The 120,011-nt window shown below is 35.6% G+C and overlaps 6 protein-coding genes across 6 annotated transcripts; 2 read left to right on the forward strand and 4 right to left on the reverse strand.

Moving 5' to 3' along the window:
* Window positions 1-15,098: 15,098 nt before the first annotated feature.
* OR4K14 (olfactory receptor family 4 subfamily K member 14) lies at window positions 15,099-16,037 on the forward strand (the record flags this gene model as incomplete). Its single annotated transcript, XM_084240506.1, has 1 exon — window positions 15,099-16,037. The coding sequence occupies exon 1, from the start codon at window positions 15,108-15,110 to the stop codon at window positions 16,035-16,037; it is 930 nt and encodes a 309-aa protein (XP_084096632.1). The 5' UTR covers window positions 15,099-15,107.
* Window positions 16,038-24,825: 8,788 nt separating this feature from the next.
* Window positions 24,826-88,914, reverse strand: LOC311175303 (uncharacterized protein; the record flags this gene model as incomplete). The annotated part of the gene is made up of 3 exons (XM_084240200.1): window positions 24,826-25,782; window positions 80,002-80,957; window positions 88,722-88,914. 3 exons carry the CDS (start codon window positions 88,912-88,914, stop codon window positions 24,826-24,828), a joined length of 2,106 nt encoding a protein of 701 aa, XP_084096326.1.
* LOC311175533 (olfactory receptor 4K15-like) lies at window positions 49,441-50,415 on the forward strand (the record flags this gene model as incomplete). The annotated part of the gene is made up of 1 exon (XM_084240462.1): window positions 49,441-50,415. One exon carries the CDS (start codon window positions 49,441-49,443, stop codon window positions 50,413-50,415), a length of 975 nt encoding a protein of 324 aa, XP_084096588.1.
* LOC311175571 (olfactory receptor 4K15) lies at window positions 60,979-61,968 on the reverse strand (the record flags this gene model as incomplete). The annotated part of the gene is made up of 1 exon (XM_084240498.1): window positions 60,979-61,968. The coding sequence occupies exon 1, from the start codon at window positions 61,951-61,953 to the stop codon at window positions 60,979-60,981; it is 975 nt and encodes a 324-aa protein (XP_084096624.1). The 5' UTR covers window positions 61,954-61,968.
* Window positions 72,472-73,407, reverse strand: LOC311175559 (olfactory receptor 4K1; the record flags this gene model as incomplete). The annotated part of the gene is made up of 1 exon (XM_084240488.1): window positions 72,472-73,407. The coding sequence occupies one exon, from the start codon at window positions 73,405-73,407 to the stop codon at window positions 72,472-72,474; it is 936 nt and encodes a 311-aa protein (XP_084096614.1).
* Window positions 88,915-108,319: 19,405 nt separating the features above from the next.
* Window positions 108,320-109,255, reverse strand: LOC311175304 (olfactory receptor 4K1-like; the record flags this gene model as incomplete). Its single annotated transcript, XM_084240201.1, has 1 exon — window positions 108,320-109,255. The coding sequence occupies one exon, from the start codon at window positions 109,253-109,255 to the stop codon at window positions 108,320-108,322; it is 936 nt and encodes a 311-aa protein (XP_084096327.1).
* Between the last annotated feature and the right edge of the window lie 10,756 nt (window positions 109,256-120,011).

A 120,011-nucleotide genomic window follows, 5' to 3' on the forward strand; every position in this document is an offset into this window, starting at 1 on the left:
AGGAGACTGAGGAAGGAAGGAAGCAGAATGGAGAGCCAGGAGACCTGGAGAAGGAACATGGAACCGAGAGACACGTGAGGAAACTGTGCTTGCCCTTTGATTGTGGACTGCTTGACACAGATGTGGGTTAGACTCATGGGGAGGCGACAATGGCAGTTTTGTCTTGATTTTGATTTTGCTGTTTTCCTCCCAGACTTGTCTGTTTGTTTCTGATCCTTTTCTGTGGGTCCCCACTGGAAGATGCTTTAGACTGGTGGCAGGCTTTGGGGCCTTGCTCTGGGCCAATCCTGCTTGGGTGGACTTTTACCCATGAAGGTATGGGTAACTTTGGGTGCTTGATTTAGAAACTATGTTCTTTGCCTTTCTTGTATTGTTTCCTAATTGAATTAAAGTTCCTTTTCATTAAAGTCTCATATGTTTTGTGTTGATGGCAGAACCTATTTAGAGCAGGCAGGGTTCTGGGGTGCCCCTCTCCCTGCCCTGTAACAATATCAGCTCTGTTCACAATTGCCAAGTCATGGCACCAACCCAAGTACCCATTGAAAAACTAATGGATAAAGAAATTGTGGAATACATGCTCAATGTAATAATATGCAACTATTAAAAAGATGAAATAGTGCCTTTTGGGACAAAATGGATACATTTTGAGATGATTGTGCTAAGTAAATAAGTCACAAAGTGAAAGATATCTGATGATTTCACTTTTTGTGGAATATATATAACCAAAAAAAAAAAAAAAAACATGCTGGCAAAGCACAGCAAAGACAGTTCTTAGACTTTCTGAAAATTATACTGGTTACCAGAGGGAACAGGGGAGAAGTAAAGGAATAAGGAGAAGGGAGGATATAAGACTTCACTCTGGGAGGTTTGGTAGAGATGGATGAAATGTGCAAATATGAAAGAGTAAAGATATCACTCCAAAATAATTGAGACATGTAAATGACAGATAAATTAATAAAGATAAACCACAAAAATAACCCACTCTTCAGTTGTGTTATTCTGGACTTTGAGTTCTAATTATTACTATATTAATAAAAATTAAAGCAGGTCAAATATTACCACTCCTCTACTCAGAACTCACTAATTGCTCCCCAGTTTTCACAGAAGAGAAAGCAATGTGATGATAGTTTCTCATAAGTCTCTGTGTGACATGTGCACCCCCCACAATTGCTTATCTGTCCCCATCTCCAATTACTTTCCATCTTACTCCTCTTTAGCTGCAGGAAGTATTTGAGCTTATCAGGCAGCATCCACCTAAGCACGCTTGTAATGACTGTTCTCTCTCTATTTCACTTTCTCCAGATATACACATGGCCGATCCCATCTCTTCTTTCAAGTCTTTGATCAAAAGTCACCTCAGAGAGGCCTAAGCTTAAAATCCTACTTAAAATGCAGCCCCATCTCAGGCATTCCCAACATGCTGCTGATTTTTTTTTTCCTTAACACTTATTATAAATTACTCATTTGTTTGTCTTTATGTGTCTGTGTGTTTTCCAATCGATCTCATTCACCAATGCATCCTATGAATGTATACTATATATAATTTGGTGTTCTCTTGTGTGCATAACAAAACACCATGAGTCCTTACTTATATATTGAAATGTTTGGTGGAAATATTTTTCATGTCTTTTGTCTACTATCTCAAAATGTACTTTAATTGATTTTAACAACTGTAGAAAAATTAAATTGTTTATAATTCTTGTATATTAATCCCTAACTATACATTTGACATTTTAAATGAAGATCTATCAAAAGTTAGAGATGTATTGTAACTACTGTTAGGAAGGCAGCATTCTGCAGTTTAAGCATACAGATTCTTCAGTCCAAATGCCTGCATTAGAACTTCAGTTCTACTTCTAATATATTGTGTGCCTAGTGCTTTAAGCTTCAGTTTTCCCATTTGTAAATTAGAAATTATTGTGTTTCTCCTGTTAGACTTCTGTGAAGATTAATTGAAAGGATCAACTTAACATAGCGCTGGCTGATAGAAACACCCAATATATAGCAGCTATTATTTAAATGTGCACTGCTATTTTTTTTATGAGATTTTTCACTCAACACTTTATTTTTTTTTATTTTTTTTAATAAATTTTATTGTTATATTCCCCATACAATTGCAGCCCCCCATTCTGACCCCAATCCCTCCCCTCCCGCCCCCGCCCCCCTAAAAGTGTCTCTGGTTCATAGCTTTTTGTTGATTTTGATTTTCACTTTCTTATAGTTATTCATTTTCCTGGTCCCTTATTTAAGTTTTCTAGATTCCTGCTATGAGTGAGACCATCCGGTATTTTTCTTTTTCTTTTTGGCTTATTTCGCTGAGCATGATCCCTTCCAGCGCCATCCATGTTGCAGCAAATTGCATGTGTTTATCTTTTTTGAATCCTGAGTAATATTCCATGGTATATATGTACCACATCTTCTTGATCCAGTCATCTATTTTTGGGCATTTGGGTTGTTTCCAAAGCTTAGCTATTGTAAAGAGTGCTGCTATAAACATAGGGGTGCAGGTGTTCTTTGGAATTGATGTTTCTGTGTCCTTTGGGTAAATACCTAGGAGTGGAATTGCTGGATCATATGGAAGCTCTATGTTTAGTAGGTCCAGAAATCTCCACACAGCTTTCCACAGTGGTTGGACCAGTTTGCACTCCCACCAACAGTGCAGAAGAGTTCCTTTTTCTCCACACCCTCGCCAACATTTGTTGTTGCTAGTTTTTTTAATATGTGCCATTCTCACTGGTGTAAGATGGTATCTCATGGTAGTTTTGATTTGCATTTCCCTGATGACAAGTGATGTTGAACATTTATTCATATGCCTGTTGGCCATTTGCATTTCCTCTTCAGAGAAGTTTCTTTTAAGCTCTTCTGCCCATTTTTTGACTGGATTATTTTCTTTGTTGTTGTTGAGTCTCATCAGCTCTTTGCAGATTTTTGTGATCAGTCCTTTATCATTAGTGTTGGGTGCAAAAATGTTCTCCCAGTTGGTGGGGTTTCTCTTTGTTTTTGTTATTGTCTCTTTTGCTGTGCAAAAGCTCTTTAATTTGATGTAGTCCCAGCTGTTTATCTTTGCCTTCACTATCACTGCTTTGGGTGATGTGTCTGTAAAGATGTCTTTGATGTGCAAATCACGTAGTGTTTCGCCTATATTTCCTTCTATATATTTTATGGTTTCAGGTCTTATGTCTAGTTCTTTAATCCATTTTGAGTTGATTTTTGTGTATGGTGTGAGGTGGTGGTCAAGCTTCATTCTTTTGCATGTAGCGACCCAGTTTTCCCAGCACCATTTATTGAACAAACTTTCTTTGCTCCAATGCATATTCTTTGCTCCTTTGTCAAAGATTAGTTGACCATAAATCTGTGGGTTTATTTCTGGATTTTCTATTTGATTCCATTGGTCTGTATGTCTGTTCTTGTTCCAATACCATGCAGTTTTGATGATTATGGCTTTGTAGTATAGTTTGAAGTCTGGGAGTCTGATGCCTCCATTCCCTTCTTTTTTTTTCAGGAGAGCTTTGGCTATTCGGGGTTTTTTGTGATTCCATATGAATTTCATCAATAATTGTTCTATTTCTTTGAAGAATGACATTGAAATTTTGATTGGAATAGCATTGAATCTGTATATTGCTTTTGGAAGGATGGCCATTTTAATAATGTTTATTCTTCCAATCCATGAGCAGGGGATGTCTCTCCATTTCTTTGTGTCTTCTTCTATTTCTTTTAACAGTGTTTTATAGTTTTCTTTGTATAGGTCCTTTACCTCTTTTGTTAGATTTATTCCCAAATATTTGATTTTTTTTGTTTCAATAACAAAAGGGATGGTCTTTTTGATTTCTTCTTCTTCAGATTTATTGTTTGTGTATAGGAAGGCTACTGACTTTTGCGTGTTGATTTTGTATCCTGCCACTTTACTGAACTGATTGATGAGTTGAATTAGCTTTTCTGTGGAGTTTTTGGGGTTCTCTATGTATAATATCATATCGTCTGCAAATAGTGATAGTTTGACTTCTTCTTTTCTTATTTGGATTCCTTGGATGTCTTTCTCTTGTCTTATTGCCCTGGCTAAGACTTCCAGTATTATATTGAAAAGCAATGGTGAGAGTGGACATCCTTGTCTTGTTCCAGATCTTAATGGAATTGCTTTCAGCTTTTCACCATTGAGAATGATACTGGCTGTTGGCTTGTCATAGATGGCCTTTATGATGTTGAGGTATGTTCCTTGTATCCCAAGAATTTCAAGGGCTTTTATCATGAATGGGTGTTGCACTTTGTCGAAAGCTTTCTCAGCATCTATTGATATTATCATATGGTTTTTAAATTTCTTTTTGTTGATGTGTTGGATAACGTTGATTGATTTTCGGATGTTAAACCATCCTTGTGCCCCTGGAATGAATCCTACTTGGTCGTGGTGAATTATCTTATGGATACATTGTTGGATTCTGATAGCTAAAATTTTATTGAGGATTTTTGCATCAGTGTTCATTAGGGAGATTGGCCTGTAGTTTTCCTTTTTTGTGTTGTCCTTGTTCGGTTTTGGTATTAGTGTAATGTTGGCTTCATAAAACGTGTTTGGTATTGTCCCTTCCTTCTCAATTTTTTGGAAGAGTTTGTGCAGGATAGGCACTAATTCGTCTCTGAATGTTTGGTAGAATTCATTTGTAAATCCATCAGGTCCTGGGCTTTTGTTTTTGGGGAGGTTTTTGATTACCATTTCAATTTCGCTAATTGTAATTGGTCTGTTTAGGTGTTCTATTTCTTCTTTATCTAGCTTTGGGTGATTGTAGAGTTGTAGGAATTTGTCCATCTCCTCTAGATTGTTAAACTTGTTTCCATATAACTGTTCATAGTAGTTACTGATTATTCTTTTGATTTCTGCTGTGTCCGTTGTGATTTCTCCTCTTTCATTGATGATCCTGTTTATTTGTGCTTTCTCCCTTTTTTCCTTTGTGAGCCTGGCTAGGGGTTTGTCTATTTTATTGATTTTTTCAAAGAACCAGCTCTTGGTTTCATTGATCTTTTGGATTGTTTTTTTAGTTTCAATTTCATTTATTTCTGCTTTGGTTTTTATTATTTCTTTTCTTCTACTGGTTTTGGGGTTTTTTTGTTGTTCTTTTTCTAGATCTTTGAGCTTCGAGATTAGGTTGTTTCTTTGCGTTCTTTCTTATTTCTTGATGTGAGCTTCTATTGCTATATATTTTCCTCTTATTACTGCTTTTGCTGCATCCCATACATTTAGGATATTGGTGTCCTCCTTGTCGTTCAATTCAAAAAATTTTTTAATTTCTTCTTTGATCTCCTCATTAGTCCAATGGTCTTCCAGTAGTGTGGTTTTTAATCTCCATGAGGTAGGAAAGTTCCTTGCCTTCTTTTTATGGTTTATTTCTAGTTTGATGCCTTCATGGTCAGAAAAGATGGTTGATATGATTTCAATCTTGGTGTATCTGTTGATGTTTGTCTTGTGCCCCAGTATGTGATCGATCCTGGAGAATGATCCGTGTGCGCTTGAGAAAAATGTGTACTCCGTTTTTTTGGGGTTTAGTGTTCTATAGATGTCTGTTAAGCCCAATTGCTCTAGGTCTTTATTTAGAGCTTTGGTTTCTTTACTTATTTTTTGTCTTGTTGATCTATCCATTGTTGATAGTGGTGTGTTGAAGTCTCCCACTACGTATGTGTTTTCTCTGATGTCTGTTTTCAGAGAGGACAACAGTTGTCTGATATATTTTGGTGCTCCTTCGTTTGGTGAGTATGTTAATGAGTGTTATTTCTTCTTGAAGTATTGTCCCCTTGATCATAATGTAGTGACCATTGGGGTCTCTTTTTATCTTTTTGAGTTTGAAATCTGTTTTATCTGATATAAGTATAGCTGTTCCTGCTTTCTTTTTTGGTCCATTTGCTTGTAGGATTGTTTTCCATCCTTTAACTTTGAGCCTATTTTTATCTTTTGTAGCTAAATGTGTTTCCTGGAGACAGCAAAAGGTTGGGTTTTGTTTCTTAATCCAGGCTGCAACTCTGTGTCTTTTTATTGAAGAGTTTAGTCCATTTACATTTAGAGTTAACATTGATATGTTAACATCTGTATTTGCCATTGTGTTTGTCTTTCCTTTGATTTTATTTATTTATTCTTTTAATAACTTTTTTTTTTTTTGGCCTTCTTTCATTGTTATTCGTCCCTCTGAGGTTCTGGCTTTAGGACTCCTTGTAGTATTTTTTGGAGTGGGGGTTTAGTTGCAATGAAATTCCGGAGTTTCTGTTTGTCTGGGAAGGTCCATATTCTTTCTTCAAAGAGGAAGGAGAGCTTTGCGGGATAGAGTATTCTTGGTTGGCATCGGTTTTCTTGGAGTCTGTTGACTATGTCCCTCCACTCTCTCCTTGCCCGTAGTGTTTCTTCGGAGAAGTCTGATGTCAGCCTGATTGGTTTTCCTTTGAATGTTATCTGTTTCTTCCCTCTTACCAGCTTCATTATTTTTTCCTTGTCCTGGATTCTTGGGAGCTTTACTATTATGTGTCTTGCTGTATTTTTTCTTTCGTCGTGGAAGTTTGGTGTTCTTCTTGCTTCTTGTATATCAATTTTCAGCTCCTTCTTCACATTTGGGAAGTTCTCTTCAATTATCTCTTTGAATATTTTCTCTGTTCCTACATCTCTCTCCTCTCCTTCTGGAATTCCTATAACTCTTATATTTCCTTTCCTCATGGAGTCAGATACTTCCCGAAGTCTTTCTTCGTCTTTTTCCTTCGTACTTCTCTTTCCTTTTCTGTTTTGGTTCTTTTTATTTCTGTGTCTTCAAGATTACTTATTCGTTCTTCCATTTCATCTATTCTGCTTTCATTGCTTTTCCCAGAATTCTTTAGTTCTTCCATTAATTCTTTGATCTCCTGCATTTCTTTTACTTCCCTCTTTAGGGACTCAATTTCTTTCTTCTGACCATTGTTTTCCCTCTCTAGGGACTCAATTGCATTCTTCTGATCGTTGATTATTTTTCCCTTATCATTGTTTTCCTTTATGACTTCTGTCAGTTTTTTAATCACGGCAATTTTAAATTCTCTTTCTGGAAGGCTCAGAAATTCTTCCAAGTTATTGTCGTTGCAATCTGGGGGCTGGCTTTCTTTTTGTGGTGTGCTTTTTCTCTGGAGAGTTGCTAGGTTGCGTGTGGTTCTTCTCCTCCCTACTGTCTGTTTTCTAATTTGCCGTATGCGTTGGGACACTGTGTTGTTGGGACTGGCCGGCATCTTGGGTGGGCTTCTCTGTTCCCCTCTGGTTCTTCCAGGAGTCATCTGTCAGTTTCAAGCAGCCTTTACTGGAGAAAGGTCCCTGTTCTAAAATGCCGATGTGGGGACACACTCCCCTGTGCGCCTGGTCTGCCCCGGCGGTGGGTTCCTGCTCCCCTCTGGGCTTGGACTGCAGGCCAGAGGGGGTCTGGCGTGGGCGAACTTCCCCCGCTCACCTCTGGCTCCTGAGGAAGCCTTCTGCAGGTAGTCTTTACTGAAGAAATGTCCCTGTTCTAAAATGGTGATGTGGGACACACTCCCTGCACTTCTGGTCTCAGGCACACTCTTCTGCGCGCCTGGTCTGCCCCGGCTGTGGGTGCTCGCTCTCCCTGTGGGCTCAGACTACTTGTTCGGAAGGGGCCCGGTGTGGGCTAACTCCCCAGCTGGCCACTAGCTCCTTCGGTAGCCTGTGCTGGGGTCAAGTCGCTAGGTGGCGCCAGAGATCTCTCCTAGAGCCCTTGGGGAGCTGATTTTCCACCCCGTGGGACAGGGAGCAGAGCGGGGATGGTAGGGTACACCTCAACGGCTTTGGGGTGCTGTGTCTGCCTTGTGCCCCACCGTCGTGGGGAACCCACGCCCCTAATTTCGTGCCCCGGGTCTCAGTTCCAAAGCCCTCAGTTCCAGGATGCGGGCTGTAGCCCAGATCAGTGGCGCGGAAATGGCGCCTTTTGAATCCCGCTCCCCTGCCTGGGCGCCTTGTTCCTGCTCACTCAGGGAGGGCCTCCGCCCGGGTCTCAGTTCCAAAGCCCTCAGTTCCAGGACACGGGCTGTAGCCCAGATCAGTGGCGCGGGAATGGCGCCTTTTGAATCCCGCTCCCCTGCCTGGGCGCCTTGTTCCTGCTCACTCAGGGAGGGCCTCCGCCGTCTCCCCGCAAGCCTAGGTCGCAGGCGTGGGGACCTGGGCAGCTGCAATGGGAGCGCAGCTTTCGCGCAAGCTTACCGGGCGGCCGGGGCTGTGTGCTGGTGCTGGTCTCCTCCTGGGGGGCGGGGCTCTCTTTAATGGTGCCTGGAGCTCACCTCCGCGGCGGATCCTGCAGGGTTCGCCTCAGCTCCCGTTCACGGGGTGTGGTGGCTGAAATAGTTCCTTTCCACTCACAGTCCCACTTGCTGCGTCCGTTTTTCTTGTTGGGCGTTTTGGTTTGTTGTTTTCCTCCTCTCTGCCGGTCGGAGAGTGCCGCCTCTGTGGGCGGGGGAGGGGAGCAGGGTTCTGCGCTTCCCTCCCTTCTCGTCCTCTTTTATGGCAACTTTCTTCTTTGGGCAGTTTGCTGGAGTCGTCCGTTTATCTTCCGTGTCCCAGTTCTCACTGGGACCTGCCGCTTTTCCTCCCTATTAACTTTTTTTAATGGGAGATCTTACTCGCAGCGTCTCCTCGCCGCCATGTTGCTCCGCCCCCCCTGCACTGCTATTTTTAATCATTGAATTGTCTATCATACCTGACCAAGAACTTGATATGTTTTTCTGATTAAAAGCATTTCTTGTTAGCTTTTTAATACACACACACATTTATGAGGATAAACTTTTTTTTTAAGATTTTTTTTAAAGATTTATTTATTTATTTATTTATTTATTTATACAAGCACTGAGTACAGTCAGAAGCGTGGGAGGGTGAGCGAATTCACCAGAGCCAGAGGGGAGAGCAGAGCAGGCAGACTGATGAAGTACACTGCTGAGGGGAGCAGAGGGTGCCAGGAGAGGTCTGCGCCACATGTGGGGCCCTTGCCTGCGACTGTGGATGGAACCAGCGCTGCAGAGGCTGCGGGCAGCTTCACAGCCCAGTGCTCAACCGCTGCGCCACCAGGGGAGGCCCCATGAGGATAAACTTTTAAATGTTTATTGGACTATTATTTCTTTTACTTAAAAAAATAGGTATATTCTTTGCTCATTTTCTTCGTGAAGTTTTTTTTTTTTTCAGTTACTTATTTGCAAATACTTTTTTTTTTTTTTTTTTTGGCATTAAGGATATAAGGTCCTACAGTAGCCACACTGGAACTGTGTATAGATTAGGAAAAAAGAGCTTCCATTTCGGCAGACTCAGGCCTGGCCAGGATGTATGGTCTGTTGCAGGATGTCCCCCACTCGCACCCCAGACCCTTTGGCCTGGAGCAGTTAAAGCCTATACAACACTGTGTAGTGATTTTGGATATCACAAGACTAGAAATATAGCCAACTAATTGGTAGTTGAATTTTGATTTTATTGTGATGCTTTCTCAAATACAAACTTTATTTTTAACTTTAAATGATTTAAAATATTTTCTCCTTATTTTCTGAATTCTTTCATTGCAGGCTTTATATTTAGTGTATTAGTCATGGAGGGATGGAAAGAGGGAGCAAAGGAGAGCGAGAGAGTGCTTGGAGGTTGATTATAAGGAATGGCTCATGTGATTATGGTGGGTGGCAAGTCCAAAATCTGCAGTGTAGTGTGGCAGACTGGAGTCAGTTGTAGGTGAGCTGATAGTTTTTTAATAATTTATGATTTATATATATTTTATATCGTTGTTCTTTTTTTTTTTTTACAATGTTTGCTTTCTTTTATCAGGTGTAGTCCCCATAGAATTTCCATCACCAGTTCACCCGTGCACCATCACCATAGTCCCTTGTGCTTTTCCCGCCCTCATTTTGATCCCCCTCCCTCCCCTGCAGATGTCTCTGATTTATAATTGTCTGTTTATTTTTGTTTTGTTATGTTTTTTATTGTTTTTTTTTCTTGATCCCTTGTTTAGTTCCCCTATTCCTCCTATAAGTGAAACCATCTGACATTTTTCTTTTTCCTTCTGACTTATTTCACTGAGCATAATCCCTTCCAGCTCCATCGATGTTGCTGTGAATGGCATTAGTTTATCTTTTTTGATTGCTGAATAGTATTCCAATGTGTTAATATTTCAAATAAAGTCTGAAGTCAGTCTACTGGAGAATTGCTTCTTGCTTGGGAAGGCTGGAATTTTCATTCTATTCAGGTCTTCATCTGAGGCCCAATCACAATATGGAAAGAAATCTGCTTGACTTACAAGGCTCACCAATTTAAATATTGCTCTTATCTGATAACCTTTCCACATTATCAAATCAACCATCTACTTAGTAAATATCTCCCTTCCTCCAAATCAAGAATTTGCTTCTGAGAGTTGCCACAGCTGCTCTGCAATTCTTGGCTTTAAGTGATTTATTTGTACCTACATAATGGCTACGTTTCAGAAACACATAATGCTCATGCTTGCAGCCCACTCTTTGTTCTTTATCAATTGCTATCTGTGTCTTTTAAATACAGAAACAGAAACTTAGAAATGTTTTGTGATTCCTTTTATGTGAAACACAATTATCTAATGTCAGGGCAGAATTTGACACATTTTACTGCACTGGGATGTTGTCTTGGCAATAAAATTCTTATAATTTTGGTTATGTTTATACATCTTATATGGAATTAAATGTCAGTGTTTATGAATAGTTATAATGTAAAATCACTCATCAGCACATTCTAGGATATTTATCATTGGTGTCCAAGCAAGGCATTAACTTTAAATATTTGGGGAAGAAAGTGGGATAATAATTATAAATGATTTGCAAAGTAACCCAGATTCCTACAGATTTCATTGTACATGACAGGATGAATCTGGAGAAAGCAAATATTTTGACACCTATCAACTTGTGCTCCTGGTAGAAATAGATCTTCTCTAAAGTGTTATAAGTAATTAATATCAGATAAAATAATGTGTAGGCTTGGCAGATTCTCAATATATTTTTTAGAATACAGCTTGTTAGTATGGTTCTTTAAAGGAAATGTACATTTTACACGCCATTAATTTGATAATAATACATATTACCCTCCTTGAATTAAAATGTAGTTCTGCTTATAATGTGATAGATCTTTAAAGTTTTTCATCCTTTGTCACTTGGGGAAATGAATATGACTCATTAACACAAACTTCCAATCTAAGATGTTTTATTCCCTAGCCTCCATGGTACTTGGACATAAATGCCCATCTTTAAGGGATTTTTAATTTGATGAAAGAGAAGATATCGTATTTATATATGAACTCCAAGAAAAATTCAAATGTGGTTTCCCAGTGTCTCACAGTGATTATTTTTCTGTATCATTTTTAGGAAACAGGAGAAAAAGATGACCAGATCATCTTTGGAATAAAAATATCTTTTCAAAAGTTGCATCCAAATATAGTAGATTGGAATGCTGAGGAATCTGCAGAGTAAGCAGTGAGCATCTTAATTCCAGGTTAGTAAAGAGCCTTTGATGTATATTTTTAGTGACTTTGTGCCTGAAGATACAATCCAATTAAAGACTATTTTATTATTTTGTATATAAGTCATTGAATTAAATCAATGACTTGTCAGTTAAAATTAACTGACAGTATAGAAACTTGTCAGTTAAAGTTAAATTTTCATTACACTTATTAAAGAGCATTTATAGGATAAAAATCGACCTCATTTTTTCTGATTACAAATTTAATTTGTTAATCTTTAAAAAGTATTTGCAAATCATAAAAAGTTCTCAAAATTTGAACTCTGAATCTATTTTATTCCATTTCTTTGAACATCCATTTTAAAAAGAAATTTATTGTAATATAATTTATATGCCATAAAGTTCACTCATTTTTAAGTGCACAATTCAGTGGCTTTTAGCATATTCACAAGTTGGGCATCCATCACCAACATCTACTTTTATAGCATCTTTGATTCAATAACAAATTAAAAGGTTTTTATTTTACCCAAGATTTCCATTTGATAATTTTAGGTTTAATTCCCCTAATCTTCACAAAACACTAAAACACAACTGTTTTAGGTTTATGTGTGAAATTTTTCATGCCCATAAAGAGAGGAACATGCCAATAAAATTTCAACTCTTACAATCTGTAATATGTGCACAAGGATGGTTGTCAGGATAATCTAACTAAACTTGTGAAGTTCCTGAGCTGTGATTAAATGCATTGTGTCCACAAAGCCATTTAGCATCTGATTTATTATTCTGATCTAAAGAAAGTTGGCATGTATGACCAAAAAAGCATTACAATAAAATCTTTTCAATACAATTCATTTATAAAAATTCAGGAGGAACAAATGGAGTTTTGAGTCCTTATTATCCTGACAAAACCTGGTTGAGGTAGGTGCTATTTGAATGCCTTACTACAGATTTAATTAATTCCTATAGATGTTTAAGTTCTCTCACTCTATGATGGTCACAGCATTAGAGTATTTCAGATCAAGAATATGTTACTGTAGTGCCCTGTAAAAACCTTGCAAAACTATCATTTTAAGTTACATTCTTCAATTTCGAAAAGGGTCAACATAATAAAAGCTCATGTGAAGAACAGTTCTATATCTTTTGTGAAATATTTCATGAAGAATTTTTTTCAATGCCTTTATAGGGGTTTGTACAATATTTCCCTTACTGAGGTAGTTGATACTCATAACAAAGTAATGGGACTTCTATCTTCCACCCTGCTTCTGGAAGCTTAGAACTACATTTTAATCAAATGCTGAATTTGTTAGTCACTCATGTATGATTGTGGAATCAGCGCCGCTCAGAGTTTACTGAATAGGTTTTATGGTCTGGTTTTTGTTGAAATGCCTTAAAGAATATCTCTTTCATCTAAAGCCAACCTAAGTTCCTTTCAAAAATAGTTATTTTTATTATAAACAATAAATATGATCGTTGACTTTTTATCTCAAACACAATTGACTAAAAAGGACAAGAACTGTAATAAAAAAATTGTGAGATTGGGGGAATTGTATAAACTATAGTTAATCTGTCTATTTCCTTTTATATTGATGGGTTTCTATATTGATTTAGAGGTGAGGAACTGTGTTGGTGTTATATATGGTCTGAATGAGTAAAGTGTGTGTGTGAGTGAGCAAATGAGTAAACAGGGAGAATGTTGCATGTCTCTTACCAGGAGGCATCCTGAAAGGAACTGAGATTGTCAAGATCCAAGCAAACATTATGAAGACAGTAGCACCACTCAGTAAATTCACTAAAATAGGTGGATTTTATGGTAGGTAGATTTCATCTTAATATAGTGTGTTTACTTTATTTATTAAATAATTTTATAAAGGTAACATTGGTTTAACATACTGCATGATTCAAAAACATAGGCTCCCTCATAGCAGAAATTTAGAAAACCTAAATAAGGGACCAGGAAAAAGACTAATTAATATAAAGTAAAAATCAAAATCAACAAGCTACTATAAACCAGAGATACACTACGGGTGGGGGGAGGGAAAGGAAGGGGAGAGGAAGGACTAGGGTCAAAATAAGGGGGAGGTGCAATTGTATGGGGAATATAACCAAAATGAAAATGCATACATTGTGCAAAGATGAAAAATTATGTAATAATTATATAAAATCAAATATAAAAAAATAGGCTCCCACCTCTTCTTGTGTGTTAAAAAATATCACACCCACCACCAAAGCATCCATTGTCCTCCACCAATCTATAGTGCCCTGCACCCCTTTCCTAAAGTGGGTTTGAAAAACAAAGAAATCCCAAGCAGTCTTAAGGTGGAAGAAATCCCAACTCTGTTGCTCCTTAGGAAACAATATCTTGAACTGAATATTAATTGAGAATAAGATATGATTATTCTGAACAAGATCTTCTCTATGATTCATTTAATTATAAGCATTATAACAATTATAACATGATTTTTTGAGAATTTTTTTCCTTCTTTTCAGTTATGAAAGTAGATATATATTCTCATAATTATAACACATAAGAAGCACAGCCATTATAAAGTAATATGTTAATACTATGCCAATCTATATTCCTGATCTACATTCTTTTCTCTCTCTTCTACATATATGTAATTTGCTTAATTGGACCTATCTCCAGATTTTTGAAATATTTATGTGAATTCTGTAAGATTTGTGTTAGCTGTAAATTTGCTAATAATGTTTTATCTACGTTGTTTATGAGGAGCAAGGCTGAGAGAGAATCCTTTAGCCTGCAGTTAAAGGCTGTGCTTCCAGGTGGCACAGATAACATTTTAAAGTGAGACTTTAAGTAACTGTGCTGTTATTTAGATCACATTTTCCTCAAAGGCATGATCTGAGACTGTAAAAGATGCTATTCTATGACTTGCATATACCACTGTGATGTCACTTCTCCCAAATTACTGTATTTATATGTTTTTATACATCATCCCAAACATGTTTACACCCAGAACATGCTTTGTTTTAGCTTAAAGAAATCTTACTCCATTTAACTTTGCCATCAAGAAGTGAAATTTACTTCTCCTGTCTTCAAGACAGAGAAATGTTTGATTTAGATACATAGGTGTCCCCAAAATGTCTCTGCTAGAGTTTGTCTTGTGTTTCTCTGAATAAATGGAGAGAGAAGAGGAATAGAGGCTTGATAGCATCTGTACAAGTGTCTTCGTTTTACATGATGATAGTTTATTAAATTCAGCCTTAATTTTAATTCTTAGTTCTGATTCTGAAAAACAATTAACCAAGAGCAACAACACTGACACAGATGGAGAGAAAATAATACCACCCAGAAAATCTTGTATGTTCTTAGTCCTCATAAGGACTTTTGTTTCATAATTTTTATATGATTGATTTCACATTTGCCTATGAACAAAGCTAGAGAAAGAGACTGGGGTTGTTCCTATAACTTTCACACATGCTGGAGTCTCAGAGTGTCCAACTGCCCTTAAGGAAATAGTGACATTTGAAAAGGGTAAGTACACTTGTTGGTATGAACATTTTAGATTATCTTCTACAAATGAAAAATTATGTTCAGATAACACTAGTTGATCACATTCTTCACCTGGTACTTTACAGGCACTTTCACTTACATCTCTTTTCTCAATATAGATTCAGAATAAATCTGAAACCTGAGGTAATGGACCTGCAAAATTATTCCTTGGTGTCAGAATTTGTGTTGCGAGGACTCTGCACTTCACGTCATCTCCAAAATGTTCTCTTTATGTTCTTCTCTGTGATCTATGTGGCCATTGTGCTGGGCAACCTCACCATTGTGGTCACTGTCATTTTTAACTCCTCTTTGAACTCCTCCCCTATGTACTTCCTGCTGGGGAATCTGTCTTTCCTGGACATATGGCTGGCCTCATTTGCCACCCCCAAGATGATCAGGGATTTTCTTAGTGACCGAAAGCTCATCTCATTTGGAGGGTGTATGGCTCAGATTTTTTTCTTGCACTTTGTTGGTGGGGCAGAGATGGTACTTCTGGTTTCCATGGCCTATGACAGATATGTGGCCATATGCAAACCCTTGCATTACATGTCCATGATGAACCGGCAGACTTGCATCATGCTGGTGCTGGTATCATGGACCACTGGATTTGTGCACTCCATCAGTCAGGTAGCCTTTACTGTGAATTTACCTTACTGTGGTCCCAATGAGGTAGACAGCTTCTTCTGTGACCTTCCTCTGGTGATCAAGCTTGCCTGCATGGACACCTATGTCTTGGGTATACTTATGATCTCAGACAGTGGGTTGCTCTCCATGAGCTGTTTTCTGCTTCTCCTGACCTCCTACACTACCATCCTCATCACTGTCCGTCAGCGTGCCTCTGGTGCGGTGTCCAAAGCACTCTCTACTTGCTCTGCACACATCATGGTGGTCACTCTGTTCTTTGGGCCTTGCATTTTCATTTATGTGTGGCCTTTTAATCGGTTCTCTGTGGACAAGCTCCTCTCTGTGTTTTACACCATTTTCACTCCACTCTTGAATCCCCTTATTTACACATTGAGAAATAAGGAGATGAAAACAGCTATGAAGAAACTGTGGAGCCGTCATAAAACTTTTTAATGAAGTCCATGAAGCTCCATGTTCCTACTTCTCTGGAGCTATATTTTATATGTGCTCAAAGATTTCATTCTGTCATTAATTGAAGCAATTTGTATTGTGTGGCCTTTTAATCGGTTCTCTGTGGACAAGCTCCTCTCTGTGTTTTACACCATTTTCACTCCACTCTTGAATCCCCTTATTTACACATTGAGAAATAAGGAGATGAAAACAGCTATGAAGAAACTGTGGAGCCGTCATAAAACTTTTTAATGAAGTCCATGAAGCTCCATGTTCCTACTTCTCTGGAGCTATATTTTATATGTGCTCAAAGATTTCATTCTGTCATTAATTGAAGCAATTTGTATTGTGTTATACTGTATCAGGGAAGTAGATGTTGATTTCAACAAATTATTTTTAAGGCAATACATATACACTCAAACCTACACGTACACTTTGGAATGAACTCTGCAATTTTTCAAACCTCATTTCTCTAACTAGTCTATTTTGTCTAAAAAAAAAATTAATCGAACTTTGGGTTTTCATTTCCTAATCATAGTTCAGCACAGCAGGGACTGTCAATTAATAGGCATTCAAGACATACAACATTTGTCATTCAAGGAAACTAAGCTGAGAGTATAGACTGACTTGTGAATCTTTGTCCTGGTTTTGAGAGTCTGAGAGAAGGAAAATAACACTATTTCAAGGTCCTATTGATTTTAAAAGTGTACTTTTTCTTGTGAATGTGTATTATATTTAACCTTTTATATTTACAAAATGAAGGCATAACAATGATATTCAATTGAAACAGTTAATTTTAACATGAGGAAATAAGAATTTTATGGCTAAGTATTTCATGGTATAGGCATAAGCTATAGTATTACCATTTACTATGTAGTGGATTATTAAATAAATTAAATTTCACCCACAATAGATTTTAAATAAACATTCTATCCTACTGAGTTGATTCTATCCCCTGGGGAGTCTTTTGTCAGAAAGTGTGTGAGTCCTCTATCAGAAACTTGAATATCAAGTTTCAGATCTTTTGCTGAGGTTTTCAATGTCTTTGGATCCTAAAAAAATTGTACAAAAGTTAAACTTCATATTAACTAAGTTAATGTTAAGAGAATTCAACTAATTTTCTCATAATGAACTTAAAAAAAGTAAACAAAACAGAGGCGGCAGGGGGCAGGGGATGTTGGTAGTAATTGCATTAATTGAGTAAATGGATAAAACTTCCAATAATTTTGGATGCTGTGTTCAATCAGGGGAAGCAAGTGCGTGCATACTCTAACTTCCTTGTGAATGAAATCACACATATATGCATGAACACCAAGAACACAGAGAGAAACCAACTTCTGCCTTAATTTAAATTTCCCTATAAGTACTCTTGTTTGTTGTCATGATAACAGTGTGTTCTGATTTTATAGACTTTAAACATAATCAAATTTTATGATCAATTACACCCATACATATGAACATTAGAAGAGCTTAAAAGGAAATGAATATCTACCTTAAGATTAATTTTCTTAGTTTTTATGATATTACATTGATTATTGACTTGTAGACTTTGGACATAGGCACTTTCGTCACCAAAATATAACTATTGCAACCTATATACTTATTAATTCAATTAATAAATGTCAATCTCCTGCTATATTTCCGATTCTATGCACTAGGTTAGGTGTGGAGATAAAGTATTTAGGAACACCCATACTTTTATTCCATAAGTGGAATAAAAGCAGATATACAGACAACCACAACATATACTGTGAAATGAGAGCTACAATAAGAATATAGATGGTATAATCTGAGAGCCCACGCGGGAGAGGCCTAGTGTAGTTCTGATGTTTAAGAAACACTTTCTTCAACCTTTCTCTCATTTCCTAGGATTCTGGACTCTGTCCTATTCTTTTATTACACACATACGTGCACGCGCACACACACACAGAGTGTGTGTGTCTGTGTGTATGTGTTAAACATGTAACCAATCACATAGTAAATCCACAAATATATGCTAGATCCCACAAAATACTCCTGACTTTTTTTTTTGTTTATCTTGTTCTTTTTTAATAAATTTATTTTTATATTCCCCATACAGTTGCAACCCCCTTATTTTGACCCCAATCCTTCCCTTCCCCATCCCCCACCAATTGTCCGTTGTCCCTTCTTGTTCTACTTAACTCTCCTTCTTACTTTGACTGGATTCATGAACATGTGTGTGGACCATTGCACCTTCACCTAGGGCTAGAAAGCCCTGAGGTTTCATTCTCTGGGCTGAATGAGCATGCCTGTTCTTGCCTGATGTGTTAATGCAATCTGAGTGAGAAGAATTACCAGTCTGTTCCACAAACAGGGCTTTTGCAGGAAACTTGCCAATGACAGTTCATAGGAAGCCGCAGATTCCAAAGAAAAGAACTTTCTTGATGTTGGAGGGAGTGTTCGCAGAACTCATTTTCCTATTTCAAAGTAAAACAACTTAAATACATTACAGTGTTTCTCAAAGTATATGATTTCAAGATTGCTTATATTAAAATTCCCTGAGATATCTTTTAAAATGCTAATAATGTGTTTCCATCATTGATCTGCCAAATTTTAATTTTAGGAATGAATCTCAGAAATGTGCTTTTTTACTATAATGTGCCTCAGTTTATTCTAATTCACAACCACAATTGAGAACCACTGGTAATTGTTGACATTATCCACAGTAGATACTATAAGAAATGGTTGGAAAGATCTGCTTGTGAAAAAAATCTCTATTAGTGGATCAGAATGTGTTCTCAGGAATATATCACCAGGATATATTAATTTAAAATTCTGGCTGAAAAAATATGTTGTTTGTGATAAGGATACCAGATCACTGAGAAGTTTCTGTGAAATTGAAGTCATTTTAAGTAATTCCTTTTTGTCTGAACTACAAGCATTAATAGATAAGCTACTTTTCCCTTCTAGCTCTCTGTGGCACAGTATTGTTTATTTTTATGTTTATTGAATATTAAAATAAGCTTTCAATTATTTTGTCTAAAGACTCATTATTTTGAAATGTTCAACTCTCAAAGGAGAAGCCTATATCTAAAGATTTTCTTTGAAATAAAATCCCATTTCTATACATGGGGGAACTATCTTTTTATTTTTACTTCCTCATTTATTCCTTGATTTTAGATGCAGTTTGAAAATTAAAAGGTTAGGAAGATTTTTTTTTTAAAGATTTATTTATTTATGCATACAAGAACGGGGGTACAGGCCTCCCTGGTGGCACCAGGAGTTAAGCACCGCACTATGAAGCAATCCACAGCCTCGGCAGCACGAGTTCAATCCCTGGCCAGCCAGGGAGAAACCCACATGGTGCAGCAGACCTCTCCTGTCTTGCCCGCTACTCCCCTCAGCAGTGTATTTCAGTCAATCTGCCTGTTCTGTTCCCGACTGTCTCTGGTGAATCCTCTCACCCCCCCGCACCTCTGGCCTGTACTCCTGTTCTTTTTTTTTTTTTTTAATATTATTTACGCATACAAGAGCTGGGGTACAGTCCAGAGATGCAGGGTGTGAGAGGATTCACCAGAGACGGGGGGGGGGGGGGAAGAACAGGCAGACTGACTGAAATACACTGCTGAGGGGAGCAGTGGGCAAGACAGGAGAGGTCTGCTGCACCATGTGGGTTGTTCCCTGGCTGGGGATCGAATTCATGCTGCAGAGGCACGGTCAGCTTCATAGGTTGCTTCTTAATCCCTTGCGCCACCAAGAAGGCCCCAGGTTCGGAACATTTTAATAGAAAAAATATATATCTAATCATTGGGTTTCCCTCCAACAGAGGAACCTGAGGTTCTTGCCCAAGGAAGTAACTCATTTCTGCAGCTCTAAGAGTCTATTTAAGAAATACTTACTTCCCAGTTTCCAATATCAAGAATCTGTCTTTCTCTTTAGAAATGCAATGTTTGTATTATATAATTTTAATATTATATCTGCTTTCAATATACCATTATATCTGAAGAATTTTCACTTTTGTATTAAATCCAGTCCTTTTAGTGAAATAACATGTAGACTATTCAGATGAAGATATTTCAAAAACTAAATTTAGGAGCCTTAACACACTTCTCTCTACATGCATATCTTTCTCCGTTGGTATTCTGTCTTGTGAAGACTGGCTTCTTGGTTTTACTAGAGCCTCATTTGCATCTCCTCAACTAAGGGGATTCAGGGAAATTTGTTTAGGTTTCTCTTCTTTGTGCAAAAAGGTGGGCAATTTTAGGAATCACTTCATTTGTTTTTTTGTCTTCGGGGTCATTGTTTTCCTTCATTGCCTGATGTACATGGTTTGGAGAACTGTTGTCTCATGAATTTTATGTTTTTGAGTCATTTCCGATGGGAGAGTAAGTCCAGTCTCCATCTTAGACAGAAACAGAAGGGAGAGTCTAATGATTGATATATTTCTCTTCCTGAAAATAAGCCTTGTAATGAGATAAAGTGAGTGGACAAAATATTTAAGTTCATTCTCTTAAATCAGGAACAAGACAAATGTACCTATTTTCACCACTCCAATTAAACAAAGTCCTACACAGCAATCAGATAATAAAAAGAAATCAGAGGCCTCTAAATTAGAAAGGGTGAGGTAAAATTACCTTTGTTTGCAGAGGATATGCTCTTATATACAGAGTATCCTAAGTGCCCCACCAAAACCTGTTAGAACTAATCAAGAGATTCAGAAGAACTTCAGAATACAAAATCACAGAAAAATCAGCTGCATTTCTATACACTGACAATTGAAACATTTGTAAAAGAAATAGAACAATCTTATTCACAGTAGCTTTTAATAGAAAAGTGACCCTTTGCTACATACTCTCCAAGACCACCAGTGGAAGGGATATTATTACCACTGGGAGGTTGAAAATCTAGGCCCTTTGCTCAGTCCTTGCCAGCGGGGATAAAGTTAGGCTGCATTGGTGGTGTTAGGTTGATATAGGAATTTGTTGTCTTAAAGTTTTCCATCTTGCTGGACTGTATCATTACTTGAATTCTGACTAGCAAGAATTGACTTTTCTTGAGATAGTTTAACCTGGTGGCATTGATTGATTTCTATCTGCTCTAATATCCAGTCAGACTTACAGGAGGAAAAAAAAGAAAAAGTCAAATAAGGGTAATCACCATTATGTCATTCCTGTGTCTTGAAGTCTCAGTAATCTGTCTTCTCTCTACCTTTCAGATTTTTCCTAATTTTGTTTTGTATATAATGTCTAGAGTTTTCACTGTTCTCATTGAAGGAATGTAGAGAAGAGTATTTACTCCGTATTATCTCAGATCTAGAAGTCTTCAGCTGATTTTAAAGTACTGACTTTGGTGGAATATTATATGTGATTTGGTAGTGGGTGTATGTGGTGACATAACTAAAGAGGTGTGAATTTATTTTGTTAAATGTTATACAATGGAAATCAGTGCAACCTCAATAAAAAAATTAATAACAAAATACTGACTTTACATTCAGTAATTATGCTAAGCTCACTTACTAATTTGACTTATTTGTGGATTCCTTTGAATTTTCCATACACATACAGCATCATCTATGAATAATGAATGTTTTATTCTTTCATTCAAATTATTATGCCATTTTATTTATTTTTCTTTCCTCATTGCACTGTCTCAATCTCCAGAATAATGTTGAATTAAAGTAGGCATGATATTCTTATTTCTGTCCCATTTTCAAGGTGAATGTGTTTAATCGTCAACAGTGAGCATGATATTTATTTTAAGTATTTTTGTAGATATTGCTTATCAGGTTAAATATGTCTTAGTATAAGACTCTCTGGTGTTGGTAGTTTACAATCTTTTAAATGAATTTCTGTTGAATTTTATCCAATGCTTTACCACATGTATCAATGTGTAAACATGATCCATTACATACCTAGATTTTTTAATGTTAAACAAGCTTTACATACCTGGAATAACACAAGTTGTATTATCTTTTTTAATACTAACAATAGATTCAATTTGCTAGTATTTTATTAAAGATTGTTACATTCATGTCTATAGATGAAATTAACTTTCTTTTGTCATAACATCATTGTCTTTGGATTTTGGAATTAAAGATATAGTGACATTGTACCAAAAGGAAGAACAATGAAAAAAAAATATATATATATGTATATATATATGCCTCCGGTGGCACAAGAGGTTGAGTACAGTGCTGTGAAGCTGTCCGCAGCCTCTGCAGCATGGGTTCAATTCCCAGCCAGCCAGGGAGATACCCACATGGCGTTGCAGACCTCTCCTGTCCCGCCCGCTGCTCCTCTCAGCAGTGTTTTCGGTCTGTCTACCTGTTCTGCTCCCCACTCTGTCTCTGGTGAATCTCTTGTTAATAATTTTTGAGTATTAGTTTATATACACAGAAGCAATCTTTTTTTGTTTTGCAATTGTGATTTCTTTATTGAGATATAAAAATGTGTATGAGTCAGAGATAAAGGCAATCTTTTGTTTTAACATGTCAGTTTTCCTAAGAATTTCTGAAGAGCTTTATTTATATTTATATTTAGTTATGTATTCTTATTTATCTTATAAAATTTAGTCATATTTATTTCTTATATTAAACATATCCTAATACTGATTTTATCTTATATACATTTTATCTTTCCCTCCTACTCCAAAATGTTGAATAGCATTTTTTATTCCTAAGTACCACTTTTTCCATATGTCACTGATTAGTGGGAAAATGTCTAGTAGTAATATAGTCTATACATATTAATCTCTAGTAAATAACCCACTGAAATTTTTCTTTATCATTAATTGCCATAATTCTGATAAATCTGGACCCTTAATTACTTCCTATGTTAGTAATGCCATTTTTAAAGTACTGACTGGCAATTCAAACACTGGCCTATGATTACATAGACACTCTCTATAGATGAAGTCACATAACTTACGGTTGTTTGCATTGTGAGTTGGATTACTTCATTAACTACTCAATATTGAAATATGTGTCTAAATCCTGTGACAACAATTGTGGTATAACCATAACTGTTTCAATATCTGTTATAAGAGTTATGGGGAAAAGTTTGATTATTATTTCTCTAACATTTCTAAAAGTGCTTCCCATATCTCAATGAAAAATTTAAAATTTATCTTTCCAAATATGGGATAAAAAATCTGAAAAATATTTTTCTTTTTTTTTAAGATTTATTTATTTATTTATGCAAGCACTGGGTACAGTCAGAAGTGTGGGAGGGTGAGAGAATTCACCAGAGCCAGAGCGGGGAGCAGAGCAGGCAGAAGGACCGAAGTACACTGCTGAGGGGAGCAGCGGGCGGCAGGAGAGGTCTGCGCGCCATGTGGGACCCTCCTCCGGTGGCCGGGGAGCAGTCAGGGATCAAACACTCAACCGCTGCGCCACCGGGGAGGCCCTGAAAAATATTTTTCTTAACGCTTCTCATAATGATAAAGAAGATATAAATATCTCCTTCATTTATTCTACATGTTTTTCCATATTTTATTTTGACCATTAAAATTGTTGACTATAAAAATAATAGTCAAAATCTCAGTATTCAATGAATTTACCTAACATTCTTAGCTTCTGTCTCTGTCATACAAATTATTGCTGAAATTGCTTCTATAATCTAAAAGCTCTAAAAATGAAAATCTTCATAATTCATTTTTATTTTAGAATTTATACTTTATTTATATATAGTTTGTTCAAAAGTTAAATCTCAATTTAATTTTCTTATCTTTGATTACAAAATCTTGGTAAGCTGTCACTAAGTGTTTGAATTAGTCTTAATGTTATCCTCAGTTTTTGAGGATAACAAAAGTCAGTAAGGCATTTTCTAGTGATAATGTGACAGAAATACTAACTATGCCCAAAAACTGATAAAGGGGTCATGAACTCATTTATGAACATTTTGTAGCATCCTCCACAAACTAGTCACAGTTGATCATACTGTTGTTCCATTATGGCAATCAACCAATTTAGAATTTCACCATCTGTATCCTTCTGTCACTGAAAAAAAAAATAACTGTAACAATAATAATTGTGAGCTAGACACCAAACTTGATACATTCTCATCTATTGTCAATTTTAACCCCCTCCCCCTCCAAGAACACTGAGAAGTAGACATCATTCTCTATATGCTGATTAAGGAAATTGGGGCTCCAAAAATTTCAGTTTTTTTGTCTAGATTCACTTAGCTTGTAATTCAAAGATGGCTATTTGAATCCAGGTTATTTATTCTCTCAATTACACTACTAGATAGTAGTTTATAATAGGGTGGGAAAGTGATGAAACTGATATATCCCATTAGTTTTATGTATATAAAGCATATATATGTGTGTGTATGTGTTTGTGTGTGTCTATACCAATAGTCATATAAATCTGATCCAATATAAATAATTTAATTGCTATCCCTTTAAATGTTCTTGAGAGTAAATAACATATAAATTCCTTTTCAATTTATTGCAGACAATTTATTGCACATCTGTTGCAAGGTACATATGAAAGTGGTGAGAGTTTAGAAAGGATAGTTTGACCAGTATATACAGTAGCAATATGCATAGAAAGAATGGATGAAATAAAATTTGATCAAATGAGTATATAGGATGGAAGAGCACAAACTGATAGAAAAGTAGAAATCATATTTCCTTCAGGAAAGAAAGGAAGCAGAAATAGAATCATTCATTATGAAAGGAGTTTTTCTGAGTTTAGTTTAATGATAAAGCCATAATTAGGAATATTATAATTCAGTGGAAGAAAACTAGTCTATATCTTTTAACTCATTAGTGAAAAGTAATTTGTTTAAGCTCAGATTTTCTAATCTCAAAAACTCACATCAGCTTCTCACATATCCTGCTTTTTCCAAGCAAGTCCACTCCTATCCCACAGCTTCCTCATGGCTGACTTGACTTCTTTGTTCCGAAGAGTGTAGATGAGGGGATTCAGCATGGGGGTGATAACATTGTAGAGTACAGATACCATCTTGTCCACAGAAAAAGAGGAGAAGGGACGAGCATAGATGAAAATACAGGGTCCAAAAAAAAGTGTTACCACCATGAGGTGGGAGCCACAGGTGGAGAGTGCCTTACGCCTTCCCTCTTTGGAGCGAATTCTGACCAGGATAGTAGTGTAGGAAGAAACTAGCACCACAAAGGAACTGGTAGAGATCAACCCACTGTTAGAGACCATTAGCAATTCAATGACAAATGTGTCTGTACAGGCCAGTTTGATGACGGGGGGCACATCACAAAAGAAGTTGTCCACCTGGTTTGGCCCACAAAAGGGCAGGCGGATGGTAAGGATCGTCTGGACAGTAGAGTGGACAAAACCTCCCGTCCAGCAGGCAGCTACCAACACACAGCATAGTCCTCGACTCATGATAGTAGTATAGTGCAGGGGGCGGCAAATGGCAACGTAACGATCATAAGCCATGACCGTGAGCAGGAACATCTCAGCTGCCCCTACAAAATGCAGGAAGAAGAGTTGCACAATGCATTGGTCATAAGGAATGAGCTTTGTATTATGAAGAAAGTCAGCCAAGAGCTTAGGGGTAGTTACTGTTGAATAACATAGGTCAAGGAAAGAGAGGTTGCCGAGAAGGAAATACATAGGTGATGAATTCAGATGGCTATCAGAGGCCACTGTGAGCATGATAAGGACATTGCCTACCCAAGTGCACACATAGAAGAAAAGGAATAATCCAAATAGCCCTGCCTCAGTAGATGGGGACTGTGAGAAGCCAGCCAGCACAAATTCTCTTACTGCTTCTGTTTGATTTTTATCCATTTGACCTGCCTCCACCTAGATCAAAGAAATTAAACAAAGGGCATTAAATGGATGCAATATTTCACACAAAATGTCAACTTCTTCTCATTTCAAAACACGGTTTTCATCAGGGTGTATCCTGATTGATTCTCCAACAAGCTCCAACCTTGAAACAATGATAAAATAGTCAAGATTTTTTTGAAGCACAAAGTAATCTTGTCCCTTTAACTTCAATTAAATGCATTTCTCTCTCATCAATCAGTATTTTCCTTTGCTCTCCTTTTTTACATTCAGTCCCAAGACATATGTTACATTTTCCTGAGATATTAATTTAAAAAATATTTAGGAAAAAAGTAGAACTTGAAGGTAAGATTTAAGATTTCTGTGAACAGACATTTGGGGTTTTATTTTGAATAGTAAATCACACTGTGTAGATGGCTTGGCTGCTATAATAATTCTGTGCCCTTTTTCATCAAGATAACTGTGGGCAGTCTGCCCACTGCTGATGACCAGAGGGACCATCATATTTCACTTCGGCCTTCCTGCTAGTTCATTGGCCTAAACCTGTGTTTCTTGAGCAATGGGTCAGTTTATGATTTGTCTATAAGGCATTTCTCATCCTAAATCGTACCTGTGCACATTTGGACAGAGATGCCGCTTTTAATGATTTTTATAGAATCATAAAGTGGTTGCTCTTGTACTGAGGTGGTTTCTCTCTTTCCATCCAATCAAATTTGATGAAAAGAGACTATTTCTTTGAGATTGGAAAAAAAAAAAAGATGAGCAATTCAGGTATCCTGTGTGTTGGTGGATTTTAGCCAAGAATGTGAGGAAGGGCTGGAATGTCAGCTATGCATCTGTATGAAATGAAATGACTAATAGTCTATTGAAGCTGTGGAGATTCATGAGGTCTGCTATTGACAGTTTCAATTCCACCACACACAATATTTTCAAGAATTAAGACATAATAATTTAAAGCTTAGATATTGTAGAATTTTCTTTCTTAAAGATTATACCTCCACTAAATCTATGAACTGACTCTTCATGTAGGCAATTCAACAAGAATAAATTTTTTAATAAAATTAATTTTAAACTAAAGTTTAGCTAAGGCAATAAATGTAGCTATTTCTTAATTAAAGTTAGTATATAAATATTGTATTTATGAGGTTTTCTAGCAATCCAATATATATCAAGAAAAATATGAAGAAAACCCCCAAAATTCAGATATTTTTAAAGTAATATTTGCAAAATGATTTATTAACCTGAGGAAGTGGTTATATATAAGGAAAAAAGAGACCAAAAAAATTTGAAATATGACCAAATCTAAATACATAGATAAATTAAACCGTAAGCAACGAGACTAAAGGAAAAAGCAGAGAAATATTTATTAATGTTGACTGACAATTGGGTCTTTTTAATTTTTGAAAGTTTCTCATTTTCTACAATGAGCTCAATTATTTTTATAGCAAATATGTAAACTTTCTTTGATTTTATATGGTTATGCATATCCATAAGTCTCATGACTTGCTACTTAATTTTTATATGAAAAAATTGAATAATTGGGATTTGTTCATTTTTTGCAACTGAGCTACAAATTTACAGTTACCAAATGTCAGGTAAAAATTTCCCTTAATTGTAATCCATGTAATTAGTTTTGAATGTAGTAGTTGTTGTCTAGGTATAATATCAAACAATCTAAGATTTATTAAAAGCAAATTTTAATAATGGTTTTGTTATGCAAGAAATACTTCACTATTTAATTTTCCATGTTTTAAATTTTTTATTACAAAAATGATTATTGCCTAGATCTGAAAACATGAAGAAAATAATCATCATCTAATGCTAAGGGGAAAACAAAAGATACTTTAGCTAGCCATATAGTCCTAAAACCTTTTCTGAATGCATCATTTGATTTTATAATTGATATTAAACTTGCAATATTATGTACTACTGAAAAATACACAATTACCATTAAATACTGGCTCTGCAAATGGGTAAAGATGACTGGAACATGAAGTAAGGTATTCACTGCAATAGACTTTAAGTCAAACAATACAAACCTTCTGTTTGTAGAGGCTAGATTCGTAGGTCCTGCTGTCACAGATGACTGGAATACTAACTATAAAACCACTCAAGATACTACAGCTCAAGAAAATAAATAAAATAGATGGAATCCCCTGGTTACACTGGCCATCATTAGGAAATTTTGATGTTTAGGGATTTGGGGATTCAGGTACTCACAATCAAATCACATGGGGAATCATTAAAAAAAAAAATAATCACAACCTTTCACCAGAAATGGAACACAGATGTGTGTGTGTGTTGGAGTGATCATGGGATGTGACAGTAAAAGAAAAAAATGATAGTTACATTAATGTCTCCTGGTTTTATTGAGTGGTAAGTTCCCTGACCCACAGGACAGAGATTGATGGGACAGATGGAAAGTGAACATTTAGGAAAGTATGGAGAGGGGATCCTTGCCAAAGCCCATGCCCCTTAGCTTTTGCTGTTTTTCTCCACATGAAGTGCTTTCACTAGTGATCATTTTTTACTTTAGATTTTATATATTTTATATTACCAAGTTACAGAAAACTATAAAGTACAAATAAAAATCTCCCCTTTCTTCCATTGACAAAACCATGCCAGTGTGGGGAAGGGGAGGTGTAGGTGGGAAGAAAGAGAAGAAAGTAGAACGGAGGGAAAGTGATGGGGAAAGAGGAGAGAAGGCAAAGATTCATGGATATATACTTTTATGTACTGTATGCAGCTCTCATTCTTTTGTGACCGATTCATAATATTTTAAAAACATGGATATGTTATAATAAAATTATTGATGGGAATGTAGAGCATCTATTATTTTATCAATACTCAAATAATAATGCAATAAACAAGTTTGGATTTTGAATTTCAAATTATATTTATAATTCCTTACACATTTATTGAATATTTATAAGAGACATAGATGGAAAATGAAATTTATAAGACAAATGTTAACAATATTTTTCCTCCTGAAAATGCTGCTCTAATTTACACTCCATGAGTAAAATATATAGTGATATTTTTACACTGTAACACTGGATAGTACCAAGCTTTATTTGATTTCTTTTTGAAAACATTCCATCATTTATTAGTTACATTTCCCTATTAAAATAGTTACAAATTTAGTATAAGCAACATGGAATTTTGCATAAAATGACAACATACCTTAATGTAAATATTTTGCATCTCATTGTATTTTACAAATTTAGGTTTAAGTCATGTGTATATTAAATCATTGTAGAGATGATTTGTACAATTCCACTTATTTTTAATGTGACAGAGAAAATAGACAAGAATAGAAAACCTCCATTTTTCTAAATGAAGCAACAAAGCATAAGACCAGTTTTCACTATCAGAATTCAATGTGGATCTCTGAATTCTAGGTGCTTTTTTCTGTTTTCAGGTTATTCACCAGCTAATAATTAAAAAGTTATTCCCACAAAGTACTTTATTGCTACTGGAAACAGTCCACTTAATCCATGTTCCATTTATCCTTTTTGAGCCTATGCCATGACTTGTAAGGAGAGTTGGTCTTTTTTTTTTTTTTTGTATTATTTGCTTTTTTTTTTTTTTTAAAACATTTATTTATTTATTTATTTATACAAGCACTGGGTACAGTCAGAAGCGCAGGACGGTGAGAGAATTCACCAGAGCCAGAGCGGGGAGCAGAGCAGGCAGAAGGACCGAAGTACACTGCTGAGGGGAGCAGCGGGCGGCAAGAGAGGTCCGCGCGCCATGTGGGACCCTCCTCTGGTGGCCGGGGAGCAGCCAGGGATCGAACCCATGCTGCAGAGGCTGCGGGCAGCTTCGCAACCCAGCGCTCAACCACTGCGCCACCAGGGAGGCCCTGTATTATTTGCTTTTGAGATAACATTGGTTTACAATACTGTGTATGATTGAGAAGTACAGGTTCACACCTCTTCAGATGTATATTACCACATCACACCTACCTCCAAAGCACCCATATATTGGACCACCTCCATCCTTTGCTCCCCGCTTTGCCCTACTCCCTTTAGTAGTTGCAATTCTAAAATCAGATTTCTAAGATTTCTTTTGGTTTTGTTTGTCTGGACCCTTGATTTCTTTCTTTATATTCCCCTTACAAATGAAATAATCTAGTAAAATAATCTAGTATCTTCTCTCTTATTTGCTAAGCATAACCACCTCTAATTCCATTCTTCCATTCATGTTTGCACAAATGGCAGCTCATTTTTTTTATCACTGAGTAGTATTACATTGTGTATATATACCATGTCTTCTTAATCCATTCATCTGTTATTTGGCACATAAATTGTCTCCATAACTTGGATATTGTAGATAGAACTGCAATGAACATAGGAGTGCATGTATCCCGTAGATTTAGCATTTTGCTTTTTTTTTTTTTTGTAAATAAGATTGGAAGTGTTGTATCATTTGGTAGATATATTTTTAACATATTGAGAAATTTCCATACTACTATGGAAATGCTATCCACAGGGGCTGGACTACTCTACATTCCCATAAACAGTGTACAAGTGTTCCCTTTTCTCTACATCCTCTCCAACACTTGTTGTTTCTGGTCCTTTTGATGAGTCTTCACACAACTGTGAGGTTGTATCTCACTGTAGTTTTGATTAGCATTTCGCTGATGGCTAGTGATAGTGAGCAGTTTCTCATGTGCCTACTGACCATCTGATGTCCCTGTTAGAGAAGTATCTATTTAGCCCTTCTGCCTATTTTTTTGAAAGATTTATCCATTTATTTATACAAGCACTGGGTACAGTCAAAAGCATGGGAGGGTGAGAGAATTCACCAGAGCCAGAGGAGAGAGCAGAGCAGGCAGACTGATGAAGTACACTGCTGAGGGGAGGAGCGGGCACAGCAGGAGGGGTCTGCGCGCCATGTGGGACCCTCGCCCGGTGGCCGGGGATTGAACCAGCGCTGCAGAGGCTGTGGGCAGCTTCACAACCCAGCACTCAACCGCTGCGCCACCGGGGAGGCCTCTTCTGCCTATTTTTTGATTGGATATTTGTTTCCTTTATTTTTTTGAGTTACATGAGATCTTTGCATATTGGTTCCTTGTCAGATGTGTAAACATTTTACCCACTTGGTAAAGTGTTGATTCATCTTAATGATAATTTCTTTCACTGCGCAGATGCTTTTTAGTTTTATGTAGTCTCATGTGTTTACTTTTGCTTTTGTTTCCCTTGCTGATGGAGTCAGGTCCCCAAAGATATCCATGAATAATGGAGTGTTTTGGTATCCCTGAAGCACTGTATTTTGACTGTGTTTTCTTCTATGTATCATTTCATGTGTAACATCCAACTCTAATTCATTTTGAGTCAATTCTTTTGCATGATGTGAAGTAGTGATTTAGTTTCATTGCTTTGCATATTGTTATCCAGTTTCCCCACCACCATTTGTTGCAGGGACTTTCCTTATTCTATGGTATAATATTAACTCCTTTGTCATAGAGTAATGAGCCGTATAAATGTGATTTATTTTTGGCTCTCAATTTTATTCCATTGATTTGTGTGTCTGTTTTTATTCTGATACCATACTGTTTTGATTACTATAACTTGTTAATATACAGCTTGAAATCTAGACGTGTGACTAAATCTGATATAAGACAAGGGTGTCCACTGTCAACACTGCTATTCAACATAGTACTGCAAATTCAAGCTAGAGGAATTAGAGAAGAGAAGCTGTAAAAGGAATCCAAATTGGAAAAGAAGAAGTAAAGTTATCATCATTTGCAAATGACATAATAATGTATGTAAAGATTCTTTAGGATTCCATGGAAAAAAGTAAATGAAACAATTATTCAGTTTAGCAGAGTGGCGGAGTGTAAAATCAACACATATAAATCAGTTGCTTTCCTATGTGCAAACAATGAGATAGAAGAGGAAGAAATTAAGAAGGTGCTCACATTTATAGTTACACCAAAAAAATTGCACCTAGTAGTAAATTTAACAAAGGAGGTAAAAGGTCAATAAAAAGAAAACTGTTGGAAGGAATAGGAGGAGACACAAAGAAATGGAAAAAATAGTCTCTGCTCAGGGAGGGATTGGAAAAATCAACATTGTCAAAATGGCCATCCTACTCAAGGCAATATACAAATTCAACAATCCCAATAAAAATATCAGTGGCATTTTTTCAAAGAACTGGAACAAACACAACTGAAACTCATATGGAAACAGTCTGGTACTGCCAATGAATAGAATTGAGAGTCCAGAAATACACCCACACTTATATGAACGGTTAATCAATGACAAAATAGCCAAGAGCATACACTGAAACAAGGATACTCTCATCAATAAATGTTGGGAAAATTGGACAGCTGCATGCAAAAAAATGGAACTACACCACTAATCTCAAACCATACAACAAAATCAATTCAAAATGGATAAAATATTTGGATATAAAACCTGAAACATAAAATACATAGAAGAAAATATTTTACAGCATGAGATTTAGTGATGCCTTTAGGGATTCATCCCAAACAGCAAAAAAAAAAAAAAAAAAAAAAAAAAAGAGAGAGAGATTGAGAGAGAGAGAGAGAGAGAAAGGAAACACACAACTGGAACTACATCAAACTAAAACAGCTTCCTCACAGTGAAAGAAGCCATAACTAAAATCAAAGGACAGTCAGTCTACTGAATGGAAGGAAAATATGTGCAAGGCATCCATCTGAAAAAAAGCGACTGATAACAGAGAACTCATAATACTAAATAATAAAAAACCTCAAAAAATAGGCAGAAGAATAGACATTTCTCCAAAGAAGACAGACAGACTACAAATAGGCACATGAAAAAATGTTCACCCTCATTCGTTATTAGAGAAATACAAATGAAGACCACAAGAAGATACCATCTCATACCTGTGAGAATGGCTCATATGAAAAAAACTAGAAATAACAAGCGCTGGTGAGGATGTGGAGAAAAGGAAACCCTCCTAACACTGGTAGTGGGAATGCAAACTGGTCCAGCCACTATGGAAAGCATTAGGGAGGTGTCTCAAAAAAATAAAAATGGATCTGCCACTCAACCCAGTAATTACATTCCTAAGCATCTACCCAAATTTCAAAAACACTATTGCAAGATCAAAGGTGCATGCCCATGTGTACTGCAGCACTCTGTAGCTAAATTGTGGAAAGAACCTAGGTGCCCCAAAACATATGAGTGGATCAAGAAGATGTAGTATATATACAAAATGGAAAATTACTCATCAAACAAAAAAGATAAACTCATGCCATTTGTGGCAATGTGAACGGAGTTGTAAGGGATAATCTTGAGATAAGTCAGAAGAAGAAAGGCAAATACTTGATGGTATCATTAACATGTGGAATATAGAGTAACCAGATTAAGAGTAAAATAAAGACAAGCTAAAAACTAACCCTTGATAGCTGACTACAGAACTGAAGCACCAAGGGGAAAGGGGTGTTTAAGAATAAAGAGGAAAGGAAGCACAGTAGACTATGTTGGTGGTCTGTAAGAGTATTTGGTGGTGGGCGTATTACTGTGGTAATACCATATGATGGGGGTATCCAACCATTACAGCAACTAATTTTTAAAAATATAGAAGTGTGATACCTTTGTTCTTTTTTCGGTTAGGATTGCTTTGGCTGTTTGGGATCTTTTCTGGTTCCATGTAAAGTTCAATAAGGTTTTGCTCTATTTCTTTGAAGAATTCTATTGAAATTTTGATTGGAATTTCATTGACTAAGTATATTGCATTGTGTAAGATGGCCATATTAATAATATTAATTCTTCCAATCCATGAATGGGGAATATCTTTCCATTTCTTTGTGGCATGTTTTTATTTAACAGTGTCTTATAGTTTTCATTGTATAGATATTTTGACTCCTTTGTTAAATACATTCTTAGGTCTTTAATTCCTTTTGATGTAATTGTGAATGTCTTCAAGTGATTCTAGGGAGTAATTGTGTGAATAACTTCTAGGGAGGGATTGTTTTCTTGATTTCCTCCTCTTCTAGTTCATTGTTTCCATATAGGAACACAACTGATTTTTGTGTTTTGATTTCATAGCCTGCCACTCCACAGCAGTGATATATTGTTTCTAATAGTGTTTTAATGGAGTCTTTAGAGTTGTCTATGTGTATTATCATGTCCTGGCAAATAGTGATTGTTTCACTTCTTTTCCAGTTTGGATTACTTTTATATATTGCACTTGCCCAATTGCTTAGCTAGAATGTCCAAAATTAAGTTGAATAGTAGTGGTGAAAGTGGCCCTCTTGATCTTCTACCTCATCTCTCTAGGAAAAACTGAATGAAATTTCAAATGGTATATTGCCTACACCCTGTTATTTTCTGTTGTAATTAGCAACTAGAAGACAAGGAAATTTACTTGTACTTTGATTGCAAAATTTAAGTAACAGTTTTTGTGAGCATAAACGACATTGAAATATCTTTAAATATGATTCATATTTGCCATAAGAACTTATTAAGGTATTGCATATCAACTGAAATCTTAATAGATAATAAGATCTCATAGATTAGAAATTGATATATAGGGCAATGTTGCATTGGATCAAGGAAAATACTATAAGAGTGCTTGGTTCTTTATATTTCTTGGTAAAAGATGGCAGATTTTCAGTTACCCTTTTCCATTGTATTTTTACAGAAGAGTATGTTCTAAAAGAAAATCTAATAAACGTCCATTTTTATAATGGCTAATAATATATTTTAAAATGGATATAAGACTAATTCCCATAACCTAACACAATGAAACTAAAATAAATTATTTGCATACATTATTTAAACAATTGGATATTGTCCTCAAGTCAATTTGACATATTTCTCTCAAAATAGAGCAAATAATATGAAACAGAATTTTCTTTAATATCTTTGTATAGCACAATAGTTGCCACATGGTTCTGTTATTCACTCCTTACCCATTCACTGATCGAGCCAAAATTGTTTCTTGTTGTACACACCAGTTCAATGTCCATACTAACTTTGATTATAAACCTTGTTATGACAGGAAAGTTTTCACTTTTATTTATTATATCCAGATATCGCAAAGACCCAAAGTCATTGGTTATAGTTTTTTTGCTATTTATAAACACTCAGAATGATACAACACAAAGAAAGGCATCTCTATTAATGAGTAATATTTTGTAAGACAATTTCTAATGAAAATCTGTTGCATATGAGTAGATTAAAAATGTGTGCTGTGTATACACATTGGACTACAACTCATCTATAAAAAAAAAAGATAAACTCGTAGCATTTGCAAAAATATAGATGGAATTGGAGGGAATTATGCTCAGCAAAATAAGACAGAAAGACAGGGACATATACCCATAGTGTCACTTATGGGTACTATGGTGAAGGACTACAGGTCTCCTGGTAGTGAGTATAGATTGGTAACAACACTTATATACCTCAACTCATATAGTTTTGTAAACCAGTGATACCTAAATAAATAAATATTCCAATGTAAATAACTGCTCTAGGTTTGTGAATAAAGTCATCCTTTTAGGTTTTTCATACCTGAGAGATTCAAATCCTCCACTTTCCAGTGTATCTATTAAGAGAATGAAGCACCTTTTTCTATTAATTAATATGACAAAATACATACTGTTTTTACACCTGATATAATGTTGCCTACATCTTAAAGGATGAATTCTTACATGATCATATTCTATTATTTGGAAATATTCCACTCTATAATATGGATTAATATTATATTTAGAATCTTTGTATCTGTGATTATCATACCTAAGTACTCAACAATTTGAGGATCATTACATTATGCACATTTTTATTCATAAAATGTTAATTTAGAATATTGAACCATTAAAATGCATTATCAAAGTGGTTAAATATATGGGAAACTTTCTTAGATATATTTCCTATGTTAAATAATTTTACTCAGAGCTAGAGAATGCCTCTCTCAGTTGTGTTGAGCTTAGGGTGAGGCAAACAAATTGGAATTAAGATAACTAGTCAAAATTATAAAAAAGAACATTTAATGCAGTTAAATGCATTGTTTTTAATCTCTGTGTTAATCATGTTAACTTGTATCCATAAACTTTCCCCTAAGTTTAGAAATAATTTCATGATAGACACAGCTTTGCTTTTATCATAAGAGAGATTACTTTTAGATGAAGAGCACACTTATACCTGCTCAAAGCACTGAATTTGTTTCTATTTCCCTCTTTATTCCAAAGGAAAACTCTGAATTAGAATCTGAAATAAATTCTAACATGCTAAGTAAAGAACAGCTACGACATCAGATTAAACCACGTTCTAAATTCCTTCTCTAGAAAGTCACTCCCCAAAGATGGCTGTCATGAAAGTAATAGCGCTCCTATTTTAATCGTTCATTTGCTTCTCTCTAGATCATGAGATTATGAATCTCCTTCTACTTGTTAAGTTATGTGTTGCTTTTTCCTTTTATATAAACAAGAGAACTGCAGAGGCCAAATCCAAGAATATCCATGACTGATTTCATGATCCTATAATGTTCTTGCTCCTAAAATTCATGTTAGCAGTTCATGAATTTCCAAAATACTGCATGGAACTCAATTATATTTGTTTGGTTTTTTTTGAGATCCAAGACTAGAATTTCATTTTTTGTGGAAAACGGCATCCAACCACATAAAATTTTCTGATACCCATCTTATGCCTTCAGGTAAGGTGAACTCACATGACCCCGAGCCCCCTATTTCCTTCTTCCACCTTTTTGTAATTTCATATCTTATCACTTTGTAAATTATGAAAACATTGTTTCTCCAGAGTCAATGCCAAGGTTTTATGTGAGAATTTATTTAAAAAATGTTACTTTGGAAATTTGCTAGAACTCTTAAAGAAGTTTGTCAGGTCCTTCTTTGTATTCCTACACTATTCATATATAAAGGGAGTTCAGAACTTAAGTCAGGGAAGGTATGTATTTATTCAATAAAACTTCAGCTGGTATATTGCCTATTCTTTCTGTTACTTTTATGGCTTAGAAGACAAATTTAATTCTTTTCATACTTAGATTGCAAAATTTGAGAATAGCCTTTGTGAGCATAAGCAATTTTGACATATCTTTATAAATGATATTTATTTGATGAAAGTATCTATTAAGGAATTTTATATCAACTATAATCTTAATGAAGAATAGCATCACATAGATTAAGAAATGAGTGTGTTATGAAGGGCAATATTAGGTTGATGTAAAGACAATATAGAGCTTAACTTTCTTATAAAACATGGCAGATTGTCAGTTACTCTTTTTGTATTGGAAACGGTGATTGACGTTAATCTATTTTCCTGATATGTTATTTGTCTCATTTATTTGAAGCACTTTGAATAATCTGAATGCTATTCTTTCATTTGGAGTTATTTTAACATTTCCCCTATTGTTTATAGCATCATTCGTTTTTTAGAAGTTTTTAAAAATTATATTAAAATTATAGTTAAAAATATGTCAGTTCCTTAACAATTTGATTTTTCTATCACTAGTTTAAAGTTTTCCAATTGGAAATACCAATGGTTTCCTTTATACATTTCAATATATTTTTCTGTTTATTCTGTATTTAAATTTTGCTATTCAGATCATATTCTAATATTTAATTCAATATGGAATTTTTGTGTATATTACATAGGTAGCTTTTAAACATTAGAAAAAGTTAATAGACACATATCACACATTGATATTTTAGATAGAAAATATTTATAAAAATCCATTCCATCTCTATATAGTGAAATATAGATTTCACTTTCTTACGTAATCAGTTATAGTGAACAGAAAAAGAAATGAGAAGGTACACAGAAAACTGGGAGGAAGGAAGAGAAAGAATTTGATGGTATTAAAGGAAACTAAACCAGTCAGATCTATATATACTCTGGAGATGATATAATCGCAGTTGAATAAATTGTAGACATAGAATTACAAAAGTGTTTAGGCATACACACACACACACACACACAAACTTATAGAAAGAAACAAAATGAGCAAAGGGAAATATGTAGAAGCTAAGATATTTGGAGGCATAACTGGAAGCACAGAGAAATGATTAGAATGATCACAGGAACATATAAAGAGAGAAAACCCAAAGTCAATCAAAGTCAATGAAAAAAACAACAGAGAATTGTTGAGGACATAGATGGCTGTAATTATATAATGCTCTGCCATTACCTCAATGCAGGGCATCAGTTTGGATTATTTTCTGTAATTACTTTGGGATTTGGATGAAATGACTGGTTTAGAAAAATTCTTCCAAAGTATGAATCCCTTGCTTTTCAAATTTCAAACCTTATTTTTTAAGGTAAGATTTTTCTTAGTTTTAACATCTCAAAGAGTTTTATGATTTACTATTGATTTATAATAAAATAACATGTTTTTTTAAAGGCATGTATTTTACTAAATTTAAAGTAGTGAAAATGTATTATTAATACTCGATAATTTCCTTTCAATTTTTTCTTGCTTGCTTTTTTTTAAAAGATTTATTTATTTCTATACAAGAACCAGGGTACAGGCCAGATGTGTGGGAGAGTGAGAGGATTCACCAGAGACAGAGTGGGGAACAGAACAGGCAGACTGAAGAAATACACTGCTGAAGGGAGCAGCAGGCAAGACAGGAGAGGTCTGCTTCACCATGTGGGAATCTCCCTGGCTGGCTGGAATCAAACCTTAGCTGCAGAGGCTGTGTACATCTTCACAGTGTGGTGCTCAACCGCCTGCGCCACCAGGGAGGCCCTCTTGCTTGCATTTTTTAACTTAAAAATAATTTATTTTTAAATGGTGCTGGAAAAACTGGGTCACTACATGCAAAAGAATGAAGCTTGACCACTACCTCACACCATGCACAAAAACCAACTCAAAATGGATTAAAGAACTAGACATAAGACCTGAAACCATAAAATACATAGAAGCAAATACAGGCGAAACACTACATGATATGCACCTTAAAGACATCTTTACAGACACATCACCCAAAGCACTGATAGTGAAGGCAAAGATCAACAGCTGGGACTACATCAAATTAAAGAGCTTCTGCACAGCAAAAGAGACAATAACCAAAACAAAGAGAAACCCCACCGACTGGGAGAACATTTTTGCACACAATACTAATGATAAAGGACTGATCACAAAAATCTACAAAGAGCTGATGAGACTCAACAAAAACAAAGAAAATAATCCAGTCAAAAAATGGGCAGAAGAGCTAAAAAGAAACTTCTCTGAAGAGGAAATGCAAATGGCCAACAGGCATATGAAAAAATGTTCAACATCACTTGTAATCAGGGAAATGCAAATCAAAACTACCATGAGATACCATCTTACACCAATAAGAATGGCACTTATTAGAAAAACTAGCAACAACAAATGTTGGGAAGGTTGTGGAGAAAAAGGAACTCTCCTGCACTGTTGGTGGGAGTGAAAACTGGTCCAACCACTATGGAGAGCTGTGTGGAGATTTCTTGACCTACTAGATATAGAGCTTCCATATGATCCAGCAATTCCACTCCAAGGTATTTACCCAAAGGACGCAGAAACATCAATTCCAAAGAGCACCTGCACTCCTATGTTCAAAGTAGCACTGTTTACAATAGCTAAGCTTTGGAAACAACCCAAATGCCCACAAATAGATGACTGGATCAAGATGTGGTACATATACACCATGAAATATTACTCAGCATTCAAAAAAGATAAACACATGCAATTTGCAGCAACATGGATGGCGCTGGAAGGGATCATGCTCAGCGAAATAAGCCAGAAAGAAAAAGAAAAATACCGGATGGTCTTACTCATAGCAGGAATCTAGAAAACTTAAATAAGGGACCAGGAAAAAGAATAACTATAAGAAAGTAAAAATCAAAATCAACAAACAACTATGAACCAAAGACACTCTATGGGTGGTGGAGGGTGGGGAGGGGAGGAATTGGGGTCAAAATAAGGGGGTTGCAATTGTATGGGGAATATAAAAATAAAATTTATAATTAAAAAAAGATTATAATATCATAAAAAAAAGAATTTTCTTAGAGAGAGCTGTAATTAGGATAAAGCATGTGCTCTCAGTCAACATTTTGTGCCTTCTTCTGGTTAGAAGACAGGACCAGTGACTCCAGGGACTGTTCAAATTACAAAATTGTTAGATTTGTCTCTGCAACTTCTTGAAGAACATTAATATCTCATTATCTTCACTGAAATCTCTCTCATTCTACAAACAGACTCTGGAAGAGTAATAGTCCTCTCTCCCCAGAACTTGGAAACCACAAATCTACAACTTCTTTCCTGGTTTATGGATTCTGAATATTTCATATAAATTAAATCATATAAGGCTCTTTAACACAGCATTGTATTTACAAGATTAATTTATTTTATAGCATTTATAAGTATGTCATTCCTCTTTATTATTGAACAACATCCTATTGTATGGATATACTACTTTTTGTTTATCCATTCTACAATTGAGAGACATTTGACTTCTGTCCATTATTGGGCTATTATATGCTAAACAAGTTTTTGTTTGAACATATGTTTTCACTTCACTAGGGTTTGACCCTTGGAATAGAATATAACAGGCTGAATAATGTTACCACAATATACCTACTTCCTAACCCCTGAATCTATAACTGTATTACCCTATATAACAAAAGAATTTGCAGTTGTTATCTAGGATGTGGAACTTGAGATGGGAAAATTTTCCTGGTAAGCCCCATCAAATCATGTATGTCCTTATGGACAACCTTTGCCAGCTGCAGTAGAATGGAGAGAAATAACACAAATGCAGCATTGCTTTCTTTGAAGACAGAGGAAGTAGTTCATTAGCCCAACATTTCTGATGGCTTCTAGAACCTAGAAAATGCAAGCTAATAGATTTTCCCCTGGAGTTTTAAGAATAGTACACAACCATGCAGACACTTTAACTTTCACCAGATAAATCCCATTTGCACTTCATACAAGCAGGCTTTAAAGACATTCAGTTGTTAAAGCCTCTGTGCTCATGGTAATTTATTGTGGCAGCAAGGTAAAACTAATAAACAATAGAATTCCACTCAACAATAAAAAAAAACCTATTGTTAAGTGCCCCAACATATAATGATTGCAAAAACTTACATAGAATACAAGGACAGACAAAAATGAGTAATTACATTTTTTAAAATTAACTTTTTAAAAAACATCATTATTCATTTTTTGTACAGTAAAGGTTTCTCCTCTCAGGAGTAATCCTCATGGTTCTCCTATTTTTTCCTTTTTTTAAAAGGTTTATTTTTATTTACTTATGCAGACATGTACTGGGGTGTAGACCAGAGGTGTGGGGAATGAGAGGATTAACCAGAGACAGAGTGGGGAGCAGAAGAGGCGGATATAGAGAAATACACTGCTGAGCACAGCAGTGAGTAGGGCAGGAGAGGTCTGCTGCACCATGTGGGTCAACTCCCTGGCAGGGGATCGAACTCATGATGTAGTGTTTAGTGATAGCTTGATAGTGCTGACTTTATCCTTTGCACCACCAGGGCAGGCTCCACTTCTCTTTTTTTTTTTTTTTTAATTTATTTATTTTCTTACACTGCTGTTTATTTTGTGTGGTTTGTATGTAATGGTTTCTAGTTCTTGTTGTTTTCCCACCGTCATGTCACCTATGATTCATCACCATACTCCCTGTGCTTTTCCTGCCCCTGTCTTGCCCCCTCTCTCTCCTCCTCCCCTGCTATATGCCTCAGATATATGGTCAGTTTGCAAGTTTTGTCTTTTTCTTAATCTTTTGTTCAGTTCTCTATATTCCACATAGAAATGAAACCATATCCAGCATTTATCATTTTCCTCCTGAGTTATTTTGCTTAGCATAATCCCTTCCAGCTACATCTTTGTAGCCACAAATGGCATGAGTTTATCTTTTTTGATTGCTGAGTAGTATTCCAATGTGTGTATATGCCACAGTATCCTGACCCATTCATCTTTTTAAGGCATTTAGGTTGTTTCCATATCTTGGCCATTTAAAAAGAGTGCTGCAATAGACATAGGAGTGCAAGTTTCCTTTCAAAATAATGTTTTTGTGTCTGTTAGGTAGATTTCTAGGAGTGGAATTGCTGGGTCATATGGTAGATCCATTTTTAGTAGTTTGAGGAACCTCTACACAGCTTTCCATAGTGGATGGACCAATTTGCCTTCCCACCAGCAATATGAGAGTTCCTTTTGTACCACATCCTCACTGGCACTTGCTGTTTCTTTTTTTTAATATGGACCATTCTCACTGATGTGAGGTGGTATCTCATTGTGGTTTTGATATGCATTTACCTGATAATTAGTGAAGTTGAACATTTTTCATATGCCTTACTTTTTATGAGTGTAGAACCTTCTTACACATAAAATTCATAACTTCAAAAATCCACTGGAGAAATACATAAGAAATTGGAAAGGGGATTCAAACATAACACAAAAGAAAGCTATCAATGCATGAGAGAAGAGAATATGAGAAAAACAAAAGAACAAATTACAAAACACCCCAAAACAGTGAAAAGGAACAAATGCTTTTCTTCTCAATAATTATTCCAAATGTTAATGAAGTGAATTCACCAATTATATGTATGGAATTCCCAAATGATTCAGAAAACGAAATCCAACATTTTATTGCTTACAGGAAACTCATCAGCCTCTACCAATTGTGACAACATGGCTAGAACTGGTAGGCATTATGCAAAGTGAAATAAAGTAGAAGAAGAAAAACAAAAACTAGATGGTTTCTCTCATATGTGGAACATAGAGGAACAAAACAAAGGGCCACACAAAACCAAATGAAAAACAAACCCTGGAAATAATGACAGTAGAAATGAGGTTACTAGAGAGAGAAGGGAAAGATAAAGAACAACGGGGGTTGGGGCCCCATAAGCAATGAATTTTTTGGTGATACGGTGTGGTAACATACATCTGAAGAGGTGAGAACCTATATACCCCTAGATCATATGGAGTGTTGTAAATGAAGTTACCATAAAAAAAAAATCAACAAAAGACACAAACATTCAAATTCAAACTAAAGTGACAGAAAATAAATCAGTGATTGCCAAGGATGGGAATGGAGGGACACCATAGCATTATGATAAATCTTTAGAAGATGATTTATGTCTTGTTTGTGATGTTTTCTTGTTAGTTTAACATTGTTTGCTGATATACTTGTTTTCTATGTCATCCATTAAAATTTTTGGTCTGTGACAGAGATTCACAAATTCTGGCTGATAATCTGAAATTTACAATTCACAGCTAAGAACAAATTTTCCCACTTTTTTTAGGGATGTTAAAAAAATCAAAACAGAAATAATATGTACCAGAGACCATATATGCCTTATAAAGTCTAAATAATTATTATCTGACATGAAAAAAAAAATTTGCCAGTTCTTGTTCTGTGTATCAGGGATCTATTCTGCTTCACATATTTCTTGGTAGACTCAAAAATAGTGCTTGACATACAATGGATGCTTGATGAAATTTTAATGTATCTGTGTATGTATGTATATATGAATTAACACATAATGATTGAAAGTGAGACAAGAGAAACCTTATTTCAAAACTGTATTGTTTAAAATATAAAAGGCAAAATACTTAGAACAAAATATTTAGAAATTAACTAAGGGAATAAAGGATATGTACACTGAAACTATAAAGCACTGATAATAGAAATTAAAGTAGTACAAATAAATGGAAAGATATCTCATGTAAATGAATTGGTACAATTAATATTATAAAAATTTTATACTACACAAAGCAATCTATAGATTCAATGCAATCCCTTTCAAAATCCAAATCACATTTTATATAAATAGAAAATTATCCTAAAATTTATATGCAACTAAAAAATATTCCAATATCCCAAACAATTTTCAACAAGAATAATTAAGCTGGGCCACCACCCTTCCTGATTTCAAAATACAGTGCAAACCTGCAGTTACCAAAACAGTATGAACTTTCTATCATAACAGACATATGGATCAATAATGGAATAGAGAACCTAGAAATAAACTCATGCATACATTGAACTAATCTTCGACAAGTGTACTAAGAATACACAATGGGAAAATGTAATTACTCCCAATGCAGGGTGACTTAACAGATCTTTAAAGAGTGATTGTTCACTTTTCCAAAGAGATCTGTTCCCCAACATCAGGGTATAAGTCTTTATTTGTCTTGTCTTAGAATACTGCAGTTGTATGTTTAATGGAGAGAGTAGCAGAGCTCTCATTTCATTAGGATAGAAACTAAGGGGCTAAGCACCTTTTAGTGCAGAAACTACATTAAAATGCACCATGTAAAGAGTATATTAAAAATGCATTGACTATGAAAGGTGAGTGAAAGTTTAGAAGATTTAAAGAATAAAAGACGGAAATCATTACTAGAATGTAAGTATTTTAAATATATTTTGAACATTTGCTTAGAATAGAGAAGTTATGAGTAAGCTGTTTCCTAGATGCAAACTTGACAGCTAGAATTCAGCAAAAGGGTCATTATTGTCTCAGTCAAATTGAAAACACCATATGAAGAAAATTCCTATTCTTCTCCTCTCTGTCTGTATGACATGACTTCCCACTGCATTGCTTATTAGGAATAGGATCTGATAGGAATAGAATAAGAACCTGATGAACAGAAGGAAGTATGTTTCAACTATTACCTGTCCCTTCTCTGCCCTTACATGCTTTCTATTTATAGGATATTTAGATACTTAATAAATCCATAGTTATCGACTATCAAAATTTGGCTAGAATAAAGAAAGGAATTTACTGTGCAATGCAGAGTAATGATGAATTAGGTGTCCTTTATTGCTTTATGCATATGTTCTTAGGGGAAAGCAAATTTTACAAGATAAATTATGGACAAGAATGATTATACATATTTACATTTCCAGAGTTTAATTGTTACATTTTAGAGATAGATATTAATATAAGATGTGTTTTCTAAGTATCAAACTTCATCTTAACTCAGGAGGTAAAGAAATCACTGATATATTTTGTGATCTGAAAGATGCTACGTCTGAAGTATAGTGGCAATGAGAAAGTGGCATATAATTCATTAGTGAAGAAGCTGCTTGACATTCTAAGAATAGCCCAAGAAATTCTACTGACTTTTCCAAGCTCTACATATTCCATTATATAACTACCTCTGCATTTCAAAATTTAGAAGTGAAAATAGTACTGGAGATTACCTAGTCCTATTTTGTAAGCTAATTAGCGAAAGGCAAATATTCAACTTGACTAACAAAAGTAGAAGACCACTATTCTACTTTACTACTGTTCAAATTCACAATTTTATTTCTAATTATGAAGAAGAAATGAAATTTTAGGGGGGAGAGGGAGGGGCAGGAAAAGAAAGGACTAGAGTCAAAATAAGGGGGGGTGCAATTGTATGGGGAATATAACCAAAATGAAAATGCGTACATTGTGTAAAGATGAAAAAAGATGTAAGAATTATATAAAATAAAATATTTAAATTAAAAAATTAAATTAAAAAAAAGAAATGGAATTTTATATTGGCCTAGCCTGTAACATTTGTGTTACTAGTTAGTGGGGAAGCTAGTGTAGAGAAGTTATTCTAAAGATGAGATAGTCTGTTTTTTTAATTTTTAGTTCATTTGGAGGTGGGGGAAACCTGCATAATAGAATAATGAATGATAACTCCACTTTATCTACTTGAAATTAAACATCAGACTTTCTCTCTCACTCTCACTGTCCCTCCATATCAGTCCCTATTCAGACCTGTGCACAAGTATATCATCACTTACATTCATCACTACAATCTACTGATGGCAAATCCCCAATTAGTTTCCAATTACTGGCAAAGATTTCCTTTTATCTGTATACTGAGACCAATGATGCTTCAGAGAGTGTAAAGGGTTAGACTGAAGCCTGGGAAAACTTGGGTTCTCATCCTTTGCCCTTTAGCCAGTGGTTCCTGCAAAATTTTGCTCCACTTGGCAAGTGTAGATATTCCAAGGCATGGGAGAAGGAGCCAGCTGTGCTTTCCTAGGCTCTTGATTCAGTTAGCAGAGAGAGCAAACAAGCAACATCCTTTACTTTCTTTAATCATTGCAGGTTCTGTACCTATTATGTCCATTAACAATTAGAAAATAACTGCAGAAGTGATTGATCCCTGATTTCCTTTGACAAAACTGGGGTGATTGTATATACTATTTACATCAGTGTAACCTGTTGCTTTATTTTTTATGTGCAGATTATTTGTTCTTATGGAATCATTTTAAAAGTCAGGTAACCATAGGATTTTATAGTTTAGGAAGAATTTTAACTTCTTTCTCATTTTAAAAAAGAATTGAGTACCTGAGAGAGTATGCAGTTTGCCTAAAATTTGGTAAGATATTTAATAGAAGTAGAAAAAAAGGTTTTCTATATCACAATATTCTGGCTATAGTATATGTATGTGTGGACTTCAGTCCTTGATTTATACTTCAAGATATTTTAAACCTTTTAATTTAGAATGATCTGTTTATTCAAGACAGGTGATATTAATTATATATGAAATAGAAATAATGATAACTAGTGTATGTGGTTATTGGATATAAAATAACTAATGAAAGAAAGAACTTGCTGCTGTGCACCTAGTTAAAGAAAAAGCAAAATGCAATGTGATGCCTGTCTTTGAGAATTTTATCACTAACATGGTAAAATCCATTATATTATTACAGGATAAAGTACCTCACTCAATTATATGATTATTATGGGTAACACTCCCTTGAGAAGAAGAGAGTTAATCTACCTGTTAAAATTAAAGGAAAGTACTTTAAGAAAAGGGAATAGTGCAAATTTTTCTATATGTTATTTTGAGAAAATGACTAAATTTCCTAACATTTCAGGAACTGTACAGAAACTAAATTATATGGCAATGACTGCAATTGGTTTTTGGTTTCAAAAAATATTTTGGAGTGCTTTTGATTGATATTATTGACTAAAAATTTCTCTTATTAGACAAAGAAGGTGTCTATGAAGAAGTAACAGCTAACAGTTCTGAATTCCCCCTTAAAATAAGTATTGTAACTGTTTGATAGATTTCATTCATTTTTCTGGAGATTAAGTTTGGAGGTACACTTTTCTAGGACATTTGACTGAAACATAGATCAAGAATCAATTCTCTTTACCTTTAGTAAAGTATTAATGATTTTAATTTAGAGGTCTCAGCAAGTTATTATGATTGCTTACATATTTCTTCCTTTATTGCTAACATATGCAGAAACAATATTGCAAAAATAAGGCTACACTATACCATTTACAAATTTATTTCCAGCAGTTCTTTGCCTCTTTGGTTTTATCAACTTCTTTCCCTCTTTCAGATTCCTCAAGTGCTCCCCCACTAGCAAGAGCTTCCATTAGGACACTGCAGCCAGCGCTGTCCATTTCCTTGAAGTCCAACCCCAGGTACAGACATCCTCTGCTTATTTCTTTCTTTAAGGTAAATCTGGCTTATGACTCATCTCCTCAGGGCCAGATCAGTGTTTTTCATGGCAGCTTGTATCTGAAAATCAAGCCATGTCTGGTTGTGGATGCCTGTAGACTAAAGGTTATATCCAAACTCTTCATTTTTATCTCAGTTCAGTGGCTCTTTCTAAGGCTCATGCACCAGTCCATGGCAACTGTGAGGGACAGGGAGAAGTTGGTGGAAGGAGCAGCCAGTGAAAGAGAATTTCTGCAGGTTTTAACTGAACTGTTAAAGTATGGTGGCATCTGCAAATTATTCTCATACCTACCTTATTTTACCAACCAGACATAGTTTTCAGAGATAAAAATATTGGGAAAAGACATTTTAAAAACAATACATAGGAATAAAAGAGACCTGTAAGTTACTTAGCAAAATTTTCTATGATTGCATGAATTCACACTAAAATATTACACACACACACACAAAAATGAAGTATTTCATAACCTATATAAAAAACACTTTTGCTGTCTCTTTAAGGGTAATATAATCCTCATCATTTTATATATGAGAACAAGGAACCTTGAAGAGCTAAATGGTTTGCTCAGTGCCATATAGTTGCTTAATAACATAGCTGTGGTTTTAATCTAAAATATTTTCCAATAGATTTGCTTCTATTGTATGATTTTATTGGGTATAAAAATATTTTTATGAAGTAGTAAAACTAGTTTTGTTTCATCTAGAATGTACTGGAGAGTGAAGGGAAAAAAGAGCCCGTCATCTTCTCTAAAAGAAAAAGACATAATGATAGTAAAATATTTAGTGGGGAAAGGTATAAACCTAACAGCTCTTTCAGCTGTGCCTAGCACAGTGCTATAAGCATTTAAATTCTTATATAGTGAATTAACCAAAAATAATGAATTTATATTGCAGAGAAGCTTAAAACTTTGGTTGATAAACTTCTTCATGTTACATTCTTAAAAATAGACGTATTGATTTAAGAGATCTCCTCGAGGTCACTGAACTCTGTGATGCACAGGGAATAAATACATCTATATGTTTATCCTTTACTATTATGCTTTCTTTGGAGCAAAGATGAGAGCTAAACTTTCATCCTATTATACTCATAAACTTTATTATAAGGGGAAAAATGCAAAGGTGGAAATAAATACTCATTTATTAAGTAAATATCATTTGTGATAGAAAATGTATAATTGGGCCTCTCCAGTGGCACAAAGGTTGAAGCTGCCCTCAGCCTCTGCAGCACCAGTTCGATCCCTGGCTGCCGCGTCTGCTGCTCCCCTCAGCAGTGTATTTCGTCAGTCTGTCTGTTCTGCTCCCCGCTCTGGCTCTGGTGAATTCTCTCACTCTCCCACGTTTCTGACTGTACCCAGTGCTTGTATAAATAAATAAATAAATCTTTTTTAAAGAAATGTATAACTATCTTTCCATTAGTGCTGAATTGTGGAAAAAGCTAATTTTTAAAGAAGCCAATGCTAGAAATGTTGTTAATAGAAGTGAAATGAGAGTTTAAATGTTACAGCAGAGAGTCATTAGAGCCCATGAAGAGAAAGGAAAAGGATCCCTTCTTAAGACACCCTAACATCTGCATAAAGAAACAACATTCCTGGCATGCCAAAGCCTCTCCAATGTCCTCCTGTTCTTTTTCTCCCTCCAGGGATAACCACTCTCCTCACTTCTAATACTATATATTAATATATCCGGCTTTAAATTTCATTTAAATGGAATTACACAGTATGTGCCCAACGTGTTTTACATGTTGATTTTGTGAATGCCTATTTCCTTTGAGAAGCAGGTCACACCTTTCCCTCTTAGTAAGATTTCTCATTAGTAAGAAAGCTTATTTTATTTAGTGAAGAAAAAAATGACGGATTTTGTCTCTGTAGATTGTTAGATTTCAGACATGTCAAAACAACTTTTTAAATAGTTGCTTTAATATTTATTTCTAACTTTAATTTTTTAATCAGCTTATTTCATTTCTTAAATTCATGTAACTAAAAAAATCCGTTGGTTAAAATTGTTTCCACCTGTCTTCCACCTCCATTATGCCCTTTTTCTAGAAAAGTGTTGGTTCAGTGTCCTGTTCTGGTTCTCTTTCTTTCATTTTGCTTGCTAGAGTGCTGTCTCTATTTAGGCATGCTTGAAAATCCAAAATTCATATTTGAATTAAAACTAAAATTCTTAAAACTGAGGCAGAATTGAGACATCAAATCCATGCTCAGTTCATGCATATTGATCTTAGTTTTTCCTCTAACTCAGGTAACTGAAGATAAATTCCTTCCAAAGTCAATGAGTGATACAAACTATTCTCGGGTGACAGAATTTGTGTTGCTGGGATTCTCCAGCTCCAAGGACCTGCAGCCCATACTGTTTGTTATATTTTCACTACTCTACCTGGCAATACTGCTGGGCAACTTTCTCATCATCCTCACCGTGACTTCAGATTCACGCCTGCACACTCCCATGTACTTCCTGCTAGCCAACCTCTCTTTTATAGACATATGTGTTGCCACCTTTGCTACCCCCAAAATGCTTGCAGATTTACTGGCGGAACACAAGACTATTTCTTTTAATGCCTGCATGACTCAGATTTTCTGTGTTCATTTATTTGCTGGTGGTGAAATGGTGCTCCTTGTGTCCATGGCTTATGACCGCTATGTGGCTATATGCAAACCTCTCCACTACATGACAATCATGAGCCGCCGTGTGTGTATTATTCTTGTCCTCATCCCATGGTTTGTTGGTCTCATCCATACTACCAGCCAGTTGGCATTTACTGTTAATTTGCCTTTTTGTGGCCCTAATGAAGTCGATAGCTTTTTCTGTGACCTCCCTCTAGTGACCAAGCTGGCCTGCATAGACACTTATGTTATCAGCCTACTAATCGTTGCAGATAGTGGCTTCCTCTCTATGAGTACCTTCCTTTTCTTGGTTGTCTCCTACACTGTGATACTTATCACAGTTAGGAATCGCTCCTCGGCTAGCATGGCAAAGGCTCGCTCCACCCTGACTGCCCACATAACTGTGGTCATACTCTTCTTTGGACCGTGCATCTTCATCTATGTGTGGCCCTTCAGTGGCTATTCAGTTGACAAAGTCCTTGCTGTGTTCTACACCATCTTTACTCCCATTTTAAACCCTGCCATCTATACTCTTAGGAACAAAGAAATGAAGTCAGCTATGTCAAAACTGAAGAGCCGGTATTTGAAGCCTGGCCGGGTTTCTGCAGTCATAAGAAATGTTCTTTTTCTAGAAACAAAATAAACTTACAGAATTGTCATCAATGTAGCCTTGCTGTTGTACAATTACCAATGGAATCATTGTGATGTGAAAGCAAATCATTTTAACCCATGGGAAGTGTTGATCGAGTAACCGGAATTAAAGAGTAACAGTGATAATAAAATGTCATAGAGTGAATCATAACTGATTTTAATAATCATTTCCTCCATTGTGTGTATTTTTCTCTTTCTGTTTCTATATTCTACTTTTAATTTTTCTTGAAAACTTTTTAAGATAGGCTTTGAAGACATTGAGAAGTGGCATTTACTTCTAAATGTCAAATAAGTTGTCCTCTCTCTCAAAAGCCCTAGTCAAATGCCAGTTTTTCAGTAATAATAGTATCTCTGTACCATTGAGATAAGAGATCTATTTACATTTATCATATACAATATATGATATACACAGGTAAGAATGCATTTCCTATTGTACTCTACAGCACATGCAGATAATACTATGATTGATGTTAATGGTATAACAAAATGTAAAATGTCATGACTACCCAGGAAAAGGCGTCATATTCAACACAAATCCTTCTTTATATAACTGCTTAATATATGTTATTCCAGGAAAATAGCTCACTGAAAGCCTGTTTACAGAGCGTTATATATTTGTCATGTTAATTTCTGCTTAATACTGATTAAATAATCTGGAGAGTTTCAGAGATGAGTCAAGAGCTTGAATTTAGTACAGAATATTCTCTTTTATCGTAGGTCTTCATAATTCCTGTGTTCTCACATCGGGTAGTTTTTCAGATCAATACCTAATAGATATGATCAAACTTTGGTATGGAATCTTAGTTAAATTTTTATTTTATGTTCCCTAGTGCAGGTTGAGAAAATAACGGAATATAATTTTAAGACCTTGGGAATAGTCATGAACTTTTCCCTCTGTGACCATTTATGAGACCACAATTCTGTAGGATTTTGCATATGTTATTTTAAACTCTTCCTCTGTAATAGACTTCAAGATTTTTCCTAGACTTTTTTACTGTTCTGGCTTCAAATATGTTATAACTTACTGATTTTTAGACTCCATTTTTTGGAGTCTTCAGAAAGGATTCTATAATTGCTATTCTGAAAGAGAAATAAAATCTACCAAAGGGTACCAATTTGCTATGACATAACAAACTGACAATAAAGATAATTGTATGAGCATTTAAGTATATTTATGTCCTCAAACTTTTTACAATAATACAAAACCTCCAGAATTTTTACATTCTTTTTGCACACTTTTATGTATAATATCATTGCTCTGAAATTGGGCTGCTTACAATAAGTAGTGTCAACTGTACATAGTATGGTTGTAAAATTTCTAATAGTACAAATTTTAAGCTTTAAAAGTAAGAGATTTGTTCTGCTCATTTCATATATGATAAGAATAAGGTTAAGAAGGGATAAGGCTATTAAGCTAATTTATAGAGTTAGGGAGTGGCAGAGCAGATTTCATGTCCAAGTTTGTGTTGTTTTACTTTTGCCCCATGGTATTGCTTTGAATGTGCTCCTGCCTTGAGTAGGCTGCAATTTGTGCAGTAAATGTGTTTCTCTACTTTCCTTCTTACACCTCCTTCCTACAAATCATATGGAAAAATCTTAGAAGATGAAGATTTAGAATTGAGAGAGTTCTTGAGTTCCTTGCAAAGTCAAACATACAGCAAGCACAGAGGCCAACAGATCCAAGTATTACTGTAGGCTCAAATGGTAAAGAAGTAAAAAAATAAAAATAAAATCACAGTAATGTGAGAAGATACAAGACAAACCAGGTATTAAGCACATGCAAAACAAAAGAGGAAGAACTTCATTACTGTTGTGAATACTAGAAAAATTGTTAACCCCAGAATTTTTATGTTTCTACAAGCCTGATTTTATTTTGATGATGCCAGTGATCACAAGAACCGTTATACAGAGCCAAACATGTGTCAGGCCCTCTCTCAATCCTGTTCTATATCCTTTCTGTACATTAACTCTGAATCCTCTCAAAAGGAAGCAGGTGAGATCATCTCCATTATACACAGAAAGAAATTGAATCTAGAGAGATGAACCAATTTGCCAAAGGCCAGGCAACTAGTGAAGGCAGAGGCAGACTCTGAGTTCACAATCTGGCTGCCACGGGTGTGCTCTGAACCATAGTCCTGTCTGCCTCTACATTTTGTAGCATGAAGACAGGAAAACAAGAAAAGCTTTCAGTGTAGTCCTCAGTTGTTCTTTTGTGGAAAGAACATTTTATCAAAAGAAGGGCAATGGGGAGAATATACAGCCAAGTTTTTTTTTTTTTCTTAACCACTGCACTTTATAATCACTGCACTTGTCCAATGTCGGTTTTCCCCCAGAAGGGGACTCCATCATGCCTTTGAAATTGTGTACTTAATCAACATTTTCAACATTTACCTTTTTAGATTAAATAAATATTACATTATGTCATGCTCTATCATGTGACATCATATTTTGCCTTATTATATTATTATTATCATATTATATTACATTATACCATCTCAGAAGGCATAAGACCCATAAGCCATCCTGAGAAAAAAGAAAGGGCAAAACAAATGTTGATGGACAGCTTAGGTAGAGAAGTGTGAAAAGAAAGAAGAAAATTATGTAAATGTGGACCCAGAGTCTTTGCACCTGGAGGACAGAAAGTGACAAGGGTGTCTGTTGTTTAAGAGTCAGCTTTGTTTTCCTTTCAGGTAAACATTGATAACATTATAAAACGTATCAATAAAGCATAGTGAAGTCAGTTCATTCTGGTGGATGGTATGATTGCAGTAAATTGCTATTTCTAAGTTCCAAACTGACAGGATTTAGGTAAAAAATGTATTACCTCTGGAATTTATGTCTATCTTTTTTACATCTACTACCTATCTTTTATATTCTGTAACTATTTAGAGTAACTTTTAAAATAAAGTTCTTAACTCCAAGGAGTTGAGGGAAAAAAGTAATATGTCATGTTTAAGAATTTGGCTTGGGATTTAGTTTCTAGTTGCAATCCCTATTCAAATGCATACAGATTATATTGCTTTGAGATTACTAGCCCTCTCTAATTCCAATGAAACTACAACTGGTTGAGAAGATTCTATGAAGTGGAGAGGATCAAGTAATGGGCATGTTTCTGGCTCAGAGTTGCTGCCTAAAAATGTCAGCGGTATTACTGTTCCAAATGCTATGCACACTCAATCCATTTTCCTTAAAAAAAATTCCTTGTTGAGAAATGAGTGGTATACAAAGGTTATGCAAATTTAATGTGTGTGACTTAATATTGAGAGATAAGTTTGCATCCATGAAACCATCACCCCTTTACCCAAGGAATATCCTCCTGGTGAAGTTGTTGAATGAATAGGGACCAGCTGCTTTCATTCTTTCCTCTCACATACTAACAAACATTATTTGGTGCCACATAACCATCATCAAAACTGCTACTATTTTAACATTTTAACCACCAATATGTCACAAATTCAAAAAAGTCCTATGACCATACTAATATTAAAAATAATTATTAATGATCCACTTCATTAAATACAGTTTTTACACAGCTTTATTAGAAGATATAAAAATTACTATGTAGAAATAGAAGCAAAGATATACAAAGCAAAGAAAGAGAAGCAAAATACCTCACTGTTGCAAATATTTGAAAAAATTACCAATAGTTTAAAAGCACTAAGCCTATTTCTACATACCTCTTGTTTTCTGTAAAGCACATTTAAAGAAATTTATTAGTATATTATTACATTTAAATTATTATACTTAAAATAATTCTCTTATTCCATCCTTTCTTTTATCCATATTCCATACTTTGCCTATTTTTCTGACTTTTTTTTTAACATGTTACTGCTCATTCTTTACTCCTACTCTGAATCAGTGCTTCCAATGTTTGAGAGAAGTTACTTAATAAGTTATATGAATAATTTACTTTAAAATGATTAGATCATATTTGACAATCTCAAGAAAGTAAATAATTTCTTCTTTAAAATGTGAAGTATGAGGGCCTCCCCGGTGGCGCAGCGGTTGAGCGCTGGGTTGCGAAGCTGCCCGCGGCCTCTGCGGCGCCAGTTCAATCCCCGGCTGCTCCCAGGCCACCGGAGGAGGGTCCCACATGGTGCGCAGACCCCTCCTGCCGCCCGCTGCTCCCCTCAGCAGTGTACTTCGGTCCTTCTGCCTGCTCTGCTCCCCGCTCTGGCTCTGGTGAATTCTCTCGCCCTCCCGCGCTTCTGACTGTACCCAGTGCATGTAAAAACGAACAAGCAAAACAAACAAATAAATAAATAAATAAATAACATGCCTCTACAAAAAAAAAAAATAAAATAAATAAAAAAAAATAATAAAAGGCTCTATTAAAATGTGAAGTATGAGACAGCTAATTCAAGAATGCCAATACTACACAACAAGAAATAGATTATTTTGCAGTGATTCATATGACCTTATAAATTTTTTGCACTTGAATAAGTCAAAAAGAGTTTGGGAACTTTTACTTCACAGTAGATATTTGGAACTTACATATGATTCCTGTCTTAACAAATTCCTATTACAATAATCAAATTAATTCAAAAATTGCAAAAGTCATCTATGTTAAATAATAATATAGATGCCCACAAAAGTAATTTTGTGGCTTTGGATTAAGCGATGGTTTCTTATACATGACATCAAAAGTGCAAGAAACACAAAAGGAGGATAAATTGTGTTTCATCAAAATTCGAAACTTTAAAGACACATTCAAGAAAATAAAAAAAAATAAAGTTTGGGAGAAAATATTTACAAATTATATCTGAAAGAACATATCTAAAATATATTAATATCTCTTACAACACAACATTTAAAGTATAAAAATTCGAAGTTAAAAATGGTACAAGGATTTGAATATATATTTTTTCAAAGATATATGAACAGCCAATAAATACATGAAAAGATCAACATCACTAGTCATCAAGAAGGAACACATCAGTAAAATATCACTTCTCACTCACTAAGATAGCTAAAGTCAAAATGCAGAAAATAACAAGTATTGGTGAAAATACACAGAAAACTGAAGTCCTCATTACTTACAAGGTAAGTACTTACTTACTTACAAAATGCATTTGAACTAGCATTTTGACTTGAGAGATATACTGTAGGAAGTAAAAACATGGTCACACTAAAACGTGTTCATAGAAGCATTACTCATGAAGAGCACCAAATGGAAACAACTTGAATGTCTATCAATATTGAGAAGATAAACAAAATAAAAATATATCAATACAGGGGCCTCCCCGGTGGTGCAGTGGGTTGAGCACAGCGCTGTGAAGCTGTCTGCAGCCTTTGCTGCGTAGGTTTGATTCCCGGCCGGCCAGGGCCAGGGAGATTCCCACATGGCGCAACAGACCTCTCCTGTCTCACCCGCTGCTCCCCTCAGCAGTGCTTTTGGTCTGTCTGCCTGTTCTACTCCCCACTCTGTCTCTGGTGAATCCTCTCACCCTCCTGTGCCTCTGGCCTGTACCCCAGCTATTATACAAATAAAAAATAAATCTTTACAAAAAAATATCAATACAATGGAATTTTATAGTCCTAAAAAGGATAGAGACTATAATTTCTCTAATAATAAAAAAATGAAGAGATGTAAACATTTTACTGTTTTGTTTAAACATTTTAATGTTTAAACAAAGTCAGTGCTTTGAGCAGACATAAGTATGTTCTTCATCTAGTAGTTTAATAAGCAGTTTATTAACATTCAATATTTATTCCCCCTACGAAACGAAAGTATTCTGATTCAGTTAATTCAATTAAATATCTGCCTTTGAATTATTTATTTCAATTACATTATTTTAGTCATGAACACAAGTTCTTCAAGGATTTCTTCAATGCTTCTGACTAAATCTCACAGTGTTGAATAATTTCCTCAGAGCCTCCTTCATCGCCTTATTCCGGAGACTGTAGATCAAGGGGTTGAAAAGAGGAGTTAATACAGAATAGAACAAAGTCACATATTTCTGGATCCCTGCTGGGTTGTCTGCTGTTGGGCTCACATACATCACCATGATGGAGCCAAAGAACAGGGACATCACAGCCAGATGGGAGCCACATGTGGAAAAGGCCTTGTGCTGGCCTTCTGCTGAAGGGACCCTCAGCACAGCTCTAATCACCAAGATGTCGGAGCTGGTAATAAAGAGGAAGGTGGAGAAGATGAGGACTGGATTAAAGATGGCACAGGTGATCTCAGTGCCAGGAGCTGGCATGCAGGACAGAGTCCTGGGTCACATAGGAAGTGATCAATGGTATTGGGGACAAAAAAAGGCAGCTGGGAGACAAGATAAACTGGGAAGAGAAAACAAGAGAAGCCACACACCCAGCAGCCAGCTCCCATTCTGATGCAGTGCTGAACTGTCATGATGGTGGGGTAGTGCAGGGGCCTGCAGATGGCCAGGTACCTGTCAAAGGCCATGGCAGACAAGAATAAGGTCTTGGTGCTGCCCATGGAGAAGAAGAATTAGAACAGGAGGAGGAGGCTAGAGAAGGAGATGGTATTGGACTTGGAGAGAAAGTTGCCCAACACATAGGGACAGTAGAAATGACATATCAGATCTCAGGAATGAAATTTCAAAAACCCAAATGTAATTGATTTCCATGCAGTATTGTGAAAAATCATGAACTAACATGAATTTTAGGAGCAAGAACATTATAGGATTAGGAAATTACTTATGAATACTCTGGATTTGCCCTCTGCAGCTCTCGGTCATATAAATAGAAAAAGCAACACATAATTTAACAATTAGAAAGAGACTCATAGTCTCATGATCTAGATAGAATCAAATGAACAATAAAATAGGAGCCCTATTACTCTCATGACAACCATCTTTGCAGAGTGACTCTCTAGAGAAGGAATTTGTAATTGTGGTTTAATCTGATGTCCTATCTGTTCTTTACACAGCATGTTAGAATTTGTTTCAGATTCCTACACATTTCATATTCTAATTCAAGGAGTTTTCATTTGGATTAAAGAGGGAAAGAGAAACAAAGTCAGTGCTTTGAGCAGACATAAGTATGCTCTTCATCTATGATTAAAAGTAATCTTTCATGATAAAAGCAAAACTGTGACTCTATCATGAAATTGTTTCTAAACTTAGGGGAAGTTTATGGAATACAAGTTAACATGATTAACATCGAGATTCAAAATAATGTATTTAACTATGTTAAAACTCCTTTGTTGTTATTTAGACTAGTTATCTTATTCCAATTTGCTTTCCCCACCCAAAATTCACCACAACCACCACACTGAGAGAGGCATTTTCTAGCTATGAGTAAAATTATTTAACGTATGAAAGATATTTCAGCAAAATTTCCCATATAGTCATCACGTTGATAATGCATTTTAATGGTTCAATAAATCTAGCATTAACATTTGTGAATAAACAAAAAATTACAAAATGTTAATGATCCCCAAATTGTTGAATCCTTAAGTGTGGTATCAGACATACAAAGATTCTAGATAAGGGCCTCCCCTGGTGGCACAGGTGGTTGAGCACTGCTCTGTGAAGCTGTCCACAGCCTCCTGACTCGCCCGCTGCTCCCCTCAGCAGTGTGTTTCATCAGTCTGCCTGTTCTGCTCCCCACTCTGTCTCTGGTGAATCCTCTCACCCACCCAGACATCTGACCTGTACCCCGGTTCTCATATAAATAAATAAATAAATAAATCTTTAAAAAAAAAAAGATTCTAGATAAAATGTTAACCCATATTTTTGAGTGGAATATTTTCAAATAATAGAAAATGATCAAGTAATAATTAGTCTTTTAAGAGGTAGCCAACATTGTATCAAAAGTAAACATAGCATTGGTGGTAGGAATTTCGCAGGGACTACACCTGAGAGTAGAAAGCACACATTGTACAAAAATAAAGAATGACGTAAAAAATAAATACAATAATAAAAGAAAAATACTAAAATAATAAAGTAAACATAGCATGTGAATATTTTGTTATATTTTGTGCTATATAACAATATAACACAGATCCTTTTAATAGATATATTCCTAACACTAGATAAAATTGAACGCCCTTTTTTGATAAAATTCACACTAATTAGAAATTAGATAACAATTGCCTAACTTGACAATTCCCTTTACCAAGAGTCTAGCATTGTATCACAGGAGAAGAATTGTAGGCATAAGTGGAAAGGTCATATTTGAAGTTGAAATCAATTCTAATAAGGATAAGTGACTACCACTTCTGTGAAGGTATTTAACTGATGTAATTGATTTCTCAATGAATGTTAATTGCTCAGCATCAATCTCTTCTGTTTACAGGTAAAGTTTTAAAAAACTGTTGTGGCAGCACTTAAATCGATCTTACTGAAAGGGAATCCAATATTTTGGGGGCATATCCATAGGTTAAATTCCAGCTACCATGGCTATTTAATTCATGGACTCATTATATAAGCACTGAAGTGATATAGAATAAACATTGACTGAGAGATGGTCCTTCTATCTTGGTTACCTTTTCTGTGGAGGATGGTGTTTAGTTGACACTGATGTCACAATTGAGATCTACAAACATTACGCTCATCCACATAGTTCTGTCCTCATTTTTCTTTCCCATACTGCCTTTCCTTGTTTTCCAATATTATTCTGCTGTCGCCCCTAATATAGCAGCCAAATAATTTCCATTATCCAGGAATTCATGTTAATTTTTAACCTAAGGTCAATTTTCCATCCAAAGTTAACAGTCAAAGAAAATGTTCAAGGCTATTCTCACTAAAAAGATTTTGCCTCAGTGGTACAAATGCTATTCACTTTGAGTGGTCTTACATATGGCGGTCACCCATTGTTACACTGACCAAAATATACCAAGGTACTTTGTGCAGACCAAAACTTAGTCTTTCATCTTCTGTCAACTAGTCATGGCAAACACTATTATCACATAATTTTGAGTAGAAGAAGGTAACATAGAGGTAACATAGACATAGGTAACATAGAGGCCAGAATTACCCACTCATACAGATTTCTGGTGCCTGCTTCTGTCTATACCTACATGTACCAGTTATAATTTATGATGGTTTAGTGTTTGACAGAAAGTGTGACATTTCTAAATGGTGTTACTTGGTAGTTCATGATTGGAAACTCAGTATTGAATAAGAGACAGCAGCATGTAAAGTCTGTTTTTCAAACAGTGGGCAAACAGTACTCTGTTGCAAAATTCAGAGCTCTTCTCCAGAACCCTAAGAGTTAGCATTGCCTCTTTTCTGTTTGGTTCTACTAATGAATACACATAATGTATGATTTATCATGAATTTCTTCCTTTAAATGGCTTCCCTTGTTCATATAATTCAAGTGACAGGGAAGTTTCCACATAAGAATAAACTTGGTGTAGGTACAGTTTGAAACTAGAAATCTTGTGAGTCACCAAAAATGGAGTCACGACGGTACTTACAATATTCTTCTGTGATAGCAGGAGAGTGAGCAGAAAAGTAGGCATAAGAATAACTGTACATCACTATTCTTTGCATTTGAAAAATTGTTTTAAAAATATATTCACTCATTTGCATAGCTGAGGTGTGAAGAATACATTTCCCCTACAGAAGGCCCAAAGTTTCCATAAATAACATTGTGCGATTGAATTCAAAGCCATAACCCTTTATCTTTATTTTTTTTATTTTTTTTTTATATTCCCCACACAATTGCAACCCCCTTATTTGACCCGAATCCTTCCTTTCCCCCCTCCCCCCCCCACCAGTGTGTCTCTTGTTCACAGTTGTTTGTTGATTTTGATTTTTTCTTTCTTATAGTTATTCTTTTTCCTGGTCCCTTATTTAGGTTTTCTAGATTCCTGCTACGAGTGAGACCTTCTGGTATTTTTCTTTTTCTTTTTGGCTTATTTCGCTGAGCAGGGTCCCTTCCAGCTCCATCCATGTTGCTGCAAATTGCAGGTGTTTATCTTTCTTGATTGCTGAGTAATATTCCATGGTGTATATGTACCACATCTGCTTGATCCAGTCATCTATTTTTGGGCATTTGGGTTATTTCCAAAGCTTAGCTATTGTAAACAGTGCTGCTATAAATATAGGGGTGCAGGTACTCTTTGGAATTAATGTTTCTGTGTCCTTTGAGTAAATACCTAGGAGTGGAATTCTTAGATCATATGGAAGCTCTATCTTTAGTAGGTTGGGAATCTACAGAATTGTTATCACTGTAGCCTTGCCTCTGGACGATTATTAATGGAATCACTGCGATGTGAAAGCAAATCATTGTAACCCGTGGGAGGGGTTGATTAAGTTGAATTAAAGATAATGGTGAAAGTAAAAAACACAAAGAATTTTAGAAATTCTTTAAAATAAAGATAAAGGTTTTTTATCTTTATTTTAAAAGTTTTTTATCTTTATTTTAAAAGTTAAGAAAGGTGAGGACAACTGAAACGCAATGGAAGAAAAATAAGATTAAAATTTCTAAAATTCTTTGCATTTTTTACTGTCACCATTATCTTTAATTCAACTTATTCAACCCTTCCCACTGGTTACAACGATTTGCTTTCACATCCAGTGATTCCATTAGTAATTGTATCCAGAGGCAAGGCTACAGTGATAACAATTCTCTAAGTTTACTTTGTTTCCAGGGAAAGAACATTTCTTATGACTGCAGAAACCTGGCCAGGCTTTAGATACCGACCCTTCAGTTTTGACATGGCTGCCTTCATTTCTTTGTTCCTAAGGGAATAGATGGCAGGGTTTAAAATGGGAGTAAAGATGGTGTAGAACACAGCAAGGACTTTGTCAACTGAATAGCTGCTGAAGGGCCACACGTAGATGAAGATGCATGGTCCAAAGAAGAGTGTGACCACAGTTATGTGGGCAGTCAGCGTGGAGCGAGCCTTTGCCATGCTAGCCGAGGAGCGATTCCTAACTGTGATAAGTATCACAGTGTAGGAAACAACCAAGAGGAGGAAGGAACTCAGAGAGAGGAAGCCACTGTCAGCAACGATTAGTAGGCTGACAACGTAAGTGTCTAAGCAGGCCAGCTTGGTCACTAGAGGGAGGTCACAGAAAAAGCTATCAACTTCATTAGGGCCACAGAAAGGCAAATTAACAGTAAATGCCAACTGGCTGGTAGTATGGACGAAACCAACAAACCAAGAGATGAGAACAAGAATAATACACACACGGCGGCTCATGATTGTCATGTAGTGGAGAGGTTTGCATATAGCCACATAGCGGTCATAAGCCATGGACACAAGGAGCACCATTTCACCACCAGTGAAAAGGTGAACAAAGAAAATCTGAGCCAGACAGGCATTAAAGGAAATAGTCTTGTGTTCAACCAGTAAGTCCGCGAGCATTTTGGGGGTAGCAAAGGAGGCAACACATATGTCTATAAAAGAGAGGTTGGCTAGCAGGAAGTACATGGGGGTGTGCAGGCGTGAATCTGAAGTCACGGTGAGGATGATGAGAAAGTTGCCCAGCAGTATTGCCAGGTAGAGTAGTGAAAATATGACAAAGAGTATGGGCTGCAGCTCCTTTGAACTGGAAAGTCCCAGCAACACAAATTCGGTCACCCGAGAATAATTTGCCTCATTCATTGACTTTAGAAGGAACTTCTCTTCAGTTATCTGAGTAGGAGAGAAACAGATTAATGAACTTAGTAGGGTTTGATATCCCAATTCCATTTCCATCCTTAGGGATTCTAATTTTTACTAATATGTGTATGTCTGAATTTTTATGCATCTTTAAAAGTTATATAGTCAGCATAACATCACTAAAACAAAAATGGATAGGAGACTTGTCAAGATGTTTGGCTGAGTAATGTACCAATCACATACATTTAAGGAATGCAATCAACTAATTTACAATTGAAATTGAGTACCCAAAAGTTTTTTTGACACTACAGAAATCCAATCTAGGAACCTACAAAGACCAAAATCTAAATCATTTTTCTACACTAAACAGTATAATGTTTTTTTGAATGGTTAACCCTGAGAAAACAATTTTTTTACAAATTTCTGTTGGCCAAAAAAGTTACACACACAAAAAAAGTGTTTACTCTATGATGTTATTTAAATAAAATTTTAAAATAGCCCAAAGTAATCTATGTTGTCAAAAAACTGAAATAATGTTTTATCCTTGAAGGGCAATAGATACAGGAAGGAGACAGTAGGGGCTTCTGAAGTGCCACTAATGTTCTGGTTCTAGATGCAATTGATAGTTATGTGGGAGTTTTCACTTTGTGGAAACTTGCTGAGATGTGAAATTTTGCTTTGCACACTTTTGTGTGTATGCTATATATTTGTAAAAGTTAAAGCAGGAGAGAAAATGACAGTATTACATTGTGTGAGAAACTGACGGGAGGATTCACCGCCTTGAATAATTAGATGTTATCCCTTTCTCTATCCAGTAATACTCTTTGTGAAGTAAAATTCCTAATTGTAGCAAAGCTGTGAGGTCCAGAACTTACTGAAACTCTTCCTAGAAGTGTGATGCAAATCCTCATGAAATTTTATTACTTGAAGAAATCTAATACATTAGTTCATTTCAACTATTCCCAAAACACACTAAATCTCTTTGATTCAGTCATTGGTGTTAATAACCTTAGAAACATAATTGAATTATGACTGAGATTTTATTTGATTTGGTGGGGCTCTTTAAAATTATATTGCACAAGCATATTAATTGTAAGAAACTGAGACCATGAGAAAAGTTTTTCTTTTCTATTTACTAGTCTACATTCTATTTAATCAGAACATTTTTCCTTTTGTGTTATATTTATTTTTTGTTTGAATTGTATCATCTTTATTGAGATAGCATTGTTTTACAGCAATGAACATGGATTACAGGTATATATTCACACCTCATCAGAGGTATATTACCACACCACACCCAACACAAAAACACCAATAATCTTCCACCATAGTCTATTGGGTCCTCTCCCCATTTTTCTTCTCCCCCCTCCCCTGTTATATTTACTTTTATAAACTATCTAAAACATAGAAAAGTAGTGCAGTGAATAAGAAAAGTAAATGGTGGAATGTTGAGAAGTATCAGATTTTGAAAAATCTTTTTCCACATCTAATAGCACCTATGATTTTTTATGTAATATCTTCTGTCATAACTGAAAATTGTCCAGTGTGTCTGAGTTTCACAGGAAGGTTTACACATAAGGACAGGGAATGTGATGAATAATCTTATCTTCTAGGAACCAAATTAAGGGACTCACATATTTCAAATCTCTAGTTCTCTAGCTATCCCACCCAATTATTACAGATTATATCAAAAGTATGACTCCAGGATTTATGAAACAGGCTGGAAAGTAGAGTTTGAAGTCAGAGGAGATCAAAGGAAAATTTATACAGTGGAACAGGTGTGTCTTTGAGGAGCCACCTCATTCTCTTCAGTGCCTTTCTCTCCTCCACATCATTCCTCAAGAGTCTCCCATTATGAGGTTAACTTATGGTGCCCACATTGACATGCCCTCCTTGGAAAACACCCTTACTCTTCAACCCTTGAATAAATGCTCTGTTGGATCTGTAGATATAGGAAAGGAAATAATACCCAACGGAATGTGGTCTATTCAATGGGGGGCTCAAATGTGCCCTATCTGAAAGAGCAAAGCCTCGAGCCCAGGGAATGAGTCTCCCAGGGACCTTCTGTGAGCAAAGAAGACTTTCTGGTTCCTCTAGAATAAAACATATAATCCAAGTATGTGAGAAAACCACATGAAACTCTTATGAAAACCCAATGACTCTTCTGCAAAACTATATTCTTCCAGGGCATTGGCTTCTTGGGCTGACAAGAAAAAGAAAGGTCCCTGTTTTCCATAGAAGAAAATATTGGGCAAATTGATTGAACCTGTGGCTGAGATTTTTAAGTATAGAATAGTAAAATGATGAGCAACAGAAATTCTAACTAAACATATTCCAAATATAAATTCTTTCCCCTAAGGTAAATGCATTTATTTTTACTTGATTTACATTACACATATGTAAATGCCTGCTTTTCCCAGGTCACTGTGATGAGCCCTAGTGATAGAGCAGAAATGTTTATAACTTATCTCCCTGAAGTCCAGTTACTAATAATAATAGTCCCTTATTCATTTAGTAAAGTTGATGGATCCTCATTTCCCTCCATTCCCTAACATAGTTTTAGATGAAATGCTTCCTTTTTACACCAAATAAAATAATTGTACAGTAGTGAAAACAAAGCTATTTTAATTGTTCTTATTTCTATGTTAAAATCACAGTTGTGTTATTGGGCAGCTGTATGATAATGAGCAGTTCACTTAGCCTGTCAAGGCTCATTATCCTCAAATACTAGATATTGACAATACTATTACCCTCAAAGAACACTGAAAATGTTACTTAATATGTAGGTAAGAAACCTTTAATCAATTATAGTGGGTAAATAAATATAAATTATGAGTAAACATGTACATCTGAATAATATATTATTACAGATTAGAATTAGTAATTATTTTCTGATAATTTTACATGTTTAAGATGGTATGATCTGACTCGTAATAATGAGTTTCCAATTAGTAGATATATTCATGTAAAGGTCAACCTTTCATTTCTCATAATTTGAAGGTAAATCAATGTCTGACAGGTCTGTGCTAGGTTGTCCTTGTCTCACTCCCATATGAAATTCTATCAAATAAATCTATCCCCAGTATCAATGCTTCTATCATGGCTATTACAACTGATAGATTAAGTGAAATAAGCAAGAGTATTACTTAAAAAGTGCAAACTTTACTAGGTCAAAGATACATCTTTCACAAACTTTCCAGCATTGCCATTACCTTTACCCCTCCCACTTTACAGCCAGGTCAGAAATAAAATAGTCATTGAGGAAACAAATGCATGTAGTCTTCAGAAGGATACTGACAAAGTGCTTTCACTTACCTATGATGAAAAGGATAAGTGCAGATATCTTATGATCTATCGTCATTAATGCTTGGAAAGATTTTAGTTGTTACTTCCATGTCTCCTAAGAAAACAGACTTGGCTCTGATGAGGTGAATCACAAGGAAATGGACTCAAGGTTTCTATAGGCAGGATAGACTGTCTTCAAAGAATTTAGATAGGACTGGATGCTGTATCTTAATGTAGGTCTTATGTCACTGGGGGAACACTTGCAGTAGTCAGGAATCTAAAAGATTTGTACAGTAAATAAAAAGAAAGAAATGCTAAAAATAAAATCTTGTCTTTCACATTGAAGAGAATTTAACCCAACTGTGGTGAAATTCTTCTGTCTTCAATGACAGTAAGTTAGACGATCAAAAATATTGTTCAGAGACATCTAGAAATAAAAAAACCAATCACATATCACTAAGGATACTATGAAAGGGAGTATTTCCCAGTATCCATTGCAGTTTCAGGTATAGAACATTTTGCCCATGTATTCTAGGAAAATGTTTCCTTTTAACTTTATCTCATCTAACAGGTCTAGAGGTATGGGTAGAATTCTTCAGGGATTTAAACATTGTTCTCAAAGCAAAACCTCTGCAACTGTATCTACAATTTTAAAAATTAAATTAACAGAAATATTTTTAGGAAGCATTACCACTGATAGTGATTGTCATATAAATTAAGGTTTGTGAAGACACATGAGCTATCAGGAATATTGCATCATTTTATCAAAACCATCATTTAGAAATATTTAGACTTTTTCTTTCACCTCATTTGCCCTTGATTCAAAGTGTAGGTACCTTCCCCCACCATCACCACTTCTTTGAGATTTATTATATTTGATCCTCAAATAATTGAGGCAAGCATTTGATATACTTACAATAGAATGAGTTCATCACAATAGTAAATAAGATTCTAAAAGATAATAATCATATGGGAAATGGCATATTTGTCCAGTAGGATATTTTGATCTTTTTATAAGTAATTTATATTAATATATTTTTGCTATGAGTTAACAAAGATCATTCTAAACTATTAGCTTTGAAATAAACTGAAGTCCAAATCACAGGTGATGCCCAAAGACATCATGGGCTATAAGGGAAGTATTAATCTGCATTATAGAAAATATCTGCTCTAATTCTGCCTTTCACTAAACAATTTTACAATTTTAGACAGATCACACATCCTTCAAGATGCTCTGTTTCTCTTCCAAAAAAAGGGAAGAAAGTCCTAAAGTCCTAAAGTCTAATATTTTATAATTCACTGATTTTTTTTATAAGCGAGCTGAAAATAGCAAGTTAACGCAAGGATTAAAAGTAATTACAAAAGGTTGTATTGAAATAAAAATATCTTCAGTTAAAAGAGGAAACCCATCCTGGTTTGAGCAAAGAGACGCCATGAAACAAAATCCATCAGTCACTTCTCAGTGTTAGATATTCGGACAATTAATCGGCAAAGTGGACATAAAATATTCAAAGATTACTCAATGGGTTGGAGGATAATTACCTCTCTCTACTCTGAAAGAATTAGGAGACTGTGTAAAAACAGTCTTCTCCCTGCCCCTAGTCTTCAAATATCTGAACTTACCAGGAGAAACAACATTCTTCAGGATCCACTGCATGAGGGCCAAATACAGGCAACACATATTTTTCCAGTCTTCAGTCTTCACCATTTATACTTTGAAGTGTCATCTTCCTCAGCACATAGATATAAGAAAACCATGTCAATGGTTAGAAGCTTATTAGTGACTTGACGTCACTGGATTCTGTTGACCAAGTGACTCAGAGGAGAATTGTGGTGGCATAAATTAGCCTTCATTAGGGCTAATAAGTTGGTTTGCTAACAAGAATTATAGTGCAACACCTTGAGGATTTCACAAATGGACAAAGCAGCAACACTAATGGAAAATCTTTCTCCTTTGGAGAAAATGAACATGGAGTGGGGGGTGGAAACAATGAAAAACTGTTACTTCAAAATAACTTTATGCTTCAGGAGAACTTCAGAACAGAGCCTCAAGGAGTGTCAGAAATTGATGAGGAGTCATTTTGTGCCTCTGTACAGTACACACCAGTGCAAATATCTTGATATTTTAGAAGTTCCAGAAGAACCATATGCTTGATTTCCAAGGCAAGGACTCTAGGGCAAGGCAGTGAGAGCTGTTTGACAACAAAATCACTGCATTCTATAGAGTAGATTCTGGTGAAGGGGCTTTAAGCCATTTTGTAAAAATTTGGAATTTTTAGTTCAAATTTTTAGGAAAAAATGCTGTTGAGTGAAACTCAGATTTTTCTCCTTCCCTGAAGTTGTCATTGAAGAACAAAATATTAAAGGGGAAAGAAAGAGGTTTCTTAGAATTTCCATGTTGGTAGGAACACTAGAACTAAATAAATCCAAGATCCTAAATATTTACATAGGTTGAATGAGATCTTGAAGAATTATTTGCTTGACACAAGATAGTACTGCCTGGTTTAAAAATCTATCTTCTAACCCCTTGTTTACAAATTCCCTTTCTTTCTCCTCCATGAAGCCTCTTCCACAAATTGAAACATTTTTCATTTATTACTAGAACTAATCTTACTTTTCATCTATTCCCTGATAACGTGAAGTTAAAGCACTCCAAAATCTCCCTTTGACCAATATTTCCGTTATTATCTCTACTTTCTACTATTCCTTTCATGTACATGATGTCTAAAAATCTGTTATTTTGATTTTATTTTCTTCTTAAGATATATATTACTGGGAGATTTCATATATTCTAATGACTTTCCACTTTAAAAAAAAAAGAACCCTAAGTGTACAACTCTAATTCTCAGGTTCCCAAATGTGTTACAAGTCATGTCTACACCACAAATTTAATAATTCCAAAATTAACACATTTTCCCTAAATTTTCCTTATAGTAAATATTCTGTCTGCTAATGTCATCATTATCATCCTCTGAAACATCCAGATTAAAATTATGAATATGATAGGTGCTGTCTAGTCCCCTATGTTCTTATATTTAATTTGCAAACCTATCTTAGTAAATGGGATCACACTGCTTATATGGTTTCTCTAAACATGAAACATGAACATTTCCACTAGTTGCAACATATAACTTATAAACTTGATTTTAATAAGTGCATTATATTCTAATTAATAAATGTAATAGAATAATTATTCTCATATTGTAGAAAATGTAAGGTGTTTTTTCCCTAGTTGGAAATAAGCATGACTTAAAATAGCTTATCTAAAAATTTTAATTTAAGTTTAAATTTTCTAAATGCTCTTTCAGGATAAGTGTTTGAAGGTAAAATTATTAGAATCAAAGTTACACATTTATGCATTTGAATTTATAACAAATAACTCTAGAGTATGGTATCAAGAAGTCCAATGACCATAGAAGTTTCCTTTCATAGTAGACCACTAACATACAATCACTAATGATTTTCTGAGTGTAAAGATTTGCCTTTTCCAGAACATCATATGCTCAGTGAATACACTATGTAGTGTGTATCTCCTTCATCTGCTCCTTTCATCTAACAATATGCACTCAAGATTCACCCATGTCATTGCATGCATTAATAGCTCATACTTTTTATTTTGGTATAGTATTTCTTTGTATGTAGGTTCCTTAACTAATCTTTTTAGTTATCTAGTTAAGGATATCTTAGTTACTTCCATTTTGGGGGTGCTAATGAATGTTTTCAAAGACTTACATACAGGTTTTAGTTTGTGTGTTACTCTTCAAATCAGTTGGGAAATTTAGTTTTATAGGAAGAAATATCTCACTCTATGTATTTTAAAGCTTGAAAATTAAGTACAAAGTTTAGGATTATTGTCTTCTTAATGGAATAAACCCTCCTTTATCAATATTCCATGTCTCTTTTTCCATGATAGTATTTCTTGCTGCTTTCCCTGTTGTTGCTGGTTGCATAATATAGCTTTTCTACAATTTTTTTTTTTTTTTTTTTTTTTTTTTTGTGGGACCCTCGCAGGCCGCTGGGGAATGAACCGTCACTGCAGAGGATGTGGTCAACCTCGCAGCCCAGCGTTCAACCGCTGAGCCACCAGAGGAGGCCCTCTTTTTTTTCTTTTTTTAATTAATTAATTAATTTATACAAGCACTGGGTACAGTCAGGAGTGCGGGAGGGTGAGAGAATTCACCAGAGCCAGAGCGGGAACAGTACAGGCAGACCTACGAAATACACTGCTGAGGGGAGCAGCGTGCGGCAGGAGAGGTCTGTCACGCAATGTGGGACCCTCGCAGGCGGCCGGGGATCGAACCGGCGCTGCAGAGGCTGCGGGCAGCTTTTGCAGCCCAGTGCTCAACCTCTGCACCACCAGGGAAGGCCCGGTGTCTTGGTATTGAAGGTGGATTCCATGCATACAACAAATATTTGGTCTTGATTATGGATCATTCTGGCAAAATCTGCCTTTTTGTGGAGTCTTTAGATGATTTAAATATAATCTAGCTATTGAAATGGATCTGTGTCTACCATCTGGCTATTTTTTCTATTTATATTCTTGTTCTTTTTTGCACTCTTCTGATCCACTATTGGATCATTTTTGTTCATTTTTTGTTTATCATTTCATTTCCACTATTAGTTTTTTATATCACTCACTTTCTACTTTGTTAAACTATATAACAATTTGCCATATTGGTAGACTTCTTTTTTATTTAATGTTATCATTTAAATATTTATTAAATGTTTTTTATCATTTTAAGACAATAATCACAACTAATTTTCTTAATCAAATTCACTTTGACATGATTTAAATTTTTGTTATGTGTGAGGCTTAAATCTTTTTTTCTAAAAACCATTTTACTGATGTATGATTGATACACATAAAGCTGTATATATTTAATTCATACAAGTTGATGAGTTTGATGATAATTATACATTCATGAAACCATCTCCATCGATGCCATAAACATATCCATTCCTCCAAAAGCTTCTTCTTGTCTTCTTCATTCATTATTGTATTCTTGTGATAAGAACACTCAACATGAGATTTACGTCTTAGCAAAATTTTAAGTATGCAATATAGTACTTTGACATAGGCCCTATACCATATATAGATCTCTAGACTTTTTCATGTGGTACAAGTGAAAGTTTAGGTTTTTAAATTCTTCAGTTTCAGGGCTTTTTCTGTCTTTTTTGAAGTGTAATTTACAAACAATTCTAAAATTTAAGGTATATAACATGATAATTTTTATATATATAAATGATTGTCACTATAAAGTGATAATCACATTCCAATGTTAGTGGGGTTTTTTTAAGTATATGGTGAAACATTTGAGATATACTCTCTGAACAAATGTCATGTTTTCAATAGTTCATTAACTGTAGTCACCAAATGTACTTTTGAACTCCAGAATTCACTCATCTCATAACTGAAACTTTATAACCTTTGGACTAATACCACTGCATCTGGCAACCACCATTCTGCTCTCTGCTTCTTTGATTTTATTATTTTATTCCCTATTTAGATGCTATCATGTTATTTATCCTTCTGTGTCTGGCTTATTTCACTTAATACAGTGTCTTTCAGGTTCATCCATGTTGTAGCAAATAACAAGTTTTCTTTTTCTTAAAGCAGAATCATATTGCATTGCATCCATGTACCATATTTTCTTTATCCATTCATCCCTTGATGGACAATTTATTCCATACCTAGGCTATTGAGACTAATGCTGCCGTGAACAGGGGAGTGAAGATATCTTTTCAAGAGCGTGACTTAATTTCCTTTAGTTATATTCCCAGAAGAGGAAAATTGCTGGGTCATACGATTTATCTATTTTTAAATTTTTTGAGGAATGAGTTTTCCCAAAGGAGTTTGCCAATTACATTCCCAGTAACAGTTTACAAGGTTGGTTTGTCTCCAAATCCAATATTAGTTTTATTATACCACTTTAATTCATGATTTCTTATCAGGTCTGACAATTTCTGAATTTTAATAAGTGTGTTTAGACCACTTATATTTGCTGTAATGATTATGATATGGTTAGAATGAGTTCATCATCTTGTAATTCTTTATTTGTCCCAACTATTTTATTCCTTTCCCTTCTTTTTCTGCCTCTTTTTTAATATTTGGGTATGTTTATTATTCCGATTTATATCTTTAGTTTGCTTGTTATATTTAATGAGTTAATTAATTTTTATTGCATAAACACTGGTTTACAATGTTGTGTTTCAGAGGTATCACCCAGCACCAAAGCACCCATAGTCCTCCACCTTATTCCAATGTGCATCCTCCCCACTTTGGATTCTCCCCTACTCCTCTCACCCTGGTAAAAATTAATATTTTTCAGCTTTATTATAATATGTACATGAACTTTATAGTCTCTCTTATATTTCCCAAGAAATATAAAAGTGTAGATTTCAGATTTTATCCTAAGTTGGAAATTATTTTTGTTACTTTGTGCATTTACATATTTAGGTACATAAGTAATTAGCATTTTCTCTGAATTAAAATGTTTTGAGATTTACAATTTCTAAGAGTCTTGCAATGTTCTGTCTAATGTGGAATTCATTGTACCTAATATATAATACTTAAAAAAATAAGTAGACTTGAACAATGGGTAAATATGTTGCTGACAGCACCAAATTTCTATAATAAATATGGTAATGAGTGGATGTATATCAAAAATCTAAAAGAAAGCAGAAAAAATTTATTGGAGCATAGTTGCAGATAGGGGAAATTGCAAATATCAAATTATAAATGAAATAGTCAATATGCAAGGAAAAGATAAGTAGACAGGTACATTAATAAAATAAAATCCATGACATAAAACACATTTTTGAATGTGTGCCAATTTATAAAAGGTTATGAATAAGTTGAGTGAAGATATCAAAAACTTAGTTTACTCCTTTTGATTACAAGGTATAAAAATAACATGAGTTCAGTTTAATAAAATCACAAGTTTAGTAACATGAATAATACTTTATGTAAAATAAAATCTAATTTCTATTTAAAATATTTATAAAATATTTAAAATATTTAAAAGCATTACTAACTACTTTCAGGAGGATTTTTACTTTAGATTATAAATATTGAAAAAAGTAGTTAAAATTATATATGTAAATCCTTTGCATGTTAAAAAAAAATCCTATATGACAACTCAATAACACATATCATTAGCAAAGTAATTGGCAAGATACTGTGATCCAGTGGACGCTCTTCATACCCATTCGAGATTATGCTTCCTCATGGTGATCCTAGTTTTTCCAGGAATCCACATGACAGTTTCTCAACTTTCTCATGGCTGATTTAAAATCTTCATTCCTCAGAGAGTAGATGATGGGGTTCAACAGGGGTGTACAAACAGTGTAGAACACAGAAAGGAACTTATCCACAGAAAGTCTGCTAAAAGGCCATATATAGAAATAAATGCAAGGCCCAAAGAAAAGAATCACCACTGTGATGTGGGCAGTTAATGTAGACAGTGCCTTGGCTGACCCACTGGAGGACCTTTGCCTGACAGTGATCAGAATAATGGCATAGGAAATTATTAAAGCCAGAAAACAGCTCAGTGATATCAGGCCACTGTTAGTTAGGGTCATAATTTCCATCTCATAAGTATCCATGCAAGCCAGCTCTATCACCAGGGGAAGGTCACAAAAGAAGCTGTTTACTTCATTGGGACCACAGAATGGCAGATCCACTGTAAAAGCCAGGTGGCTTACTGAATGCAGAATACCCACAGCCCAGGAAATAATCACAAAAATTATACAGAGTCTCCGAGTCATAATTGTGCTATAGTGCAGGGGTTTACAGATGGCTATAAATCTGTCATATGCCATTGCTACTAGCAAAATCATCTCACTCCCAACAAAACTATGAAGAAGGAATATCTGGGCCATGCAGCCTGCAAAGGAAATAGTCTTGCGTTCAACAAAAAAGTCCACAAGCATCTTGGGGGTGGCAAAGTTCGATTGGCAGATGTCAATAAAAGAAAGGTTACTGAGCAGGAAGTACATAGGGGAGTTCAAATGGGAGTCAGAGGAAATGATAATAATAATCATGATGTTACCCAGTACTGATGTCACATACACTATAAAGAAGATGGAAAATAAGAAAATCTGAAGTTCCCAAGAATTAGAGAGTCCCAGAAGCACAAACTCAGACACCACTGATTCGTTTGCTTGAGCCATGTGTCCGGTTTATATTCAGTCACCTGAATATAAGAAAGTCAGGAAAATATCACAATGATTGGCACGTATCAAGTGTATTCTATACAACAGAAATATGATAAGCTTTCATTTAAAAGTCAATTTAATTTAATGAAACAATATAAATAACCCATAGACTAATACTTAACAACTCTGACTACTGTGGGAATTAGCAGACGTTTGAATAGAGAGGATTAGTTATGGAACCTATTATAATCAGGAAAGTATAATATTCATATTAAAATAGAAGTATAAAAAACAAAATCAGAGATAAGCAAATATAAATGATGATTTCATCACTTACATGGTTCAGAAAGCATTCACCCTATGTACTCAAGAAAACATAACAGGTATTAATTCGTTAAGCTGATTAAATTTCCACAAGCTATATTCTTCAATATTTGTTAAGACCAAGTTTTTAATATATAATTAATATAATAGTTGAAAATCCACTTGAAAATCCTTACACACTAATTTCTTACAATTTCTTATTCCAAGTAGAACAGGCCTAGTTCAATGTTATACATCATTTTCTTTTTAATTATTAAGGTAGTTACCCATTAGTAAAGATAAATAACATTTGCCACTTATTAGTTCTATGTCTGACCTTAGAAGATAGAACTAGATAAACTCCAAAGATATTTTCATCTCTAAAATTCTTTGTGCAAAGGCAGTAATGTGAGTTCTCTAAACAATGCATAGAACATCCAGAAGTTTATTCATTAATGAATCTTTCACTTTTTCGTTGTCCATGCACTTTAGAATAGAAGTGCTTTCAGATGACAAAATACCCATACAAGAATTTCCCTATTTGCACTGTCAGATCAAGTTTGATGCACAGAAGTTATGTTATATTAATTTCCACCTCTAAAATATATCAATAGACTTCAAAGTCATAAATATGCATAATGTTTTTCATTATTTTATTTTATAATAGTGGATTATCTATAAGCTTAACTACAAAAAAGCAATAAAGGATAACCTCATTGACCACTACTGGTATAGCTACTCCATCTTCATTCAAGGTAAATCTTGATAGTCAACAAATATTTGTTTAACAAATGGCTAATTTTTTTCAAACAGAAAATGTAAGTAGGATAGAGGGAAGATGCAATGATTATAGCATACTTCTCTTTGTTCATCAAATACTGACACTATTATTCTCAGGGCTACCCTATGTCAGCGCAGTAGGAGAGTCACATTAACAGAGAAGTGGAAAACAGTAATTTGCCTGTTCTTTGTGGTCTCCAAAGTGATTGAGACAATTACTTCCCCTTTGCTATCTTCCAGTTCCTGATTTTGAACCTAAACGACATTTTACCAATTATTTGTCAAGCTCAAACATTGTGTTCAAAAGCATGTACAAAACTTACCCTTTCATTAATTTCTCCTACACCCTCCTTATTTTCTCCAAATTTGGTGGCCCAGAGTTATTTCTAAGCCTCACTCTTCCTGCTGCGAGTCTTCACATTGACTGTATTTAAAATTTGTTTTTGACGTGATGCATTTTAACTTGATCACTGCACTAAGCTTTACAGAGGCACGCATTCAGGTCATGCCCTGAGGTGGTGGGGGCTTTGCTCATCTTGCCCTCATGATGAAATCACCAAGTTCTAAGGCAAGGCAATATAAAGACTTCCATCCTCTTTCCTGCAAGGCAATTTAATTGGAGAAACAAGAAATCTCCCTTTGGAGATCTGAATTAAACATACAGTGGGAATAATTATGTTTTACAAAATAATTTTTCCCAGAATGGAAAGAAAAAAAATTTACCTAAATATTTATGCATATGAAAGAAACAATATTATATTTTCACTGACTTCCAGTAATTTTTTAACACAATTTTCTATCATTAAAACAATTACAAAATCTAACAAATGTTCAAAGCTTCAGGGTGGTTTCCTCCAATTACAAGGAACATGCTACCTCACAGGACAGTTTAATCTGTTGCTGGAATGTTCAACTGGATTTGTCACCTGTAGTTAAAAAAACAAAGCTATTTCCTCTTTAGTATGATGGTTATTTAAATATTTGAAGGTTGTCTCCATTATTCTCTATGACAGATCTTGTATCTCCCAAATATTTCAACTATTTTTAATATAAGTTGTATAGATCTTCAAAAGTTGTGGTATACATTAAGTTTCAAATAGTCATTTGTAGAGAAAGAAATTGAAAATAAGACACATATATAATTAATGGTAGTTTATCAAACTATTTTTTAAAATACAGGAAACAACTAGAAAATCCTCTCAATACTGCTTTCCCATGATTTCTTAATCTAAGCAGAATAGACCAAATTCAAAGTAAAATCTCATCTATCCTTAACAATTACAACAGGTATCCATTAATAAATAAAACTAAGCTTGCCACTAGCTAGTTCTGTCACTGACCTTAGAAGATAGAACTAAGTTGTCACTAAGGGTATTTCTCCAAAGTTTAAAAAATTATTGACTGTGTGTATGTCTCCTTGTAAAATATACAGATATTTACACACACATGCACAGTGGCATATAAGAGCAGCACTGATTGAAAGAGAGACTACTTAGGAATTCATAGTTGGTTTTACTTAGGATCAGCTCTTCACACACTATTACGTTGAATAGAATCTGAGTATTGCTTGGAGTTAGTGGCCATTTTGAAAATGTTAATTCTTCCTATCCATGAACAGAAAATACCTATTTGTTCCATTGTATCTTATTTTATTTCTTTTAACTATGTCTTGTAGTTTTCACTGTATAGGTCTTTTGCCTCCTCTGTTAAATTTACTCCTAGGTATTTAATTTTTTTGAGACAATTATATATGGTGTTATTTTCTTTATTTCTCTTCTAGCTCAATTTTCGCATATAAGAAGCTTATTTATTTTAATTTTTGTTGTATAAAAGTTTATTTTATACATTTTTAACTCAGCATAATCTACCTTCAATTGATACATCTTATCAGACATCACATAACAACCTTAAAATAACACACTTTCTCCTTTCTGAATGTTACATTGTTTCATATTTTACTTCTCCATATTTTTAAATCACACACTATATTGCTATTGTTTTTACTTTAAATGCGCAATTATCACTTAGCAAGATTTAAAAATAAGTGTCTGCTCACATACTTTCTTTTCCCAGATCCTCTGTTCTTCAAAGTAAATCCAGATTTCCATGTGGAATCTTTGCTCTCTTCCTTTAAGTTCTTTCTATAACATTTCTTGGAGAGTGAGTCTACCCTCATGAGCTCTTTCAGTTTTTCTACTTTTGCAAAATAATTTATTATGCTTTTGTTTTAGAGAGTTATTTATTTTTTATGTATTCTCTGACAGTCTTCTTGGCTGAAGTGTTTTCAGTGAGAAATCAGTTGTCATCCTTAAATATGTTCTAAGCAAGTCTTTTTAAATATACTTTTAATATTTTCTCTTTACCATTGCCTTTCAATAAGTTCATTTGACATAACATGATGTAGTTGTTTTCCTGATTCTTATACCATTATGTGTTCTCTTTGGGTTTTTCATTTTATTTTTTTTCTTATGTTCTTAGATCTATGGGTATAGTGTTCATCATATTTGGGCTTTTTTCAATGTGACTTCAATTGATTACATATAATTTGAAATTGCTCCATAGTTCTCTAATAGTCATGTGTGCATTTATATCTTCCATGTGCTTCACATTGAGTAGCTACTATGATCATATGCTCAAGTTCACATATCTATTTTTTTCTTCAGTATGTGATCTGCTAGTTTATTTTGCATATCAGACATATTATTTTTCAGTTCTATAAGTTTGATGTCCTTTATTTTTATGTCTTCCATATTTCTAACTTAACCTTTTCTATATTCTTACTTATATGAAATTTATTTTTAACAATTGCTTGAATGTACATTTCCAATAATTCTACATCTCTTTCATTTTTGTGTCTGTTTCTATTTTTTAATTTTCCTTCTCATTATGAGTTGAATTTCTCTACTTTTTATATCTTGGTAATTTTTATTTAAATCTCTTTTAATTTATGTAAATTTATTTACATTTTTATTGCTATTTTGAATTCAATTGCTACAGGCTATGTCATGTATTATATGAATAATCTTGAGTTTTTCTGATAAACAGGTTATTTTAAAACCATTTAATCCTAAGACTAACTTTTAATCTTTGTTAGGGAATATAAGAGCACTTTTTAACTTATCTCACTATTTTTGCAATCCTATTTTGAGTTTTCTTTGCAATACCCCATGAGCTGTCAGGTTTTTCACTCTGGCTAGATTTAACTCTTATAACTGCTTCACTCATAACTGAGATGACTGGCTCAGGATAGGCACCAGTCAGTGCCAGAATAAAATAAAATGAACTTAATAGAAAGTAAAGATGGAGGACTCCCTGGTGGTGCAAGTGGTTAAAATGCAGCAATATGAAGCTATCCGCAGCTACCACAACCCGAGTTCCATCCCCGTCCAGGTAGATGACCCACGTGGCGCAGCAGACCTCTCCTGATTGCCCACTGCTCCCCTCAGCAGGGTATTTCAGTCAATCTACCTGTTCTGCTACCCACTATGTCTCTGGTGAATCAGTGAATCCTCTCACCCACTGCACCTCTGGCTATACCCCAGTTCTTGTATGCATAAATAAATAAATCTTTAAAAAAATTAGAAAGCAGAGATGAAGGAAGCTGACTCAACAATGACAGGATGGAGAAAATTATGAAGTATAGTATATCTAAGTTTAATCTACCTCTGGACTTTTTTTCGTGTGAAATTTATTTATCACTCCAACCATTTGGGTCTGGGTTTTCTATTATGCACAGGCAATTCCATGCTTTAAAAACATCTCTAAGTGATTTTTGATAATCAAGTAGGTTAATTAATTACTCATCTAGTTGACCTCTGAATTAGCTGTGCTGTGAACCTAACCTTCTGTACTCCATGTTGGCATTTTTTTTTTCCAAAGATTTATTTATATAAGAACTGGGGTACAGGTCAGAGGAGTGGGAGGATGAGCGAATTCACCAGAGAGAGTGGCTAACAGAACAGGCAGATGGAAAACACTGCTGAGGGGAGCAGTGGACTAGGCAGGAGAGGTCTGTCAAGTCAAGTGGGAATCACCCTGGCTGGTGGACTGCTTCACAGCTCAGTGCTCAACCTGCTGTGCCACCAGGGAGGCCCTCCATATTTGCATTTAAACAAGGTTTAAATTTGCATTTGTTAACATTGGTTTTGTTCTGGGTTAACATTTGGCTTCCTTCTAGGCTAGCATTTCAGACCAGCAGAGTAAATGCAGCATTAATACTAAGTACCATTATATGCCTTATACTAAAATGTACAGCCCTACACATTTTTTCTATTCCTGGTTTATGAAAATTTTTTCCAGCAATGATGTTAAGGTATTATTAAATACTTTTTTTCCATAAATTGATATAGGCATATATTTCTTTTATTTTGCTACTATAGTAAATTACATGGAATGATTGTCAAATGTTAAACCACCTTGCATTTCTGGGTAATCTTAACTGTATCATTATTTTCCTGTTTTTATAAATTCCTCAATTAGTGTTGCTGTGTATTTTAAAGGAATTTTGTAACCTGTTTTTGAATAAGATTGGCCTAAAATCTTCCATTATAACCTTATTATATGCTAATTAAATTTTGGAATCAAGGTTATTCTGGCTTCATTAGATGTTCTCATAGACAAGGGACGAAACATCAGTCTCTGTTTTCAGATGGCATTCTTGCCTGCAAAGAAACACAAATTTATTTTTTTTGTGACTTGCTATACTCCACTCTTCATGAGGATTATATTGATTAGAGTACATCAAGTAAGATTATTAATGCAATGTATGTGTTTTATAATATTTTATTTTATTTTGACCTTTATTTGACTTTATTACCAAATTGTTAGTAGACATTTCTGTTGCTAGGTTGATGGGTTTAAAGCTTTTACTGAACATAGGACCGTAAGTTTTGTCTTATTGCCCATTTTAATAAAACCCAAACTACCTGTTCTTAATCAATGACGTTTATTAAAGTAACATATAAAAAAATGCCTCATACGCACATGGACATCTAAAGAAAAACAAAAACTGCTTAGGTAGGGCCTCCCCGGTGGTGCAGCGGTTGAGCGCTGGGTTTTGAAGCTGCCTGCAACCTCAGCAGCGCTGGTTCGATCCCCAGCAGCTGGGCAAGGGTCCCACATGGCCCGCAGACCTCTCCTGCCGCCCGCTGCTCCCCTCAGCAGTGTATTTCATCAATTTGCCTGTTCTGCTCCCTGCTCTGGCTCTGGTGAATCCTTTCACCCTCACGCACTTCTGACTGTACCCAGTGCTAGTATAAATAAATAAATAAATATTAAAAAAAAAAACTGCTTAGGTATTTAATATATGTCATTGCTGTTTCAAGGAAGATGAGGTGAGCTACGAATGCAAGAACTGGGACCATAAAATGAGATTCTATACTGTATTTGCCAACTTTAGATAACCAGATACATGCTTCTTGTAGTGAAAGACTAAATGATAGAAACACAAAAATAACAAGCATATGTGTTCATTGCAAAGAAAAATAAATAAGGATTTGTGTTACTCCTCACAGTTGTCTAAACAACCTGCTTGGAACCCACATGTCGGTTCCTTAGCTTTCTCATGGCTTCCTTTACATCTTTATTTCTCAGTGTATAAATCATGGGGTTAAGAAAAGGAGTGAAGACAGTGAAAAACACAGAGATAAATTTATCAATTGGAAAGCTTTCAAAGGGCCAAATATAGATGAAAATTAAGGGGCCAAAGAACAGAACCACAACAGTGATGTGTGCAGACAGGGTAGAAAGTGCCTTGGACATCCCACCAGAAGCTTGGCGATGGACAGTGGCAAGGATGACAGTGTATGAAATGAGCAAAAGGAGGAAACAGATAAGTGACAGCAGGCCACTGTTGGTGAGCACCAGGATCTCTAAAACATAGGTGTCTAAGCAGGCAAGCTTGATCACGAGGGGGAGGTCACAAAAGAAATTGTCTACCTTGTTGGGTCCACAGAAAGGAAGATTGACTGTGAATGCCAGGTGGCTGGCTGAGTGCAGAATGCCAGTGGCCCAGGAGACCCCCACCAGAACAGCACATACCCTTCGGCTCATGATGGTCATGTAGTGGAGAGGCTTGCAGATAGCAATATATCTATCATAGGCCATAGCAACTAGAAGTACCATCTCACTACCTCCAAAAACATGCAAGAAAAAGATCTGTGACATGCATCCCTCAAAGGTGATGGTCTTGTGCTCATTGAGGAAGTCTGCAATCATCTTGGGAGTGGCAAATGTTGCTTGACACACATCAATGAAGGAGAGATTGCTAAGGAGAAAGTACATTGGAGTCTGCAAACGAGAGTCAGTTGTCACTGTTAGGATGATAAGAACATTTCCCAGCACTGCAGCACCATAAAACACAGAAAAGATAAAAAAAAGGAAGAGTTGGAGTTCCCGAGAGCTAGACAGGCCCAGCAAAATGAATTCAGTAACCACTGACTTATTGCTCCATCCATTAATTGAATCTGAGCCGCTGAAGTTATCTAGAGGAAGAACAAATAATTAAAAGATTAGTCCTTTACCATTTTGCAAATCAAATAAATGCTTCCATTCCAATAATTATAAAAATAATACAGTGAGTCTATGAGACATTGATTATTCACATTTACTGTTAGGAATTTGTATTTTTCCTATGATTATTCTTATAACTATGAATTTCTTTTTACTTCTGTATTTGTGGATAGATACAATATTGAATGACAGGGATAGATAGATAGATAGATGGATAATCACATAGATGAGTGGATGGATAGTTCTGTTTAATAGATATGTCAATATAGAAGGAAGGAAAGAAGTTGAGTATTTGCCATTGTATTCTAACAAGTTTTTTTGTAAAAATGTGTAAGATTTAACCAATACTTTAAAAGTCAAATATACTATACTTACACATTAAGTTTACAAATAGCAGGGAGTGAGCAGAAGAGCCTAGTGCCTTTTTAGGCCAAGTGTAAAATCAGCCCAATCAAAGGACATCAGAGAAAGGAGGGAAATGTGACCATGAATTTGATTTACCTGCAGTAATAAGATGAGAAAAAATTAATTTCTAACAATTTAAATTAGTATCAGCAACAGATTATATTCACTTTTCTGTCTTTAAGCAATTAGTTATTATAATAGTGTGTTATATGATTTATCAGTGAAAGAAGTTTCTTCCTAGAACCTCAGAAACACATTATCTTTAAACAAATATAGTTCTTATAGTATCATAGTTGCACTGTTTACTTTTTTCAGTGAGATTTCCCTTTTATAGTTCTTGAATTTGATACTATTGATACTTATTTTGACATGCTACTTACTCTTCAAAGATGTAATTTTAATTAGCATGATATTTTTGCTAATTAAATTTATATTTTGCCAATGATTTTATAATCTATGTTTTCTCTATTAAGGGCCAATGCCACAATAATAAAAATGTGCTTCCAAAACCTACTGAATAGCATATTTTTTGTAACAAACTCAGTCACAAATTACATAAGTCACCTGCTCTATACTATGCAATCTAATATACTCCAAAAGCAAGACAATGAAAAAAGAGAGAGAAATATTATGTTCCACCCTCATTTGGTTTATGTCCTAGAGGGGAAGGTGTAAGGATTGGTAGTGGTAATTAAACATGACTAAATAAAATATAGGGCCTCCCTGCTGGTGCAAGCGGTTGGGACACAGCTTGTGAGGCTGTCTGGGGCAGCTGCAGCATGAGTTCAATCCCTGGCCAGGGAGCTACCCACATGGTGCAGCAGACCTCTCCTGATTTGCCAGCTGCTCCCCTCAGCAGTGTATTTCAATCTGCCTATTCTATTCCCCACTCTGTCTCTGGTGAATCCTCTCACCACCCCCCCCAACGCACACACCTCTGGCCTCTACCCCAGTTCTTGTATGCACAAAATAAATAAATCTTTAATAAATAAATTAATATAATATAATATAATATAATATAATATAATATAATATAATATAATATAATATATAAATTGTGTCAGTTAGTGCTAAGTTGTATATAGAGAATAAAGCAAAGCAAAGGAATGTGGACTAACCAGGTGGGTATAGAGAGCCTCACTAAGTAGATAACATCTTAGCAGAAACTGGGGGAAATAAAGGTAAAGTCTAGACACAAAAGAAATAGAAAATATATACAATAATATATGTATGTAAAATAAGCATTATCTGGGAAATATCAGTAGAATTTTGGCAGATTTATTAGAAATTTAATGAAAACTTAATTTTTAATATTATGAAGCTAACAAATGCTTAATTGGCTTTTCTGATCAGAATTCTTCCTCATAGGCTAAAATACATCAACAATTTTAGGGAACTATAACTCACTCTTTAAAAAATGACATATATTAAAAACTATATTCTAAAATTAAATAAGATATGAAATTGCTTTCCAAACTCTAAATTCCATATTTATGTATATATAAATATACATCCAGATGCAAATTTGAAAAGCAATTTTATATCTATTCATATAAAAGCTAATTGAAACACTCAGATATCTAGGAAGTACTCTCTTAAATGAAGCTCCTCCTCAGAATTCAGAAGTTGGGAAGAACTCCCTGTGTGTCTATATCCAAACTCAATGGAAGCTAGTTAAAATACATTTTTCAATCAAGGTAGGGCTTTCAAATATTTAGATCATATAAAAATATAAAAATTCTAGTTGCTTTTTTAGTATTATAGCTTAGAGACTTTTGCCTTTTAAAACATCTTCCCATACTTAATGTGTTTATAGGCCTGACAAGAATTTGCAAACTGGTAAATGTATTAAGCCAGTTTTCTAGCCAAAAAACTTTGTCTACAGTTAGTTTCATTGAATTTCCTCAGTTTACCTCTACAAGTACAGGCAGAATATCTCTAAAACCAATCCAAAAGTGTTTTTTTCATAGTTAGAGAAAATCATCTTCATATCCACAGTTGTGTGTTTAACCAGTCTTCAAGTAAAGCAGAATGAAATTGTGCACAGGATGCAATAATATAAACAGAACCAATGATATCAGAAGATCTGAGTTTAATTTCTGGCTTTGGTATACTTACTCTTTATTTAAATATTTGTCCATTTGTTCCAATTATTTGTTCCAAATTATGCACCAAACAATCTGTAGGCATGGGGATTTAAACTGGGTCCAAAATGATAGGATTCTTTTCTCAGGCAATTCACCAAAGTTCTCTGAATTTTTTATTTCTTTTTTGTTGTATCACTCTATAAAAGAGCTATGTAAGAAATAAATTGATAAATAAATATTAGCTGTACTATCATACTATTATAATTAAAAGTCAAATAAAAAGTTTTGCTTCTGTTGGGGTAAAGCCAATTAGAATGGGAAAATATCTATTTCAGTACAGATTAACAACCTAGAAGACATTGAGATAAAAAATAAAGTAAAATAAAATGAAGTTAGGATGAACTATAATAATATACCCACAATATATTAAGCCTATAATTTATTAAAACAATGAAGTAGATTTTGACCAAAAAAAGGAAGTAGAAAAGAAGCCCCATATGGCTCTTCAATGGTCTTTCTGTTTTCACCTATAGTTACTTCCAGTCTTTAGAATTCCTTTGCCTTAATCTGTAAAAAAGAAAGAAAGTAGGGTAAACAAGAGCAAGAAGTATATTTCCAGTGGTATCATTCTTAAAGAGGAAGGTATTCTTTAATGTTTCATTACGAAATGATTTCAGATTTAGAATGGAGAATTAAGTAGTGCCTTGTCTTAGACCAAAAGGTTTTTGGAGATAACCTTTCCTTGGTGACTGACTTTGGAAAGCAAGCAATTATAGGTCTCTATCTAAATAAAGATAAAGTGGAATGTGAAACCAGCTTTCCATTTAAGAAGAAATATGAAATTTATATGTGGTACTTTCTGGACTCTGAAATTGATTTTTCTGAACTCAGGCATTTAACTAAAAGGCATTCATTCAAGTAGAAAGAGAAAAGTAAAATTAACAAGACTAGAGATCAAATTGTAGAAGCTTCTCCTTCAGGTCAAGTTGAAGGTTGCTCACAGATACACAAACAAAAAAAAATTAAAGGTTTTTGTGATGGTGATGGAGATGGGAGGCTTGGAAAGAGTCAATCAAATGCATGAAAAAAAAAAAAAGAAAATGAGCTGGCAATGAAGAGACCCTATTTTTATGGGGAAATTGGCTTCTTGTCACTGTGTAGATAATTAGCCAGACTGGATAAAGTTTTTCAGACATGAAAGACTTGGTTTAGCCACTTTGCATTGATACGTGATTCAAAATCACATAAATATATAATAATGCGGATGCAAGAGTTACAAGCTAGGGGCCTCCCTGGTGGCACAAGGGGTTAAGACGCAACCTATGAAGCTCTCTGCAGCCACTGCAGCATGAGTTTGATCCCTAGCCAGGGAGCTACCCACATGGCGCAGCAGACCTCTCCTGACTCACCTGCTGCTCCCCTCAGCAGCGTACATCAGTCAATCTGCCTGTTCTGTTCCCCACTCTGTCTCTGGTGAATCCTCTCACCCCCACTGTATCTCTGGCCTGTACCCCTGTTCTTGTATGCATAAATAAATAAATCTTTAAAAAAAAAAGAGAGTTACAAGCTAGAAAAGGTCCTCAGTAAGAAAAAAATGCAGCATTCTATATTTATATAATGCAAGAAGAAAAATTGCTTAGTTAACTTCACACAAAACACAGTACTAAATAACTACTATCTCATTTATCCTTACAACAATGCTGCAAAGGAAGTACTATGATTATCTTAACTTTTTAGTGAAGAAACCACATCCTAATAACAAGTTAGTGTGACAAGGGCACAATGCTGGTCGATTGTGGCCTGCCTACTCAGAAAACACATACCACTGTATATTGCTCACTTAGGAACCTTCCTTATATCTAGGGAAGTCTGCCTAGCATTAAAATAACAATTTTGGGCCTCCCCGGTGGCGCAGCGGGTTGAGCACAGCGTTGCGAAGCTGTCCGCAGCTTCTGCAGGGCAAGTTTGACTCCCGCTGACCAGGGAGATACCCACATGGCAAGGCAGACCTCTCCTGTCTTGCCCGCTGCTCCCCTCAGCAGTGTCTTCAGTCTGTCTGCCTGTTCTGCTCTCCACTCTGTTTCTGGTGAATTCTCTTGCTCCTCTGCCTGTACCCCAGTTGTATAAATAAATAATTTTTTAAAAATAAAACAAAAATAACAATTTTGTGGCCCATCCTATACCCCATCATCATCTTTGTTCTTTCAGAACTATATCACCAACATGTTCACCTTGACAGGATGGCTCAATCCATCACTGTGTTATCAGCGTCAATAATCAGTTTGATATTTTGTTTTACACTTTAAAATCTTACATGTTACCTCCAAGTTCTCATATTTAAGAACCGAAGTCAACTTAATTCTAGTAGTAACTTTATACTGTCTTTAACACTTTGAGTGATAACATGTATTTGCAATTAAATCCACGTACCAGTTTTGAGAGAAATCCCAGGGGAGTAATAACAAGTTTAAGAAGAGAGACCTCCAGAATCCATTGGTTTTTTTTCCAAGAGTGAATCATAAGATCCCATAAAACAAATATTAAATATCATACCACACGCCCCCAAATCTCAGATAACCAATCACGTAGATTGGAATAGCCAATTAAAGAACTTCCTTTGTGAAGTGAAGTCATCTTGCTGTGGGAGTTATTAACACAATTTGGTTGTTTTCCCCAAAACAAAATGGTAAGAACTTTCAAATTGTTTCCCTGTGATGCAAATGAGGTGAACATCACAAGGGGGGAATGTAGTGCTGGAGAAATGAGAAACATTACCTCTGCTCTCATTTTATAACCAGCCTCCCACCTTGTCCCTTTTTTTCCATTGTTTAAAGTGATTATATCCCTCAGCAATGGTCCATAGGCTCAGAGTCTGAAGAAAATATATCAGAAGAAATGTAAACCTGCCAGTGGACCTTTAAGAATTAGAATTTTCTTTTGTCTAATCCTTTACTTCTTCCTTTTCCTGAAAATACTGATGATAAATGTTTTCAAACTCCATACTACATAGTATGCTACCAAAAAAATCAGGAATTCATTTACTCTTTAGTTATTTTAAGGCTAAAACAATATTTTTAGCAAAATATATATCATGGTTGGAAGGAAAATGACAGAACTGAATTTGCCAAATTTCCAAATATGTGTGTTCATTTTTGTATTTCCTGTAAACTTTGCCTATTTCAGAAGTGAAAACAATTGTGTCCTTAACTCCCTTTCTCTTGAGAGAGAGATATTCTAAATTGATAAGCAGATTTCAAAGAAGTAGTAAATATACTAATATAATGACCAAGATCTCCAGTTTAATTTCCTGCTGTATTAAGCTACACAAAGACTTCACTATTCCCTGGAATGTGCGATCTTTGGAACCAAAGTTGGAAATTTACTTTGCTCCACAGGGGGATCAAAGTTGATGGGATATACCAACCCAGCTAAATAATTTACTGTGTTCCACACTCTGCTTTTCTTATGGATTCTGAAGTCAGGTGTTCGCAGATTATTAGTATTTTAGGACCACATCCTGATAAAAATAAAAATCCATTTTGAGTATTGAGTATTTCTGCTCAATACTTCAGAATATATTAATCGTAAGTGGATAGAATTGCTTCAATATAGACGCAACTTGCTTCAGATGTTGTGTAAAGATAACTGAGAGAAGGACTGAATAAGTTTTCAGGTGACATAGGAAAATGGTTAACTTTTTTTTATTTTAACATCATTTCTTTAAATTTTTTAAACAATATTTGCCTCCCCCCCCCAGCCTTTCAGATTGAATGGTTAACTTTAAAAAATATATATATTTATGCATACATGAGCTGGGGTACAAGCCAGAGATGCGGCGGGTTGGGGTGGGGGGGCAGTGAGAGGATTCACCAGTGACAGAGTGGGGAACAGAGCAGGCAGGCTGACTGCAATACACTGCTGAGGGGAGCAGTGATGGGTTGCTCTCTGGCCAGCCAGGGATCGAACTCCTGCTGCAGAGGCTGAGGATTGCTTCATAGTGCGGTGCTTAACCCCTTGCACCACCAGGGAGACCCAAAAATGGTTAACTTTTGAAACACAGTATGTCTTCTATCAGTGGACACTCAAATTCTTTCTATAACCAAGCTTTTGAGAATAATGCTGCAATCAACATTGTAAAGCATATAATTTCTTGATTTGATGGTTTCATATGATAGAAGCTCAAAAGCAGGATTGCTAGGTCATAAGGTATTTTCATTTAAGATAAATCGAGATCACTTTCAAAATAACTGTACCAGTTTATATTCCCACTAATAATGTTATAGCATTCCTTTTTCTCTGCATCCTCTCCAACATTTGTTTTTGGGGAGCTCTTTAATATGCGCCATTCCCACACTAAACAGTACCACCTCATGGTTATTTATGTATTCATTCACTGAATCAGTACTATTCTATAATCATCTACCATTTGCTAGGTTCTGTGCCAGGTCCTGGTGATACAGTAGCAATCCTGAGAGATTCAGTTCTTGCCCATGTGGAGTCTATAGTCTTGGGATTTCTTGTGATTCTGAATCTATTCCTCCCTTTGTCTACTTCTTCCAAAGTAATGACATTTCTAGTGACCCAGTGGTCTCAGCCAGAAAGTTAGTTCCTTTTGATCTCACTCCAATCTTCAAATCTGCCTGGCCTGCCTCTAAAACATTTCCAATTTACCAAATTATTTCCATTTTAACTTTCCTTTCTAAATCTTCATTATTTTCCCTTAACTGTTACAAAAGCTGGTCTCCAAACTTCTGTTATTTAATTCATTCATTACTTCATCCAGAGTGATTTTAATTCATCTAGTGTGATCTTTACACATTCCTCATTTTTAATTTTCATCTCATGACATTATTGCTTCCTTCATAACACTCATTGCAATTTGACTTTTTAATTCTTTCATTTACATATTGTTTCTTTCTCCTTCCCTTCTCTCTACCCAAAACTATAGTCTCCATGTGGTAAAAACAGAATCTCTCAGCATCATTGGTGTATGCCCAGACCTGGTACAAAACATAGGCAATGGCAGGTGATTCAGTAATAGTACTGAGTCAAAGAATGACTGTATAAGTGACCATGAGGTGTTTATTTTTATTGTTAAGAATTTCTATTCAGCTTTGTCTTTTTGAGAATGTCATAAAAATGGGATCATACAATGAGTTTTCTCTTTATACTGGCTATTTATTTTTACCCAAAATAATGCCTTTGATACTCACAAAACTATTGTATGAATCAATGGTTGGTTACTTTGGACTTGGCCATTTGTCATTTGTCTTTGAGTTTTGTCCAATAGGATAATCGGACAAAAACGTTTTTGCCTTTTCTTGCCACTATTGAAGTCCTGAGGGTAACATGTGAATGAGCCCATGCCAGTCTGTTGGAAGCAATGGCATGCTTGTAAATATTTAAGAATTGCAGGTCGGGGATTCCCAATGTCCATGGTGTAAATATTCTTACTATGACTGATTTGGAGAGGTGTCATGTTCCCTATCCCCAGTTAAATGCATTCACCTTGGACCCCAAGTCCCAGGGTGCCTAAGCCAGGTTTCCTGAGCAGGGGAAGTAGGGGCAGGATCAACAAGCTATGTTTGGTATATAACTGGTGGCCTTGTACTGCTGGTTAGCTGGAGGGATCGTATTTGACCACATGTTAGTCAATTTATAGTCTTTCTCTCTCTTCCTCTCTCTCTTACCATCTTCCCCCCTTCCATTCTCCCTCCTTTGTAAATGAATCTTTTTAAAAAATTTTTTAAAGATTTTTATTTTTACTCATTTATGCATACAAGAACTGGGTTATAGGCCAGAGGTGACAATCTACTGGAATACACTGCTAAGGGAAGCAACAGATGAGACAGGAGAGGTCTACTGCGCCCTGTGGGTTATCTCCCTGGCCAGGGCCTCAGCAGTGATACCATGATAATGCTGAGACTTAACCCCTATGCCACCAAGAAGGTCCTGTAAATGAACCATTTTTAAAAAATGTCTATCTGCATGTCTTTGTTTGGTCTTGTCACAGGTAAGGATTAATATCCAGGTGACCCCACTTCCTTGGGGAGTGGCCACCACAAGCCATAAGCCACCACAGTTTAGCGATTACCTTAAAATTCCTGATAATTCAACAATCAACACTTAAGGGCTGCTGTCAGCTAACTCCAGCCACCAGAGAGGCCTGTGGAGAGAACTGAGGTGCCATGACTGACAGCCAGCTTCTTCTGCCACCCTGCCAACTACCAGATATGTGAGTGATGTATTCTTGATCTTGTAGATTCCAGACTCACCTGAAAGTTCTGAAGAACCCAGATGTACTAGTTCATATCAAAGAAAGAACCCATCTGCTGTATTAGGCAATACAAATGGCTGCTTTACATCGGTAAGTTTTGTACTAGTTCAGATCAAAGAACCCAGATGTACTAGTTCAGATCAAAGAAAGAACCCATCTGCTGTATTAGGCAATACAATGGTTGCTTTACATTGGTAAGTTTTGGGGTGATTTGATAGGTAGAAAAATCTAAGGATACAATTCTACAAATCTAAGGATATGTACAAAATCTAGGATACAATTATTTATCATTTCATTGCAGCTCACCATAATGATGCCTTGAATGGTATAAGCAAATGATAAGCAGTTTCTGAAAAACTGATTCAAAAAACACCAAGATAATCAGTGAAATTTTCTTTTCACTGACATGAGTGGCTCTTTGTCATATTTCTAGTGCACTGCTAGGTCCATGTAAAAGTTGAATTATTTATTAAAAATGTGGAAAACGCAACTGCAATACAGAAATGTAAAGTAACTGTTCACACTAGCTTCACATCCCAGTTGGCATTAGCTGGTTTCATTTCTCCATCATATTTCATTGTGACTTTTGTAAAGCACATATATTCAAAAAAAATTTACCCAAGCTTCTTGTCATGAGATATATGTCATTTTAAAGGTCAAATTTAAGCTGGAAAACACAAACTAAAACCAAATATTTGAAATACGAGCATTTAGATATATCATTCCATTCTCGCCTTCTTTTAAGACAGGACAATTTAAATCAGTCCATATATCTAGGACATGGGGGCAAATAGGCAATAACTTTGTTATTGAGATTTTATGCCATATAATTTGCATGGAAGTGAATCAAACCAGACACCCTTAAGCTAGACTACTTCTATAGTTGGGCAATGAAGATAATTAGCCACTATGTGGGCCTATGTAAAGACGGAATACAGAAAATGGCCTTTAACATTATCCTCTCCTTCTAAAACTGGACGTTTCAGATTGTCTTTTTTTTTAAGATTTGTCTATTTATTTATTTTGTAGAAGAACTTTATATGGGCTCATAAGCTCATAGGGGCTATTATCCTTAGTCTAGGTTCCTTCCATTTTCTGTTTTTAAATATGTTGCTTTCGGGCCTCCCTGGTGGTGCAAGGGGTTAAGACACACAACCTAAGAAGAAACTATCTGCAGCCACTGCAGCACAAGTTTGATCCCCGGCCAGGGAGTTTACTCACATGGCTCAGCAGATCTCTCTTGACTCGCCCGCTGCTCCCCTCAGCAGTGTACTTTGGTCAATCTGCCTGTTCTTTTCCCCACTCTGTCTCTGGTAAATCCTCTCACCCCCTCATACCTCTGGCCTGTACCCCAGTTCTTGTATGCATAAATAAATATATCTTTTGAAATAAATAAATATGTTGCTTTCCCCCCCCTTTATTTTTGGTTATTTAATTGATTAAATTATTTTAATTTTAAAGATTTGTTTATTTTTATACAAGAACTAAGGTACAGGCCAGATGCGCAGGAGGGTGAGAGGATTCCCCAGAGACAGAGCAGGGAACAGAACAGGCGGACTGACGAAATACACTGCCGAGGAGAGCAGCGGGCAAGACAGGAGAGGTCTGCTTCGACAGGAGAAGTCTGCTTTGCCATGTGGGATTCTCGCAGGCCAGCTGGGATGGAACCTGTGCTGCAGAGGCTGCAGACAGCTTCACAGTGCGGCGCTCAATGGCCTGCAGCGCTCAACGCCTGCGCCACCAGGGACGCCCCTAAATTATTTTTAATGGAGGTAGTATTTGGTATTGCCACTATAGTCCACCCACCACCAACTCACCCATAGTCCACCACCATAGACCACTGTGCTTCTTCCCTCTGTTTTTACTCCTTCCTGACTGCCTGACCCCCTCCTTGGTGCTTCAGTTCTATAGTCAACTATCAAGGATTAGTTTTTAAGTTTGCCTTTATCTGACTCTTGCTTGACTTAATTTATATTCCACATATTAGCAACCCCATCTGGTATTTATCTTTCTCCTTCTGACATACTTCACTTAGCATTATCGCTTCCAGCTCCATCCATGTTGCCAAGGTTTCTTTCTTAACATATTTTCTCTCGACTATAAACTTACCTCTTCCTGATCATACCCAATATTTTTGAGAGAGAGGACTGTATCAGTGTCCTCACTTTATCATCCACCATTCACTTCTCTTGCTGTCTTGTTTTATCTCCATTTGCTCTATTTCAGGCCCTTTTCTGTCCTGTGCCCTCTGGCCTGACCCCTGTGGACTGCATTATGTAGCCCTTTTGAGCCTCAGGCTTTAATTGAAATTAGAGAGTATTGCAAGAACTGGCTGAGTTGAGAGAGAAGAGAGACATGTAGATATTTCTTCCACTTCTCTTATCTGCCACATCATGAAAATTCTGGTGGTAATTATGTCCTGGACTATTTAATATCTTGCAACCCCCTCCCTTGCTCCAGGTCTCACTGTTCATTTCTGTCTCTTGTCCTTTCAGGCTGAGCGGTCATTTCTGCTGCTGCCAGTCCCTGGATGCTTCATTTAATCCCACTAAGATGTCTATAAATAGTTGTCCCTTGTGTAGTATCAACCTAGCATCTGTTTTTCTTTTTGTAATGTAAGTGCCAATGTAAACTTTAATTGCTTAGCTATCCACTTCAAAGATGGCTATCTCAAATAAACACACAGTCAGCCCCAGGACTACACAAAGAGCAAGGCTACCCTCAAGCCCACACTCTTTCTTCTTAGAGATCTTGGTTGCTTTCAGTAACTGACCATTTTAGCTGCTGTATCTCTTCCTGCCCTTTAAATGTTCACTATCTTGTTTTAAATTCATCAATAAAGGGCCTCCACAGTGGCCTGGATGTTGAGTCTCAGGCTGTCACCCCCTGAGTTCTATCCCTCCCCAGGGAGCTACCCACATGGCACAGCAGACCTCTCCTGTCTTGCCTGCTACTCCCCTCAGCAGTGTATTTCAGTCAGTTTGCCTGTTCTGCTCCCCACGCTGTCTCTGGTGAATCCTCTGACCCCCCCACACCTCTGGCCTGCACCCCAGTTGTTGTATGCATAAGTAATTAAAATTAAATAAATAAATTCATCAAAAAAAATGAAACCAAGAAACCCTAGGCTCCCACCCTCTACTCCAATAAGAAGTAGAATCCCATTGGCAATCACACCTGATTCTTTCTCTCTCTGCCTCCCCACACCCACCTCACTGTGTGACCCCAGGTGTGCCTTGCAGGTTCCAGGTCCCGTAAGTAATACGCTTTTCTCCCTAAAGTCTCCTCATGGTTATTACTGAGGGCATTTTGCAAAGAAAATAAAAACAAAGATCTGCCTAACCACATGTTGGTTAAGGTAGGCTAAGACAGGCACACATCACTGCCAAATGTGTTTTCTGTTTCCTCTAGTTACCTTACCTAGTACATTTCTTTTTAAAAAAAAATGTATTTTCATTTGTTTATGCATACAAGAACTAGGGTGTCGGTGGGAGATGCGGGGCCTGAGAGGATTCACCAGAGACAGAGTGGGGAGAAAAAAGGCAGGTTTTCTGAAATACACTGCTGAGGGGAGCAGTAGGCAAGACAGGAGGGGGTCTGCTATGCCATGTGTGAGTTAGCTCCCTGGCTGGGGATTGAACACATGCCTCAGTGGCTGGCAATAGCTTGACAGCACTGAGACTTTAATCTCTGTGCCACCTGGGAGGCCCAACTAGTGTATTTCTTAACTGGCCCTAGTCTGCTCCCAGACCTCATCATTTATTTAAAACTACTTCCACTTATCTCTTGTTTTAGCCACCTGCTCAAAACCTGCAAAAATAAGTGACTTGCCTAGACAATCCATTAAATAAAAGTCCCCTAGTCTTTGTGTAACCTGGGGCTAAAGCTGAATGCTGAGGTAAGCCCACTGGTGAGTGGCTCTGGTGAGGATGAATAGCCCCAGGTGAAAATCGCTTAAGTATCAGTGGGGGTGGAGACTCTGATAGGAAATATAATGGCCTGCAGAAGCAACCCCAGGGATTCAGCGTTTTTTTGAATTTTAGTGTTTTCATATGTCAGCCTTTGTGCAGTCAGCCATTTCTGCTCCTGCCATGTCCATTTTCCAGAAGGCAATTTCAGGCCTCTGCAGGACATGGAGAGGTTTCCAGAGCCAACCTCAAAGAAAAGCTCGGAGGCTTTGCAGGTAGCCTAGGAACTGAAACTGTTTCCAGCTTTGTTGCTGTTTCCGCCTGCCCATAGGGGAAGGCAAAGAGCAGGAGCTGGGCACCCACTGAGCTGTGAGTGCAGGAGCTGGGCGCGCCACTGAGCTGTGAGTGTGAGCCTTTTGTCAGGTCATTTGGCCGCTGCCAGCTGCTGTTTCAGTGTTGTTTATCTGATACTGTGCTGGTTCATCTCAGCAGTTCTGGTGTCTTCTGTTGGTCTTCTGCTGCCTTTCTGAGTTGAATTCTGGCCTATTATCTGCATAGTGCTCCAGGCCCTCAGTGGTGGGAAGATGCTGTCTTAGATGATGTTTGTATTTAGAATTTCAAAACAGTAGACACTGCTTCGGGTGACCACTTGCTTCAGTGACTCTTTGCTTCCCCTTGTTTGTTAAATACATCCCATTATTGTTGTTCCCTGAATCTGAGTGGTCTTGCAAGTGTGTGCTCCAGTGAAGAACTCACCTGACCACTAAACTATTTGGATACTGTCCTTGGCCAGTTTTAGTGCCCTTTATTGCCTGGTATCATTAATAGGAATAATATAATTTGCTTATGGGAAAATGTAAAAAGTAGTTAAGATAACTTAAGTATCAGGTTTCTCTCTACTATGTATCCAAATACCTACCAAGCATGTCCATTTCAAATCCTTAATATACAATATCCAACTCATCATCTTCCCTGTATTTGATTTATAATGAATGCTTTTAAAAATTTATGAATGAACTCCTCTTATAGTATGTATAATCTTGTAGTTCTAAAGGTAAAATTCTGAGAGCCAGTCTTATTCTCTCTGCCTTCAAAAGCAGCCGATCAATGGGTCTTACCTTTTTTTCCCCCGATGGGCCTTATCTTCAAATATCTCTGAATCTGTTCAATTCTGCTTATGCTAACATCATCTTCAAGTAATCCAATATAATATCAAAATGGATTGATGCAATACAGTCCAGTTTATCTCCTTGTCTTACGCTTCATACTTTTAACCCATTTTCTATAATTCAATCAGATTGATCGTTCTAAATGCATAACACTAAATCACCTAAAACACTTCAAAGTCTTTCCATTGCACTTTCAACGAAGTCCAGATTCTTAATAATGCTTATAAGGACTTATAAAATTGGTTTCTCTCGTCAGACTTATTTTTCTCTCTCCCTATTTTTAGTTTTAGTAACTCTAGTTTCTTTAATAAGACATCATGAAATTTCAGGTAACTAAAATAAAATTATATTTTGCTCATGTAACTATGCACAATGTATTCCTAGTTGGTGGCTGTTCATCCAAGTAGTGATTGGGCAACCCAGACTTTTTCTATTTTCTTGACTTAACACCCTTTAGGATCTCATAGTCTTTTTGCCCCCCTTCTGCACAAGGGATAATAGAGGATTGAAACATATCAAGTTATTTGCTACCATGGGTCAAATTGCTTCATCATTTTTTGCATGTTATTAGCAAGAATACAAGATATATGGACTTCCTGGATGAGAATTGTATTCCTCCATGGACAATCAGTTTCTAGTAACAGCTAAAGGAGGAACATAGAATTTGGTGGCTATTTCATTGTCTTTGATTCACCCTGACTCTACTATCTCGGCTCAGGTCAACCTAAACTTAGTTAAATCCACCCATGTTTTGACCCTCTCATCACAGGCCTTTGCAGGTAGATTTCTGGACCTTCCCTCTTCATCTGCTAACACACACCAGGTTTATTTTTCTTGCTGGTTTATAAACAAGATGAGAAGTTCTTAGTCATATGCTTGCCAACATTTCCTTCTGGAAATGTTGATTTTGTCTATAGGTTTTGTCTGTTCCTTTGTTTTGTTTCTCTATATTTCACATATGAGTGAAATCATCTAGTATTTGCTTTTCATCTTCTGAATTATTTTGCTCATCATAATACCTTACAGTTGCATCCATGTGATCACAAATGACAAAATTTTGATATTTTTAATAACTGAGTGGTACTCTATTGTGTAAATACACTAACTTGAATAATTAATGTTTTCTATTTATGTAGACATGGAATTTCCAAATACATTTTCTTCTAATCCAATATCTTCTTTCTATATTTACTTCATGAACTGTCTAGACTCTTCATGATATTTAATAGAAATAATGATAGCATGAAAGCCAAGAGTTAAGGATCATTAGATGCTGACTACACAATAGCAATATTTACTTTTGGTAAGACTGGGAAGAAATGGGTACCCTCATGTGCTGCTTCAGGGTGTTTAAATTTGTGTATCTCCTTTAAGGGTGATTTGACAGTAGTTAGTAACATTAAAAATGGACATATCTTTGTATGTATTCTACACTGGAAAAAAGAATTTTAAGGATGCTAAATGTAATATTGTAAAACTTGCAACAATAGGGGGATAAAACCTAAAGATCTGTAAATAAAGGACTAGATAAGCCAATTAAAGCTTACAGTGGAGCAGTTAAAAAGAACATGGCAGATCAATGACTGACCATGGAAAGATTTCCAAGATACATTGTTGGGAAAACAAACAGAAAGAGAATATAGTTCCATTTACATAAAAGGAAAAAAAAACACATGAAAACTGATTTGTCTGTGTTATATACATGAAAGAATATGTAACTCCACAGAAAACCTCTATAAGGATACAGGTAAAAATTTTTACAGTAACTTCTAAAAATGGTGTGGAAAGTAGATGCAGCATTTTTGCTTTAAACTATTCTGTCTTGTTTGAATTTTTAACAAAGTGGCTGTGATAATTTAAGCATTAAATGTTGGTAAATATCAGGCTTTGAGTGACATCCCATGAAGCACTCATAGTAAAAACTGTGTTTTTGAGGTTAGATTCTATGATATTAGCTTTTCAGAGGGACTTTCTGTAATAAACCTCATGAAATTACAGGTAACTAAAATTAAATATTTTGCTCATGTTTTATGGACTTCCAGTTGCTTCTTCCATTTTGTTTGTCATAGAATAAATCTTTTAAAAAATTAAGAGCAAAGAACAAAGTTTCAATTTCTGAATCTTTTCTCATTTGTATTGTAGTGGAGAGAAAATGGCTCTCAGACATCTAGGGATGGAAATATTGGCTCCCACCTGCCCTCTCAGTTTCATCACCTGGAAAATGAGGTAAGTACACTACCTACCATATAATGTTATGACAATCAAAAATAACATTGAAAGACACTGACACTTTGCAAATTTAGGTCCATTCTAAATCTCTTTTCAAAAATGAAGAATTATTTTGTGAATAGAGAGGATGTGATTGAATCCATACTAAGCAGGACAAAATGAATCATGATTTGTATTAGCTTATACATACTCTTCCCCAAGATTATTGAAGGGAAGAATAATACTTAGATAGGAATTATTAATTTATGAATATATCTGTTGGAACTGCAAAATCAAGACACAATTTATAGTGTCCCAGATGAAAAAAATCTTTTAACAATTACACAAAAAAAAGAAATCAGAAACAGGGGGGCGGAGCAACATGGTGGCGAGGAGACACTGTGAGTAAGATCTCCCATTAAAAAAAGTTAATAGGGAGGAAAAGCAGCAGGTCCCAGTGAGAACTGGGACACGGAAGATAAACGGACGACTCCAGCAAACTGCCCAAAGAAGAAAGTTGCCATAAAAGAGGACCAGAAGGGAGGGAAGCGCAGAACCCTGCTCCCCTCCCCCGCCCACAAAGTCGGCACTCTCCAACAGGCAGAGAGGAGGGAAACAACAAACCAAAACGGCCAACAAGAAAAACGGACGCAGCGAGTGGGAATGTGAGTGGAAAGGAACTATTTCAGCCACCACACCCCGTGAACGGGAGCTGTGGAGAACCCTGCAGGATCCGCCGCGGAGGTGAGCTCCAGGCGCCATTAAAGAGAGCCCCGCCCCCCAGGAGGAGGCCAGCACCAGCACACAGCCCCCGCCGACCGGTAAGCTTGCGCACGGAAAGTGGCACGCTGAAAAAGCAGACGCGGATCCGGATCGGATCGCAGCTGCCCAGGTCACCGCGCCTGCGACCTAGGCTTGCTGGGAGACCGCGGAGGCCCTCCCTGAGTGAGCAGGAACAAGGCGCCCAGGCAGGGGAGCGGGATTCAAAAGGCGCCATTCCCGCGCCACTGATCTGGGCTACAGCCCGCATCCTGAACTGAGGGCTTTGGAACTGAGACCCGGGGCACGAAATTAGGGGCGTGGGTTCCCCACGACGGTAGGGCACAAGGCAGACACAGCACCCCAAAGCCATTGAGGTGTACCCTACCATCCCTGCTCTGCCCCCTGTCCCACGGGGTGGAAAATCAGCTCCCCAAGGGCTCTAGGAGAGATCTCTGGCGCCACCTAGCGACTTGAAGCCAGCAGAGGCTCCTGAAGGACCTAGTGGCCAGCTGGGGAGTTAGCCCACACCGGGCCCCTTCCGAACAAGTACTCTGAGCACACAGGGAGAGCGAGCACCCACAGCCAGGGCAGACCAGGCGCGCAGAAGAGTGTGCCTGAGACCAGACGCGCAGGGAGTGTGTCCCACATCACCATTTTAGAACAGGGACATTTCTTCAGTAAAGACTACCTGCAGAAGGCTTCCTCAGGAGCCAAAGGTGAGCGGGGGAAGTTCGCCCACGCCAGACCCCCTCTGGCCTGCAGTCCAAGCCCAGAGGGGAGCAGGAACCCACCGCCGGGGCAGACCAGGCGCACAGGGGAGTGTGTCCCCACATCGGCATTTTAGAACAGGGACCTTTCTCCAGTAAAGACTGCTTGAAACTGACAGATGACTCCTGGAGGAACCAGAGGGGAACAGAGAAGCCCACCCAAGATGCCGGCCAGTCCCAACAACACAGTGTCCCAATGCATACGGCAAATTAGAAAACAGACAGTAGGGAGGAGAAGAACCACACGCAACCTGGCAACTCTCCAGAGAAAAAGCACACCACAAAAAGAAAACCAGCCCCCAGATTGCAACGACAATAACTTGGAAGAATTTCTGAGCCTTCCAGAAAGAGAATTTAAAATTGCCGTGATTAAAAAACTGACAGAAGTCATAAAGGAAAACAATGATAAGGGAAAAATAATCAACGATCAGAAGAATGCAATTGAGTCCCTAAAGAGGGAAAACAATGGGCAGAAGAAAGAAATTGAGTCCCTAAAGAGGGAAGTAAAAGAAATGCAGGAGATCAAAGAATTAATGGAAGAACTAAAGAATTCTGGGAAAAGCAATGAAAGCAGAATAGATGAAATGGAAGAACGAATAAGTAATCTTGAAGACATAGAAATAAAAAGAACCAAAACAGAAAAGGAAAGAGAAGTACGAAGGAAAAAGAACGAAGAAAGACTTCAGGAACTATCTGACTCCATGAGGAAAGGAAATATAAGAGTTATAGGAATACCAGAAGGAGAGGAGAGAGATGTAGGAACAGAGAAAATATTCAAAGAGATAATTGAAGAGAACTTCCCAAATGTGAAGAAGGAGCTGAAAATTGATATACAAGAAGCAAGAAGAACACCAAACTTCCACGACGAAAGGAAAAATACAGCAAGACACATAATAGTAAAGATCCCAAGAATCCAGGACAAGGAAAAAATAATGAAGCTGGCAAGAGGGAAGAAACAGATAACATTCAAAGGAAAACCAATCAGGCTGACATCAGACTTCTCCGAAGAAACACTTCGGGCAAGGAGAGAGTGGAGGGACATAGTCAACAGACTCCAAGAAAACAGATGCCAACCAAGAATACTCTATCCCGCAAAGCTCTCCTTCCTCTTTGAAGAAAGAATATGGACCTTCCCAGACAAACAGAAACTCTGGAATTTCATTGCAACTAAACCCCCACTCCAAAAAATACTACAAGGAGTCCTAAAGCCAGAACCTCAGAGGGACGAATAACAATGAAAGAAGGCCAAAAAAAAAAAAAAGTTATTAAAAGAATAAATAAATAAAATCAAAGGAAAGACAAACACAATGGCAAATACAGATGTTAACATATCAATATTAACTCTAAATGTAAATGGACTAAACTCTTCAATAAAAAGACACAGAGTTGCAGCCTGGATTAAGAAACAAAACCCAACCTTTTGCTGTCTCCAGGAAACACATTTAGCTACAAAAGATAAAAATAGGCTCAAAGTTAAAGGATGGAAAACAATCCTACAAGCAACTGGACCAAAAAAGAAAGCAGGAACAGCTATACTTATATCAGATAAAACAGATTTCAAACTCAAAAAGATAAAAAGAGACCCCAGTGGTCACTACATTATGATCAATGGGACAATACTTCAAGAAGAAATAACACTCATTAACATATACTCACCAAACGAAGGAGCACCAAAATATATCAGACAACTGTTGTCCTCTCTGAAAACAGACATCAGAGAAAACACATACGTAGTGGGAGACTTCAACACACCACTATCAACAATGGATAGATCAACAAGACAAAAAATAAGTAAAGAAACCAAAGCTCTAAATACGGACCTAGAGCAATTGGGCTTAACACACATCTATAGAACACTAAACCCCAAAAAAACGGAGTACACATTTTTCTCAAGCGCACACGGATCATTCTCCAGGATCGATCACATACTGGGGCACAAGACACACATCAACAGATACACCAAGATTGAAATCATATCAACCATCTTTTCTGACCATGAAGGCATCAAACTAGAAATAAACCATAAAAAGAAGGCAAGGAACTTTCCTACCTCATGGAGATTAAAAACCACACTACTGGAAGACCATTGGACTAATGAGGAGATCAAAGAAGAAATTAAAAAATTTTTTGAATTGAACGACAAGGAGGACACCAATATCCTAAATGTATGGGATGCAGCAAAAGCAGTAATAAGAGGAAAATATATAGCAATAGAAGCTCACATCAAGAAACAAGAAAGAACGCAAAGAAACAACCTAATCTCGAAGCTCAAAGATCTAGAAAAAGAACAACAAAAAAACCCCAAAACCAGTAGAAGAAAAGAAATAATAAAAACCAAAGCAGAAATAAATGAAATTGAAACTAAAAAAACAATCCAAAAGATCAATGAAACCAAGAGCTGGTTCTTTGAAAAAATCAATAAAATAGACAAACCCCTAGCCAGGCTCACAAAGGAAAAAAGGGAGAAAGCACAAATAAACAGGATCATCAATGAAAGAGGAGAAATCACAACGGACACAGCAGAAATCAAAAGAATAATCAGTAACTACTATGAACAGTTATATGGAAACAAGTTTAACAATCTAGAGGAGATGGACAAATTCCTACAACTCTACAATCACCCAAAGCTAGATAAAGAAGAAATAGAACACCTAAACAGACCAATTACAATTAGCGAAATTGAAATGGTAATCAAAAACCTCCCCAAAAACAAAAGCCCAGGTCCTGATGGATTTACAAATGAATTCTACCAAACATTCAGAGACGAATTAGTGCCTATCCTTCACAAACTCTTCCAAAAAATTGAGAAGGAAGGGACAATACCAAACACGTTTTATGAAGCCAACATTACACTAATACCAAAACCGAACAAGGACAACACAAAAAAGGAAAACTACAGGCCAATCTCCCTAATGAACACTGATGCAAAAATCCTCAATAAAATTTTAGCTATCAGAATCCAGCAATGTATCCATAAGATAATTCACCACGACCAAGTAGGATTCATTCCAGGGACACAAGGATGGTTTAACATCCGAAAATCAATCAACGTTATCCAACACATCAACAAAAAGAAATATAAAAACCATATGATAATATCAATAGATGCTGAGAAAGCTTTCGACAAAGTGCAACACCCATTCATGATAAAAGCCCTTGAAATTCTTGGGATACAAGGAACATACCTCAACATCATAAAGGCCATCTATGACAAGCCAACAGCCAGTATCATTCTCAATGGTGAAAAGCTGAAAGCAATTCCATTAAGATCTGGAACAAGACAAGGATGTCCACTCTCACCACTGCTTTTCAATATAATACTGGAAGTCCTAGCCAGGGCTATAAGACAAGAGAAAGACATCCAAGGAATCCAAATAGGAAAAGAAGAAGTCAAACTATCACTATTTGCAGACGATATGATATTATACATAGAGAACCCCAAAAACTCCACAGAAAAGCTAATTCAACTCATCAATCAGTTCAGTAAAGTGGCAGGATACAAAATCAACACGCAAAAGTCAGTAGCCTTCCTATACACAAACAATAAATCTGAAGAAGAAGAAATCAAAAAAAACATCCCTTTTGTTATTGAAACAAAAAAAATCAAATATTTGGGAATAAATCTAACAAAAGAGGTAAAAGACCTATACAAAGAAAACTATAAAACACTGTTAAAAGAAATAGAAGAAGACACAAAGAAATGGAGAGACATCCCCTGCTCATGGATTGGAAGAATAAACATTATTAAAATGGCCATACTTCCAAAAGCAATATACAGATTCAATGCTATTCCAATCAAAATTTCAATGTCATTCTTCAAAGAAATAGAACAATTATTGATGAAATTCATATGGAATCACAAAAAACCCCGAATAGCCAAAGCTCTCCTGAAAAAAAAAGAAGGGAATGGAGGCATCACACTCCCAGACTTCAAACTCTACTACAAAGCCATAATCATCAAAACTGCATGGTATTGGAACAAGAACAGACATACAGACCAATGGAATCAAATAGAAAATCCAGAAATAAACCCACAGATTTATGGTCAACTAATCTTTGACAAAGGAGCAAAGACTATGCATTGGAGCAAAGAAAGTTTGTTCAATAAATGGTGCTGGGAAAACTGGGTCGCTACATGCAAAAGAATGAAGCTTGACCACTACCTCACACCATACACAAAAATCAACTCAAAATGGATTAAAGAACTAGACATAAGACCTGAAACCATAAAATATATAGAAGGAAATATAGGCGAAACACTACGTGATTTGCACATCAAAGACATCTTTACAGACACATCACCCAAAGCAGTCATAGTGAAGGCAAAGATAAACAGCTGGGACTACATCAAATTAAAGAGCTTCTGCACAGCAAAAGAGACAATAACAAAAACAAAGAGAAACCCCACCAACTGGGAGAACATTTTTGCACCCAACACTAATGATAAAGGACTGATCACAAAAATCTGCAAAGAGCTGATGAGACTCAACAACAACAAAGAAAATAATCCAGTCAAAAAATGGGCAGAAGAGCTAAAAAGAAACTTCTCTGAAGAGGAAATGCAAATGGCCAACAGGCATATGAAAAAATGTTCAACATCACTTGTAATCAGGGAAATGTAAATCAAAACTACCATGAGATACCATCTCACACCAGTGAGAATGGCACATATTAAAAAAACTAGCAACAACAAATGTTGGCGAGGGTGTGGAGAAAAAGGAACTCTCCTGCACTGTTGGTGGGAGTGCAAACTGGTCCAACCACTGTGGAAAGCTGTGTGGAGATTTCTGGACCTACTAAACATAGAGCTTCCATATGATCCAGCAATTCCACTCCTAGGTATTTACCCAAAGGACACAGAAACATCAATTCCAAACAACACCTGCACCCCTATGTTTATAGCAGCACTGTTTACAATAGCTAAGCTTTGGAAACAACCCAAATGCCCAAAAATAGATGACTGGATCAAGAAGATGTGGTACATATATACCATGGAATATTACTCAGCATTCAAAAAAGATAAACACATGCAATTTGCAGCAACATGGATGGCGCAGGAAGGGATCATGCTCAGCGAAATAAGCCAAAAAGAAAAAGAAAAATACCGGATGGTCTCACTCATAGCAGGAATCTAGAAAACTTAAATAAGGGACCAGGAAAATGAATAACTATAAGAAAGTGAAAATCAAAATCAACAAAAAACTATGAACCAGAGACACTTTTAGGGGGGTGGGGGCGGGAGGGGAGGGATTGGGGTCAGAATGGGGGGGCTGCAATTGTATGGGGAATGTAACAATAAAATTTATAAAAAAATAAAATAAAAAAAAATAAAATTAGAAATCAATGGGTTTCCTTCCTGGGGGCCAGCAGGTCAGAGGTCTGCTCCGAGGTCCAACTCCTCAGGGGACATGACCTAAATAGCTAATTCATCTTTATTTCAGAAACTCAGCAGCTCCCTTTTCTAGTCAGAGGGCTGGTATTTGTGTACATGAGTTTCTAGCAACTGAGGAAGTTAGTCCCCATCTCACCTTATTACAAATGCCTTAGCTTTATCACCTGCAAAATACATAAGGCACTAGCTAGCCAACAGTCAATCTGTTGTAGTGGAAACACAGTACATCCTGACTCTCCAACAACAGGATGGGGTAAAGTCAACTGTGACCACGACACATAAAAAAAAAAAAAAACAATTACACAAAAACCAAGCCATAGAGAGAAGAATCTATCATAAATTACAATAAATTTATTCTCCAGAAAAGGTTAACTGTAGTTAAACAAGTCATTGGTTCTAATATCAAGTGAATACCTCAACTTGGACATTCCAATTAAAGTTTCTATCTTTATAAAACATCAGTAAGATACTAACTCATGGGTCTGTAAATCTATTCTATAACCCTGCAATTTGGTAGGAAAGAATGAGATACCTGTATCACTGTGACTGTAGGAATGCTTGAGTTCCCCCAAGTTGAAAGGGTAATTTTAGTTTGAAAAATGAAGCAGAAACGTCCATTAATCACAAAGTTTATTAAGCAGTAGAGCCAGTGGGCAGAACTTTTTTTTTTTTTTGGTGGGACTCTCACGGGTGGCTGGGGATCAAACTGGCACTGCAGAGGCTGCAGGCAGCCTCGCAACCCAGCACTCAACTGCTGCGCCACCAGGGGAGGCCCTGGACAGAACTTTTGAGTCAAGATAGAATCTGTATCTCCCACCCTGACATTGTCTTCTTATATAGCACTGAAGTTCAATATGTAAGTAAGGAGGAGTTTGTGTAAAATTGCTAATGTTGGGGTTCAGGGACTATTTTATGTGTGTTTTGTGCTATTAAGATTAATAGGTTTGTGGTTGGTTCAAGGGTACAGTTTAATGTGATGTAAAAAAACAACAGAAAATTAGGCTGTCTTCCAGGAGAAGGAGACCAATTGGTCATGGGCCAATGATGGTGTAGGCACAAGATAGTCACTTTGTTTTTCATATATTTCTTAATTCATTGAATTGTTTGGACAGGTCATTTATATTATTTGGTCTTGAATGTCCTCAGCGAAAAGTGAGGAATTTGGGCTAATCATTTCTGATAACCCTTCCTCCCCAGAAGTCCATTACAAGGTGTTGTCTAAACCTCCCTTAATTTGGAGCACTTCTTTTTCTTTAAAATTGATCCAACCAACAGCCCAAATGCCCAAAAATAGATGACTGGATCAAGAAGATGTGGTACATATATACCATGGAATATTACTCAGCATTCAAAAAAGATAAACACATGCAATTTGCAGCAACATGGATGGCACTGGAAGGGATCATGCTCAGCGAAATAAGCCAAAAAGAAAAAGAAAAATACTGGATGGTCTCACTCATAGCAGGAATCTAGAAAACTTAAATAAGGGATCAGGAAAATGAATAACTATAAGAAAGTGAAAATCAAAATCAACAAAAAACTATGAACCAGAGACACTTATTGGGGGGTGGGGGCTGGGAGGGGAGGGATTGGGGTCAGAATGGGGCATGTGCAGTTGTATGGGGGAATATAAAAATAAAATTTATTATTAAAAAAAATAAAATTGATCCAACCATCAGATGATTGCTATATGTATTTTAAAAACTACATAACATTGTATTTTGTAAATGTATAACAATAAAATGTTCCAAGAGACCACATTTATAGACATTTAAATATTTTGTGATATTTTGTCCTTAAAAGTGCTTGCAATAAATGCCCTATACATATTTTGCCTTATATATGTATGGGTAATGTAAGATAAAACACTAGAAATGTCAATGTCAATTTAAAGTTTTAAGCTTTTAATAAATGTTAATCAAAATCTTCCAAGCATCCTAACAATTTGGTGGTTGATAGCAATCTGTGAAGTGCCCTGTTTTATCAAATCTGATCATCACAGCATACTATCAGACTTTTGGATTGTTGCTGATCATATAAGTGAACGAGTGAAATTTAACTGTAATTGATTGTCTTACAAGTGAGTTTCAGAATTCATTAATGTGTTCAAGATTCTCTTGCCTACATCAAGAATAAACTACCTATTTTTTTTTTTTAAGATTTATTTATTTAAGCAGTGGGTACAGTCAGAAGCACGGGAGGGTGAGAGAATTCACCAGAGCCAGAGCAGGGAACAGAACAGGCAAAGTGATGAAATACACTGCTAAGGGGAGCAGCGGGTGCGACAGAAGAGGTTTGTGCGCCATGTGAGACCCTCGCCCATGGCCGGGGATTGAAACGGTGCTGCAGAGGTTGCGGGCAGCTTCGCAGCCCAGCGCTCAACCACCTGCACCACCAGGGGAGGCCCAAACTACCTATTCTTATACTTCATTATTTTCTACTGGCTTCTTGAGCATTTGCTTATTGACTTATAAGAGTTCTTTATAAATTAAAGATAATAGCCCCTATAAATAATACTGTTTTTCACCTAGTTTTCCTTGACTTTATTTGTGACAGGCTTTAAATAAGAACACCTCTGTGGGGAATAATATAGTCAGAATTATCTTTTTCAGAAACTTTGTAATCTTTGCTTTTTTTTGGTCAAACTTATTGTGACAGGTTATGGACATGTCTGATGATTTAAAAACCCAAATAGAACTAATGGTGAAATAGGAATTAGAAAATGGAAGAATATATCTCTAACAACAATTGGTCATGAGCCAAAGATCTAATTCTACAAAACATTAACCACATCAAATAGTCACTCATTAATACCAGTCTCCCTCCTCTTTCTCCCTCTGCTCTCCCTCTCCTTAGCTCTACTTCCACTTTGTCCCCTGCCTTATATACCCCTCCCTAAGGATGAGAATATTGAAGATCAGAGCAGAAATTTTTCAAAGATATCATCATCACCTCTCCATTTGCACCAATAAGGCAAAGTTTAATGGGGAAAAAATATACTACCAACAGTATCATGACTACATTAATGTTTATTGTGCATTTACAATGTTTTTGGCATTATATAAAAATATATTAAAAAGTAGTCAGATTTAAAAGATCATTATCATGTTTGACACTGCACAAATAATATTGACCAAGCATCTTAAGATACAAGAAACGTTAGCTAAGTAACCTCATGGCCCAAAAACACTGTGTCTACAGATCTAAATCTCAGCTTGCACAGGGGCTTAGCATGCAGAGTTAATATTCATGCACATAGTCACTAACTCATATCTTATAGTATAATCAAAATACTGAATCCAGTGTGATGACAATTGCAAGCTTTCTGTTCTCTGTTAAATATTTTTTTTTCCATTGTTAGAATGCATTCAGTCTTTCTGTTATAAGGTCTTTTTCATGATGCAAGTCACAGGGAGAAGAATAAGAATACTTTTAGCTACCAAATGAAACAATAATTGGTGATTTTAATCTTTATTTTTAGATTTCTATGAGCTTATATTCCTCTTATATATTCTACAAAATATGAAAGAGAAGACTTCAGAATTCATCATATGTTGCAAACAACTGTTGTCTCTTTGTCCATTTATAGTTAGGTACATATATAATTAACATTTGCTCTGAATTGAAATATTCAACACCTCCCATATTTTCAAACAACTTCAAAGATACTTGCAATATCCTATGAATAATGTGGAATTCATTCTACCTAATTTATAATATTAAAAATAAGGGAACTTGGACAGTAGATACATATGCTACTGACAATACCAAACCTAAGGAGCAAATATTGTGATGAGTGGAGCATCAAATAATCTAAGAAAAAAGAAAATTTTATTGGACCAAAGAAATAGACTAAATTGCAAATAACCAAATAAGAAATGACCAGAATATTCCATATGAAGGAAAAGTTAAGCGGACAATTATACATTAATAAAGTGAAATCCATATTGTAAAATAAATTTTCTAATGTGTCAAATATAAAAATGTTATATAAGTTGAGTGAAAATATCAAAAACTCAGTTTTCTCCTTTTGATTGCAAGGTATAAAAATATATGTTCAATTGGAAAGAATCATAGGTTTAGTAACATGAATAACATATGCACCAAAATCTCTAAATTCTTAATATTTAAAAATATTACTAGATATTTTGAAATAAGTTATACTTTAATTATAAATATTGAAAAAGTGCTAAAATATGTTTAATTAGTAAACCAGAATTGATTTTATTTAAATTCACTACATCTTTTTAAAAAACCCAATTCACAACTCAGTAATACATCCTTAGCACAAATAATCGGCATGATACTGTGATCCATTGGAGGCTCTTCATACATTTGAAATTATGCTCCCTTATGGTGACCCTAACTTTCCCAGGAGCTCACATGATGGTTTCTCAACTTTCTCATAGCTGATTTAAAATCTTCATTCCTTAGAGAGTAGACAATTGGGTTCAACAGGGGTGTACAAACAGTGTAGAACACAGAAAGGATCTTATCCACAGGAAGTCGACTAAAAGGCCATATATAGAAATAAATGAAAGGTCCAAAGAAAAGAATCACCACTGTGATATGGGCAGTTAATGTAGAAAGCGCCTTGGATGACCCACTGGAGGACTTGCTCCTGACAGTGATCAGAATGATAACATAGGAAATTACTAAAGCCACAAAACAGATCGATGCTATCAGGCCACTGTTAGCTAAGGTTAAAATGTCCATCTCATAGGTACCCATGCAAGCCAGCTCTATCACCAGGGGGAGGTCACAAAAGAAGCTGTCTATCACATTGGGACCACAGAAAGGCAACTGCACTGTAAAAATCAGGTGAATTGCAGAATGCAGAATACCCACAGCCCACGCAACAATCACAAAAATTATACAGAGTCTCTGAGTCATAATCGTGCTGTAGTGCAGCGGTTTACAGATGGCTATAAATCTGTCACATGCCATCCATACTAGCAAAACCATCTCACTCCCAACAAAAGCATGAAGAAAGAATATCTGGGCCATGCAGCCCACAAAGGAAATAGTCTTGCGTTCAACAAAAAAGTCCACAAGCATCTTCGGGGTGGCAAAGTTCGATTGGCAGATATCAATGAAAGAAAGGTGACTAAGCAGGAAGTACATAGGGGAGTTCAAATGGGAGTCAGAGGAAATGATAATAATAATCATGATGTTGCCCAGCACTGATGTCACATACACTATAAAGAAGATGGCAAACAAGAACATCTGAAATTCCCAAGAATTAGAGAGTCCCAGAAGCACAAACTCAGACACCACTGATTCGTTTGCTTGAGCCATGTGTACAGTCTACAGTCACCTGAATAGAAGAAAGTCAGGAAAATATCACAATGATTGACACTTATCTAGTGTATTCTGTATAACAGAAATAATGATAAGCTGTTGATTAAAAGTCAAGTTAATTTAAAAACTATAAATAACCATTAAATTAATATTTAACCATTATTGCTGAGGGAGGTGGCAGAAGTGCAAAAAATGGTAATAGTTATGGAACCTATTAAATTTAGGAATATATAGTATACATATTAAAAAATAAAATGTAAAATGCAAAATCAGAGTAGCAAATATAAAGTGATACATTCATATATTAGACATTACCAACATAACAAAAAAACATGTAATGGACTGATTGCTATATAAATTAAATTTTGAGTTTATTAGCCAATATCAAATAAATAAGTATTTCAGCAGTACAGGAATAAAGATTCAAAGGCAAAAAAATGAAGGACCCATTCTGGAAGGCATGACTTGAATGACCTGGTTGGAGCCCAGGAGCACTAAAATTGAGTTGGGAATGGCAAAACAAAAGCAACTTATACAGTCAGTTAGCACTGAGTAGAAGACTAAGTGGTCTAGATGAATGTTCCTGAAGTTGCACAACCTAGAGCTTCCCAGTGTTTAAGGAAACTTAGTAGAAACTGTTTACCATATTATGGATAGAAGAGGCATCAGTGACACTCTCAGTTTCTGTAAAGCCCAAGAACATTCCTTTCATTTTTATCATAACTATGAGTCAAAAATTGCCTTCTATCACAGAAAGACCATTTATAAATAAATCACCAATGTAACCCAGTCACTTCTGACTCTGCTTTTTTTCTCTACCTAAACACCTTATACACCTGACTTATCAAAATCTGCAATACCTTCAGAAATGGTTGTTTGGGAAATATTTCATATCACTAAACACAATTCATTGTGAATATATAGTGGAGTCCTAGGTCACAAAGAACATAATAGGTATTAATTTTGTATAATTTTTTAAAGGTCATCTTATTTTTGAAAAAAAAGATTTTCTGAAAATATGCAAATTTCCTATAAATTTCACTTTGGCAATATCTAGTAAATAAGGCATGTCACATTTCACTTTTCAAAGTACAGGAAACAACCTGAAAATCTTCTCCACACTAATTTCCTATGATTTCTTAATCCAAGTATAACAGACCAAGTTTAAACATAACTCATTATTTTTTCATAATTAAGGTAAGTACCCATTAGTAAAGATAAATAACATTTGTCACTTACTAGCTCTGTGTCTGACCTTAGAAGATAGACTAGATTATCTCCAGGGGTATTTTCATCTCTAAAATTATTAGTGCAAAGGCAATAATGTTACAGAGACATAAGAAGTTCATAGATATCACTCAGGATTCCTTGAACTATGCCCAGACCATCCAGAAGCTTCTTCATTAATGAATCCTTCGCTTTTTCATGTGCACTTCAGGGTATAAGTGTTTTCAGATGACATTTTATACTGGAAGTGAATTCCCTATTTCTTTCTGTAAGATCAAGTTTAATGGAGAAAAGTTATGTTACATTAATATCCATCTGAAATATGTCAATAGAACTTCAAAGTGATAAATATGCATAGTTTTTCATTATTTTTTCTTTTAATAATTGATTACTTATACACCTATCAGCAAAAATCAGAAAGGATAACCTCTGACTTGTGCTCCTTTTGTATATTCACTCCTTCATTGCAGGCAATTTTTTTATTTTAAATATTTTTTACATCATTTTTCATTTTTGTATATACCTACATTTTCATCCCCGTGAAATTCCCACCACCCATTCACCCGTGAACTATCACCCTGGTTCCTTGTGCTCTTCCCACACTTGTTTTGATCCTACTTCCTTCTCTCCCGCCCCTGCAGAATGTCTCTGGTTTATAGTTGCCTGTTGATTTTGATTTTTACATTATTATAATTAGGTTTTTTTCCTGATCCTTTATTTGGACCCTCTACATTTCTCATTGCAGGCAAATTTTGATAGTAGATAATCAATTGTTTAACAAATGACTAACTTCTCAAACAAAGTATAAACAGGACAGAGGAGGGAGATATAGTGGTTGTAGTATACTTCTCTTAGTTAATAAAATACTGATAATATTATTCTCAAAACTGCTCTCTGTCAATGTGGTGGGAGAGTCATATAAACAGGGAAGTGGAGAACAGGAATAGGCCTCATCCAGTAGGATCTTCCACTTTGATTGAGATAATAATAAAGTTCCCCATGCTGTCTTCTTGTTGCTGGTTTTACACCTAGAAGACAATTTGCCAATTATTTTTCAAGCCAAAGTAATATGTTCAAATGCATATATAACACTTACCCTTTCAATAATTTCTCTCAAGTTCCTACTCCTTTTTCCAAATTTGGTGCCCCACCATTTGTTTCTAAGCTTCACACTTTCTGCTGTGAGTCTTCATATGGAAAATATTATCATCTATTCTTGAGTTGTTATATTTTAATTGATCCCTGCACTAAGTTTTGCAGTAGCAAGCATTCAGGTCCCGCCCTGATGTAGTGAGGGCTCTGCTGTTCTTGTCCTCATGATGTAATTAAAAAGTCCTAAGACATGGCAATATAAAGACTTCCATTCTCATTCCTGGAAGCTGCTTTAATTGGGGAAGTGAGAAATCTCCCTTTAGAGCTCTGAGGTCACTCTACATTGGGAATAATTATGATTTGCAAAATATTTTTTTCTGGAACAGAAAAGAAAAGAAGGAAGTTTTTCCAACATGTTGGTGCATATGAAAGCAAAGCTTATTTGTCACTGACTTCTAGTCACTAATGTGTGTTTTTTTAACTCTTCCTGTAAATAAAACAGTAACACAATCTTATACATAATCAAAACTTCAATGTGTTTTTTTCCAATCACAAGGAACCCACTATTTCAAAAGATAGTTTAATTTGTTGCTAGAATGCTCAACTGGTTTTATCATCCATATAATGTGTAATAGACCACATATATTCTCACTTCAATATTGAGGTTCTTCAAATCATTGAAAGTGCTCTGCTTTCTTCTGCATGACAAATCTTCTATTTCTTCTTCCAAATATTTTGACTGTCTGTTAATTTTTATAAATCTCCAAAAGTTATATGTAAATAAAGTTTTGAATAGTCATCTTTGAAGAAAGAAATTGAAAATAAAATTCTCTGTCACATACATAATATTTAATAAAGCTTGAAAATCTTGAAATTTTGAAAATCTATATTTCAAAATATAGAAAGCAATATGAAAATCCTCTCAATACTAATTTTCTTCCAATATAAAAACAGACTAAGTTCTAAATATTACATCTCATTTAGTCTTAAGAATTATGAAAGGTATCCATTAATAAAGATAAATAACATTTGCCACTTACTAGGTCTGTCACAGACCCTAGTAGATGGAAATAGATTATCACCAATGGTATTTCTCCAAAGTTTAAAAGATTGTTGACTATGTATATATCTCCTACTAAAATATTCACTTGCTAAACATGCATGCACAGTGGCATAATAGAAGCACTGATTGAGAGAGATACTGAAATAAAAACCTAGGAATCAATAAATTTGAGAGTGAAAAAATAAAATGTTAGTGTAATGAAATACTTGCAATAATTATGTAACCAAACAATCAAGGGTCTATCTGCCCAATGCACATAAGTGCCAAAACTATGCCACCATTGTTTGGGAAAGAAAATGGCTTTAATGCAAAGTTGGCTACACAGGAGACAGGAGTGGGCAGACTCAGACCTGTCTCCCCAGTTGCAGGGGAAATGGGCTTGTATCACATTTTCAAAAATGGGGCTAATGAGATAAGAGTTGAAGTTCATTGGATGAGGAATGGCCATGGGCCCAGAAATGTAGATTTTGGCTGGAAGTCTTTGGGTAAAGCAGATAGGAATATAAATAAATGCATAATTGACAGATCACTGGTGATGGTGGGGCCTTATCCATGTATGGACTAGTGGTCAGATCCTTTAGCTGCATGTGTACCTCATGGATGAGACTGCTTTCAGGTTGCTTGGTTTTAATTATTTGAGAAGCTAATTTCTTGGAAAAGTAAATTATTCCTGGTTTATAACATAGGTCATCACAAGTCATCATAGTTGAATGGACTTGCTTAACAATAGGAACTGGTCAGAATTGGTTAATGTTAAGCTATCAGCTAAAAGAATGCAGAGCTAGCTTTGGGTGGATTTCAGCTTTTGGGAACCAGTTTCAATTTCAGTTACTAAATTATATTTTATATATGAGCATGTATAAGATTTAACATTTAAGTTGTAATTACTAGCTGCATATTTTATAAACAGAAAACATGAATTCTTCTGAAAAAAGGTTTAAAATGCTTTTACATTACCGATTTGATGCTCTTTATCTTACAGATTTGAAAAAACTAGGATAATTAGGGAGGATGTAATTGAAACATTCTTTTGTTTATTGTCAATGAGAGTCTATTGGAAACATATTTCATATATTGAAAGCAGGATAAAACACAATATTCTTTTTTAATTCCACCATTGCAACCATGAACCATCACCACATGGTTCTTACGTTCTTCCCTCCCCTGTTTTGACCCTTCTACCTCCTCCTCCCCTGCTATATGCCTCAGATTATAAGTTTTGTATTTTTCCTCACCCTTTGTTTTGTTTCCCTATATATAGCCATCAGTGAAACCATCCAATATTTCTTTTTCTGTCTGATTTCATTTGCTCCCTTCCCAGCTCCATCAAGGTTTTTGCAAATGGCATGAGTTTTTTTTTTTTTTTGATTGCAAAGTAGTATTCCATCATGGATATATTTTCCTCAATCCCATAATTTATAATAGGAATGAGACTAATGTAAACATTATTTTCTCCTCTATGACAAGTCTGAAAACACTAGTTCTGCACTTTATGTGCCCGCTTATCTTCTCAATTTTGGCTCATCTTTTCTGAATACATCCCTAATAGAACCAGCATCAATAAAAAGATTTTTTTAAAAACCTGGGGAATTTCCTCTTTTCTCTTGCCCCACCAGTTTTTGCTCTCTCCATAACATTCTCATACTATATATATTAGCATATCATCTGCAATTTCTCTTCTCCCAAATGGATTCCTTGTATGTCTTCTTCTTGTCTAATTTCTCTAGCTAGGACTTCCAGTATTATATTAAAAAGCAGTGGTGAGAGTGGACATTTTTGTCTTCTTCCAGATCTTAAAGAGAAGGCTTTCAGTTTTTCACCATTAAGAATGATGTTATCAGACAGCTTATTGCTTGTCAACAGGTAATGTTACGAGGAAACCACTGAGTTCTCTCCCTTAATTTTTCATGATTGTTGGATTATCAAACCTATACCCATATTATAGGCCAAACTGTATCAATCTTGCATGTATGCAGCTATCATGTTTTGGGAGTTTGATTATAGTAATCTGAATTGTAAAACAATATACTACGTAATTAAAGAAATTGACCGCTGGCAAAAAAAAAAAAAAAAAAGTTAGCTGTGAATGTGTCGTATATGGCTTTTATTATGTTAAGATAGGTTCCTTTTATCCCAAATATTCTGAGGACCTTCATCATAAATGGATGTTGACCTTTTTCAAATGCTTTCTCAGCATGTATTGATATGGTCATATGGTTTTTATTCTTTTTTTTCTGTTGATGTGTTGAATATTAATTGATGTTTATATGTTGAGCCATTCTTGTGTCCCTGGAATCCCATTTGGTCATGGTGTATAATTCTTTTGATTCATTGCTGGATTTGGTCTGCTAGTATCTTATTGAGGATTTTTGCATCTGTGTTCATTAGGGAGATTGGGCTGTAGTGGTTTTGTGTGTGTGTGTGTGTGTGTGTGTATGTTGTCTTTGTTTACTTCTGCTGTTAGTGTAATGTTGGCATCATGAAATATATTTGGTAGTAATCCTTCTTTCTCAGTTTTTTGAAAGAGTTTTTGTAAGGTAGTCATTAGTTTGAACATTTAGTAGAACTCGCTTGTGAAACATAAAATTCTTAATTCAAAAAGGAAGAGATGTAAAGTGCTAAATTTTAAATGCCTTCTTGTTTAAATAAGTATAAAATAAGCAATTTTATAAAGAAGTACAAAATAAACAAAAAAATCTTATAAAAACAAGATTTTTATTGTCCATTAAATTGACAAAGATAGCAAAGTAGAGCAAGCAGTGATTTTAAGACATTGACACAATGAAAAAAACTAATAAAAATATATAATTGAGTTCTCAAAAGAAGAGAGCAAAACTAAAGCAATATGTGAAAGGAATCTGAATGAAAATATTTCAAAACTCAGTTCTACATCAAGCCATAGAAATCAAGTTTCTATATATCAGTAATAGAATAAAAGCAAGATCATAGCACAAGATCACAGCTTTAAGTTGTGAGATTTCTTGTTCATTATAGGCAAACACGAAAACATCTTCCTATATCAGGTTCTCAAGCTTAATTTTTCCCCAATTTATATAGAAATATATATTGTCTCTTATTAATGTTGGTTAGCTGTGTTAGGTTAGAACTAAGTTTTAATTGTTTAATTTTAAGTAGATGGAGCTAGAAGGGATCATGCTCAGCAAAATAAGTCAGAAAGAAAAAAAAAATTACCAGATGGTCTCACTCATAGCAGGAATTTAGAAAACCTAAATAAGAGATCAGGAAAAAGACTAATCAATACAAAGTAAAAATCAAAATCAACAAGCAACTATAAACCAGAGACATACTACAGGTTGGGGGGGAGGGAGAGGTGGGGAAAGGAAGGACTGGAGTCAAAATAAGGGGGGGGGGTGCAATTGTATGGGGAATATAACCAAAATGAAAATGCATGCATTGTACAAAGATGAAAAAAGATGTAAGAATTATATAAAATAAAATGTTTAAATAAAAAAAAAATTTACCAAGCATTTGCCCCTGCTATACAATGTCATCCCCTTTTATAAATCAAGTGATTGTATATGTTTATTATTCTTTAACTCTCTAGTATGTTCTATTTGTATGTTTCTATTTCCTTCTACCAATACCACAAAAACTTAATATGTAGTCTTAATATTAGTTTAAATAGCATTAATATTAGACATCTCTATATATGGTAGTGTATGTCTTCCTTCACAATTTCCTTAGCCACTCTCCTCTTTTGCATTTCCATATAAAATGAAGAATTAGCACATAAGTTTTCTTAATTTTATAGATGAAGTTGCATTGAATCATGAATCAATATTGATAAAAGGGCACACTGTTGTTAAATACATTAATTTTACTTTTTCTTATTTTTTAGATTGTATTATTTCTTACTGTGGTAATGTTGGTTCACAGCATTGTATATGTTGCAGAGGTGTAGGTCCACACCTCTTCAAATGTATGTTGCCACACCACACCCACCACCAATTCACCCACAGTCCTCCACTTAGTGCATTAGACTGCCTTTGTTCCCACCCCACACCCATCCTTCCCCTCAGTTCTACAGGTAGATTTCTAGGGTTTGTTTTCATTTTATTTTGTCTGTCCTGTTGTTTTGTTTCTCTATATTCCACATATGCGGTCCCTTTGTTTTGTTTTTCTATATTTCACAGAGGAGTGAAATCATCTGGTATTTATCTTGCATCTTCTGAATTATTTTGCTTAGCATAATTCCTTTCAGTTCCATCCATGTGGTCACATATGACAAGATTTCATTTTTTTTATAACTGAGTAGTATTCCATTGTGTAAATATACTAATTTGAATATTTTACATTATAATTGCTTATGATATAGCATTTATATTAAATTTATAATAGCTTGAAATGTTTATATTTTATAATATTGAAGCACTTATAGCATTTTATGGACATGATATTTCCAAATAATTTTTTATAATCCAATATCTTATTTCTTTATTTTGCTTCACAAAATGTATAGACATAGACTCTTCATGATATTTTATAGAATTAATGATAGCATGAAAGCCCGGAGTTGAGGATCATTGTATGTTGACTGCACAATAGCGTATTTACTTTTGGTAAGACAAAGAGGAGCTAGTTACCCTCATATGCTGTTACTGGATGTATAAAATTGTGTAACTCCTTAACAGGTGATTTGACAGTAGTCAGTGGGATTAAAAATGGACATGTCTTTATATGCATTCTATATGGAAAAATAGGTACAAGGATGCTCACTGCAATATTGCAAAACATGCAATAACAAGCCTAAATATCTATAAATAAAGGACTAGATAAGTAAATTAAAGGTTACTGCAGAGCAGTTAAAGAGAATGTGGCAGCTCTATGACTGACCATGGAAAGTTTTCTAAGAAACATTGTTAAGAAAACAAACAAAGAATACAGTTCCATTCACATAAAAGGAAAAAATCACATGAAAACTGACTTGTCTGTGTTATATGCATGAAAGAATATGTAACTCCACAGAAAACCTCTGTAAGGATACAGGTAAAAAATTTTCCAGTGACTTCTAAAAATGGTGTAGAGTGTGGAAAGTGGATGCAGCACTTTTGCTTTAAACTATTTTGTCTTGTTTGAATTTTTAACAAAGTGGCTGTGATAATTTAAGCATTAAATATTGGTAAATAACAGTGAGTGACATCCCTTAATGTACTCTTATAATATGGACTTTCTTATACTTTGTTAATTTTTCTACTGACTTCTTAGGCATTTGTTTATTGACTTATAAGAGATCTTTATGATTTAAAAATATTAGTTCCTATGAATAATACTGTTTTTCACCTAGTTATCCTTGACTTTATTTGTGACAGGCTTTAAATAAGAATACCTCTGTGGGAAACAATGTAGTTAGATTTATCACCTTTAAAAAAAAATTATGGCCTTTGGATTTTTTTGGCAAACTTATTGTGATAGGTTATGGACATGTCTGATGACTTAAAAACCCAAATAGAGAAACATCAATTCCAAAGAGCACCTGCACCCCTATGTTTATAGCAGCACTGTTTACAATAGCTAAGCTTTGGAAACAGCCCAAATGCCCAAAAATAGATGACTGGATCAAGAAGATGTGGTACATATATACCATGGAATATTACTCAGCATTCAAAAAAGATAAACACATGCAATTTGCAGCAACATGGATGGCGCTGGAAGGGATCATGCTCAGCGAAATAAGCCAAAAAGAAAAAGAAAAATACCGGATGGTCTCACTCATAGCAGGAATCTAGAAAACTTAAATAAGGGACCAGGAAAATGAATATAAGAAAGTGAAAATCAAAATCAACAAAAAACTATGAACCAGAGACACTTTTTGGGGGGTGGAGGGCGGGAGGGGAAGGATTGGGGTCAGAATGGGGCATTTGCAATTGTATGGGGGAATATAAAAATAAAATTTAATATTAAAAAAAAATAAAAAATAAAAATAATAACTAAAAAAAAAAAAAGAAGAACAAGTCAAAAAAAAAAAAAAAACCCAAATAGAACCAATAGTGAAATAGGAATTAGAAAATGGAAGAATATATCTCTAACAACAATTGGTCATGGGCCAAAGATCTAATTCTACAAAGAATTAACCACATCAAATAGTCACTCAATACTGGTTTCCCTCCTCTTTCTCCCTCTGCTCTTCCTCTCTTAGTTCTACTTCCACTTTGTCCCCTGCTTTATACACACCTCCCTAAAGATGAGAATACTGAAGATCAGAGCAGAAATTTTTCAAGATTTCATCATCACCTTTGCATTTTCACCAACAAAGCAGAGTTTAATGGGAAAAAATATATACTACCAACAGTATTGTGACTGCATTAATGTTTATTGTGCATTTACAACGTTTTTGGCATTATATAAAACCATATAAAAAGTAGAAGTTGAAAAGTACATTTGCATATTTGACACTGCACAAATAATATTGACCGAGAGCCCTAAGATACCAGAATACCAGAAATCTTAGCTAAATAATCTCATGGTCCAAAAACACTGTCTACACATCTAAATCTCAGCTTGCACAGGGGCTTAGCATGCAGAATTAATATTCATGCACATAGTCACTAACTCATATCTTATAGTATAATCAAAATACTGAATCCAGTGTGATGACAATTGCAAGCTTTCTGTTCTCTGTTAAACAAATCTTTTTTCTATTGTTAGAATGCATTCAGTCTTTCTGTTATAAGGTCTTTTTCATGATGCAAGTCACAGGGAGAAGAATAAGAATACTTTTAGCGACCAAATGAAACAATAATTGATGATTTAAATCTTTATTTTTAGATTTCTATGAGCTTTATATTCCTCTTATGTATTCTAAGAAATATGAAAGAGAAGACTTCAGAATTCATCATAAGTTGCAAAGAACTGTTGTCTCTTTGTCCATTTGTATCTAGGTACGTATGTAATTAACATTTGCTCTGAATTGAAATATTCAACACCTCCCAGATTTGCAAACAATTTCAGAAATACTGGCAATATCCTATGAATAATGTGGAATTCATTCTACATAGCTAATACTTAAAGATAAGTAGACTTCAACAATAGATACATATGCTAACAACACCAAATCTCTAGAATAAGTATTGTAATGAGTCGAAATGTACATTAGTAATCTAAAAGAAAAATGTTATTGGAACATAGTAGCAGATAGGGAAAACTGCAAATAAGCAAATTATAAATAACCAAAATTCAATGTGAGGAAAAGACAAACAGTTGCATATTAATAAAGTGAAATCCATGCTGTAAAATACAATATATTTCCAATGTGTCAATATATAAAAAAGTTATGAATATGTCAAGTAATGATATCAAAAACTCAATTTATTCCTTTTGATTGCAAGGTATAAAAATATCATATGCTCAAGT

The sequence above is a fragment of the Talpa europaea genome (genome assembly GCF_964194135.1).
Source record: "Talpa europaea genome assembly, chromosome: 8".
NCBI classification, from domain to species: Eukaryota; Metazoa; Chordata; class Mammalia; order Eulipotyphla; family Talpidae; genus Talpa; species Talpa europaea.